At 43.5% G+C, this 142,686-nt stretch overlaps 6 protein-coding genes across 8 annotated transcripts; 4 read left to right on the top strand and 2 right to left on the bottom strand.

The window, feature by feature from the left end:
- Positions 1-1,031: 1,031 nt before the first annotated feature.
- Positions 1,032-2,078, top strand: LOC311101475 (G-protein coupled receptor 171-like; the record flags this gene model as incomplete). Its single annotated transcript, XM_084142630.1, has 2 exons — positions 1,032-1,342; positions 1,487-2,078. 2 exons carry the CDS (start codon positions 1,032-1,034, stop codon positions 2,076-2,078), a joined length of 903 nt encoding a protein of 300 aa, XP_083998756.1.
- Positions 2,079-20,868: 18,790 nt separating this feature from the next.
- Positions 20,869-38,542, top strand: clrn1 (clarin 1). The gene is made up of 3 exons (XM_084142954.1): positions 20,869-21,202; positions 36,289-36,468; positions 38,252-38,542. Exons 1-3 carry the CDS (start codon positions 20,950-20,952, stop codon positions 38,515-38,517), a joined length of 699 nt encoding a protein of 232 aa, XP_083999080.1. The 5' UTR covers positions 20,869-20,949; the 3' UTR covers positions 38,518-38,542.
- Positions 38,543-58,493: 19,951 nt separating this feature from the next.
- mindy4b (MINDY family member 4B) lies at positions 58,494-89,799 on the top strand (the record flags this gene model as incomplete). The annotated part of the gene is made up of 12 exons (XM_084143282.1): positions 58,494-58,597; positions 58,782-58,809; positions 66,698-66,877; positions 74,163-74,282; positions 77,857-77,954; positions 78,313-78,478; positions 78,825-78,890; positions 79,366-79,436; positions 86,502-86,574; positions 88,161-88,337; positions 89,146-89,326; positions 89,657-89,799. 12 exons carry the CDS (start codon positions 58,494-58,496, stop codon positions 89,797-89,799), a joined length of 1,407 nt encoding a protein of 468 aa, XP_083999408.1.
- A 13,028-nt stretch (positions 89,800-102,827) lies between these two features.
- On the bottom strand, positions 102,828-105,645 carry tsen34 (TSEN34 tRNA splicing endonuclease subunit). Its single transcript, XM_084143483.1, has 4 exons — positions 105,055-105,645; positions 104,614-104,752; positions 104,225-104,509; positions 102,828-104,029 (listed from the first exon to the last, which is right to left on the bottom strand). The coding sequence occupies exons 1-4, from the start codon at positions 105,349-105,351 to the stop codon at positions 103,827-103,829; spliced, it is 924 nt and encodes a 307-aa protein (XP_083999609.1). The 5' UTR covers positions 105,352-105,645; the 3' UTR covers positions 102,828-103,826.
- A 3,523-nt stretch (positions 105,646-109,168) lies between these two features.
- LOC311101333 (eukaryotic translation initiation factor 2A-like) lies at positions 109,169-116,263 on the bottom strand. Of its 3 annotated transcripts, none has more exons than XM_084142462.1 (14): positions 116,218-116,263; positions 115,801-115,870; positions 115,624-115,695; positions 115,263-115,381; positions 114,477-114,576; positions 113,571-113,653; positions 113,273-113,346; positions 113,013-113,157; positions 112,767-112,883; positions 111,839-112,413; positions 110,430-110,543; positions 110,118-110,234; positions 109,763-109,828; positions 109,169-109,620 (listed from the first exon to the last, which is right to left on the bottom strand). In XM_084142462.1, the coding sequence occupies exons 1-14, from the start codon at positions 116,243-116,245 to the stop codon at positions 109,555-109,557; spliced, it is 1,746 nt and encodes a 581-aa protein (XP_083998588.1). In that variant the 5' UTR covers positions 116,246-116,263; the 3' UTR covers positions 109,169-109,554. The 3 variants fall into 3 exon arrangements, with proteins under 3 accessions (XP_083998588.1, XP_083998589.1, XP_083998590.1); XM_084142463.1 differs by having other exon boundaries at positions 116,115-116,258; XM_084142464.1 differs by lacking the exons at positions 109,169-109,620; positions 109,763-109,828; positions 110,118-110,234; positions 110,430-110,543 and adding an exon at positions 110,948-111,070.
- A 410-nt stretch (positions 116,264-116,673) lies between these two features.
- On the top strand, positions 116,674-118,808 carry LOC311101332 (stress-associated endoplasmic reticulum protein 1-like). The gene is made up of 3 exons (XM_084142461.1): positions 116,674-116,896; positions 117,060-117,135; positions 118,177-118,808. The coding sequence occupies exons 1-3, from the start codon at positions 116,813-116,815 to the stop codon at positions 118,215-118,217; spliced, it is 201 nt and encodes a 66-aa protein (XP_083998587.1). The 5' UTR covers positions 116,674-116,812; the 3' UTR covers positions 118,218-118,808.
- The last annotated feature ends 23,878 nt before the right edge of the window (positions 118,809-142,686 follow it).

The following is a 142,686-nucleotide window of genomic DNA, read 5'->3' as shown; positions in this document are numbered from 1 at the left end:
AAAACATGACATAATAGACTTGGTATATAGCGAAAAGCTTTTTGGTTTTGTGTGGTATGAGGAACGCTTTTACAAGAGGAAGTCCAACATACAGAATGCCAAAACATTATTGTAGCAAATAATAACACCTATTAAAGTGCATCCTCTTTTAAAGCATTAGCTTATATCTCAGTTTCTAATGCTAAATAGACCTGTAATATAGGACATTTCAACCAAAAATTGAATTTGTTTCAATCTACTGTACAAATGGTGAGATACTGTCAAGGAAACGTATTCCTTAGGTACAGTGAGATACAAAAAAATAAATGGTTAGACTGTTTTTCAAACTACAAAATGGTGAGATTCAGAATGGAAATCATTTTTGGGTTCCTTCTACCGGTCACTGACTGTCTAGGATATGACGTCTGGGTGTATACGCTAAAGAACTTGAACATGAAACTCAGTGCTCACCACTTCCTGTAGTGTCTCATTTTAAGACGGGGCGGCAGGTAGCTTAGTGGGTAAGAGCGTTGTGCCAGTAACCGAAAGGTCGCTGGTTCTAATCACCGAGCCGACTAGGTGAAAAATCTGTCGATGTGCCCTTGAGCAAGGCACTTAACCCTAATTGCTCCTGTAAGTCGCTCTGGATAAGAGCGTCTGCTAAATGACTAAAAAAAAAAAAATGTAAAAAAAAATGTAAAATGTAAACAGACAGTGATGTCGGTGACTCAGCTGAAAACCAACAAACAGACACAACAGAAGAGTGACATTTAAAGTAAGGTTCTCATTTCTATTAAAAACAAGGTTGATAGGTATTGTACTAATATCGCTGCAGTACACTTTTTTATGTTTTGCTGGCTCGCCTCAGTTTTCTAAACTGATCAAATTTGCATGGCCTAACCACATGGGGATTTATACATTTTTTGTCATAGGTGCATTTTGTGTTAGACTTCCTATTCCCCAATTTATGATTACGCTTCCCACAAACTCCACTGATGACATTTACATTACATTTACATGACGCCCTCCCTAAGTGCGTCATCAACGATCAGATGGAGCCTTCCAGCGTGCTCTACATCCTGGTCTTTCTCACCAGCATGGCTGCCAACCTGGTAGCTCTGTGGGTGTTCGTACACAGCTACAACGCCATGAAGAGCATCAATGTCTACCTGGTCAATCTCCTGAACGTTGACCTCCTGCTCACCCTGGCCCTGCCCTTCAAGGTGGCCAAAGACCTGGGTGTGGCGCCCTGGGGCCTCATGGTCTTCCACTGCCAGGTGAGCGCCGTGGTAATCTACATCAGCATGTATGCGTCCATCTTCTTCCTCACCTTCGTCAGCGTTGACTGCTACATGCAGATCAGGTATTATTATGGTTCTTTGAACTTATTTTAATGTTGTACTATCGTAAATTATTGTGTAAGGATTATTAGCTATTTTTTTGTCAAATGTTTTTCTAGGATTAGAGGCATTTTAAACAGTGATTGATTGATTTATTGATTGATCAGCCAGAGCTCCAGACTGTTCCGTATCCAGGAAGTGGGCTTCGCCAGGCTGATGTCAGTGGGGGTGTGGCTACTTGTGCTCCTCATCATGGTTCCCAACATGGCCCTGCCCATCCAGGACGTCCCAGAGAGGGAGTTCCTGAGCTGCTCCAAGCTGAAGCAGAAGGTGGGACTCCCCTGGCACGGCCTCGCCGTCTTCCTCTGTACCATCCTGTTCCTCTACGCGTCCATGGCTGTCCTCGTCTCCAACGGTCTGGTGCTGAAGAGGCTGCTGGCGAGCAGGAATGACCCTGAAGAGTGGCAACGTGCTCTCCGCGCCACCGTCAATGTTGCGGCGGTGACGGCAGCGTATGTGGCATGCTTCGTGCCGTACCACGTGGTCCGGATACCCTATTTGCTAGCCCAGACCCAGGTCATCACTCCAGACTGCCAGACCAAGAGGCACCTTTTCCTGGCCAAGGTGTCCACGTTACTGCTGGTGGTGCTGCACCTCTGCCTGGACCCTGTGCTCTACTACTACTTCTCCAAGGTAGGTCAGGGAGGTGTTCAGGAGCAGGAGGAGCAGGCGGGATTCAAACACCAATCCAACCCCTGACCCTGCAGCTGAAGACTTGAAGCTGCAGCCAATAACTGCCAAGGAGTAGGAGAGAGAGAGGGGGTGACAGAGAGAAAGAAACAGATAGACTGGGAGAGAGAGACACAGAGACTGAGAGAGAAAGAAACAGAGAGAGAGAAAGAGCGAATGACCACCTTTAGAAAAATTTGGTTTTACAAACCACTTTCCAATAGAGTAGCCTATAGGCCTAGACAAAAATTTAATGTTTTCTTCACAGTGAGGTGTTTTATGCAGTCCTATGATGTTGTGACGTTATGATTGCATTGTTTTACATTTCATTGTTGCATGATCACATTGAATAAAAGTAACAGATGACTGTTTCTTTATTTCGCTAACTTCCTACATTTCAACACATTTTGCCATAGTGCAGAGAGAAAAATGTGCAGTTTTATAATGCTATTCTACACATTTTGTCATTAGGCTAAGATACAGTTGAAGTCGGAAGTTTACATACACTTAGGTTGGAGTCATTAAAACTCGTTTTTTAACCACTCCACAAATTTCTTGTTAACAAACTATAGTTTTGGCAAGTCGGTTAGGACATCTACTTTGTGCATGACACAAGTCATTTTTCCAACAATTGTTTACAGACAGATTATTTTACTTATAATTCACTGTATCACAATTCCAGTGGGTCAGAAGTTTACATACACGAAGTTGACTGGGCCTTTAAACAGCTTGGAAAATTCCAGAAAATGATGTCATGGCTTTAGAAGCTTCTGATAGGCTAATGGACATCATTTGAGTCAATTGGAGGTGTACCTGTGGATGTATTTCATGGCCTACCTTCAAACTCAGTGCCTCTTTGCTTGACATCATGGGAAAATCAAAAGAAATCAGCCAAGACCCAAAACATTTTTTGGGAGACCTCCACAAGTCTGGTTCATCCTTGGGAGCAATTTCCAAATGCCTGAAGGTACCACGTTCATCTGTACAAACAATAGTACAAACAATAAACTCGAGTCCTTCTGTTCAACCGACCTAGAATATCTCACAATCAAATGCCGACCGTATTATCTCCCAAGACAAATTTTCTTTGGTTATAGTCACGGCCGTGTATATCCCCCCTCAAGCCGATCCCACGACGCCCCTTAAAGAACTGGAAACAACATATCCTGAGGCTGCATTTACTGTTGTACTCGCGCTGCCAAAATCCTCGACCATTGCTATTCGAACTTCCGGGATGGTTATAAAGCCCTCCCCCGCCCTCCTTTCGGCAAATCTGACCACGACTCCATTTTGCTTCTCCCTTCCTATAGGCAGAAACTCAAACAGGAAGTACCCGTGCTAAGGACTATTAAACGCTGGTCTGACCAATCAGAATCCACGCTTCAAGATTGTTTTGATCACGCGGACTGGGATATGTTCCAGGTTGCTTCCGAAAATAATTTAGACGAATACACTGAAACGGTGACTGAGTTTAACAGGAAGTGTATAGTTGATGTTGTGCCCACTGTGACTATTAAAACCTACCCTAACCAGAAACCGTGGATAGATGGCAGCATTCGCGCAAATCTGAAAGCGTGAACCACCGCATTCAACCATGGCAAGGTGACTGGCAATATGGCAGAATACAAACAAACAGTGTAGCTACTCACTCCGCAAGGCAATTAAAATGGCAAAACATCAGTATAGAGACAAAGTGGAGTCGCAATTCAACGGCTCAGACACGAGACGTATGTGGCAGGGTCTACAGACAATCACGGACTACAAAAGGAAAACCAGCCACGTCGCCGACACCGACGTCTTGCTTCCAGACAAGCTAAACACCTTCTTCGCCCGCTTTGAGGATAACACAGTGCCACTGACGAGGCCCACTACCAAGGACTGTGGCCTCTCCTTCTCCATGGCCGACGTGATTAAGACATTTAAGCATGTTAACCCCCGCAAGGCTGCCGGCCCAGATGGCATCCCTAGCCGCGTCCTCAGAGCATGCGCAGACCAGCTGGCTAGTGTGTTTATGGACATATTCAATTTCTCCCTTTCCCAGTCTGCTGTTCCCACATGCTTCAAGATGGCCACCATTGTTCCTGTACCCAAGAAAGCAAAGGTAACTGAACTAAATGACTATCACCCTGTAGCACTCACCTCTGTCATCATGAAGTGCTTTGAGAGACTAGTCAAGGATCATATCACCTCTACCTTACCTGTCACCCTAGACCCACTTCAATTTGCTTACCGCCCCAATAGATCCACAGACGATGCAATCGCCATCACACTGCCCTATCCCATCTGGACAAGAGGAATACCTATGTAAAAATGCTGTTCATTGACTATAGCTCAGCATTCAACATCATAGTACCCTCCAAGTTCATCATTAAGCTCGAAGCCCTGGATCTGAACCCCGCCCTGTGCAACTGGGTCCTGGACTTCCTGACGGGCCGCCCTCAGGTGGTGAAGGTAGAAAAGAACATCTCCACTTCGCTGATCCTCAACACTGGGGCCCCACAAGGGTGCATGCTCAGCCCCTTCCTGTACTCCCTGTTCACCCATGACTGCGTGGCCAAGCACGCCTCCAACTCAATCATCAAGTTTGCAGACGACACAACAGTAGTAGGCTTGATTACCAACAATGACGAGACTGCCTACAGGGAGGAGGTGAGGGCTCTGGGAGTGTGGTGCCAGGAAAATAACATCTCACTCAACAAAACAAAGGAGATGATTGTGTACCTCAGGAAACAGCAGAGGGTGCACCCCCCTATCCACATCGACGGGACCGCAGTGGAGAATGTGGAAAGCTTCAAGTTCCTTGGCGTACACATCACCGACAAACTGAAATGGTCCACCCACGCAAACAGTGTGGTGAAGAAGGCGCAACAGAGCCTCTTCAACCTCAGGAGGCTGAAGAAATTCGGCTTAGCACCAAAAACCCTCACAAACCTTTACAGATAAACAATTGAGAGCATCCTGTCGGGCTGTATCACCGCCTGGTACGGCAACTGCACCGCCCGCAACCGCAGGGCTCTCCAGAGGGTGGTGTGTAGATTGATGGGGGGGGAAAACAATGTAATACATTTTAGAATAAGGTTGGATCAGATTGGATTTTTTAGTATTTATAGCAGTGGTTATCAACTGTACTGCAGGGATGGAACGTAAGTCGCCGATAATTGAGGTTGTGGTGGCAGTTGCAGAGAGGTATTTGAGTGTGCGAGACTTGACGTCAGAAGAGTTACAGGGTGTGCTAAGTGGTGGTGTCCCATAATTTCAGGCTGTTGGCCTGAAGTAGGACTAAATAGATTTAAATAGTGGAGTAGGGTGGTGTTTGTTCTTTGTTTGTTTTTTAGTGAGTGTAATGTTTGATGGTAGGGTATTTGTTTATTTATTTGTTGTTGTTTTTTCAAGCAAAGTATAAGGGAGTTATACTGTACTCCAGTCTAGTAGGTGGCGGTAATGCAAAGTGTATTGGATGCCAACCGCCATTAAACCTCATCGAAGAAGGAAGCAGCAGCATCATTCTTGCTGCTTCAAGTTCAGTAACCATAACTGCGCGATCAGGTGCGCGTGTGGACTCAATTAAATAGAGTAGGCTATAGCCTATGCATGGGTGGAGAAGCACGGGGCAGTTATCTTTCCAAGGAAATGTACTTCCTAAATAGGCCTATGATTAGGCTATCGTTTACTACATTGCCTAGAAAGGCCTATATATTGATCACCCATATTTCTCCATCTGAAAATCTTTCCACTCCTAGAAGGTAGGCTATAAAAAATATCTCAAGAGAAAGTGCACGTCTCTCCAACTCTGCTCTCTTCAAACTACATCTAGCGTATTGGCAGATAGCCTAATATGTGAGAATCTTTGGTAATTGAACCTATTTCTTAACGTTATTTTCTGTAACGTTAGAGCTGTTTATTACTGTGTCAGTGTAAAAAGTAGGGAATTAACTAGGGAAACTGACTGATCAATAACGTTACATTAACTACTACAAAAATCACATTGCACTGAAAAAAACGTCACAATATCAATCTTCCATCGTTTGGCCGATGGTTTCATCGTTTGATTCAGGTCTAGTGTGATTGAGACAAAAATAATAGCTAACGTTTGCCAACTTTTGTCCAGCTCTCTCTCGAACTGTACATCAACTGGCGAAAGCTAGCCAAGTTAATTTACTTCTGTTGAAATGAGACAAAACAATGGCTACAAAACGTGTCCATACAAACAACAGCTGTTAGATAGTAGTAATAATAATAGCCACCTCGCTATTTGACAGATAGCTAGAGGCTAGAGCTGACCTGACTGTGGTAGCTACAAGCTAGCATATCTTATTCATTCACCTCAGTCAAAAAGGGATGAAACATTAGCTAACGTTACATGTCAGTTACAATAGCTCAGCACTGCGAATAAACACCATTAAAAAAAAATCTGTTAAGTTAAACAGCAGTTCTCTTGCCAGCTACATCAGTCAACTAAGGAGTTGCCAGTTTCTGCTCTGCTTCCTTTTACAACTCGGTGAAAGAGCGCAACACATACACACTGAACTAATGGTCAAAAGTTTTAGAACACCTACTCATTCAAGGGTTTTTCTTTATTTTGACTATTTTCACATCAAAACTATGAAATAACACATATGGAATCATGTATTAACCAAAAAAGTATTACACAAATCAAAATATATTTGAGATTTGAGATTCTTCAAATAGCCACCCTTTGCCTTGATGACAGCTTTGCACACTCTTGGCATTCTCTCAACAAGCTTCATGAGGTAGTCACCTGGAATGCATTTCAATTAACAGGTGTGCCTTCTTAAAAGTTAATTTGTGGAATTTCTTTCCTTCTTAATGCGTTTGAGCCAATCACTTGTGTTGTGACAAGGTAGGGGTGGTATACAGAAGATAGCCCTATTTGGTAAAAGACCAAGTCCATATTATGGCAAGAACAGCTCAAATAAGCAAAGAGAAACGACAGTCCATCATTACTTTAAGACATGAAGGTCAGTCAATACGGAACATTTCAAGAACTTTGAAAGTGCAGTCGCAAAAACCAACAAGCACTATGATGAAACTAGCACTCACGAGGACCGCCACAGGAATGGAAGACCCAGAGTTACCTCTGCTGCAGAGGATAAGTTAATTAGAGTTACAAGCCTGCAGCCCAAATAAATGCTTCACAGTTCAAGTAACTGTCACGCCCTGAGCTAGAGAACTCTTGTTGGTTGGGTCAGGGTGTGAGTTTCAGTTGAGATCTATGTATTGTATATCTATGTTTAGATCTAGTTTTGTATTTCTATGTTTGGCCGGGTGTGATTCCCAATCAGAGGCAGCTGTCGCTCGTTGTCTCTGATTAGGGATCATACTTAGGTTGCCTACCTTAGTTGTGGGATCTTGACTCGTGTTTGGCTTGTTGTGTGCCAGTGTTTATTAGTCTTAATAAACATGTACGCATACCACGCTGCACCTTGGTCTGACCCGTCTCTCAACGATCGTGACAGAAGATCCCACCATAAAAGGACCAAGAAGCGTGCCCAGGAGGAGGAGAAATCATGGACTTGGGAGGAGATATTAAATGGTAAGGGATCATGGACATGGGAAGAGATCCAGGCGGGGAGGGATCGCCTTCCTTCGGAGCAGCGTGGGCAGTGCGGGCTGGTGACTCGCACCAAACCAGTGGTGCCTGTCGCCAGCCCGGTACGCCCCGTACCTACTCCCCGCACCAAACCAGTGTTGCGCGTATCCAGTCCGGTACGGCCCGTACCTGCTCCCCGCACCAAACCAGTGGTGCGTGTCGCCAGCCCGGTATGCCCCGTACCTGCTCCCCACACTAAACCAGTGGTGCGCGTATCCAGTCCATTCCGTACCTGCTCCCCGCACCAAACAAGTGGTGCGTGTCACCAGCCCGGTACTCCCCGTACCTGCTCCCCGCACCAAACCAGTGGTACGCGTATCCAGTCCAGTACAGCCCGTACCTGCTCCCCGCACCAAACCAGTGGTGCGTGTCGCCAGCCCGGTACACCCCGTACCTGCTCCCCGCACCAAACCAGTGGTGCGCGTATCCAGTCCAGTACGGCCCGTACCTACTCCCCGCACCAAACCAGTGGTGCGTGTCGCCAGCCCGGTACGCCCCGTACCTGCTCCCCGCACCAAACCAGTGGTGCGCCTATCCAGTCCGGTACGGCCCGTACCTGCTCCCCGCACCAAACCAGTGGTGCGTGTCGCCAGCCCGGTACGCCCCGTACCTGCTCCCCACACTAAACCAGTGGTGCGTGTCGCCAGCCCGGTACGCCCCGTACCTACTCCCCACACTAAACCAGTGGTGCGCGTATCCAGTCCAGTCCGTACCTGCTCCCCGCACCAAACCAGTGGTGCTTGTCGCCAGCCCGGTACTCCCCGTACCTGCTCCCCGCACCAAACCAGTGGTACGCGTATCCAGTCCAGTACAGCCCGTACCTGCTCCCCGCACCAAACCAGTGGTGCGTGTCGCCAGCCCGGTACTCCCCGTACCTGCTCCCCGCACCAAACCAGTGGTGCGCGTATCCAATCCAGTACGGCCCGTACCTACTCCCCGCACCAAACCAGTGGTGCGTGTCGCCAGCCCGGTACGCCCTGTACCTGCTCCCCGCACCAAACCAGTGGTGCGCCTATCCAGTCCGGTACGGCCCGTACCTGCTCCCCGCACCAAACCAGTGGTGCGTGTCGCCAGCCCGGTATGCCCCGTACCTGCTCCCCACACTAAACCAGTGGTGCGCGTATCCAGTCCATTCCGTACCTGCTCCCCGCACCAAACAAGTGGTGCGTGTCACCAGCCCGGTACTCCCCGTACCTGCTCCCCGCACCAAACCAGTGGTACGCGTATCCAGTCCAGTACAGCCCGTACCTGCTCCCCGCACCAAACCAGTGGTGCGTGTCGCCAGCCCGGTACACCCCGTACCTGCTCCCCGCACCAAACCAGTGGTGCGCGTATCCAGTCCAGTACGGCCCGTACCTACTCCCCGCACCAAACCAGTGGTGCGTGTCGCCAGCCCGGTACGCCCCGTACCTGCTCCCCGCACCAAACCAGTGGTGCGCCTATCCAGTCCGGTACGGCCCGTACCTGCTCCCCGCACCAAACCAGTGGTGCGTGTCGCCAGCCCGGTACGCCCCGTACCTGCTCCCCACACTAAACCAGTGGTGCGTGTCGCCAGCCCGGTACGCCCCGTACCTACTCCCCACACTAAACCAGTGGTGCGCGTATCCAGTCCAGTCCGTACCTGCTCCCCGCACCAAACCAGTGGTGCTTGTCGCCAGCCCGGTACTCCCCGTACCTGCTCCCCGCACCAAACCAGTGGTACGCGTATCCAGTCCAGTACAGCCCGTACCTGCTCCCCGCACCAAACCAGTGGTGCGTGTCGCCAGCCCGGTACTCCCCGTACCTGCTCCCCGCACCAAACCAGTGGTGCGCGTATCCAATCCAGTACGGCCCGTACCTACTCCCCGCACCAAACCAGTGGTGCGTGTCGCCAGCCCGGTACGCCCTGTACCTGCTCCCCGCACCAAACCAGTGGTGCGCCTATCCAGTCCGGTACGGCCCGTACCTGCTCCCCGCACCAAACCAGTGGTGTGTGTCGCCAGCCCGGTACGCCCCGTACCTGCTCCCCACACTAAACCAGTGGTGCGCGTATCCAGTCCAGTACAGCCCGTACCTGCTCCCCGCACCAAACCAGTGGTGCATGTCGCCAGCCCGGGACTCCCCGTACCTGCTCCCCGCACCAAACCAGTGGTGCGCGTATCCAGTCCAGTACGGCCCATACCTGCTCCCCGCACCAAACCAGTGGTGCGTGTCGCCAGCCCGGTACGCCCCGTACCTGCTCCCCGCACCAAACCAGTGGTGCGCCTATCCAGTCCGGTACGGCCCGTACCTGCTCCTCGCACCAGACCAGTGGTGCGTGTTCCCAGTCCGGCATGGCCCGTGCCTGCTCCTCGCACCAATCCAGTGGTGCGTGTTCCCAGTCCAGCACGCCCGTGCCTGCTCCTCGCACCAGACCAGTGGTGCGTGTTCCCAGCCCGGTGCGGCCCATGCCTGTTCCTCGCACCAGACCAGTGTTGCATGTCCCCAGCCCGGTACGGCTGGTGCCAGAGCAGTCTGCTCCACCGGTGCCCAGTCCAGCTCCACTCCAGGCCCAGACGTCAGCCCCCCTCCAGGGTCGGGGCCTCCCACACCAGGGTCCAGACAGGGCTTGGTGCATCGCGGGAGGATTGCCGATCCAGGCCCAGACGTCAGCCCCTCTCCAGGTTCAGGGCCTCCCACACAAGGGTCCAGACAGGGCTTGGTGTATCGTGGGAGGAAGGAGAGGGGAAGCATCGCCCCGAGGTCCACACCAGACCAGGGGTGCAACGAGGAGGCAGAGAGGGAGAGGTCGTCACACCCGGAGCTGGAGCCGCCTCCGAGGCTGGATGCCCACCCGGACCATCCCCTAATGAGTCAGGTTGGTGCGGCCGGAGTACGCACCTTTGGGGGTGGGTACTGTCACGCCATGAGCTAGAGAACTCTTGTTGGTTGGGTCAGGGTGTGAGTTTCAGTTGAGATCTATGTATTGTATATCTATGTTTAGATCTAGTTTTGTATTTCTATGTTTGGCCGGGTGTGATTCCCAATCAGAGGCAGCTGTCGCTCGTTGTCTCTGATTGGGGATCATAATTAGGTAGCCTGGTTGCCTACCTTAGTTGTGGGATCTTGACTCGTGTTTGGCTTGTTGTGTGTAGCCACTGTTTGAGCTTCACGTTTCGTTGTTTTGTTATTTTGTCAAGTGTTTATTCGTCTTAATAAACATGTACGCATACCACGCTGCACCTTGGTCTGACCCGTCTCTCAACAATCGTGACAGTAACAGACACATCTCAACATCCACTGTTCAGAGGAGACTGTGTGAATCAGGCCTCCATGGTCGAATTGCTGCAAAGAAACCACTACTAAAGAACACCGATAATAAGAAGAGACTTGCTTGGGCCAAGAAACAAGAGCAATGGACATTAGACCAGTGGAAATGTGTCCTTTGGTCTGGAGTCCAAATTTGAGATTTTTGGTTCCAACCGCCATGTCTTTGTGACACGCGGTGTGGGTGAACGGATGATCTCCGCATGTGTATTTCCGACCGTAAAGCATGGAGGAGGAGGTGTTATGGTGTGGGGGTAATTTGCTAGTGACACTGTCTGTGATTTATTTAGAATTCAAGGCACACTTAACCAGCATGGCTACCACAGCATTCTGCAGCGATACGCCATCCCATCTGGTTTGGGCTTAGTGGGACTACAATTGTAGTGGGACTACAATTTGTTTTTCAACAGGACAATGACCCAACACACCTCCAGAGTGATGGAGTGCTGCATCAGACGACCTGGCCTCCACAATCCCCCGACCTCAACCAAATTGAGATGGTTTGGAATGAGTCGGACAGCAGAGTGAAGGAAAAGCAGCCAACAGGTGCTCAGCATATGTGGGAACTCCTTCAACACTGTTGGAAAAGCATTCCAGGTGAAGCTGGTTGAGAGAATGCCAAGAGTGTGCAAAGCAGTCATCAAGGCAAAGGGTGGCTATTTGAATAATCTAAAATCTAAAATATATTTTCATTTGTTTACCCTCTACGGGATCGGTGTCCTGTATACGGGACGGTTGAGCTAACGTGCGCTAATGTGATTAGCATGACTGTTGTAAGTAACAGCAAACATTCCAGGACATGGATATGTCTTATATGGACAGAAAGCTTAAATACTAACTGCACTGTCCAATTTACAGTAGCTATTACAGTGAAAAAATACCATGCTATTGTTTGAGGAGAGTGCGCAACAACAACAAAACGTATCACGGCAACTGGTTTAATACATTCACCTCTGAAGGTAAATAATGTACTTACATTCAGTAGTCTTGCTCTGATTTGTCAGAGATCAAATGTAGCATAGTTTGGTTTGATAAAATCCATTTTTATATTCAAATGTATGAACTGGGTTCTACAGATTGAACCCCTGCTGTCTCTGACTCCACACCCACCCCACACGGCCATCTAGATGTGTGAAAGTTAGTGTATAAGCTAATGATCCATCATGTATGACATTCCTGGGAGTGTGTAAACTTACATTTTGTATTACAGTGCCTTGCAAAAGTATTCATCCCCTTTGGCGTTTTTTCCTATTTTGTTGCATTACAACCTGTAATTGAAATTGATTTTTATTTGGATTTCATGTAATGGACACACACAAAATAGTCCAAATTGGTGAAGTGGAATGAAAATAATAACTTGTTTCAAAAAATTCTACAAAATAAATAACGGAGAAGTGGTGCGTGCATATGTATTCACACCCTTTGCTATGAAGCCCCTAAATAAGATCTGGAGCAACAAATTACCTTCAGAAGTCACATAATTAGTTAAATAAAGTCCACCTGTGTGCAATCTAAGTGTCACATGATCCGTCACATGATCTCAGTATATATACACCTGTTCTGAAAGGCCCCAGAGTCTGCAACACAACTAAGCAAGGGGCACCACCAAGCAAGCGGCACCATGAAGACCAAGGAGCTCTCCAAACAGGTCAGGGATAAAAGTTGTGGAGAAGTACAGATCAGAGTTGGGTTATAAAAAAATATCCGAAAACTTTGAACATCCCACGGAGCACCATTAAATCCATTATAAAAAAATGGAAAGAATATGGCACCACATCAAACTTGCCAAGAGAGGGCCACCCACCAAAACTCACCGACCAGGCAAGGAGGGCTTTAATCAGAGAGGCAACAAAGAGACCAAAGATAACCCTGAAGGAGCTGCAAAGCTCCACAGCGGAGATTGCAGTATCTGTCCATAGGACCACTTTAAGCCGTACACTTCACAGAGCTGGGCTTTACTGAAGAGTGGTCAGAAAAAAGCCATTGCTTAAAGAAAAAAATAAGCAAACACGTTTGGTTTTCGCCAAAAGGCATGTTGGAGACTTCCCAAACATATGGAAGAAGGTACTCTGGTCAGATGGGACTAAAATTGAGCTTTTTGGCCATCAATGAAAACGCTATGTCTGGCGCAAACCCAACACCTCTCATCACCCCAAGAACACCATCCCCAAAGTGAAGCATGGTGGTGCCAGCATCATGCTGTGGGGATGTTTTTCATTGGCAGGGACTTGGAAACTGGTCAGAATTGAAGGAATGATGGATGGCGCTAAATACAGGGAAATTCTTGAGGGAAACCTGTTTCAGTCTTCCATAGATTTGAGACTGGGACGGAGGTTCACCTTTCAGCAGGACAATGACCCTAAGCACACTGCTAAAGCAACACTCGAGTGGTTTTAGGGGAAACATTTAAATGTCTTGGAATGGCCTAGTCAAAGCCCACACCTCAATCCAATTGAGAATCTGTGGTATGACTTAAAGATTGCTGTACACCAGTGGAACCTATCCAACTTGAAGGAGCTGGAGCAGTTTTGCCTTGAAAACTGGGCAAAAATCCCAGTGGCTCGATGTGCCAAGCTTATAGAGAGATACCCCAACAGACTTGCAGCTGTAATTGCTGCAAAAGGTGGCTCTACAAAGTATTGACTTTGGGGGGTGAATAGTTATGCACGCTCAAGTTTTCTGTTTTTTTTTGTCTTATTTCTTGTTTGTTTCACAATAAAAAATATTTTGCATCTTCAAAGTGGTAGGCATGTTGTGTAAATCAAATGATACAAACCCCCTCCAAAAAAAATCAATTTTAATTCCAAGTTGTAAGGCAACAAAATAGGAAAAATGCCAAGGGGGGTGAATACTTTCACAAGGCACTGTACCATATCATGTTTGTATGTTCTCTATAGTTTGTAATTTATTCTGTACATAATGTTTCTCCCACCGTCTCTTATGACCAAAAAGAGCTTCTGGATATCAGGACAGCGATTACTCAACTCGTATTGAACAAAGATTTTTTCTTCAACGAGTCGGAAGCGAATGATATCCTACAGACACCCGACAAGGCCCAAATCCCCGTCATTCGCATGAGAGAGACGGAGATATCATGGACGTAGGTCGAGGTGCCTTTTAAGGATCCGACAGCGAGCGAGTAAACTGCCTCTTCCATCAATCCTATTAGCCAATGAAAATAAATTGGACGACCAAAGATTAAGGTTATCCTACCAACGGGACATTAAAAAACTTCTTCCGATAGCATTGAGGAGTACACCACTGACATTTTCAACATGTCCCTGACTGAATCTGTATTACCAACATGTTTCAAGCAGACCACCATTGTCCCTGTGCCAAAGAACACTAAGATAACCTGCCTAAATGACTACCGACCCGTAGCACTCACGTCTGTAGCCATGAAGTGCTTTGAAAGGCTGGTCATGGCTCACATCAACACCATTATCCCGGAAACCCTAGACCCACTCCAATTCGCATACCACCCCAACAGATCCACAGATGACGCAATCTCAATCGCACTCCACGCTGCCCTTTCCCACCTGGACAAAAGGAACACCTACAGTGGGGGAAAAAAGTATTTAGTCAGCCACCAATTGTGCAAGTTCTCCCACTTAAAAAGATGAGAGAGGCCTGTAATTTTCATCATAGGTACACATCAACTATGACAGACAAAATGAGGGAAAAAAATCCAGAAAATCACATTGTAGGATTTTTAATGAATTTATTTGCAAATTATGGTGGAAAATAAGTATTTGGTCAATAACAAAAGTTTCTCAATACTTTGTTATATACCCTCTTTGTTGGCAATGACACAGGTCAAACGTTTTCTGTAAGTCTTCACAAGGTTTTCACACACTGTTGCTGGTATTTTGGCCCATTCCTCCATGCAGATCTCCTCTAGAGCAGTGATGTTTTGGGGCTGTCGCTGGGCAACACGGACTTTCAACTCCCTCCAAAGATTTTCTATGGGGTTGAGATCTGGAGACTGGCTAGGCCACTCCAGGACCTTGAAATGCTTCTTACGAAGCCACTCCTTCGTTGCCCGGGCGGTGTGTTTGGGATCATTGTCATGCTGAAAGACCCAGCCACGTTTCATCTTCAATGCCCTTGCTGATGGAAGGAGGTTTTCACTCAAAATCTCACGATACATGGCCCCATTCATTCTTTCCTTTACACGGATCAGTCGTCCTGGTCCCTTTGCAGAAAAACAGCCCCAAAGCATGATGTTTCCACCCCCATGCTTCACAGTAGGTATGGTGTTCTTTGGATGCAACTCAGCATTCTTTGTCCTCCAAACACGACGAGTTGAGTTTTTACCAAAAAGTTCTATTTTGGTTTCATCTGACCATATGACATTCTCCCTATCCTCTTCTGGATCATCCAAATGCACTCTAGCAAACTTCAGACGGGCCTGGACATGTACTGGCTTAAGCAGGGGGACACGTCTGGCACTGCAGGATTTGAGTCCCTGGCGGCGTAGTGTGTTACTGATGGTAGGCTTTGTTACGCATGACTGTAAGTCGCTTTGGATAAAAGCGTCTGCTAAATGGCATATTATTATTTATTATTACTTTGGTCCCAGCTCTCTGCAGGTCATTCACTAGGTCCCCCCATGTGGTTCTGGGATTTCTGCTCACCGTTCTTGAATAAATTCATTAAAAATCCTACAATGTGATTTTCTGGATTTTTTTATCTCAATTTGTCTGTCATAGTTGACGTGTACCTATGATGAAAATTACAGGCCTCCCTCATCTTTTTAAGTGGAACTTGCACAATTGGTGGCTGACTAAATACTTTTTTTCCCCACTGTATGTGAGAATGCTGTTCATTGACTATTAGCTCAGCGTTCAACACCATAGTGCCCACAAAGCTCATCACTAAGATAAGGACCCTGGGACTAAACACCTCCCTCTGCAATTGGATACTGGACTTCCTGACGGGCCACCTCCAGGTGGTAAGGGTAGGCAACAACACATCTGCCACGCTTATCCTCAAAACATGGGCCCCTCAGGGGTGCATGCTTATTCCCATCCTGTACTCCCTGTTCACCCACGACTGCGTGGCCAAGCACAACTCCAACACCCTCATTAAGTTTGCTGATGACACAACAATGGTAGGCCTGATCACCGACAACGATGAGACAGCCTTTAGGGAGGAGGTCAGAGTAGTGCCAGGACAACAACCTCTCCCTCAACGTGAGCAAGACAAAGGAGCTGATCGTGGACTACAGGAAAAGGATGGCCGAACAGGCCCTCAATCACATCGACAGGGCTGTAGTGGAGCAGGTCGAGAGTTTCAAGTTCCTTGATGTCCACATAACCAACAAACTATCATGGTCCAAACACACGAAGACAGTCGTGAAGAGGGCACGACAACACCTTTTCCCCCTCAGGAGACTGAAAACATTTGGCATGGGTCCCAAGATCCTCAAAAAGTTCTACAGCTGCACCATCGAGAGCATCCTGACCGGTTGCATCCCCGCCTGGTATGGCAACTCCTCGGCATCCGACCATAAGGCCAAGCTTCCTGCCATCCAGGACCTACAGTGGGGAGAACAAGTATTTGATACACTGCCGATTTTGCAGGTTTTCCTACATACAAAGCATGTAGAGGTCTGTAATTTGTATCATAGGTACACTTCAACTGTGAGAGACAGAATCTAAAACAAAAATCCAGAAAATCACATTGTATGATTTGTAAGTAATTAATTTGCATTTTATTGCATGACATAAGTATTTGATACATCAGAAAAGCAGAACTTAATATTTGGTACAGAAACCTTTGTTTGCAATTACAGAGATCATATGTTTCCTGTAGGTCTTGACCAGGTTTGCACACACTGCAGCAGGGATTTTGGCCCACTCCTCCATACAGACCTTCTCCAGATCCTTCAGGTTTCGGGGCTGTCGCTGGGCAATACGGACTTTCAGCTCCCTCCAAAGATTTTCTATTGGGTTCAGGTCTGGAGAATGGCTAGGCCACTCCAGGACCTTGAGATGCTTCTTACGGAGCCACTCCTTAGTTGCCCTGGCTGTGTGTTTCGGGTCGTTGTCATGCTGGAAGACCCAGCTACGACCCATCTTCAATGCTCTTACTGAGGGAAGGAGGTTGTTGGCCAAGATCTCGCGATACATGGCCCCATCCATCCTCCCCTCAATACGGTGCAGTCGTCCTGTCCCCTTTGCAGAAAAGCATCCCCAAAGAATGATGTTTCCATCTCGGTTGGGATGGTGTTCTTGGGGTTGTACTCATCCTTCTTCTTCCTCCAAACACGGCGAGTGGAGTTTAGACCAAAAAGCTATATTTTTGTCTCATTAGACCACATTTCCTTCTCCCATTCCTCCTCTGGATCATCCAGATGGTCATTGGCAAACTTCAGACGGGCCTGGACATGCGCTGGCTTGAGCAGGGGGACCTTGCGTGCGCTGCAGGATTTTAATCCATGACGGCGTAGTGTGTTACTAATGGTTTTCTTTGAGACTGTAGTCCCAGCTCTCTTCAGGTCATTGACCAGGTCCTGCCATGTAGTTCTGGGCTGATCCCTCACCTTCCTCATGATCATTCATGCCCCACAAGGTGAGATCTTGCATGGAGCCCCAGACCGAGGGTGATTGACCGTCATCTTGAAATTCTTCAATTTTCTAATAATTGCGCCAACAGTTGTTGCCTTCTCACCAAGCTGCTTGCCTATTGTCCTGTAGCCCATCCCAGCCTTGTGCATGTCTACAATTTGATCCCTGATGTCCTTACACAGCTCTCTGGTCTTGGCCATTGTGGAGAGGTTGGAGTCTGTTTGATTGAGTGTGTGGACAGGTGTCTTTTATACAGGTAACGAGTTCAAACAGGTGCAGTTAATACAGGTAATGAGTGGAGAACAGGAGGGATTCTTAAAGAAAAACTAACAGGTCTGTGAGAGCCCGGAATTCGTACTGGTTGGTAGGTGATCAAATACTTATGTCATGCAATAAAATGCAAATTAATTACTTAAAAATCATACAATGTGATTTTCTGGATTTTTGTTTTAGATTCCGTCTCTCACAGTTGAAGTGTACCTATGATAAAAATTACAGACCTCTACATGCTTTGTAAGTAGGAAAACCTGCAAAATCGGCAGTGTATCAAATACTTGTTCTCCCCACTGTATATACTAGGCAGTCAGAAGAAGGCCCAAAAAATGGTCAAAGACTCCAGTCACCCAAGTCAAAGACTGTTCTCTCTTCTACCGCACGGCAAGCGGTACCGGAGCAACAAGTCTAGGTCCAAAAGGCTCCTTAACAACTTCTACCCCCAAGCCATAAGACTGCTGAACAATTAATAAAATGGCCACCCGGACTATTTACATTAAAGCCCCCCCAAAAGGCTCCTTAACAACTTCTACCCCCAAGCCATAAGACTGCTGAACAATTAATCAAATGGCCACCCGGACTATTTACATTAAAGCCCCCCCCCCCCCCCCTTTTTTTTTACACTGCTGCTGCCCGCTGTTTATTATCTATGCATAGTCACTTTACCACTACCTACATGTACAAATTACCTCGACTAACGTGTACCCCCGCACATTGACTCAGTACCGGTACCCCCTGCATATATCCTCATTATTGTTATTTTATTGTGATACATTTTTATTTTTATTTTATTTAATAAATATTTCCTTAACTCTATTTCTTGAACTGCATTGTTGGTTAAGGGCTTGTAAGTAAGCATTTCACGGTAAGGTCAACACTTGTTGTATTCGGGCCATGTGACAACTAAAATTTGATTTGATTTGATTTCAACGTATCATTCTCCACATTTTATCTCAGTTTCAGTGTGGACTTTTCCCTGAAATTAGATGTTGGCCTATTAGGGGCTATAGGCTACCTGTATCTAGCTCAGCAAACCATGGGAAAGTAGAATTGCAATTATAAACTCAGATTTTAGTCAATAGCCTATGCCTATTGAAATAATAAGTCAATCTCACAAATAGGCCACTTATAACGGTTTGTAGTCTTAACATCTGGCACATAATAACGGCAAAATTGCCAGAAAATAGCCTTACACTCGTTTTTTGAAGTTCGTCCAAGTGTTTCTTGCACAGAGATTTCGAGATCCTCTGTTCAACTTTCATCACTCAAACTCTATCCTAGGATTTATCTATAGTTATGCACATGAGCAAACAGGATTTATTAACAATTATAAACCGGGTGGTTCGAGCCCTGAATGCTGATTGGCTGAATGCCATGGTATATCAGACCATGTACCAGGGGTATAACAAAACTTTTATTTTTACTGTTCTAATTACGTTGCTAACCAGTTCATAATAGCAATAAGGCACCTCAGGTATTTGTGGTATATAGCCATAGCCTATACCACTGCTAAGGGCTGTGTCCTAAGAACAGCCCTTAGCTATTGTATGTTGACCACATGCCACACCTCCTCGGGCATTATTGCTTAATCATAGCAGTGGTCAAGAAAAGTTACATGGACATCCATTGATGGAATATGATCTTGCGAGTTTAATAAGGGCCATTATCTTTTTTCTTGCTACATATTCTTAAGCACACAATAATAATTATTTTGATGGAAAACCGAAATGTGCTTCTTAAAGCCCTATTCACATGGGACTAGTATTACTAGAGAACGTTTGTTATGTAATTTTTACCCCAAAATGTCCATTATTCCAGAGGACGATTCGGACGGGATTCGTTTTTTTCCAAACTGCCCCCTGTAATTCTTTCTTTTTCTCCCCAATAAATTGACAGTTATGATGGAAGCCTGGAGGTTTTCGACTAGGCATGAAGATACTGTATTTCAGGCGATAACAGGCTACACTGACAACTCGAGCTTGGTTCCCAAGTTTCTAAACCATCTTTGGTATTGTGTCTCCATAATATTTCAATTGAGGAAGTGTGATCATAATCATTAGGATATTTTAACGATCCGCAGAAGAAGACATCCTAAATGCTTCCCAGCCTTCAGATGTGAGACAAACAGCGCACTTGCACTTGATATGCGTTTTTAGGCTATGGATGAGAAAGTGAACTTGCTGAACTTGCATTTGGCGATGTTGAATAAATTCGCACAAAACGTATTAACAAAAGGATTCACTGTGAAAGTTGATACATGTAGGCCCTTCATATAGGCTATGCGCAGCACTTGGTTCAATTGATCGAATCAGTTATTGTTTTCTTGCACAAACCGCAAGCAACACCTGTCAAACAGACATTTCTCTCAAAACACAAGGATGTCGATTCGCACGGGACTAGTATTATCAGGGGACTTTGGAGTTTGCCAAAAAACAGTAGGCTATTCTGGGCAGGGGCGCAACTTTCACTGGGGAGGGGGGTGGTGGTTGGGACATTGTGAAATTGCATTTTTGTCCCCCCCAGTTTTATCATTGGAATGTGTTACAAAACTAGGCTGTGGTGTGCTTTATGACCATGCGGACGCCTCCCAGAGTCCGGGTAGGCTGTTGGAGTGTTTATCCGACTGGATGAAAAAAAAATATATATATTGGACATAATTACATTACCCGCCCTCCCCAGTAAAACTAATATCGTACGAATAGGGCTCCTACCTCTACAAATGAAGTCGATATTCTTTCTTAATTCCCTCGATGACGTTATGGAAAAGGGGTTTATTGGATAAATGTGGAAACTCCTCTCTTGCTGCGAAAAAAATGTTTAGGCTTCATGCCTTGTGGGCGGGTTTTGAGAGGTAATTGGGCTAGAAATGTCTCGCTATCCTCGAGAAGCGCTCTCCGGAAATGTAAAACCTTGGTTACTTGGAGACAATGAGCAAGGGGGGAAAACGATCAATGTAACTTAATACGCAACGGCCATTTTAGAACAGCATCAATACGGTATACACATTTAGCTATGACACTTGTCATAATAGCCTAACACAGATATTTAGCATATTGGTTTTGGATTATTTGCCTCAAAAAGAATTTGCTACCAACTGGAGATGAATTGAACACCATGGACTGGTCAGACTAATTATTTTCCCACACTATTCAGACTCACCATGCCAAATCGTCAAAAGAAAATTATATTCTCTGTTGCCGGAGTGTTGAGTTTCGGCTGCGTCCTCATTGTTGCGGCCGCGATGGGGACGCAGTTTTGGGTCCAGGGGACTGTGCTGTGTACAACAGGGGCGCAACTTGTAAATGCCACAGGACAAGAGCTGGATAAATTTGTCGGTAGTGTTAACTATGGTCTCTTTCACGGACAGAGAGTGAAGCAATGTGGACTTGGTGGAAGACCCTTCAGATTTTCATGTGAGTAGAAGTCCCTGTGAATTGCATGAAAAGTTTGTGAAAAACTGTGTATTTAAAGATTACTGCTGGGTTGAAACATCGTTCTCATTTGCGCATCTATTATGAAAAGTCAATAGCAATTTGACAAGCAGTCACCCACTAAATTAATTAAAAACTACATTAATCATTTAAATTAATCAGCTTCAATGAGGTTTAACGGCGGTTGGTATCCAATTTGTTGCATTACTGCCACCTACTAGACTGGAGTTCAACTCCCTTATCTTTCCTTGAAAAATACAATAAACCAAAGCAAATAAATATCCTCCATCTAACACTATTAACACTACACTCACAAATTCAAAATTATTACTTATAATTAACCCCACCCTTCTCCACTATTTAAATATATTCAAGCCTAACTCATGCCCTCAACCTGAAATGATGGGACATCACCACTTAACACTCCCTGTAACTCTTCTGATGTCAAGTCTCGCACACTCAAATACCTCTCTGCGGCTGCCACCACAAACTCAATTTTCTTCGACTTGCGTTCCATCCCTGCAGTATAATTATTAACCATTGCTATAAACGCTAAAAATCCAATCTTACTGAAACATATATCACTTGCTTGCCTATCCCTCTGTACTAGTACATATCTACTACTCTCACCACTCCCCCCCTTGACCCCTTTTCCTCTACTTTCTTCACTGCCTCCGCATATGACAACTTATTCACTACTCTTACCCTGGAAACCTCAACCTGCTTCTCTCGCACGCACATGTCTGATCCCCGGCCCCATGGCCACCCCTACAATTAGCACATACCACTACTTTCCCCAATGCTTCACATTCCTTTGTCTCATGCCCTTCTGCACACTTCTCATACCTTGGAACCTCCCTCCTACATACTGCTGCCACATGCCCATAAGTTTGACACCTGTAACATCGTAATGTACTCGGCACATAAGCTCATACAGGATAATTTATATATCCTAACTTCACTTTGTCAGGCAAAGACTCAACTTCAAAACTCAAAAGAACAGACAATGACTTCTGTTTCCCCACTCTCGCCACCCTGTTTGCGTCGCACCAAACGACGAGCATCACACACTGGGAATCTTCCCTTTCAGTTGGTCCACTTTTACATTTACTGCTACCCCAGTAATCACTCCTTTCAATGGCGCCCTTTTCTTGAGAGCGAAACAATTCACAATTCTTTCCCCCATTTGTTTAACTCTGAGCGCCTTCTCCCTCTGCCCAACAGAAACACAAACAATTATCACTAGACCACTTCTGGTTACCCTCACCGATTCCACTATACCCAACGCTTTTTTTACCCATCTTGAAACCACAAATGGATCAGCCAAAAGGCAAGGGTCCACTTTTTCCAAAAACGTCACTCCTACTGTTTTTGACTCATCTTTATCCTGACCCTCTGTGCAAGCCTCTGGCTCCGAGAACTTCACCACACCTACCACCTCCGATACTTCACCCTCCTTTACTTCCATTTCTCCTCCTGTCTTCAGCTCACTTTGCTTACATTTCCTACCATTCTTCTTTAACAACCCTTCTCCCTTTTTCTGCCATTTATTAACAAACTCAAGCTCACAGTCTTCCTCCCTCTCTCTCTTAGACCTCCTCTGCCTCTCTTTTTCCCTCCATTCCTCCTCCGTCATCCAAGTATACGTCTCCTTATGATAATACTGCATTTCTCCTAACATACATTGTGTTCTTGCCTTCTCAAGGGACTCCATTTTCCCCCTCTAGCTAGCCTCTCCACAATCTAGAGAATCTCCGATGCTATAAATGCTTTTGCTTTTACTACAGGCTATGTTTTCCATAGTTGCAGTCCACCCAATTGAAAAGTGCACATTCACTTCCATAACATTTGTTCTAGGCTACAAGCATGTAAGATAAACATGCACGATACCCTTACAAAATGTCACGTGTTAAATTGCAGTAAAACTGCAGCACAATTAAGTAATGGTTGTTTAATTAATTATATCTGGTAGCTTTGCTTTCTAATGGTAATATTTTGTTAGCTAATTGCACTGATTATTGTGCTGCACTTTTTCTTCTGTTCCACTGAATGCTGTTTTGATGTTCTATTATGACTAACTAAATTTGTTTTCAGAATTTAACAAATAACATTTTATTTCAATATCCTACTACAATCCACCAGGATTTACAAACGCTATTTTATCACATTTATTTCCATCAATAATTAGTCAGAAATTATTGCACCTGAATTTCACCCAGAAAATATGACTATTATATTTTTCCTTAAAGATTTTAAGTAATTAACATAATGCATGCAGTAATTGTATTTTAATTTCATTAGCTAAATTAGGAGTTAGGCATATCAGTTCCAGCTAAAACTTGGATTGGAATATGTGATTCACGAGCAGCAATAGATTTCTGTGTGCAGGCAGCCTGCTCGAGCGCATCGGTCAAAATTCCATAGCAGTTGGGACAGACACAGCTGGAAACAAATACATTTTCAGGCAATTTACAAAAGAAACGTTGAAAAGATTTGACTGCTAAGTGGTAGTCCCTGTTCTCCTGCATTCTTGTTTTACTTTTGTGAGTAAAGCAGCGATTTGTTGGGGAGAAGAACTCCAAGGAAAAATTTGCTAGCTAACTTAGCTGGCTAATTTTAGCTAGCTAGCTAACGTTAGCTCTCTGGCTAATCCTCCATGGACATGGTAAGTTTACATTTTTACCTTTTGTAAGCATTGGTTCTAGCTAGCTAGCCGACATTTTGATATCTGTTTAGTTAATGATAGTAAATGTGTGTATGTGTTTGTTCTCTGCGTGTGAGATGATGATGATCGCAATAACCTTTGAAAACATTGTCATGTCAACGTTGTCATGCTAGCTGTGTGTGTGTGTGTGTGTGTGTGTGTTCGGTGTTCTGTGTGAGAGAGAGATGATTATTATGATCACAATAACTTACAGAAAAGATTGGTAAATGAATACACATTTGGAAACAGTGTGTGTGTGTGAGACAGTAAGCTAGCCTAATACTTGAAACGTGTACCCCTAATATGGATGTGAAGATTTTCTTGATTCATCAGAGGTCCTTGTATTTTGTATTTGACAATACAATACATTTGGCCTGCTCCCCCTCAACACTCATTCTAAAGTTACACCTCAACTGCCTTTTTCAATTCTTGATTCTCATTTTTTGCAGGAATCTTCTAGCTTGGATGGAAGAATGGAGGAAGAAACAAAGGGAATGAGTATAGAAGTAATCCAGTCTGCTGAGTAAGAAATGTAAATAGCCTATGTTTTGCTGTCTATCTCTCTCCATCTGTCTGCCTAACTGCCAGATTGCTGAGGGGCAACATAGCCAATGTACTTGCTAGTCTAAGTCTAACTTTGTGAAGACTTTAGGTAATGGTTAATCATGATTCGTCTGTCTTTACAGCTTCTGAAACATGTCAAAGACCTGATGCATGGCCTCTACAGTACTGCTTGGCCACACCCAGTTACCAGTGACCTATTCTGCCACATCCCAGGGAAAGGAGAGAGCAGAACCACTCCTCCTTAAATCCATAGTCATTGACAGTAAGTTGTGTGCAAAATGTTTTTGTTCTTTTTCGGGATTGATACTCTGACCTTCAGTGTGTATTGATTCCTACGAACCAGCTTTGTAAGAGCTAGGTTTGTACTAGCTATGCTGATGATCATTAGCTTTTTTCATTGCATCAGGTCTCACTGAGACTGGATTCCCCAAGAGACATGCTATTCAGCTGCCCATTATTGCCTGATCTTACACTCTTAGAAAAAAAGGTGATATCTAGAACCTAAAAGGGCTCATCGGATGTCCCCATATGAAAACCCTTTGAATAACCCTTTCTGGTTCCAGGTAGAAGTATTTTGGGTATGTAGAACCCTTTCCACAGCGGGTTCTACATGGAACCCAAAAGGGTTCTACCTGGAACCAAAAAGTGTTATCCTATGGGGACAGCCGAAGAACCCTTTTGGAATCCTTTTTTTCTAAGCATGTATTGTAAGTACCGTATTTTCCGCACTATAAGGCGCACCGGAGTATAAGCCGCAGCAGCTAAATTGAATGATATTGAATGATGTGTACATATATAAGCCGCACTGGACTATAAGCCGCAAGTGTTTTAATGTTTAATTACCATATGTAAGGGTTCGTGCACAGAGGGGATTGTCGGGAAAGAGATGGCTGCTTGAGGAAGCTCCCATTTATTAACATTTCAACAAACAAGTTGCATATTTGCATAACGTATTCAAGTGTTACCATTTAGTGCAATAGTAGCTACAGAACATATACTGTGCTGTGTAAACTGTACTGTATCACATAGCGTTTCAGACACACAAACTTTTCAACTTTCAAACTTAAACGGTGCGCTCCCAGCGCACATACCGGCAGTGATCTACAGCAGTGGTTTTCAACCAGTGGTCCTTGAGGGAGTGCTAGGGGTTCCCCAGCAAAATTAGTTAATAGCGTCACAATCATTTAACCACTTAACTTTGGTTATTTTTGAAAAACCTTGAAAAAGTGTGCACATCTTTGAATATTTATCTACATTATAGCCTACAGTAGTACCATAACAAAAAACAAAGCTTACAGCGCTTGACGAGGCAATATCAATGGCTAAATTAAATGTGTTTTTTTGAAAGTGCAAAATAAAGTGCCTGTAACACAACAGTAAGCGCGTAAGCCTAAAGTTGCAGCAACACGGCTGCTTAAAATATACGGTAATCAGCCTACCAGAAAAGTCATTAATCCTCGTCTTCATCTTTTAGGCAAAGGTGCAGTACACGGCTGTAACCAGAAAAGTCAAGTCATTAATCCTCATCTCCGTCTTCTTCCTGCGTACTAAAACCACCAAAGTCCTCATCTTCAGTGTCGGAAACGAACAGGCTCAGGGTGGCTTCGTCAGCCACTCTCCTCTCTCCTTCGTTGTCGCTCTCAAAACCAACGAACTCCTCTTCGTCACTGTCGGAATCGAACAGCCTCTGAAGGGCCTCAGCTGTGGCGGCGTCCTCCTCTTCATCACGCAGCAGTCCAGCCTTTCGGAACCCGTTAATGATCGTGGATGTTTTGACAGCCAGATTGACTGCCTTTAACTTAAAAGCTGCATCATATGCATTTCTACGTTTGTTTTCCATAATGAGGGTTTGTGCATGAAAACTTCCTTTGCACAAACTGTCTCGCTCTCGTAATGTCTGTCTGTCTGTCTTGCTCTCGTTCTGTCTCTCGTTCTGTCTCTCGTACCACTCTCGGTTCCACTTTTACTTTTGCGCGCTACCTGTCTCACTCTTTTCCGGCCTCCAGCTTTTCCTGCTGGAGCCCGCCGCTTAAAGGTGGGGGGCGCGGACCGGTCATAGAGCCCATAGACTTAAAGTTGGTGGACTGTAACCTGTAAAATCCATAGATTTAGGAGGTCTTCTAGTGGCCGTTAGCTGTAAAAATCCATAGATTAGCCGCACCGTTATATAAGCCGCAGGGTCGAAAAATTGGAAAAAAGGCGCGGCTTATAGTCCGAAAATTACGGTAGGTCCAATTGAAATAGCACCGCTTCTAATATAAGTTTGTAAAGCAAATACAATCCTATTTTAACTCACCTTTTTTTTCAGGTGCGAAACCCTTGTCCTGAGTCATGTAAAGTTTCTCCCATTTCTGTCTTGCTCATTCTCCCTGTCACTCAAACTCACAATTTGCGAATTACACCCATTTCTAACAATGTTTGTTGCAGGAATTATATGACAGACACAACTTTTGAACAATATACTATTTTATTGTCTCTATTGCCTCTTTACTCATACTTAAATCTTTGCATTTAGCTTTATTTTTTTAAGACTGCAAGCTGTCCTCAATTGGGGGAAATTCTGTCTGGGACAATGTCCTCAGGATTATGGAGCAGTGTGTTTTTATAAATGGTTGTTTGAATATTACAACATGTATTAGGATTAAGAAAAACTTTACTATTTAGAGATGAGTTAACAATGGTAATTATCCAACCACTGTCTAATTTTGATATCCTCTTTCTTAATATGTTTCAGATTGATTGACCAATTAATTAACGTCCCACTTCAATATGAAGGGACAGAGAAGCAAACATGCCTTTGCTACCACTTTTAGTAGATTATGACTGTTAAAGATACTTTACTGTTCTGTCATGTCCTGCATGCCCACATTATGCCAATCGTTAATTTATTTTCTTCTCTTTTTATGCTTACAGTTAGTGTCATGAAAAGCCAGAAAACTCAGGAGGTTGATGTGTTGAGGGCCGTCTGGAAAGTCCTAAAATATGCCCCTGACCACTGTGGTGGAGGATGCAAAGTATGTACAGTGAGGGGAAAAAAGTATTTGATCCCCTGCTGATTTTGTACGTTTGCCCACTAACAAAGATATGATCAGTCTGTAATTTTAATGGTAGGTTTATGTGAACAGTGAGAGACAGAATAACAACAAAGAAATCCAGAAAAACGCATGTAAAAAATGTTATAAATTGATTTGTGTTTTAATGAGGGAAATGAACACTACGCTCCATATCACCTTCTGTCCTTGATGAGGATCTACCCCATCACACCACTCTTATTAATAATTAATCAAATAAAACAATGGGCTTTATATACTCTGCGTCCCAGTCTTTCTATGCATGTAATGTCTGTGGGTGAATTATGAAACAATTACTGTATGCAGATGTAGGAAAAATTGTGATGTAGATTTGTTTTTGACATTGCTTGATCTATTTTAAATGTAAGAACACCTTTTTTTTTCCTATCTAGAACCTAAAAGGGTTATTCGGCAGTTCCCTTTGAAGAACCCTTTTTGGTTTCAAGTAGAACCGTTTTTGTTTCAGGTAGAACCCTTTTAGGTTCTATGTAGGACCATTTCCACAAAGGGTTCTACATGGAAACCAAAAGTGTTCTACGTTAAACCAAAAAGGCTTCTCCTATGGGGACAGCTGAAGACCCCTTTTGGAACCCTTTTTTCTAAGAGTGTAGGTAATAAGCTGTAGTCAGGTAGTCATTACCAGGTTATGATGAGGCCTTAACTATGACCAGTAGGCTACATAATATAGCACATAATATAGTGGTCAGAATTATGACCAGCTGGTCAGATAGAAGTCACAGTTATGACCAACTGGTTGTATGGTCAGTAAAAATATGTTTAAAAAACGTCCTTTTCCAACCAGTTTGCGACCAGAATAAGACGTCATAAAAATACATCATACTGATGTCTTTTCAACCAGGTTTTGGCCACTGGTCGTATGGTGGTCAGAAAAACAAGTCATATTCTGGTCAGTAAAAATATGTTTAAAAAAAAGTCTTTTTCAACCAGTTTACGACCAGAAAAAGACGTCATTAAAAATACATTTTCAACCAGGTTTTGCCCACTGGGTAGTAACCTAAGCATAGGACAAGATTCGGTAACCGTAGTTACTGCAGCCTGAAATACATTTGCCAAAATGTTATAATTACTCAAGTCCTATACAGAAATAAATAGTCATTTAAAATACTGAGCATGACTTAGAGCATGACTTAGCCACAGAGAATCATTAGTTTCTTTCAAAGCTGTGGATTGTTTCAAATCACAAGTGTGTAGGCCTATATGACTAGTTGGGAAGCCCACAATTTGCGGCTCTCAGTGAAAAGCAATGCATCTAAAATATGTGTGAAGATAATGTGTACAATTTGAAATGTTGAGAGAAGAAGGGGAGGGGTGTGTGGCGAAGATATTGGTGTATCTCTCCAGAATGTGCTCAGTTCTCCAGAATGCACTGAGCTGCCTCCCGCCAATTCTTGCACATTCATAGTTTTATTGTGTTAATTGTTTGCCCTTTTGATTGTTTATTTTTATCAATTCCCCATTACATACAGTATGTCACCAGTAATACATTTGGTTACATTTGGTTGCATAAATGTATGTTAATGCATGGATTAATTAGGTCTGCATTCTTTTAACATTCTCATTCTCGGAGTGGAAACGTTGTTTGCAGAGTTCACAACAAGTTTTGTTTTATTAAATATCATTACAAAGAAAAAGGTAATTGTGCTTTGTTTGGAGCGCTCCATGTGAGTGATGAGCATGTGTCTGGTTTCTCTGTCTTCTTAATGTCGATGGAGCGTGCGTGCCTGAGCATGCATAGAAGTAGTCTAACTGGCCTGCTGCTGCACACAAATGTAGGAAAGTGGTGATTTGGGGATGTCTGATTTCGGATTGTCTTAACTCACCACCACTAATAAGCTGAGCTCAGTATTTTTTTTCTTCACCTCACTCAGTAAGTCAACGAAGTCAGTCATTTTTTAAAATCCATTGTGAATAATAATAATAATAGTTCCTCACAGTATTTGAAAAATCCTTCCAACACACTCCCCCTTGATAATCACCAGGCCTCAGTGTGAAAGAGCAAAATGTCATGCTCTGAGGATCCCATATATCAAGTGGAAACTTCATAAAAAACCTGAACACATTTCCCTTTGCGAAAAAAACTGTTGTCTGTCCCGAGCTCACTGGCGCAGGAAACTCTGAGGGCCCGGAATAGGCTAGTTGATACAATGTTGGAAGTTCGCTAGTGACTGCTTTGGGCCGGACCTTCATATAGAATATACAGTCATTGGGCCGGACCCACCCAGTTGATTGATTTGATACAATGTTGCACTTCATAAGCGATAGCTCAAATCAAGACTGATAGAAAGGGAGGCAGACAGGCATAGGAGAGAGAAATTAAACTTTTCCCCGAAAATGTGCATATGAAAATCATAACTGGCACGCAGATCGGTAGAACTTGAAAGTCACGTGCCGCCTAGGAATAGACCTTTTGTGAACAGAGTGCATATTTCTTGTACTGCATAATTACAAGGGGGGTGTGTGAGGGGGAGCGATAACGAGAGCGGTGTTGTAATTAAGATTGTGCCTATTAAAACTGAGCACAAATGGACAGCTATGCGATCCATCATGAAGAAAAGCGCTCACCTCGATCAAGCACCAGCGGGTGGAAAGCACCACTCACTGGGCCACGCCCAGCACTGTGTTACTTGCTAGACTAGTGGGCTAGTACACCTACATGTTTGACATGGGCAGGAGCAGGCCTGCGAGCTGAGGGCGAGATAATGCCATGTTCCTTATTTGATATAGTTCCCATTCCAGTGTTGTGTTTGAGACCACCTAAAGCGAGTCCGAGTCAAGACTGAGACCAGAACAATGCAAGTCCAATTCAAGACCATGATTGTAATTGTCAGATCACCACCATAATAAGAGCTCAAAATTAACAGTATTTCTGTGTTAATATTTCAGAAGAACATATGGATTCTTTAGACACTAAATCCACTAAACTGGTTTGTTTACTAAATGACAGAAGCCAATCCTTTTTATCGTAAATTGCATTTCAAATGACTGACTTGTGTCATGAACTGCTCTCAACCTGCTCCAGTGGCGTCTCAGCCACTACATACTGTACATAACATTTCCCCATCAGTACTTCATTGGCAGCTGGTGTGCGTTTTAAATTGGGGGACAGACTAATTGAGCCTTTACTCTGATTTAGTCACATCAGACCTCTATGCTACGTAGGCTGCGTTTAGACAGGCAGCCCAATTCGGATCTTTTTTACACTAATTGGTCTTTAGACCAATCAAATCAGCTCTGAAAAAGATCTGATATGAAAAGATCTGATGTGATTGGTCAAAAGACCAATTAGTGGAAAAAAAGACTAGAATTGGGCTGCCTGTCTAAACGCAGCCTAGGCATACGCGACACGGATGACCAGTTTGTAGTGATCATATCGAAAAACAACAGTCCTGATTTTAAATAGATTTATAAGGCAAAAAGGAACTACTATGACATATCATTAATGATCAGTAAAACACACGTGGAACAAGATTTTTGCAAGTAATTTCAGCACCAACTCAATATTACATTTATCTTGTGTTATTTTTATATATTCACATCATAAATCCAATCTTTTAATTTCACAAGATAGTATATACTGTACATACATACTGCTGGCATTTCAAATCACATTAACAGTATTAATGAAGCCATTTCATACCAGGTCGAACTGTTTGAGACTGATATTGTATGCATCTCGCACATTAACTTATGCCCCTAATTTTAATTGCTTGAGTAAAGTGAATGGATGGGTATGGCCTTTCCAGAGCTCAACTACAACATGGCATGATTGCATTTCAGATATACAAGTGCAGTGACCATTCTATGACCTAAACGAGCGCGGTGGGGTCTCATGATGAGCCCCCCTTTACTAAAAACCCTCCCTACCAGTGCTGAGGAGGCAGCGATTGACAAGACCTTCATTGCCAATGTGTGTAGTTGTGGGAATCTCCTTGTTTTTAGCCCAGAAGATGAGTGCAGCATCTGTGTTTAAAGTCCTGGATGACATCAAAGTATTTGCTATTCTGAGTTGAGATGCTTGCATCCCGGGCTGAGTGGCGCTGGTTCCTGTAGGCTTGATAACGGACTAGGAGCAGAGGACATTTGATTGGGGGAGAATCCTTGGATGGATCGGTGCCAGCTACCAAATCCAGTGGCCCCATCCACCATGGTCTTGACTTCAGTGATCAAGGTGTCTAGAAAACATAATTAATGTTTTATTCCTTTATCTATCATTTTATCTATTATTATTATTTTTATCTATTAACTATCACAGAACATCATCCTGTAACTATTGAAAATGAGTGACTTCATGCTGAATACATTTAAAAGGATAGTCCACTCATGATTCAAGTTTTTTGATTTTTCAGAGCACAAAAGCAGTCTACAATCAAGACGGGATAAAATAATGTACTTATCCATTAGTATCCTTTTCAGATCATCTCTGAACTACTTCTGCGACGTTCCATTCCCATTGTTGGTAACATCTAGATCAACCCAGCTGAGGCCAAACTGTGGATCCAGCATGGCGGCAAGGAAGTACACGTCATGGCCAAAGGGTTGCTCTCCCTCACTCTCCTTGGCCATTTTCGTTCTCACAAAGTTTCCTGAGAATCTTTTTAGTAGAGACTGTCGAAGGGCCATGCACTGCTAATGGCCGGCACTGACTTCTTGACTCCTTCATCTGGAGCAGGTGAGTGTTCATATCCAAGACAGTTGGAAGCACCATACTGATTGATGGTGACAGACTTCTCTCCGTTGCCTTGGAGAACGGTGCAAGGACTGCACTCAACTCTTTCAGTTGGTTCCATTCATGAGTGGTAAAAACTACATTCTCGAAGTCCATGCTGCACATTTCTGTGAGGGCCTTGTGGTCAAGAGCTGTGAGGGCCTGCAGTTGTTTGAACGTGCTATTCCAGCGAGTAGTATTTGCTGCCGGAACAGACTTTCCCATGCCAAACACAGCCTCTAACCTGTCTTTAAATGGAGTGCTACTATGTAGCAGTTTACTGAATGAACCTTGATGTCTTGGCAATGGCTAATGGAATCCCATCATGTATCATTAGCTGTAGGGAGTGAGCAAAATGGGAGAGTCGCTGTCTGGATCTCAGGAGGTCGATGTTCTCCTCCTCATCCCATGATACATCCTCCCACATCCTCCAGTTTCCCCATCTTCACTGTCATCACTGACTTACTTTGAATGCACATTTTCATATTTGATGCATTATCTGTGATAACGTTGGCTACTTTGTTTGTGATGCGATATTAATGAACTTCTAACTTACACATCTGTCTTCTCTTCTGGCAACTGCACTGGCCTATCTCTTTCCCCTCTCTCTAGCTCTTTAATGAGTAACCTATACAGTGCCTTCAGAAAGTATTCATACCCCTTGACTTATTGCACATTTTGTTGTTACAGCCTGAATTTTCTCACCAATCTACACACAATACCACATAATGACAAAGTGAAAACATTTTTAGAAATGTTTGCAAATGTGTTAAATGAAATACAGATATAATGAATTTACATAAGGTTTCACACCCCTGCCTGTGCTTATAGCTGTATTCTGTTTGTTTTTATCCAAAGAAACGACCTAGTCCTTGCCGATGACCAGCATACCCATAACATGATGCAGCCACCACCATGCTTGAAAATATGAAGAGTGGTACCCCAAACGTAACGCTTTTGTATTCAGTATTACTTAAGTGCCTTGTTGCAAACAGGCTTCCTTCTTTTCACTCTGTCATTTAGGTTAGTATTGTTGAGTAACTACAATGTTGTTTATCCATCCTCAGTTTTCTCATATCAGAACCATTAACCTCTAACTGTTTTAAAATCACCATTGGCTTAATGGTGAATTCCCTAAGCGGTTTCCTTCCTCCGGCAACTGAGTTAGGAAGGACGCCTTTATCATTGTAGTGACTGGGTGTATTGATACACTATCCAAAGCCTAATTAATAACTTAACCATGCTCAAAGGGATATCAGCATGTGCCCTTCTTTGCGAGTAATTGAAAAATCTCCCTGGTCTTTGTGGTTGAATCTGTGCTTGTAATTCACTACTCGATTGAGGGACCTTACAATTATCTGTATGTGTTGGGTACATAGATGGGGTAGTCATTAAAAATAATTTTTACCACTATTATTATTATTGAACACGGAATAAGTCCATGCAACTTATTATGCCGTTTGTTAAGCACGTTTTTACTCCTGATCGTTATTTAGACTAGCCATAACAAAGGGGTTGAATACTTATTATTTGGTGTTGGTCAAAAGGCATGTGGGAGACTCCCCAAACATATGGAAGAAGGTACTCTGGTCAGATGAGACTAAAATTGAGCTTTTTGGCCATCAAGGAAAACGCTATGTCTGGCGCAAACCCAACACCTCTCATCACCCCGAGAACACCAATGTTTTTCATTGGCAGGGACTCGGAAACTGGTCAGAATTAAAGGAATGATGGATGGCGCTAAATACAGGAAAATCCTTGAGGGAAACCTGTTTCAGTCTTCCAGAGATTTGAGACTGGGACGGAGGTTCACCTTTCAGCAGGACAATGACCCTAAGCATACTGCTAAAGCAACACTCTAGTGGTTTAATGGGAAACATTTAAATGTCTTGGAATGGGCTAGTCAAAGCCCAGACCTCAATCCAATTAAGAATCTGTGGTATGACTTAAAGATTGCTGTACACCAGCGGAACCCATCCAACTTGAAGGAGCTGGAGCAGTTTTGCCTTGAAGAATGGGCAAAAATCCCAGTGGCTAGATGTGCCAAGCTTATAGAGACATACCCCCAAGAGACTTGCAGCTGTAATTGCTGCAAAAGGTGGCTACAAAGTATTGACTTTGGGGGGGGGGGGGGGGGGTGAATAGTTATGCACGCTCAAGTTTTCTGTTTTTTTGTCTTATTTCTTGTTCGTTTCACAATAAAACATATTTTGCATCTTCAAAGTGGTAGGCATGTTGTGTAAATCAAATGATTCAACCCCCCCCAAAAAATCCATTTTAATTCCAGGTTGTAAGGCAACAAAATAGGAAAAATGCCAAGGGGGGTGAATACTTGAGCAAGCCACTGTAGCTATGCAGGCTAGCTACTTCTCCTTTGCTAGCTAACCAACTATGCACACAATGCACAATCACATCAAGCAACTGAAATGACAGCAAACTATGTGCACTTTTGTTTGTTTTACCTTTGTTTCTATTGACATTTATTTGGATATATCCATTATAATGATCCTGAGAAATGAATTCACCTGGCTCAGAGAAGCTGTCAATCTTGTCACATTTATATGCATGGCACAGTGTAAATCTAAAAAAACTGCAACATTGTTCCACAGGTCGGAGAGGCAGATGGCAAGGTTTAGACAAACCCCAAGTGTTGCAAACCAAACATTTTATAAAAGTGCAGACTTCAAAATGGTATTTCATAAACTGCTGTTGGGTGAAACATGGGAAAGTTATGCTTCTTTGAAATTTGATAAACGTGTTAACCCACTAGAGACAAGTAGGAGAAAAAGAATAGATCCTGAATCTGGTCACAAATGCTAGCCTAGTGTCATCTAATGGACTATCTAATGGAACTGTTAACAGGCATTACCTGGAGAATGAGTGATTGTGGTGCTATAACTCCCTGCTATCAACCAATCAGAATCCTGGATCCAAACAACCTGTTTTATGATAATGGTTTTACAGGCTGCGGAGATGCATAACGCTGCTGTAAAATCGACCTCTCAGCTGTTCAAGGTATTGGAAAATGTATTGAACAGTCACATCTGAGACTAGACTACGCTACACATACAGTAAACACAAATGTGGGTCATGGAGACATGGCCACGTGTAAATGTGCACACAGACTACCCTCTCAGGGGGTAGAAATACCTTAAAGGAATGTATTTTAAAATGTGACTTCATATTCATCATCTACATCACTACCCCAACATCAATGTATGTGAAAATTGAGCATTTCTATGTTTTGTAGTCAAAAAGATAGAGGAAAATCACATAATACTTTACTAACCTTTGCCGACTCATAGTTGGTTAAAATCACCCCAGATGATGTAAAAGTGATGTCAAAACTATTTCCGGTAAGCTTAAATGATGACATACAGAAACGTTATTTCTATCTGGTGTTAATCTTTTTGACTATAAAACAGAACTCCGCCGTTTTCAGATGCTGGAGATGATGAATATGAAGTTGACCAATTTTGAAATGTCAGAAGACCATTTATTATTTAGTGTTAACAACAAACTCAAATCAAACAAAGTGAGATAAATGTAAATGGAGTAAATAGAAACCCCGTTATCAAAATCATGTAGGCATTTACAGGAAACCCAACTGCCTTCAACTTGGTTCATTGGCTATTCATAAGAGGACATCTCTTGTAACTCAGCAAGTAGCACTAAATAGCAGTAAATGTTTTGAGGGTGCAGTAAAAAGAATCCTACACAAGCACAATGGAGTGAATCATTAGCAATGCATCATCAGCAATTTTTCACTAATGAGATTTGGCACGCACACACAATTTTCTTTTCGCTTGACCAGCAGGCTTGATGAGGCCTTTTTGTTCTCTGACGGTTTGTTCCATCTGCCTTGCACATTAAACAAATAGAATACATAGATGCATGTAAGTGTTTCATCATGTGAAAGTTGTGGGCGGGAAAAAAATACTATTTACTGTTTAATAATTATAGAACATTCCCACACCTCTCTATATTGTCCCTCTCCTTGTAGTTTTTCCGAACTTGGTGGACGTCATCCCAGCTAGTCTTCACGTCACTGTGATCTTCTTCTGCGGCGTGATCATCCTCTTCTCCTCTGTGGCCACAGGCTTCTTTATGTACAATGCCTTTGGTAGTCCCTATGAGACTCTGCACGGACCTCTGGGACTCTACCTCTGGAACTTCGTCTGCTGTAAGCACATAAAAGTAATAGTGTCATAAAAAAACAACATCTTAACCTTTTCTTTCTAGAGTGCTGTCCTATCCTTCATGTGGTAGCCGAATCCCCTTCTAAGCTGTGAACCAGCAGCCTACCATATGAACATTGGCTAAGCACAAGGCCCCATACTCTGTAACATAAGCACAAAATCTAACATACCGCTCACATCACAGGTAGATGTAGGCAAACAGCTCTCTCTTACACACATGCATTCCATCTTCAGATATAAATATGATAATGGAGCCACGTTTATTGGTTCTAACATGCATCCTTTGTCCGGATCTTGTCCACATTCTGATTGTGCCCACATTTTCTGAAAGGTGTAGACGATTAAAAGATGCATTGTGATCTGATTGTGATCAGATTTTCCTGACCACCTCTGGATGTAGTCAGGCACGCATATGTGTCTGGATATCTTACAAGTGTAGACGGATCTGGACAGTGAAATAATTTAAATAATCATTATCCCACCCTCAAATCATTGACAGGTGACACCATTGTGTCTTAAAATAAATACATATTATTTTCAAAGAAAAGCTGTCAAATAATTTGCATACAGGAAGGGACCAGGAATTCTGGTCACAGTGTGTAGACTCATTTCTGAAAATGTGGGCCCAATCAGAATGTGGACAAGATCAGGACGCATGTTAGCCCCAGGTATTAATGGGGCAATAGAGAAGATCAGGACGCATGTTAGCCCCAGGTATTAATGGGGCAATAGAGCAGTGGTTCTCAACCAGGGGTACTAGTACATTTTACATTTTAGTCATTTAGCAGACGCTCTTATCCAGAGTGACTTACAATAGTGAGTGCATACATTTTCATACTGGGCCCCCGTGGGAATCAAACTCACAACCCTGGCGTTGCAAGCGCCATGTTCTACCAACTGAGCTACACGGGACAGCCGTACCGCTTGGGGGTACTTTGCCTATCCACAGGGGGTACTTGAGAAGACTCATGAGACCATATGCTTACTGGTAAAATGCACATGAAAGGGGTACTTCAGGAGTACTCTGGACAGACCAAAATGTACTTTGTGGTACTGTAACCAAAAAAGGTTGAGAACCACTGCTGTAGAGAACATTGGGGTCCAACAAAGTTGTCCTTCATCACTTCAACATTAGTTATAAATGCATATCAGAGACGTTCAAACACAACAGTCAAGCCATGAGTGGTCGGCTGTACATCATTGAGAAAATTATCCACTTTCCTATTGCCTTTTTCAGCTTTAAAACCAGTATCCGGTTACCCACTATTTAATCAGGACAGTGGGCTACTTGACCTCCCATCCAAATAAGAAACAGCACCAGAGTTAAAGGAGTTATTTCTCAGTTATCTGTAACTGAGGCCCTACCTTTAGCGGGCCTATTAAATCAAAACCGCTTACCAGGTTTCAGGGGCAAAACAAAACAGTTATTACACTAGAATGCAAGATTGGATTCATCTGATCAGTGAACCTATATTTACAATGATGTAAAACATGTCACCATGATAATTAAAATCTCTCGTAGCAGTAAATGGCCTACGCTTAATTGTTTTGGTAACCTGTTTGTGATTGCAACTACTGTAGCGTTCACATATTTCCTTTTAATGTGGCGTGGGCGGGAAGTGATGTCAACTGTAATAATGTAATAATGTTGTGTGTGTGTGTGTGTGTTCTGTCTGTCTGTCTGTCTGTCTGTCTGTCTGTCTGTCTGTCTGTCTGTCTGTCTGTCTGTCTGTCTGTCTGTGTCTGCCATTCTGTCTGTCTGAATAGGCTTCTGCAGCTGCCTGGTGATGATTCTGTTTGCCTCCGAGGTGAAGCTCCACCGGCTGTCCGACCACATCGCCAACTTCAACGAGGGCACGTTTGTGTACAAGACGCACACAGAGCAATTTGATCACTCCTTCTGGCTCATCTTCCTCACCTTCCTCGTCCATGGCCTTAACATCCTGCTGATCCGTGTGGCCGGCATCCAGTTCCCCTTCCAGGAGGCCAAAGAGTCGGACTTGAACACCGGGGCATCAGATCTCATGTACTGACCAGGGCTTTTGTTTGTTTGTGTGGCCGCTGGCCGGGCCCCCCCACTATAGTACACTGAGCCTCGGCTATTAGCGTGTCTCAATGAGACTTGGGGCCATAGCTCCTATGTGCCCATGTGCTGTTGAAAGGTCCAAGCAAATGTGACCCTCCTAAGCCGCTTCTTTCCCCTTCCAGTGACAAGCTGTCAGTCCTTCAGATGACAACCGGAGACGTGTCCCTGGCCATCTCTGTTAGGGAAGCTGTTTTGAAACTTGGAGTGGGTCGGGTCTTGTTTTTCTTTCCGTTATTAATTGGTTGCATCTCGTTAGGTGGTGGGCCAGTTAAAGGCTAGGATTTCACTCGGCTGTTGAAAAGCGGAGACTTGATTGGTTCCACTCCTTTCAACTTTTATTTTTCTGTGCATTGGCAGTCCCAAGCTTTATCAATGAAGGTGGACCTTTCAACAGTGTGTGACGATGGATTGACCAGAATAGGTACCATGTGTATTATGGATTGACTATGTCATAGCCTTTCAATTTTGCCCCCGAAATGTATTGAAACAGCTGTATAAAGTAAACAGAGCAGTTTGTCTATCCCTTGTGCTTCATATTGGTTTTTACTTACTCCGATTTAGAAATCATAGAGGTCATGTCACTTCATTGTTTGATCGTATTATGTATTCAGAATCGTGATGTGCCAATTTTAATGATTTTAATGATGATCATTCGTAATACATTTATTTTATGAAATGTGTAGAGCTATTTAGATTTGTTGTAGATTTATATGCTCTTATTGGTGATCAATTCATTATATTAAACTATTTTGCAACTTTCCAAGGCACTGAATATTCAAAAACAAATCAAATTCGTGAGTACATTTTATCAGCACTATGAGGTCCCAGATTATTTTCTAAATCAGCTGAATTTGAGAAATGTGAAATGTCTAATTTCTTACCTTAATTCCACAAGGTGGCAGTATGTACATACACGATAAAGTACGTCAGTAGACAGACCAAATCCAAGCAACAGAACTGTAATGTAAACTCCCATCACAACTTAAGTTAAAACTGAAAATGGAATTTAACAAATAGGACAATACATTTGTACGAGAACATCTACAGTGAAAGCAAAGGGTTGTAATGCAATACAGCACAACATTTTTGTATTGAAGCACATCAAACATCATTGACATACATGAGCACATTCAAAGAGGAGCACATTCAAAGAGAAGCCACTGCCATCAGTGCCAAAAAGTGCAACAGTGTTCAAACAACATTCAAAGTTGTCTTCTATGGGGGCTGTGGTTACCCGGTCATGAATATTTAACAGATGCCTATAAAAACTGCCAGGTTATGTTGGCCTTCTGACGGACAACCTTCAAAGGCTTCATTCAATTTGACTCTTCTCCAGCAAAATACTTCTACAACAGAAGCCAAAATAGACTGTCCTACAGCCTTCCTCGCCTAGCTGTTTTAAGTCTACATAGTAGCACTGAGACTCAAGGTAAATTTTCCTTATTCTGTATTCAATTGGGTACAAGTTTTTCCTATTATTAATTCATGAATGCATATAGAGCTAAATTGCACCTTGATAGAACCTAATCATTGCATTGACTTCATTGCAGTTTAAAATTGAGCTGCATGAAGTGAATGTTATCTTTCTGACTTAGTATCTAATGAAAAAATGTGTGTCAGATTTTCATGGTTGATTAAATGAGCAACCATGAAATTGAGATATTCTGCATTAGACAACAGATTAAATAATTAAAGTAGTGTAATGTCAAGATGAATCCACGTCCCACGCCATTGCGTTGATCCAGTTACTGTATATGCCCTTCAACCTTGTGTAGATCCAGCTATATGCCCATTGCCCCTCAACCCCAAATGAATGGAAAGATGAGCATAAATTAATTTTGGATTGTGGGACGTGACTGGAGCTACAAAACATATTGCCTGGGACGTGGACCTATCTCCAACAGAAGACCACTTTTGAGGTCTGAAAACATCAGACAAGCGTGTAGCCTAATGTCCTTTTAATCATGGTATGACAAATACAACTGGTTACGTCTCCTCAAGAAAATTGTTGAACTAAAACTCAAAACACTTCAACGTTTGCTGGTGCAGAACTCCAGTGACTGGTTTGTTAATTCAGTAAGAGGGGGATAGTGACAGAGAAGTCTGACATTTATTTTTCCTTTTTTAGCCCCACAAGTTTTTCTGTATTTACTTTCTAATTGGACAGGCTGATCAGGTGTCTTACATGAGGAGAGAGGTGAAGGCTTTAGCCAAGCAAACTGCCCTTAACATCAGATCTAGGATTAGATTTTTATTTTGTATTTTATTTTACTAGGCAAGTCAGTTAAGAACAAATTCTTATTTACAATGTCTGGCCTACACCGGCCAAACCCGGACGACGCTGGGCCAATTGTGCGCCACCCTATGGGACTCCCAATCACGGCCGGTTGTGATACAGCCTGGAATCGAACCAGGAGGTCTGTAGTGACGCTTCAAGCACTGAGATGCAGTGCCTTAGACCGCTGCGCCACTCGGGAGCCCAAACTCCCTATCTAACCGATCGATTTCAGGATTAAAAATAGCTGATCGTGTATCAGTGGTTAGGGGCAACTTCTACCTTACACTCCAGAGGACAAAGTGAGCAGGAGAGTTGTTGCAGTTGGCCTGTGAATAAGTTTGTCACATTTATTGATTATTTACCAATATAAACTAAAATGAATGTCTTAGCTTTTTCATTTTGTCAAACAGCCTTGTCATTGAGTGTCTATGGTCAATTAGTGTTTTGTATATATTGCAATCTGAGAACCAGCAAGATTAGTGCTATTAACATGCTATTAACTTTCAAATATATTGGGTACCCAGCTTTTAGACTAGAAAATGTGGCCATCCATCTGCGCTCAGTCTCAGTTGTTGTTTAAAGACAAGAAAAACAAACATCTCTGCTAGTTTGAGTTACATATTTTTAGCATAACAACAATCAGAATCTCACATCTACTGAAACATTTAGCAAATACTGACATGGGGCATTTCTAGGATTGAAGAGATTTGGGGCTTAGCCCAAAGCCAGTAGGGGGGTCCATGGGAATTCTCCCCCAGCAAAAAAAAGAAGGAATTTCATAAGCTAAATGCATGAATTTGATGCACTTTGACATGAACATTGAAAGTAGATACTACCAGTACTCAATTACAGTTGCGCTCTACTCTGGAACACTCTCTACTCTCGAACACACATACTATTGTTCAAAAGTTTGGGGTCACTTAGAAATGTCCTTGTTTTCAGATTTTTTTTGGTCCATTAAAATAACAACAAATTGATCAGAAATACAGTGTAGACATTGTTAATGTTGTTAGACATTGTTAATGTTGTAAATGGCTATTGTAGCTGGAAACGGCTGATTTTTAATGGAATATCTACATAGGCGTACAGAGGCCCATTATCAGCAACCATCAGTCCTGTGTTCTAATGGCACGTTGTGTTTGCTAATCCAAGTTTATCATTTTAAAAGGCTAATTGATCATTAGAAAACCCTTTTGCAATTATGTTAGCACAGCTGAAAACTGTTGTGTTGATTAAAGAAGCAATAAAACTGGCCTCCTTGAGACTAGTTGAGTATCTGGAGCATCAGCAATTGTGGGTTCGATTACAGGCTCAAAATGGCCAGAAACAAATCACTTTCTTCTGAAACTCGTCAGTCTATTCTTGTTCTGAGAAATGAAGGCTATTCCATGCGAGAAATTGCCAAGAAACTGAAGATCTCGTATAACGCTGTGTACTACTCCCTTCACAGAACAGCGCAAACTGTCTGTAACCAGAATAGAAAGAGGAGTGGGAGGCCCCTGTGTACAACTGAGCAAGCGGACAAATACATTGGAGTTTCTAGTTTGAGAAACTGGCGCCTCACAGGTCCTCAACTAGCAGCTTCATTAAATAGTACCCGCAAAACACCAGTCTCAACATCAACAGTGGAGGCGACTCCGGGATGCTGACCTTCTAGGCAGAGTTGCAAAGAAAAAGCCAAATCTCAGACTGCCCATCTTAATCTTTTATTTTTATTGGCCAGCCTTTTAAAATGATAAACTTGGATTAGCAAACACAACGTGCCATTGGAACACAGGACTGATGGTTGCTGATAATGGGCCTCTGTACGCCTATGTAGATATTCCATTAAAAAATCAGCCGTTTCCAGCTACAATAGCCATTTACAACATTAACAATGTCTACACTGTATTTCTGATCAATTTGATGTTATTTGAATGGACAAAATAATTGCTTTTCTTTCGAAAACAAGGACATTTCTAAGTGACCCCAAACTTTTGAACGGTAGTGTACCTTGACGAGATTCTGAGGCCCATTGTCGTGCCATTCATCCGCCGCCATCACCTCATGTTTCAGCATGATAATGTCACAAGGATCTGTACACAATTCCTGGAAGCTGAAAATGTCCAAGTTTTTCCATGGCCTGCATACTCACCAGACATGTCAACCATTGAACATGTTTGGGATGCTCTGGATCGATGTGTACGACAGCATTTTCCAGTTACCACCAATATCCAGCAACTTCACACAGCCATTGAATAAGGGTGGGACAACATTCTACAGGCCTTAATCAACAGCCTGATCAACTCTATGCGAAGGAGATGTGTCCTGCTGCAAATGGTGGTCACACCAGATACTAACTGGTTTTCTGATCCACGCCCCTAATTTGTTTTTGAATGTATCTGTGACCAACAGATGCATATCTGTATTCCCAGTCATGTCAATCCATAGATTAGGGCCTAATGAATTTATTTCAATTGACTGATTTCCTTATAAACTGTAACTCAGTAAAATCTTTGAAATTGTTGCATGTTGTTTTATTTTTGTTCGGTGTATTTTCCTCATTGACATACTTCATTATATGATATAGCTCTCATCTATTCATGTAATTAGTGATGACACTAAAATATGGTGGTGTAGCTACAAAAGCACTAAACTAACACCCTTGTATCAAAGATCTGTGGTTGTATTACACACAGTAGGCTACAACAGGACATTCAATTCTCCCTTTATACAGGGTAACAGTAAAATTAATTATTAAGGAGGCATGTGTATTCAATGTAACAAAAACCCATAGACAACTTAAAACTGAAGCTAAAAATAGCTTGGGTGAAATAGCAGGCCAGTTAGCTAGCACCTAGTACTAAGTAAGTTAGCGGTTAGCTCTCAAACTCTTCTTCTCCGTATGTTGGGTTTTCAGCCAATACATTCGCCCACATTTGGCTCTGTGTAAAATTCAATTCTGACACTGTTTTAACGTTTAGAAACGTCAACCATCACTTTCAAAACGGTTTTCAAAACATATGCAAATATGCCCCTTATCTTTCATTTCAGTGAGAAATAATCATATTTAAAAAAATACACTTACTGTAGCAGTTTTGCACATCCATACATCTCAGACTGCCCATCTTAATCTTTTATTTTTATTGGCCAGTCTGAGTTATGGCTTTTTCTTTGCAACTCTGCCTAGAAGGTCAGCATCCCGGAGTCGCCTCTTCACTTTTGACGTTGAGACTGGTGTTTTGTGGGTACTATTTAAAGAAGCTGCTAGTTGAGGACCTGTGAGGCATCTGTATTTGTCCTCATGCTCAGTTGTGCACCGGGGCCTCCCACTGCTCTTTCTATTCTGGGTAGAGACAGTTTGCGCTGTTCTGTGAAGGGAGTAGTACACAGCGTTGGACGAGATCTTCAGTTTCTTGGCAATTTCTCGCATGGAATAGCCTTCATTTCTCAGAACAAGAATAGACTGATGAGTTTCAGAAGACAGTTCTTTGTTTCTGGCCATGTTGAGCCTGTAATCGAACCCACAATTGCTGATGCTCCAGATACTCAACTAGTCTCAAGAAGGCCAGTTTTATTGCTTCTTTAATCAGCACAACAGTTTTCAGCTGTACTAACATAATTGTAAAAGTGTTTTCTAATGATCAATTAGCCTTTTAAAATGATAAACTTGGATTAGCAAACACAACGTGCCATTGGAACACAGGACTGATGGTTGCTGATAATGGGCCCTGTTTCTTTCAAAAACAAGGACATTTCTAAGTGAACCCCAAACTTTTGAACGGTAGTGTACATCTACAGTGTATTGCTAAAAACCACTCAACAACTTCAAACAGACTCTGAACTGTCCAATGAGCCAAACTGATTAAAGAATCTCACAGTCCCCAAACACTCTCTCACACGCGCACACACACACACCAGCTTTATGTGATAACGTCTGTGTGCTCACCCCTCCTCTGCCTCTCGCCATCTCTTTCTCTGTGTCGTCTGTTGCTGTCTCTCTTGCCTGCCCTCTTGCCTGCCCTCTCTCGTCCTGTCCTGGTTGTAAAAAGTGTAAAAGTACAAAAACATTTTAATGCACTGAAAAAATATATAAAACGCAACATGCAACAATTTCAAAGATTTTACTGAGTTACAATTCATATAAGGAAATCAGTCAATTGAAATACATTCATTAGGCCCTAATCTATGGATTTCACATGACTGGGAATCCAGATATCCGTAAAGATCACACGTCTCCAGCGTGCCAGTGGCCATCGAAGGTGAGCATTTGCCCACTGAAGTCGTAACAAGACGCCAAACTGGTGAGGATGATTAGCACACAGATGAGCTTCCCTGAGATGGTTTCTGAAGGTTTGTGCAGAAATTCTTCAGTTTTGCATACCCACAATTTCATCAGCTGTCTGGGTGGCTGGTCTCAGACGATCCCGCAGGTGAAGAAGCTGGATGTGGATGTCCTGGGCTGGCGTGGTTACTCGTGGTCTGCGGTTGTAAGGCCGGTTGGATGTACTGCCAAATTATCTAAAACGGCTTTGGAGGTGGCTTATGGTAGAGAAATGAACATAAAATTATCTGGCAACAGCTCTGGTGGACATTCCTGCAGTCAGCATGCCAATTGCACGCTCCCTCAAAACTTGACATCTGTTGCATTGTGTTATGTGACAAAACTTCACATTTTAGAGTGGCCTTTTATTGTCCCCAGCACAAGGTGCACCTGTGTAATGATCATGTTGTTTAATCAGCTTCTTGATATGCCACACCGGTCAGGTGAATGGATTATCTTGTCAAAGGAGGAATGCTCACTAACAGGGATGTAAACAAATGTGTGCACAAAATTTTAGCGGAACACGATTTAGTGCGTATGGAAAATTTCTGGGATCTTTTATTTCAGCTCATGAAACATGGGACCAACACTTTACATATTGCGTTTATATTTTTGTTCAGTGTAGTAATTTCACAGGCTTTTTCACCTCTCCTGCAAATTCTTTGTAAACCATGTTTTACTTTTTCACTGTCTGTATTTCACCTTTCATAATTTGTGCAAATAAATTAAACTAAATAGTCACTTTCTCTGTGTCTTGTCTGTTGCTGTCTCAGGTTCTTGTTTGTTACCATCTCCTTTGTTTATCCTCTTCTGTTATGGCCTGTTCTGTTCTTCTGGTGTCTCGCACCATCATATCCTATTCTTCTGTTGCTGTCTCTGTGTCTTGTCTGGTGTGTCTCTTTAGTTTTGCAATCAAAAATGGTCAAGAGGATACTGGTGTAGCTTACCTTGATTTTAGCCTGGGTCTGGGTCACCTAAATCATCCTCTTCCCTACCATTTGCCCCTGGCTGCTGCTGTTTGAAGTGCTCCACTGGCATGCTGTTCTCATCTGTCCTCCTCCTTGGCTCATCTGAAAGGTAGCAAAGTAGAGGTGCAACATGTCATTAGTCAGTTTTAAAGGGTGACTGCAGTTCCTGATTGGCCTCGTTTTAGATTTGGTTCATTAAGAAATGGTAGCAGTTATGATACAATTCGAAAGTGAGTTGGTTTCTGGGTGTGGTTTGATGTGGGTGCCAATTAGCTTCAGCCAGCTGGTGTGCGACCTGACTTTGACTTTGGATAGCTTATGACACAATATATTCATGTTGCATACCTTTTAGTTTTCTCATTAAATGCTTTCAATATTTGTATATGAATTTCTACAATTTATAGATGGTTTGAGGTTTTTAAGTCATTGAAATTATGAGCTATTGGAATTTTAACATATTGCCCCATGTACATTATGTAATTTACCAATGGTCCCTAACTAGCCCCATAGGGATATCCAAAGTCAACCCAAATTTACCACAGGCATTATGATCAGGTTGCGTGTGTCACGATCGTCATGGAGAGACCAAGGCGCAGCGTTGCGGGTGAACATATTATATTTATTAAATGATCACACGATCAAAACAACAAACAAAAAACGTGACGTCTATGGTTAAACACACACCAACACGAACAAGAAACCACAAACACAACGTGAAAGACAGACAGTTAAATATGGCTCCCAATCAGAGACACCCAGCTGACACTCGTTGCCTCTGATTGGGAGTCACTCAGACCAACATAGAAAAATCAAACATAGAATTACACACCCTGGCTCAACATAACATTGTCCCCAGAGCCAGGGCGTGACAGTACCCCCCCCTAAAGGCGCGGACTCCGACCGCGCCAACTAAATCCCACAGGGGAGGGACCGGGTGGGCACTCCGCCTAGGCGGCGGATCCGGCTCCGGACATGACCCAGGCACGGGTTGTGCTGGACTGACGACGCGCACCCCTGGCTTGGTGCGTGGAGGAGGAACGGGCCTTACCAGGCTGACGACGCACACCGTAGGCTTGGTGCGTGGAGCAGGAATGGACCGGACCGGGCTGACGAAGCGCACCCCTGACTTGGTGCGGGGAGCAGGAATGGGCCGGACCGGGCTGACGACGCGCACCACTGACTTGGTGCGGGGAGCAGGAATGGGCCAGACCGGGCTGACGACGCGCACCACTGACTTGGTGCGGGGAGCAGGAATGGGCCGGACCGGGCTGACGACGCGCACCACTGACTTGGTGCGGGGAGCAGGAATGGGCCGGACCGGGCTGACGACGCGCACCACTGACTTGGTGCGGGGAGCAGGAATGGGCCAGACCGGGCTGACGACGCGCACCACTGACTTGGTGCGGGGAGCAGGAATGGGCCGGACTGGGCTGACGACGCGCACCACTGACTTGGTGCGGGGAGCAGGAATGGGCCGGACCGGGCTGACGACGCGCACCACTGACTTGGGGTGGGGAGCAGGAACGGGCCGCGCCGGGCTGACGAAACGCACCACTGACTTGGTGGGAGTGGCAGGAACAGGCCGGACCGTACTGGGAACACACACTACTGGCCCTACTTGAGGATCAGGAACAGGCCGGACCGGACTGGCAACACACGCCAGTACCTCTCGCCGTGCCTCTACAACCTCCTTCCCCCTGGTGACCAGTGACTCCCGTAACCTGGCGGCCTCCTCTGCCAACCCGCTGGACCGCTCTATCGCGGCCTCCTGCTGCCCCGACGTCGTGAGCCCCCCCCTAAAAATTTTATGGGGGTCTCTCCTCCCTGTGGGCCAGGCCTCCATCGTTCTTGCCCAACTCTCGCTCCTCTGTCTCCAACTCTCGCCATTCAGCTCCTCAATGGGCTTGACCCAGTCGAAGCTCCTCCTCAACTGGTCCCAAGTCCACCCTCTCTGCTCCTCACTAGGCTTGACCCAGTCGAGGCTGCCACGGAGATCTGCCAGCGATGGCTCCTGGACACGCTGCTTGGTCTGGTTTAGGTGGTTTCTTCTGTCACGATCGTCATGGAGAGACCAAGGCGCAGCGTTGCGGGTGAACATATTATATTTATTAAATGATCACACGATCAAAACAACAAACGAAAAATGTGACGTCTATGGTTAAACACACACCAACACGAACAAGAAACCACAAACACAACGTGAAAGACAGACAGTTAAATATGGCTCCCAATCAGAGACACCCAGCTGACACTCGTTGCCTCTGATTGGGAGTCACTCAGACCAACATAGAAAAATCAAACATAGAATTACACACCCTGGCTCAACATAACATTGTCCCCAGAGCCAGGGCGTGACAGTACCCCCCCCTAAAGGCGCGGACTCCGACCGCGCCAACTAAATCCCACAGGGGAGGGACCGGGTGGGCACTCCGCCTAGGCGGCGGATCCGGCTCCGGACATGACCCAGGCACGGGTTGTGCTGGACTGACGACGCGCACCCCTGGCTTGGTGCGTGGAGGAGGAACGGGCCTTACCAGGCTGACGACGCACACCGTAGGCTTGGTGCGTGGAGCAGGAATGGACCGGACCGGGCTGACGAAGCGCACCCCTGACTTGGTGCGGGGAGCAGGAATGGGCCGGACCGGGCTGACGACGCGCACCACTGACTTGGTGCGGGGAGCAGGAATGGGCCAGACCGGGCTGACGACGCGCACCACTGACTTGGTGCGGGGAGCAGGAATGGGCCGGACCGGGCTGACGACGCGCACCACTGACTTGGTGCGGGGAGCAGGAATGGGCCGGACCGGGCTGACGACGCGCACCACTGACTTGGTGCGGGGAGCAGGAATGGGCCAGACCGGGCTGACGACGCGCACCACTGACTTGGTGCGGGGAGCAGGAATGGGCCGGACTGGGCTGACGACGCGCACCACTGACTTGGTGCGGGGAGCAGGAATGGGCCGGACCGGGCTGACGACGCGCACCACTGACTTGGGGTGGGGAGCAGGAACGGGCCGCGCCGGGCTGACGAAACGCACCACTGACTTGGTGGGAGTGGCAGGAACAGGCCGGACCGTACTGGGAACACACACTACTGGCCCTACTTGAGGATCAGGAACAGGCCGGACCGGACTGGCAACACACGCCAGTACCTCTCGCCGTGCCTCTACAACCTCCTTCCCCCTGGTGACCAGTGACTCCCGTAACCTGGCGGCCTCCTCTGCCAACCCGCTGGACCGCTCTATCGCGGCCTCCTGCTGCCCCGACGTCGTGAGCCCCCCCCTAAAAATTTTATGGGGGTCTCTCCTCCCTGTGGGCCAGGCCTCCATCGTTCTTGCCCAACTCTCGCTCCTCTGTCTCCAACTCTCGCCATTCAGCTCCTCAATGGGCTTGACCCAGTCGAAGCTCCTCCTCAACTGGTCCCAAGTCCACCCTCTCTGCTCCTCACTAGGCTTGACCCAGTCGAGGCTGCCACGGAGATCTGCCAGCGATGGCTCCTGGACACGCTGCTTGGTCTGGTTTAGGTGGTTTCTTCTGTCACGATCGTCATGGAGAGACCAAGGCGCAGCGTTGCGGGTGAACATATTATATTTATTAAATGATCACACGATCAAAACAACAAACGAAAAACGTGACGTCTATGGTTAAACACACACCAACACGAACAAGAAACCACAAACACAACGTGAAAGACAGACAGTTAAATATGGCTCCCAATCAGAGACACCCAGCTGACACTCGTTGCCTCTGATTGGGAGTCACTCAGACCAACATAGAAAAATCAAACATAGAATTACACACCCTGGCTCAACATAACATTGTCCCCAGAGCCAGGGCGTGACAGCGTGCAGCTGCACTCCGAATCAATGATTACTTGTTTGCTGCCAGTTGTGGGCATGTGGGCAGGATTATAACAAACCCAACCTTCATTTACGTTGTGATGCAGTCAGTTTTGGACGAGACTGACTTTATGACCAAACTTATCCTATTTACACTCTGTAGACATTTTTGACAGTAGAATACGTTTTTCTGACTCATATTGAGTCCTAACGCAATGGGACTCCCTAAATCTTTCTCAGATTATTACCAATCCCACAAGGTATGACTCCAAACACCCAGAAAAGGCTACTCTCCTTGACGTTATCCTCACAAATAATCCTGACAGCAATGTTGTGCTGCTATTTTTATTGACTTGGCCAACGCTTTTGATACGTTAGACCATTCCATTTTTGTGGGCCGGCTAAGGAATATTGGTGTCTCTGAGGGGTCTGTGGCTTGGTTTGCTAACTATCTCTCTCAAAGAGTGCAGTGTATAAAGTCAGAACATCTTCTGTCTCAGCCACTGCCTGTCACCAAGGGAGTACCCCAAGGCTCGATCCTAGGTCCCACGCTCTTCTCAATTTACATCAACAACATAGCTCAGGCAGTAGGAAGCTCTCTCATCCATTTATATGCAGATGATACAGTCATATACTCAACTGGCCCCTCCCCTGATTTTGTGTTAAACGCTCTACAATAAATCTTTCTAAGTGTCCAACAAGCTTTCTCTGCCCTTAAACTTGTTCTGAACACCTCCAAAACAAAGGTCATGTGGTTTGGTAAGAAGCATGCCCCTCTCCCCACCGGTGTGATTACTATCTCTAAGGGTTTAGAGCTTGAGGTAGTCACCTCATACAAGTACTTGGGAGTATGGCTAGACGGTACACTGTCCTTCTCTTAGCACATATCAAAACTGCAGGCTAAGGTTAAATCTAGACTTGGTTTCCTCCATCGTAATCGCTCCTCTTTCACCCAAGCTGCCAAACTAACCCTGATTCAAATGACTATCCTACCCATGCTAGATTACGGAGATGTAATTTATAGATTGGCAGGTAAGGGTGCTCTCGAGCGGCTAGACGTTCTTTACCATTCGCCCATCAGATTTGCAACCAATGCTCCTTATAGGACACATCACTGCACTCTATACTCCTCTGTAAACTGGTCATCTCTGTATACCCGTCGCAAGACCCACTGGTTGATGCTTATTTTTAGAACCCTCTTAGGCCTCACTCCCCCCTATCTGAGATACCTACTGCAGTCTTCATCCTCCACCTACAATACCCGTTCTGCCAGTCACGTTCTGTTAAAGGTCCCCAAAACACACACATCCCTGGGTCGCTCCTCTTTTCAGTTCGCTGCAGCTAGCGAGCAAAGAACACTCAAACTGGACAGATTTATCTCCATCTCTTCATTCAAAGACTCAATCATGGACACTCTTACTGACTGTTGTGGCTGCTTCACGTGATGTATTGTTGTCTCTACCTTCTTGCCCTTTGTGCTGTTGTCTGTGCCCAATCATGTTTGTACCATGTTATGCTGCTACCATGTTGTGCTGCAGCCATGTTGTTGCTACCATGTGTTTGTCATGTCGTGTTGCTGCTATGCTATGTTGTTGTCTTAGGTCTCTCTTTATGTAGTGTTGTGGTGTCTCTCTTGTCGTGATGTGTGTTTTGTCCTATATATATTTACTTTTTACTTTTTTTATCCCGGCCCCCGTCCCCTCAGGAGGCCTTTTGGTAGGCCGCCATTGTAAATAAGAATTTAATCTTAACTGACTTGCCTAGTTAAATAAAATAGAAATAAATAAAAATGATCATCCAAACACTGGATAAGCTGTTCTGTCAGTGGGGGTTGCCCAACACCATTATGACAGACAATGGCCCCCAAGCAAACTGGAACACTTGAACAGGACCCTGAAGGAAGGAATACGGGCCTACTTGGCTAAGGGACGACCTTTTGATGTGGCTCTGTGCCTTACACTACTCCACATCAGGGCTACCAAGCACTCCACAACTGGGGTGTCTCCTGCCTCCCTGATGATTGGCAGGGAACTGAAACTCCCATTGGACTGCCTCTGCCCATAACAAAAGAACAAGCCTGCTGCAGCAAGGCAAGCCTATGTTGGAGTGGCACAGCAACGGATGAAACAACGTTATGACACATCTCATAGAGTGAAACAACCAAGCCTGAAGGCCCAGGACAGGGTGCGGATCAGGACTGACAACCGTCGGAACAAGCTCTCCTCATTTTGGTCCAAGCCCCTGAGAGTGGAATGACAGCTAGGGCCTGCAACATTCCAACTTCAGGATGGATCCTGCTGGCATGCTTATCGCCTCAGAAATGTCAATTCGCCCCAAAGCTGGCCATCTTCTCCCCTCTCATTCTTGCTGCCCTCCCCCTTCCCTTCTAAGTTCAAGTGTATTTGTCATATATACAGTCGTGGTCAAAAGTTTTGAGAATGACACAAATAATAATTTTCACAAAGTCTGCTGCCTCAGTTTTGATGATGTCAATTTGCATATACTCCATAATGTCATGAAGAGTGATCAGATTAATTGCAATTAATTGCAAACTCCCTCTTTGCCATGAAAATGAACTTAATCCCCCAAAAACATTTCCACTGCTAGTAAGATTGCACCTAAATCAACCATTTATCGGATCATCAAGAAGGAGAGAGGTTCAATTGTTGTGAAGAAGGCGTCAGGGCGCCCAAGAAAGTCCTTCAAGCGCCAGGACCGTCTCCTAAAGTTGATTCAGCTGCGGGATCGGGGCACCACCAGTGCAGAGCTTGCTCAGGAATGGCAGCAGGCAGGTGTGAGTGCATCTGCACGCACAGTGAGGCCAAGACTTTTGGAGGATGGCCTGGTGTCAAGAAGGGCAGCAAAGAAGCCATTTATCTGCAGAAAAAAACATCAGGGACAGACTGATATTCTGCAAAAGGTACAGGGATTGGACTGCTGAGGACTGGGGTAAAGTCATTTTCTCTGATGAATGCCCTTTCCGATTGTTTGGGGCATCTGGAAAACACCTTGTCCGGAGAAGACAAGGTGAGTGCTACCATCAGTCCTGTGTCATGCCAACAGTAAAGCATCCTGAGACCATTCATGTGTGGGGTTGCTTCTCAGCCAAGGGAGTGGGCTCACTTACAATTTTGCCTAAGAACATGATTAAAGAATGGTACCAACACATCCTCCGAGAGCAACTTCTCCCAACCATCCAAGAACAGTTTGGTGACGACCAATGCCCTTTCCAGCATGATGGAGCACCTTGCCATAAGGCAAAAGTGATAACTAAGTGGCTCGGGGAACAAAACATCAAAATGTTGGGTCCATGGCCAGGAAACTCCCCAGACCTTAATCCCATTGAGAACTTGTGGTCGATCCTCAAGAGGCGGGTGGACAAACAAAAACCCACAAATTCTGACAAACTCCAAGCATTGATTATGCAAGAATGGGCTGCCATCAGTCAGGATGTGGCCCATAAGTTAATTGACAGCATGCCAGGGCGGATTGCAGAGATCTTGAAAAAGAAGGGTCAACACTGCAAATATTGACTCTTTGCATAAACTTAATGTAATTGTCAATAAAAGCCTTTGACACTTATGGAATGCTTGTAATTATACTTCAGTATACCATAGTAACATCTGACAAAAATATCTCATAACGCTGAAGCAGCGAACTTTGTGAAGACCAACACTTTCGACATTATATACATGGGATACATACAGTGGGGAAAAAAAGTATTTAGTCAGCCACCAATTGTGCAAGTTCTCCCACTTAAAAAGATGAGAGAGGCCTGTAATTTTCATCATAGGTACACGTCAACTATGACAGACAAATTGAAAGAAAAAAAATCCAGAAAATCACATTGTAGGATTTTTAATGAATTTATTTGCAAATTATGGTGGAAAATAAGTATTTGGTCACCTACAAACAAGCAAGATTTCTGGCTCTCACAGACCTGTAACTTCTTCTTTAAGAGGCTCCTCTGTCCTCCACTCGTTACCTGTATTAATGGCACCTGTTTGAACTTGTTATCAGTATAAAAGACACCTGTCCACAACCTCAAACAGTCACACTCCAAACTCCACTATGGCCAAGACCAAAGAGCTGTCAAAGGACACCAGAAACAAAATTGTAGACCTGCACCAGGCTGGGAAGACTGAATCTGCAATAGGTAAGCAGCTTGGTTTGAAGAAATCAACTGTGGGAGCAATTATTAGGAAATGGAAGACATACAAGACCACTGATAATCTCCCTCGATCTGGGGCTCCACGCAAGATCTCACCCCGTGGGGTCAAAATGATCACAAGAACGGTGAGCAAAAATCCCAGAACCACACGGGGGGACCTAGTGAATGACCTGCAGAGAGCTGGGACCAAAGTAACAAAGCCTACCATCAGTAACACACTACGCCGCCAGGGACTCAAATCCTGCAGTGCCAGACGTGTCCCCCTGCTTAAGCCAGTACATGTCCAGGCCCGTCTGAAGTTTGCTAGAGTGCATTTGGATGATCCAGAAGAGGATTGGGAGAATGTCATATGGTCAGATGAAACCAAAATATAACTTTTTTGGTAAAAACTCAACTCGTCGTGTTTGGAGGACAAAGAATGCTGAGTTGCATCCAAAGAACACCATACCTACTGTGAAGCATGGGGGTGGAAACATCATGCTTTGGGGCTGTTTTTCTGCAAAGGGACCAGGATGACTGATCCGTGTAAAGGAAAGAATGAATGGGGCCATGTATCGTGAGATTTTGAGTGAAAACCTCCTTCCATCAGCAAGGGCATTGAAGATGAATCGTGGCTGGGTCTTTCATTATGACAATGATCCCAAACACACCGCCCGGGCAATGACGGAGTGGCTTCGTAAGAAGCATTTCAAGGTCCTCGAGTGGCCTAGCCAGTCTCCAGATCTCAACCCCATAGAAAATCTTTGGAGGGAGTTGAAAGTCTGTGTTGCCCAGCGACAGCCCCAAAACAGGAGATCTGCATGGAGGAATGGGCCAAAATACCAGCAACAGTGTGTGAAAACCTTGTGAAGACTTACAGAAAACATTTGACCTGTGTCATTGCCAACAAAGGGTATATAACAAAGTATTGAGAAACTTTTGTTATTGACCAAATACTTATTTTCCACCATAATTTGCAAATAAATTCATTAAAAATCCTACAATGTGATTTTCTGGAAAAAAAATTCTCATTTTGTCTGTCATAGTTGACGTGTACCTATGATGAAAATTACAGGCCTCTCTCATCTTTTTAAGTGGGAGAACATCCACAATTGGTGGCTGACTAAATACTTTTTTTCCCCACTGTAGTGCAATGAAATGCTTACTTGCAGGTTAACCTCTTGACAATGCAACAACAATAGAAAAAGTAAGTAACTATGTGAATAAAAATAGTAATACAAATAAAATCTCAGTGAAATAATTTCACCAATTCAATAATGGATAGTTTTTTAAAATAATAATTACATAACCTATATGGAAATAACAGACATTAGCCACGCATGTTTACCTGTAGAATGGAATAGGTTATAAGACCTCTATGATTCATTTCATTTTGTCAATTCTACATTGCTAATTTTAAAAAAAGGGTTAAAGGATAGGAAGCATGTGTTTTTACTCACCAAAATAATAACAGTGTGGTCAAATACTTAAAAACTTCACGATCTGGTTACCTATAACTACAAACATAGTTACTGTATGTTTTTTTTGTTTTTTTACATATTTATCCACTTATTTCTGGATTTATTCGGAACTACCCACAATGCACTATTTCTCAAGGTCTAGTTGTGTAATGGTGGTACCTCCATCTGTTTTCCTTTTTGTTTTGTAAATCTTTCGGCATGTTCTCTGTGATGTAGGCTACGGGAGTTGTATTACTTTTTACACCTTGCCTTAGTGCACCTTGCTGAATCTATCTATTTTAGATTTTTCTCACTATAGCTATTAGATTTTCCCTAATTAGATTTTCCCTAACACTTACCATCAGATGGGACCCAGCCATCAATCTGTAAGTTTCTGCTCTTTTGATCTGTGGTTATGTTTTAGTTGTGTTGTGTTCTAACTGGTCTCCAGTATTTGGGCTCTAGCATGCCAACCATAGCCGTGCTGGTTGGCAAGGTTGGCTAGGCTAATAGCTGCTAACGTTAATTGGCTAAATAGCTAACATTAGCTGGCTGGCTAGCTTGCTGGCTAAGGTAACTGCATATTAGAGGTCTTCTCGGGTCCAAAAGGTTGGTCCCGTTCCGAAATGGACCCGGTGATTTCCTCCCCGGACCCTACCCGAATAAATACATTTTTTAAATATGGAGACCCAAGGACAACCAGACCCGGTCCCATATAGACCCGTTCGGGTCCAGACCCAGTCTGATCTGATCCAAGTGAGGGAAGCAGCAGAAAATATATATTTTAGCTAAGTTATTAACTGAAGCTGTTAATGCATGCACAGAGGGAGAGGGGAACAAAGGAGCTAGCAGCAGGCGCCATGCCGTACAGTGTGTGTTTGTGGCTGAGTGGCGCTAGGAGGAGGGAGAGCAACCAAGCCAACTCGCACTAGTTACTAACTTCTAGCTGCCAAAGCTAGGTTATTTATCACCCAATCTGATTACATAGTACCTGTTTTGACTGCATCAAACTGAGAAAGAAGCTAGCTAGCTGGGTTGGCTAATTGAGGCTACATAGGCTGCGCTTTCCCCCATCCTACACAATTACAACAACAACTCCATTCAAAGTATTAATTTGCAGCCTACTTGTTGGCTCTTGGTCTTTGTAGCCTATCCTTCTCATTTAACTTTTAATTCCGTCATTTTAATTCCATCTTCCATTGATCTCCTAACTTAATTGCCACGGCACACACAGAGCCAGAGGCTAGTGCCGCTTTGATAACTTGTGCAGTAGCATAAATTAGACAATGTTCTCTCTCTCTCTCTCTCCTGCATACCCGTGACAATCAAATCAGATCCGACCCTAAGGTCCTAGGGTCAACTACAGAATTTCGGGTCCCGGGTAGGGCTCCAGGAAATCGGGTTCAGGTGGACCCGTGAAGACCTCTACTGCATATAGCTAATATTCTTTGATATTTGGTTAGAAGGCGTTATGTATTTCCAAAACTTTGTTTACTTTAATGTAGCTGTAAGCTAGGTGTTGATAGCAACTGGATGACTTATTCAGTGCTAATGTAATGTTAGCAGGCTGGTAAGGCTAACATTAGCAGGCTAGTTGGCTAGCAACCTTGCAAGTTGATTTGTAACAAATTCGTAAAGTATTGGCTTGTAAGTTGGCTGAAAATGTAATTGAAACCAATAGTCCTGAGTGCAAATTATTTGTTTTCATTTGAAATGTTCCATTTGAAGTTATTTCTGTTGGAGTTTACATTATAGGGAATAGGCTGGATTGCCGCGTCCTCCATATTACATCATACCCCCGGAAAAACATTTTCCGACAAGTGAGGTGTAACTTTGCATTGGGACTTTTGATGCATATACTAATGCAAATTCATATGTAACATGTGGTTACGTTTATGCTACCTACCCTTTAAATATGATTTACATTTTAGTCATTTAGCAGACGCTCTTATCCAGAGCGACTTACAGTTAGTGAGTACATACATTTTTCATACACGATGTAGTATAGTTCACCTTCAGTCCACATGGGGCCTCTGTGTCACTGTTAGAAGATATGTGCTTCAGTCAGAAAAACGTTCTATCATCTCTTCGGTCTCAGCTAGGTAGCCAGCCAGTAGCTACCGAAGTAGCTAGCCAGCCAAGCTAGCTACAGAAACGAAACCCATCAAATTCGCTCGCTGGAAAGATACACTTTTCCTAAATATACTGTTAAATAACTGAGTGACACCCAATAGCTTAAGGGTGCTGAGCGCTAACTCTAGCTTATTAGCATTAGCCAACCTTTATGTTGAGGTAGATTAACTAGTTAGCTACCACCAACCCTGCACAAGCCTGTGGCTAACTCTGCTGCTTCAGCTGCACTTTGACTTTCTGGCTGTTCTGCCCTCTCTACCTCATTCACTGCTGCCTCATCTTGCTCAACCTCCTCGCTTTTTTTGCCACTGCTTTCGGAAGAAGTTCAGAATATCCATATTTGCTCTGTGCTATATGCACGACCAATCACAGCAGGCACCACATCACTCCAGGGGCTTCTTGCAGTGTCTGCTACTGCCTCGCGCAGTATGTTGTATTGTTTATTTTTTCATTAATGTGCGGTTATGGAAACTCATCAGACGGAAATAAAAATCTATATTTTTTGGGGTACGAACAAAAGACTGAAGCCCCGGATGCCCAGGCCTAATGACGCCGTTGCTACTGATAGGATAACAGAAGCCCTGGGGGGTCAAGATGGAGCACGGTCAATGGGCCTTTACACACCTTTCCCGCTGCTGGCATTCTGGTCCCGTCAGTATAGAGGAACGCACACTAACGCCCTGGACCAGAGCCAGCATTCTCCTAAATATTTCCCTCCAACACATCATGAGACTGGATATCAAGGGCAGTAGTTCTAGTCGTCAGGGTGCTTTATTATGGCCCTCGCTGCAGATGGAAGAGGATCCCGACATTGTGAACCGCAACACCGAGCTGGATGACATCCTCAGACAAATATCAGAGCTGGGCAAATGGAGAGAGATCTTCAACGCCAGTGGGTAAGTTGGAGAAGTCAATTTCACCTTTCCAATTATTGCTTTAGTTGGGTCATTGTGTAGGCCTGTGCAGTAATTATGAGAAGTCGATGCTGTTTTATAGCCTCAACACATCTAGTACATGAAGAAATATTCAAGCAAGACCATGCACATTACTTTAAACTTATCAGATCATTTTTATTTACAGGTTGGAATTACAAGATTGTATCATTAAAGTAAGTTGTGTGTTTTCTTTTACATTAAATAACTTGAAAATGTCAAAATAAACTTTGGGTCATACTTGAATCTGATTTTCATTTCCATGAAATGCCTCTGCATGGATTCATTGCTCACCAATGCAATGAATAGAAATGTGATTTTGTTGAATACATTGAAATACATAAAACAGTAAAAAAAATGTGTACCAAACATTAAGAACACCTGCTCTTTCTATGACAGACTGACCAGGTAAATACAGGTTAAAGCTATGATCCCTTATTGATGTCAGTAAAGATGAAGGGGAAGAGACAGGTTAAATAAGGATTTTTAAGCCTTGAGACATTTGAGACATGGATTGTGTATGTGTACCATTCAGAGGGGCAAGACAAAATATTTAAGTGCCTTTGAACGGGGTATGGTAGTAGGTGCCAGGCGCATTGGTTTGTGTCAAGAACTTTAACACTGCTGTGTTTTTCACGCTCAAGGCAGTTTCTCGTGTGTATCAAGAATGGTCCACCACCCAAAGGACATCCAGCCAACTTGACACAACCTGCATTGCTTGCTGTTTGAGGTTTTAGGCTGGGTTTCTGTATAGCACTTTGTGACATCTGCTGATGTAAAAAGGGCTTTATATATCAAATGTGATTGATTGATTGATTGATGGGGGGGTTGTTCTTAATGTTTTGTACACTCAGTGTATATAGCCTACTTATAAATATGAATCAATTTAAAAGAGAGGTTCTTAGTTTTATGACATTCTCTTTGTGAATCCATGACCACATATTGTGACCATAAGCACTTGCACACCTGCATCTCCCATCTCACCTGCACTTCTTGCATAAGTCAGTTAGGCCAAACCTTACATTTTCAGTGCGATAGCTGATCCTATGCAGATGCTCTTCTCAGATAACTGCATGTCACTCCTATCCAATCAGACAATGTGGTGCAGTGAGGGGTGGGGTGGGGGGTTGCCTTTTCGTCACTGAACCTGATCTGCCTCGGAAAGACCAGGAACCGAGAGAGCGAGGAGAAAGAGAGAGAACTGTGTGGGGCATATACGTTTCCTGCTCACCCAGCAAGGCTTACTCTATCGCTCCCTCCGTCATCTGTCTCTCTCTGTATCCTTCGCTCTCTGCCTCTCTCTTTCCCCTATATATCTCCCTGTCTACCACACCTCTTGGCGACTTCATGTGGAGAGTGTGTATAGTGTAGGTGTCGTCGTGCTGTAGTTAGGGTTAGGGGTGTCGAGCCCCGTGGCGTGATGACAGACTACCAGGAGCTCCTACAGACCATCCGGGATCTGCAGCCCTCCAGACTCGGCTACATCGAGATCCTTCAAGAGGAGGTAAAGAGGAACCAGGATGTGAGTGATGACAGATGCCTCTGACAGGGTTGGTGTCAATTCCGTTTCAGTTCAGAACGCAAATTGCCAATTCAGGACATGAATTGACTGAATTGAAATGAAATTGACCCCAACCCTGACCTCCACTATCGCTGCGCTGGTCCCCTCCGGAGCCAGCATAACTTTTCCACAACATAGTTGTCTCTATGTCTGTCCTTCTCTTTCTCTGCTTCCATTTCGATCTCTTTGTCAGCAGACGTTTTGGCAACTACATATAGAGAGTGTGTATAGACTCCTAGAGAGTATGTGTATGGCCCCATCCAGTCACATGCCCTCATATCGTCACATGGCAAGACAAGGATATGCTATGGCACTGGGTCATTTAATATACAGTGCCTTCAGAAAGTATTCACACCCCTTGACTTATTCCACATTTTGTTGTGTTACAGCCCGAATTCAAAATTGATTAAATTGCTTTTTTTCCCTCACCCATCTACACACAGTACCCTATAATGACAAAGTGAAAACATGTTTTTAGACATTTTTGTAAATTTACTGAGAATGAAATACAGAAATATATCATTTACATAAGTATTCACACCCCAGATCAATACTTTGTAGAATGACCTTTGGCAGCGATTACAGCTGTGAGTCTTTCTGGGTAAGAGCTTTTTACACCTGCTTTGAACACCAACATTTGCCCATTATTCTTATAAAAGTTTTTCAAGATCTGTCAAATTGGTTGTTGATCATTGCTAGACAACCATTTACAGGTCTTGGCATAGATTTTCAAATAGATTTAAGTCAACATTTTAACTCGGCCACTCAGGAACATTCACTGTCTTCTTGGTGAGAAACTCCAGTGTAGATTTGGCATTGTGTTTTAGGTTATTGTCCTGCTGAAAGGTGAATTCATCTTCTAGTGTCTGGTGGAAAGCAGACTGAGCCAGGTTTTCCTTTAGGATTTTTCCTGTGCTGAGCTCCATTCTGTTTATTTTTTATCCTGAAAAACTACCCAGTCCTTAACGATGACAAGCATACCCATAACATGATGCAGCCACCACTATACTTGAACAAAATGATACAATGGTGCTGGAGGGGATGGCTGCCGTTTTACGGGCTCATAACAACTGTGCTATTTTGTGTGTTTTTCGCATTGTTTGTAACTCATTTTGTACATAATGTTTCCGCTACCGTCTCTTATGGATATCAGAACAGCGATTACTCATCTCAAACTGGATGAAGATTTTTTCTTTAATGAGTCCATCGTGAAGGATATAATGCTTCTCCGAGACCAGGCCCAAATCCCCATCATTCACGTGAAGAAAATACGGAAATACAGGGGGCGGAGATCGGGGTGCCTTGTTAGAATTCGTCGGCGAGTGGGTAACCCACCTCTACCATCCGTTCTATTGGCCAAAGTGCAATCACTGGAAAATAAACAGGATGATCTCCATTCGAGACTATCCTACCAACATCACATTCAAAACTGTAATATCTTTTGTTTCACTGAGTCGTGGCTGAACGACGACAAGGACAATATACAATTGGCTGGGTTTTCCATTCATTGGCAGGACAGAACAGCTATGTCTGGTAAGACGAAGGGTGGGGGTGTGTGTCTATTTGTCAATAACAGCTGGTGCGCAATGTCTAATATTAAGGAAGTCTCAAGGTATTGCTTGCCTGAGGTAGAGTACCTCATGATAAACTGTAGACCACACTATCTACCAAGAGAGTTTTCATCTACATTTTTCATAGCGTCTATTAACCACCACAAACCGAAGCTGGCACTAAGACCTCACTCTACCAGCTGTATAAGGCCATAAGCAAACAAGAAAATGCTCATCCAGAAGCGGCACTCCTAGTGGCCGGGGACTTTAATGCAGGCAAACTTAAATCAGTTTTACCTCATGTCTACCAGCATGTCACATGTGCAACCAGAGGGAAACAAAACTCTAGACCACCTTTACTCCACATACAGAGATGCATACAAAGCTCTCCCTCACCCTGCATTTGGCAAATCTGACCATAATTCTGTCCTCCTGATTCCTGCTTATAAGCAAAAACTAAAGCAGGAAGTACCAGTGACTTGCTCAATACGGAAGTGGTCAGATGATGCGGATGCTACACTACAGGACTGTTTTGCTATCACAGACTGGAATATGTTCCTGGATTCATCCAATGGCATTGAGGAGTATACCACCTCAGTCACCGGCTTCATCAATAAGTGCGTCGATGACGTCGTCCCCACAGTGACCGTATGTACATATCCCGACCAGAAGCCGTGGATTACAGGCAGCATCTGCACCGAGCTAAAGGCTAGAGCAGCCGCTTTCAAGGAGCGGGACGCTAATCCGGACGCTTATAAGAAATCCCGCTATGCCCACAGAAGAATCATCATACAGGCAAAGTGTCAATACAGGACTAAGATTGAATCCTACTACACCGGCTCTGATGCTCTTCAGATGTGGCAGGGCTTGAAAACTATTACGGACTACAAAAGGAAACCCAGCTGCGAGCTGCCTAGTGACGCGAGCCTACCAGACGAGCTAAATGCCTTTTATGCTCGCTTCGAGGCAAGCAACAATGAAGCATGCATGAGAGCACCAGCTGTTCCGGACGACTGTGTGATCACACTCTCCGTAGCCGATGTGAGCAAGACCTTTAAACAGGTCAACATTCACAAGGCCACGGGGCCAGACGGATTACCAGGAAGTGTACTCAGAGCATGCATGGACCAACTGGCATGTGTGTTCACTGACATTTTCAACCTCTCCCTGACCGAGTCTGTAATACCTACAAGTTTCAAGCAGACCACCATAGTCCCTGTGCCAAAAAAACGAAGGTAACCTGCCTAAATGACTACCGCCCCGTAGCACTCACGTCGGTAGCCATGAAGTGCTTTGAAAGGCTGGTCATGGCTCACATCAACACCATCATCCCGGAAACCCTAGACCCACTCCAATTTGCATACCACCCCAACAGATCCACAGATGACGCAATCTCAATCGCATTCCACACTGCCCTTTCCCACCTGGACAAAAGGAACACCTATGTGAGAATGCTGTTCATTGACTATAGCTCAGCGTTTAACACCAAAGTGCCCACAAAGCTCATCACTAAGCTAAGGATCCTGGGACTAAACACCTCCCTCTGCAACTGGATGCTAGACTTCCTGACGGGACGCCCCCAGGTGGTAACGGTAGTTAACAACACATCTGCCACGCTGATCCTCAACACGGGGGCCCCTCAGGGGTGCGTGCTTATTCCCCTCCTGTACTCCCTGTTCACCCACGACTGCGTGGCCAAGCACTACTCCAATACCATCATTGAATTTGCTGATGACACATCAGTGGTAGGCCTGATCACCGAAACGATGAGACAGTCTATAGGGAGGAGGTCAGGGACCTGGCATATGGTGCCTTGACAGCAACCTCTCCCTCAACGTGAGCAAGACAAAGGAGCTGATCGTGGACTACAGGAAAAGGAGTGCCGATCACGCCCCCATTCACATCGACAGGGCTGTAGTGGAGCGGGTCGAGAGTTTCAAATTCTTTGGTGTCCACATTACCAACAAACTGTCATGGTCCAAACACACCAAGAAAGTCGTGAAGAGGGCACAACAACACCTTTCCCCCTCAGGAGACTGAAAAGATTTGGCCTGGGTCCCCAGATCCTCAAAAAGGTATACTGCTGCACCATCGAGAGTATCCTGACCGCTTGCATCACCGCCTGGTATGGCAACTGCTCGGCATCTGACCGTAAGGCACTACAGAGGGTAGTGCGTATGGCCCAGTACATCACTGGGGCCAAGCTTCCTGCCATCCAGGACCTACAGTTGAAGTCGGAAGTTTACATACACCTTAGCCAAATACATTTAAACTCAGTTTTTCACAATTCATGACATTTAATCCTAGTAAAAATTCCCTGCCTTAGGTCAGTTAGGATCAACACTTTATTTTGAGAATGTGAAATGTCAGAATAATAGTAGAGAGAATGATTTCTTTCAGCTTTTATTTCTTTCATCACTTTCCCAGTGGGTCAGAAGTTTACATACACTCAATTAGTATTTGTTAGCATTGCCTTTAAATTGTTTAACTTGGGTCAAATGTATTGGGTAGCCTTCCACAAGCTTCCCACAATATGTTGAATTTTGGCCCATTCCTCCTGACAGAGCTGGTGTAACTGAGTCAGGTTTGTAGGCCTCCTTGCTCGCACACGCTTTTTCAGTTCTGCCCACAAATGTTCTATAGGATTGAGGTCAGGGCTTTGTGATGGCCACTCCAATACATTGACTTTGTTGTCCTTAAGCCATTTTGCCACAACTTTGGAAGTATGCTTGGGGTCATTGTCCATTTGGAAGACCCATTTGCGACCAAGCTTTAACTTCCTGACTGATGTCTTGAGATGTTGCTTCAATATATCCACACAATATTCCTTCCTCATGATGCCATCTATTTTGTGAAGTGCACCAGACCCTCCTGCAGCAAAGCACCCCCACAGCATGATGCTGCCACCCCTGTGCTTCACGGTTCGGATGGTGTTCTTCGGCTTGCCAGCGACCCCCTTTTTCCTCCAAACATAACGATGGTCATTATGGTCAAACAGTTTTATTTTTGTTTCATCAGACCAGAGGACATTTCTCCAAAAAGTATGATCTTTGTTCCCATGTGCAGTTGCAAACCGTAGTCTGGCTTTTTTATGGCGGTTTTGGAGCAGTGGCTTCTTCCTTGCTGAGCGGCCATTCAGGTTATGTCGATATAGGACTCGTTTTACTGTGGATATAGATACTTTTGTACCTGTTTCCTCCAGCATCTTCACAAGGTCCTTTGCTGTTGTTCTGGGATTGATTTGCACTTTTCGCACCAAAGTACGTTCATCTCTAGGAGACAGAACGCGTCTCCTTCCTGAGCGGGATGACGGCTGCGTGGTCCCATGGTGTTTATACTTGCGTACTATTGTTTGTACAGATGAACGCGGTACCTTCAGGCATTTGGAAATTGCTCCCAAGGATGAACCAGACTTGTGGAGGTCTATATAATATTTTCTGAGGTCTTGGCTGATTTCTTTTGATTTTCTCATGATGTCAAGCAAAGAGGCACTGAGTTTTTGAAGTTAGACCTTGAAATACTTCCACAGGTACACCTCCAATTGACTCAAATGATGTCAATTAGCCTATCAGAAGCTTCTAAAGCCATGAATTGTGATACAGTGAATTATAAGTGAAGTAATCTGTCTGTAAACAATTGTTGGAAATATTACTTGTGTCATGCACAAAGTAGATGTCCTAACCGACTTGCCAAAACTATAGTTTGTTAAAAATAAATTTGTGGAGTGGTTGAAAAACGACTTTTAATGACTACAACCTAAGTGTTTGTAAACTTCCGACTTCAACTGTATATACTAGGCGGTGTCAGAGGAAGGCCCCAAAAATTGTCAAAGACTCCAGTCACCCAAGTCATAGACTGTTCTCTCTGCTACCGCACGGCAAGCGGTACCGGAGCGCCAAGTCTAGGAACAAAAGGGTCCTTAACAGCTTCTAACCCCAAGTCATAAGACTAATGAACAATTAATCAAATGGCCACCTGGACTATTTACATTGTTTTTACACTGATGCAACTCACTGTTTATTATCTATGCATAGTCACTTTATCCCTACTTACATGTACAAATTACCTCGACTAACCTGTACCCCCGCACATTGACCCGGTACCGGTTCTATTTTTACCCATCTACCAATAGGTGCCCTTCTTTGCGAGGCATTGGAAAACCTCCCTGTTCTTTGTGGTTGAATCTGTGTTTGAAATTCACTGCTCGACTGAGGGACCTTACAGATAATTGTGTGTGTAGGGTACAGAGATGAGGTAGTCATTCAAAAATCATGTTAAACACTATTATTGCACACAGAATGAGTCCATGCAACTTATTATGTGACTTGATAAGCACATTTTTACTCCTGAATTTATTTAGGCTTGCCATAACAAAGGGGTTGAATACCTATTGACTCAAGACATTTCAGCTTTTAATTTTTATTAATTTGTAAACATTTCAAAAACATAATTCCACTTTGACATTATGGGGTATTGTGTGTAGGCCAGTGAAAAAAATCTTAATTTAATCCATTTTAAATTCAGGCTGTAACACAACACAATGTGGAAAAAGTCAAGGGGTGTGAATAATTTCTGAAGGCACTGTATTTGTGCCACAGTGTCCAAACTGGATGGAAAACAAAACAGCCATGAGGGCAACTGTGTTGAATGCTGAGAGATGGAGACAGAGAGACACATAGCGGCAGAGAGTTCAACCATATGTTTACCATCATCTCATTCATGTAACATTATCATATTTCAGGTTCAATCCAAGGCGCGTTATAGAGCAACAAACTAGATGTGCCGATAATGTACCTTTGAAAGGCATTTTCCCAGATTTGTCCAGAAATCGCATTCACAGTAAATGCTGCGCATGTCAGCATATTCCAACAATTGTGTGTTGTTGGAATATGTGGGACATTGTGATGGATAAGGTGGGATCTTTCTGATGGTCTCTGTCACTTCTCTCTGTAGAGGCCTCTGGAGAGGACTAAACCTGAGGAGGACAGCGAGGATGGCACAGGCAGGCCGCCGACCACGGCACAGCCGCCTCGTGGACACACCAACCTATTGACAGTGCCCTATTCCATCCCCCGGGCCCTGGCTGTCTCTCCTAGCCTAGGAGGGCTCCCCGTCACACCCGAGTTAGCTGGGGTGAGTCTGCGCTAGCAACATGAGCTGGTCATTTGACACCTGCGGCCTCCCACTGCTGTGTTTGTTTGTTTCACTGTGTGAGTGTGTGTGTGTGTGTGCACATGCGTAGGCATGCCTAACCAAAGACAAAAGAGCAGCAATATAGAGTCCTTATTTATTCATGGCCCTCTTAAGCAGTGGACTGAGTTAGCAAGTGTGGTCATCTGAAAATAAGTAAACAAAGCCTTTTACTACAGACAAATTATCTGGAAACTGTTTTTGATTAGTTGTTTTCCGTGCAGTGTCTGTTGACATCTGTCAAATCTAGGACTGTAGCGGTCATAACATTTTGTCAGATGGTGATTGTCAAGCAAATAACTGCCGGTCTCACAGTAATTGACCATTAATTAACATAAACACATTTAGCATCTCCTGGCTTCCACGCATAGCCTACAAGCCACTGATGTCTATTTCAGAAGGACAGAATAGCATACTCTGAACTGTCCACATGTTAGGCCCTGATCTGCCTATGCCATGTGGCTGTGGGCTACACTAGTTCATTTAGCAAAATATTTGCTTAGAATTTCGTGGCATTATTTTATATAATTTTATAGTATGAATAATACAATTGAACATAGCTGAATAAAATAGAAAGGATATTTTCTCCAACCGATTTCCGAGGGATGCGGCTATTCTGTGTTGAGCGGTTAACAAAGAAACAGGTCCTCCTATATGCTTAATTTAGAGTTATTTATGCAACTTTAGTTGGGCTGTATGTTTTGATTTTTAATACATTCTAAGGCTGCATGTTGCGACTCTAAGGATTTGAAAAAAGTAGCATGAAAGGCATGAGCTCTGCTTTGTTTCTTGTGCAGGCTGCACACACTTCATCAGTCTCTCATTCACAAGCACTTGATAATATTCTCACCAGGCCTCGAATTTACTGGTGGCATTCCCCTTGTGTGGCCTTAATGCCCCCTAAAAAATCCATGCCCTTTGCGGCCAAAGTGGCCGTTGTGCCCTTGGGTTGAATATAATAATTATAATTCCCTTCTCCCAGCAGCCTGCTCCAAAGCACCTCTCACTTACAGTGGGGAAAAAAGGATTTAGTCAGCCACCAATTGTGCAAGTTCTCCCACTTAAAAAGATGAGAGAGACCTGTCATTTTCATCATAGGTACACGTCAACTATGACAGACAAAATGAGGAAAAAAAATCCAGAAAATCACATTGTAGGATTTTTTATGAATTTATTTGCAAATTATGGTGGAAAATAAGTATTTGGTCAATAACAAAAGTTTCTCAATACTTTGTTATATACCCTTTGTTGGCAATGACACAGGTCAAACGTTTTCTGTAAGTCTTCACAGGGTTTTCACACACTGTTGCTGGTATTTTGGCCCATTCCTCCATGCAGATCTCCTCTAGAGCAGTGATGTTTTGGGGCTGTCGCTGGGCAACACAGACTTTCAACTCCCTCCAAAGATTTTCTATGGGGTTGAGATCTGGAGACTGGCTAGGCCACTCCAGGACCTTGAAATGCTTCTTACGAAGCCACTCCTTCTTTGCCCGGGCAGTGTGTTTGGGATCATTGTCATGCTGAAAGACCCAGCCACGTTTCATCTTCAATGCCCTTGCTGATGGAAGGAGGTTTTCACTCAAAATCTCACGATACATGGCCCCATTCATTCTTTCCTTTACACGGATCAGTCGTCCTGGTCCCTTTGCAGAAAAACAGCCCCAAAGCATGATGTTTCCACCCCCATGCTTCACAGTAGGTATGGTGTTCTTTGGATGCAACTCAGCATTCTTTGTCCTCCAAACACGACGAGTTGAGTTTTTACCAAAAAAGTTCTATTTTGGTTTCATCTGACCATATGACATTCTCCCAATCATTTACATACATTTACATTTACGTCATTTAGCAGACGCTCTTATCCAGAGCGACTTACAAATTGGTGCATTCACCCTATAGCCAGTGGGATAACCACTTTACAATATGTTAATTTTTCATTTGTTTTTATTTCATTTTTTAAAATTATTTATATATATAGTATTTTTTATTTTTTTTAATTATTTTTTTGGTGTGGGGGGGGGGGGGGGGGGGCTGGGGTGGTAGAAGGATTACTTTATCCTATCCCAGGTATTCCTTAAAGAGGTGGGGTTTCAAATGTCTCCGGAAGGTGGTGAGTGACTCCGCTGTCCTGGCGTCGTGAGGGAGCTTGTTCCATTGGGGTGCCAGAGCAGCGAACAGTTTTGACTGGGCTGAGCGGGAACTATGCTTCCGCAGAGGAAGGGGAGCCAGCAGGCCAGAGGTGGATGAACGCAATGCCCTCGTTTGGGTGTAGGGACTGATCAGAGCCTGAAGGTACAGAGGTGCCGATCCCCTCACAGCTCCATAGGCAAGCACCATGGTCTTGTAACAGATGCGAGCTTCAACTGGAAGCCAGTGGAGTGTGCGGAGGAGCGGGGTGACGTGAGAGAACTTGGGAAGGTTGAACACCAGACGGGCTGCGGCATTCTGGATGAGTTGTAGGGGTTTAATGGCACAGGCAGGGAGCCCAGCCAACAGCGAGTTGCAGTAATCCAGACGGGAGATGACAAGTGCCTGGATTAGGACCTGTGCCGCTTCCTGTGTAAGGCAGGGTCGTACTCTCCGAATGTTGTAGAGCATGAACCTGCAGGATCGGGTCACCGCCTTGATGTTAGCGGAGAACGACAGGGTGTTGTCCAGGGTCACGCCAAGGCTCTTCGCACTCTGGGAGGAGGACACAACGGAGTTGTCAACCGTGATGGCGAGATCATGGAACGGGCAGTCCTTCCCCGGGAGGAAGAGCAGCTCCGTCTTGCCAGGGTTCAGCTTGAGGTGGTGATCCGTCATCCATACTGATATGTCTGCCAGACATGCAGAGATGCGATTCGCCACCTGGTTATCAGAAGGGGGAAAGGAGAAGATTAGTTGTGTATCGTCAGCGTAGCAATGATAGGAGAGGCCATGTGAGGATATGACAGAGCCAAGTGACTTGGTGTATAGGGAGAATAGGAGAGGGCCTAGAACTGAGCCCTGGGGGACACCAGTGGTGAGAGCACGTGGTGCGGAGACAGCTTCTCGCCACGCCACTTGGTAGGAGCGACCGGTCAGGTAGGACGCAATCCAGGAGTGAGCCGCGCCGGAGATGCCCAGCTCGGAGAGGGTGGAGAGGATCTGATGGTTCACAGTATCAAAGGCAGCAGACAGGTCTAGAAGGACAAGAGCAGAGGAGAGAGAGTTAGCTTTAGCAGTGCGGAGAGCCTTCGTGACACAGAGAAGAGCAGTCTCAGTTGAATGACCAGTCCTGAAACCTGACTGGTTTGGATCAAGAAGGTCATTCTGAGAGAGATAGCAAGAGAGTTGGCTAAAGACGGCACGCTCAATAGTTTTGGAAAGAAAAGAAAGAAGGGATACTGGTCTGTAGTTGTTGACATCAGTGGGATCGAGTGTTGGTTTTTTGAGAAGGGGTGCAACTCTCGCTCTCTTGAAGACGGAAGGGACATAGCCAGCGGTCAAGGATGAGTTGATCAGCGAGGTGAGGTAGGGGAGAAGGTCACCGGAGATGGTCTGGAGAAGAGAGGAGGGGATGGGGTCAAGCGGGCAGGTTGTTGGGCGGCCTGCAGTCACAAGTCGCAGGATTTTATCTGGAGAGAGAGGGGAGAAAGAAGTCAAAGCATAGGGTAGGGCAGTGTGAGTAGGACCAGCAGTGTCATTAGACTTAACAAACGAGGATCGGATGTCGTCAACCTTCTTTTCAAAGTGGTTGACGAAGTCATCCACAGAGAGAGAGGAGGGGGGGGGGGGGGGAGGATTCAGCAGGGAGGAGAACGTGGCAAAGAGCTTCCTAGGGTTAGAGGCAGATGCTTGGAATTTAGAGTGGTAGAAAGTGGCCTTAGCAGCAGAAACAGATGAAGAAAATGTAGAGAGGAGGGAGTGAAAAGATGCCAGGTCGGCAGGGAGTTTAGTTTTCTTCCATTTCCGCTCCGCTGCCCGGAGCTCTGTTCTGTGAGCTCGCAATGAGTCATCAAGCCACGGAGCTGGAGGGGAGGACCGAGCCGGCCGGGAGGATAGGGGACACAGAGATTCAAAGGATGCAGAAAGGGAGGAGAGGAGGGTTGAGGAGGCAGAATCAGGAGATTGGAGGGAGAAGGATTGAGCAGAGGGAAGAGATGATAGGATGGAAGAGGAGAGAGTAGTGGGAGAGAGAGAGCGAAGGTTGCGGCGGCGCATTACCATCTGTGTAGGGGCAGAGTGAGTAGTGTTGGAGGAGAGCGAGAGAGAAAAGGAAACAAAGTAGTGGTCGGAGACATGGAGGGGAGTTGCAGTGAGATTAGTAGAAGAGCAGCATCTAGTAAAGATGAGGTCAAGCGTATTGCCTGCCTTGTGAGTAGGGGGGGACGGTGAGAGGGTGAGGTCAAAAGAGGAGAGGAGTGGAAAGAAGGAGGCAGAGAGAAATGAGTCAAATGTAGACGTAGGGAGGTTGAAATCCCCCAAAACTGTGAGGGGTGAGCCATCCTCAGGAAAGGAACTTATCAAGGCGTCAAGCTCATTGATGAACTCTCCAAGGGAACCTGGAGGGCGATAGATGACAAGGATATTAAGCTTAAATGGGCTAGTGACTGTGACAGCATGGAATTCAAATGAGGAGATAGACAGATGGGTTAGGGGAAAAATTGAGAATGTCCACTTGGGAGAGATGAGGATTCCTGTGCCACCACCCCTCTGACCAGATGCTCTCGGGGTATGCGAGAACACATGGTCTTCTGCATCATCCAAATGCACTCTAGCAAACTTCAGACGGGCCTGGACATGTACTGGCTTAAGCAGGGGGACACGTCTTGCACTGCAGGATTTGAGTCCCTGGCGGCGTAGTGTGTTACTGATGGTAGGCTTTGTTACTTTGGTCCCAGCTCTCTGCAGGTCATTCACTAGGTCCCCCCGTGTGGTTCTGGGATTTTTGCTCACCGTTCTTGTGATCATTTTGACCCCACGGGGTGAGATCTTGCGTGGAGCCCCAGATCGAGGGAGATTATCAGTGGTCTTGTATGTCTTCCATTTCCTAATAATTGCTCCCACAGTTGATTTCTTCAAACCAAGCTGCTTACCTATTGCAGATTCAGTCTTCCCAGCCTGGTGCAGGTCTACAATTTTGTTTCTGGTGTCCTTTGACAGCTCTTTGGTCTTGGCCATAGTGGAGTTTGGAGTGTGACTGTTTGAGGTTGTGGACAGGTGTCTTTTATACTGATAACAAGTTCAAACAGGTTCCATTAATACAGGTAACGAGTGGAGGACAGAGGAGCCTCTTAAAGAAGAAGTTACAGGTCTGTGAGAGCCAGAAATCTTGCTTGTTTGTAGGTGACCAAATACTTATTTTCCACCATAATTTGCAAATAAATTCATTAAAAATCCTACAATGTGATTTTCTGGAGAAAAAAAATCTCAATTTGTCTGTCATAGTTGACGTGTACCTATGATGAAAATTACAGGCCTCTCTCATCTTTTTAAGTGGGAGAACTTGCACAATTGGTGGCTCTCTCAGATATTTCAATTCTTATTGGCCAATGTCAGTCACGTGATAGGGTCCTTCTCACAGCCATCTTAGCTCCGAAGTAGGCTACAAGTGAAGACCGACACATCAGGGACAAAACTGCGAGCATCCCTCTACTCGAATTCCGAGGCGCATATTGAAGATGTTAGAAGCACTGTCCACAAGATAAGTAGGCCTAATGAACAGCAAAAGCACTAGCCTATGTCAGTCTACTATCCCTTATAATACAAAAGTTTACCTATTCTATTGGTCAACTTCTCCTTCTATGCGAGAAATAAATATTCCAAACATACTCTGGGACTGTTGTGGGATGCGATAGATCCCAAATTAATACAACCACTCGCATCAAAAAAATGTTTAAAAGCAATGAGGCTGATGCAACAGATCAGACATTTAGCTTAAAATGTTGATAAACTATGCGCACACGGCAGTAGGCTATAAGCGTAAATGTTCCAAAATGCAATCAATTAGCGGGAAAATAGTGTTCTCAAAAGTGACCGCAAATGTGAATATGCATGTAATGCTTTATTATAAAGGTGCATTTTTATGGTGAAAATGATCTTCCCCAAACTTGAAACTCACGCGCCACCTTTGTACGCCAGTTAGGCTCTACACCGGTTGTAAAACGGATTAATGTGCTTAGTTTTAAGAAGTTATTTGGCCACTTTAGTTGTGATACAAACCTTATCAAAACATATAGGCCTATGGGCTAGGCTACATGAGGTGTGCGACTATGATTGGAAAAGTCATAGTCATGCTGGGCATCATTCACAAGTGATAACACATCATTCACAAGTGATAGACTAATATTGTCACCCATCAGACTACTAAATAATATGCTGTATGTGTGATATTAGTTGTGATTTAGAATGGACCATTATCATGCATGTGTCTCGGAACAGGGGCAGGCGAGAAAAATATGTCATCTATGTACTTACAGTGCATTCGGAAAGTATTCAGACCCCTTGACTTTTTCCACATTTTGTTACGTTACAGCCTTATTCTAAAATTGATACAATTGTTTTTTCCCCCTCATCAATCTACACACAATACCCCATAATGACAAAGCAAAAACAGGTTTTTAGAAACGTTTGCACATTTATTAAAAATACAAAGCTGATATCACATTTACATAAGTATTCAGCCCCTTTACTCAGTACTTTGTTGAAGCGCCTTTGGCAGCAATTACAGCCTCGAGTCTTCTTGGGCATGACGCTACAAGCTTGGCACGCCTGTATTTGGGGAGTTTCTCCCATTCTTCTCTGCAGATCCTCTCAAGCTCTGTCAGGTTGGATGGGGAGCGTCGCTGCACAGCTATTTTCAGGTCTCTCCAGAGATGTTCGATCGGGTTCACGTCCAGGCTCTGGCTGGGCCACTCAAGGACATTCAGAGAGACTTGTCCTGAAGCCACTCCTGCGTAGTCAAAACCAATGTGAATCTTGCATGGACGGACAGGGACCAGAAATAGGCTCGGGAATTTCTAATAGGCCAATTTTTTGTCCTCAAAGCCACCACATTGGCCTATATTCTTCCTTGACCCTAACACATTGTTTCCCAAATAATTATAATTTTGCACAAAAACCCCAGTTTAGACAGACCCACTGGGCGAAAGATGGACCTTTGACTGTTGCCTCTCAAAATAAGTAGAAATGTACCTAGAGTTGAATTACAAAGGTAGAGGTTTGATTAGAAACATTCAGATAGGATACGTGTTTTTTTGTCTTTCAGAACCTAAGGAAGATTTTGTTCGGCAATACTTTTTACGTCTTCAACTATGAGTGGAAGAAGTCCTTCTTCAAATTCAGGGAACCCTACTCCAACCTGTCCTATGCCCTGGAGGCAGAAAGAGTGAGTGAACAAACAGTGTCCCCCAATAATCTCTCCTTCTTCCTGAAGTGTGCACTCATTCACTATAAAGGGAACAAGTGCACACTTCAGAAGAAAGGACCGATTATTGGGATGCAACCAGTGTTGCGGAGGGGAACTTTGAAAAAGGGTGGAGAGACTTTGGTCAAGAGTAGCAGTGTGGACTTTTGATAATTGAAGGATAATTGACTTGAATAGACTAGTAAAACTAGCCCGTACACAACCAAATCGTTTTTTTTAAAACACTATATGCTAGGGATATACACTGCTCAAAAAAATAAAGGGAACACTTAAACAACACAATGTAACTCCAAGTCAATCACACTTCTGTGAAATAAAACTGTCCACTTAGGAAGCAACACTGATTGACAATACATTTCACATGCTGTTGTGCAAATGGAATAGACAACAGGTGGAAATTATAGGCAATTAGCAAGACACCCCCAATAAAGAAGTGGTTCTGCAGGTGGTGACCACAGACCACTTCTCAGTTCCTAGGCTTCCTGGCTGATGTTTTGGTCACTTTTGAATGCTGGCGGTGCTTTCACTCTAGTGGTAGCATGAGACGGAGTCTACAACCCACACAAGTGGCTCAGGTAGTGCAGCTCATCCAGGATGGCACATCAATGCGAGCTGTGCCAAGAACGTTTGCTGTGTCTGTCAGCGTAGTGTCCAGAGCATGGAGGCGCTACCAGGAGACAGGCCAGTACATCAGGAGACGTGGAGGAGGCCGTAGGAGGGCAACAACCCAGCAGCAGGACCGCTACCTCCGCCTTTGTGCAAGGAGGAGCAGGAGGAGCACTGCCAGAGCCCTGCAAAATGACCTCCAGCAGGCCACAAATGTGCATGTGTCTGCTCAAACGGTCAGAAACAGACTCCATGAGGGTGGTATGAGGGCCCGACGTCCACAGGTGGGGGTTGTGCTTACAGCCCAACACCGTGCAGGACGTTTGGCATTTGCCAGAGAACACCAAGATTGGCAAATTTGCCACTGGCGCCCTGTGCTCTTCACAGATGAAAGCAGGTTCACACTGAGCACGTGACAGACGTGACAGAGTCTGGAGACGCCGTGGAGAACGTTCTGCTGCCTACAACATCCTCCAGCATGACCGGTTTGGCGGTGGGTCAGTCATGGTGTGGGGTGGCATTTCTTTGGGGGGCCGCACAGCCCTCCATGTGCTCGCCAGAGGTAGCCTGACTGCCATTAGGTACCGAGATGAGATCCTCAGACCCCTTGTGAGACCATATGCTGGTGCGGTTGGCTCTGGGTTCCTCCTAATTCAAGACAATGCTAGACCTCATGTGGCTAGAGTGTGTCAGCAGTTCCTGCAAGAGGAAGGCATTGATGCTATGGACCGCCCGTTCCCCAGACCTGAATCCAATTGAGCACATCTGGGACATCATGTCTCGCTCCATCCACCAACGCCACGTTGCACCACAGACTGTCCAGGAGTTGGCGGATGCTTTAGTCCAGGTCTGGGAGGAGATCCCTCAGGAGACCATCCGCCACCTCATCAGGAGCATGCCCAGGCATTGTAGGGAGGTCATACAGGCACGTGGAGGCCACACACACTACTGAGCCTCATTTTGACTTGTTTTAAGGACATTACATCAAGTTGGATCAGCCTGTAGTGTGGTTTTCCACTTTAATTTTGAGGGTGACTCCAAATCCAGACCTCCATGGGTTGATAAATTTGATTTCCATTGATAATTTTTGTGTGATTTTGTTGTCAGCACATTAAACTATGTAAAGAAAAAAATATTTAATAAGATTATTTCATTCATTCAGATCTAGGATGTGTTGTTTAAGTGTTCCCTTAATTTTTTTGAGCAATGTATATTTTTTATAGTCATCATAGTTAAAATACTGGCATTTAATGAACTCAGGTTGATGGTGTCAACAGTTGATGCTGTTCTTAGGAAGCTCTGTCTTCCCCCAATGAATTCAAAATCACAGCAGTGTTTTCAGGTTGCCATAGACTGCACGGGGCCAGTTTCTGCATACCTAGCCAGTCAATGTTGATATGGCTGATACTTTACACACTGTCCTTCCCATCAAAACAAACTATTTAAAGATTTTTGAAAGCATTAAAAGGGATAGTTCACTTTTTTTATGTTAAGCAAATGTTTTATATACCTAGGGTTTGGTTGCATCCAAACTATTTTAAGTCCAAAAGTTGATTTAGCAACCTGCACCAAAAATGCTAGCCAGGAGATTCTGGAGGCTGCTAAATAACCAGCTAACAAACTTAGAAAAGGTATGAAAGAAATGGCAACACTATGTTGTTTACTATCCTTCTAACAATGTAGAATTGTTACCTTGTCTACATGGACTCTTTCTATACCGCTTCTTTATTGACCAATACCCAGAAGAATCAAATGTGGTTATTTAAAGAATTACAGAGCCATTGGCAGAATTGTAGATGGTTTCATAAGGGCCTCATTCAGGTGATGAACTAATTGCAACGGCACGCCCTGTGTTTTTGCCCAATCTATGAGTCTAATTTAAGAGATAGTTATACCTGTCGAATAAATGCGATGATGACACAAGTTGTTATCTCAGACAGAGGATCGACAGGTGATATTCCTACAAGCTGAAAGGATCAGACCCTTATGTAACAGTTGTAATCGGAGACCGGGGTCTTATGTGTAGTTATGACATAATGCCGTCTCCCTCCTTGTGACTCCTCGGTCCTAAGATCCATACATTTTACATTTTAGTCATTTAGCAGACGCTCTTATCCAGAGCGACTTACAGTTAGTGAATACATATATTTTTATACTGGCCCCCCGTGGGAATCGAACCCACAACCCTGGCGTTGCAAACGCCATGCTCTATCAACTGAGCTACATCCCTGCCGGCCATTCCCTCCCCTACCCTGGACGACGCTGGGCCAATTGTGCGCTGCCCATGAGTCTCCCGGCTGCGACAGAGCCTGGATTCGAACCAGGATCTCTAGTGGCACAGTTAGCACTGCGATGCAGTGCCTTAGACCACTGCGCCACTCAAATGTACCCCTACCACTATCTCTTACATAACTGTAGTAGGATTAGGTTCCACCTTAAACAGACTCATTGGGTAATGGGGTATGTCACTTCTTCGTCCATTTTCAGTGAGTCGGATGTCGAGACACTCCAGACTAGAGTCTAGCCCAAACCAATCAACTGAGATAGACTGCTAAGCTGTTTCCTGGGTGTGAAATCATCACGGTTACACCATCAGCCAGTGGTTGTAAGACTTAATTACAGATCAGTGTCATTATCTCAGGACGTCTCAAGGTGTCTGGTCTCACATAATAAGGTGACTTAATGTTTAGTGTTAAAGGTGACTTAGTGTTAAATGGCTGCCTGTGCAAGATTAGGAACGAGAAATAAACCATGACTCGGAAGGTCAATTAGCTTTGAATGTTTTAAGTTGTAACGGATCTTCCTCAAACAGGGCACTCGTTGTAGGGAAAGTTCCTAAAGTCATGATTCATTTATTTTTTCCTTAAGGCCAAACTCAAGACATTTTGTTTGACAGCAGTTTTAATGAAACAGCATATTTTTTCTTTAGGGAGGATCCCGTGCCATTCAAATGGTGGTCCAAGCAAACATTATCAAATACTTGCTCTTCACCCGCCAGACCAACTCAGACTGTTGCAGACTGCAAAGGTGAGAAAATGGCTCAAGTCAAATTAAACCGAATCGGACATCACCTGACTAGAAACAGTAAAAGTCATTTTCAAACTATGCCTGCTCCTTGGACCTGGATGGGTCGGAGGCCATAGTCTTAGCCCAGCGTCTCAATAATCTGTCATTTTTACCGTAGTGTGCACTTGTTCTCTTCCCTTCTTCCCTTAAAAGGAAAGGACTGTTATAAGAAATAACTTGTCTAGCCCGTGCATTTAAATGTGTGAGGAGGAGTGAACGAGTGTACACTTGGGGAGAAAGGACAGATTATTGGGACAAAGGGGGAAAAAGTTGAGACATGCCATTGACTGTGCTCTCTCCCGTCTCTGCTCCTGCCCAGTCTGAGTGAGGTGGGTGAGAAGGAGCAGGAGAGGGCTTTGGCCGCCGCTCTGACTGACATTCTGTGGGCAGCTGGTGAGGAAAGGAGCGCCACCATCTCCTTTGTGACGTCAGATTACTGTTTCACCCCCCACCTGGACTACAAACTGGACAACTTCACTGAGAGAGTATGGCCTCAATTGTCATAAGTTACATGACAGGGCATGATTCACGAAGCGTCTCAGAGTAGGAGTGCTGATCTAAGATCAGGTCCTCCCTCTTATTCATTATGATTTAAACGGCAAAACCGGTGCTAAATCGATCCTACTCTGAGACACTTTATGAATAGCGGTCCAGACCTGAAATAGCCTGTGGTCATCTAGGAACACAGGAATGTCTTTATACATGTATCATGACAGTTCTAGTTTTCACCATTACTAAACCTTCTGCTGGACAATAGTTGTCAAATGTCTCTAGTGTGTAGTGACATCCATCCTGTGCACTGAGAATTTGTTTTTCACTCTTTGTTTCCAGCTACAGCTTTTTAGTTTCAAGAAGAAAGAGGATGTCAGGAAATTTGTCTATGAGCACATCCAATGTGTGAGTAACAAGTTATTTTTAGCTAATATGTTGGGTAACACTTCCTATAACCTTTGTCATAATGCTCTATGAATGTAGTTACACATGTTTATTAGCAGTTGTAAGCAGCACCAGTATGTTGTACATTATAATGCATTATGCACAGCTCATAAGGCATTATACATTACATGTGCTTACAATGCATTAAGAGATGTAGTCATAGGAAATGTTACAGAATACTGTAGTCATTTCTTGTCATAATTAACATTTAACTGTTTTATGATACCTAACTCACTGCCAATACTCTATTACCATAACTCCTGATCTGTTGATTTAAGTTTGATGTTTCTAGGTTAGCAGTAGTATCTACCTTAAAGGACTGCAATGGTAGTACTGGCTGCCCAGGTTCCAAAGTTTCTGGACCAATACAAAAATAACCTGTTTTGGATGGTGACTGTTTAGTGTCATGTTTCTTTTTCCCCACTCCTACCTGCAGTTTAAAGACGAGGGGAGTCATGGAGTCATCTTGTTTCTCTACAGCTTAATCTTTTCAAGGACCATCGCCAGGTATACAACCACCAGTCCAATACACCGGAGCTCCTTAAAAGGATAGTTCACCCACAATACAATTGAAAGCAATTGATGGACTAGGAGAGACTACAATCCACGCTTTGGATTTGTTTACCTAGCCACTGTTACCAACCACCAGTGCTTGACATGGACTGAAATTGGTGCCGGTACTCATTTTGGTTGCCGGTACTGTTTATATTTAGGTGCAGGAGTTCCACAATAATGTTGTCCTAATATTTTATAAGATGTGCAGGACCTCAAGCAGTAGAACATTTGAGGTGCCGGGTACTCAGTATCAGTGAGCTCCTGCCCAATCAAAACACTGCCAACCACTGACTATAGCATTTTCTAACCAAAACCCATTGGAATGTACCCAATATTGGCAAATGTAAAATTTCAAACCCAAAGAGTGGCTTACACGCTGGGCTCTATTTTAACAAACCTTACGCAATGGTCAATCTTAGTGCTGGCGGTAGCGTTATAGGTTCAGGGGTGTATCAGATATTTGTTTTGCTATTTTCACAACCTGAATTATGGGTGCAGTAGCTGGCAGTGGCGCGAAAGTGCTCGGTTTTGATGAAAAAACTAGTTGTAAGTGTGTCGAGGCTTGACCCCTCACTGGCCAATCAGAACGTGCTCCATGGCTAAATATGTGGTTGCTTCAAGTTGTGTATTTATGGTATTTTATGTATTGCGGTGTCATCAACTCCTATTCAAAATAACAAAATGTAGGCCTTTCCCATATTTGCTAAATATGTTGAACATTTTTCTAAATAATTGCATGGCTTCATTGTGGAAATATATTGTTAAACATGGCATTCGCACTCAGGGGCATAAATCTGAGGGCGCACAAAGTACGTGATGATCCCTGAGGGGGTGGAAGTTGGAGATTTTTGAATTTTTTAAACATCTGAAACAGCTTTTTCCTGCAATCTAGAGCCACAATTATTATGCTTAATTCTATGTACAAAAATCTGTATATTTCTGTGCATATCTAAGCATACCTCTTGAGCGGGCTTGTTTTTCTAAAAAAAACTAAATATGGTTTTCTGCATCTCTGCTAAAATCTGGGTAAAAGATTGAAAGGACATTTAGTACATTTAGTAATTGCTTGCTTTTCTAAAGTCTACCAACCTTGCCAGCAGGCATGCCAGCTAAGATAGAGTAGCTAGCCTGTCTAACTAACTTGATTGATAGCCTGAAATGGCTTCTTGGATGAGGTTGGGAGAATGGGAACCTATCTGAACTTCATAAAATTGCTAGGTGGCTAGTAGTATTAGAGAAAAAAATGTTTTTTTACAGGACAAACCTGAGGGGGCACGTGCCCCTGTTCCCCCTTTGGGCATGTTGCCTTGTTCACACTGATATGGGCCTACTGTAAAATGCATTATGTCTGAGCCATGGACATGCCAAACGTTGTCAATAAGCAAGATTAAATTCACTATTGATAGGACCTAAAAAGACAGAATCATTCACTAATAAAACGAAACAGCAACTTTTTAAATAGGCTATGTCTAAATACAACTGCAGGCACCATAACTGCTCCCCGTGGATATATAATATTAAGACAACTTAGACTATGGAGGGTTTTACGCACATCCATACTTTTCACAGGAGCTGGAAAAATATCCAATATAAAGAGAAAGGGGGAATGTCCACTCACCATTATACTGCTCCCAAATACAGTGGGGAAAAAAAGTATTTAGTCAGCCACCAATTGTGCAAGTTCTCCCACTTAAAAAGATGAGAGAGGCCTGTAATTTTCATAGGTACACGTCAACTATGACAGACAAATTGAGAATTTTTTTCTCCAGAAAATCACATTGTAGGATATTTAATGAATTTATTTGCAAATTATGGTGGAAAATAAGTATTTGGTCACCTACAAACAAGCAAGATTTCTGGCTCTCACAGACCTGTAACTTTAAAAGACACCTGTCCACAACCTCAAACAGTCAGACTCCAAACTCCACTATGGCCAAGACCAAAGAGCTGTCAAAGGACACCAGAAACAAAATTGTAGACCTGCACCAGGCTGGGAAGACTGAATCTGCAATAAGTAAGCAGCTTGGTTTGAAGAAATCAACTGTGGGAGCAATTATTAGGAAATGGAAGACATATAAGACCACTGATAATCTCCCTCGATCTGGGGCTCCACGCAAGATCTCACCCCGTGGGGTCAAAATGATCACAAGAACGGTGAGCAAAAATCCCAGAACCACACAGGGGGACCTAGTGAATGACCTGCAGAGAGCTGGGACCAAAGTAACAAAGCCTACCATCAGTAACACACTACGCCGCCAGGGACTCAAATCCTGCAGTGGCAGACGTGTCCCCCTGCTTAAGCCAGTACATGTCCAGGCCCATCTGAAGTTTGCTAGAGTGCATTTGGATGATCCAGAAGAGGATTGGGAGAATGTCATATGGTCAGATGAAACCAAAATATAACTTTTTGGTAAAAACTCAACTCGTCGTGTTTGGAGGACAAAGAATGCTGAGTTGCATCCAAAGAACACCATACCTACTGTGAAGCATGGGGTGGAAACATCATGCTTTGAGGCTGTTTTTCTGCAAAGGGACCAGGACGACTGATCCGTGTAAAGGAAAGAATGAATGGGGCCATGTATCGTGAGATTTTGAGTGAAAACCTCCTTCCATCAGCAAGGGCATTGAAGATGAAACGTGGCTGGGTCTTTCAGCATGACAATGATCCCAAACACACCGCCCGGGCAACGAAGGAGTGGCTTCGTAAGAAGCATTTCAAGGTCCTGGAGTGGCCTAGCCAGTCTCCAGATCTCAACCCCATAGAAAATCTTTGGAGGGAGTTGAAAGTCCGTGTTGCCCAGCGACAGCCCCAAAACATCACTGCTCTAGAGGAGATCTGCATGGAGGAATGGGCCAAAATACCAGCAACAGTGTGTGAAAACCTTGTGAAGACTTACAGAAAACGTTTGACCTGAGTCATTGCCAACAAAAGGTGTATAACAAAGTATTGAGAAACTTTTGTTATTGACCAAATACTTATTTTCCACCATAATTTGCAAATAAATTCATTAAAAATCCTACAATGTGATTTTCTGGATTTTTTTTCTCATTTTGTCTGTCATAGTTGACGTGTACCTATGATGAAATTTACAGGCCTCTCTCATCTTTTTAAGTGGGAGAACTTGCACAATTGGTGGCTGACTAAATACTTTTTTTCCCCACTGTATATACAGTGAGGGAAAAAAGTATTTGATCCCCTGCTGATTTTGTACGTTTGCCCACTGACAAAGAAATGATCAGTCTATAATTTTAATGGTAGTTTTATTTGAACAGTGAGAGACAGAATAAAAAATCCAGACAAACGCATGTCAAAAATGTATAAATTGATTTGCATTTTAATGAGGGAAATAAGTATTTGACCCCTCTGCAAAACATGACTTAGTACTTGGTGGCAAAACCCTTGTTGGCAATCACAGAGGTCAGACGTTTCTTGTAGTTGGCCACCAGGTTTGCACACATCTCAGGAGGGATTTTGTCCCACTCCTCTTTGCAGATCTTCTCCAAGTCATTAAGGTTTCGAGGCTGACGTTTGGCAACTCGAACCTTCAGCTCCCTCCACAGATTTTCTATGGGATTAAGGTCTGCAGACTGGCTAGGCCACTCCAGGACCTTAATGTGCTTCTTCTTGAGCCACTCCTTTGTTGCCTTGGCCGTGTGTATTGGGTCATTGTCATGCTGGAATACCCATCCACGACCCATTTTCAATGCCCTGGCTGAGGGAAGGAGGTTCTCACCCAAGATTTGACGGTACATGGCCCTGTCCATCGTCCCTTTGATGCAGTGAAGTTGTCCTGTCCCCTTAGCAGAAAAACACCCCCAAAGCATAATGTTTCCACCTCCATGTTTGACGGTGGGGGTGGTGTTCTTGCGGTCATAGGCAGCATCTGACCACAACACTTTCACCCAGTTATCCTCTGAATCATTCAGATGTTCATTGGCAAACTTCAGACGGGCATGTATATGTGCTTTCTTGAGCAGGGGGACCTTGCAGGCACTGCAGGATTTCAGTCCTTCCCGGCGTAGTGTGTTACCAATTGTTTTCTTGGTGACTATGGTCCCAGCTGCCTTGAGATCATTGACAAGATCCTCCCGTGTAGTTCTGGGCTGATTCCTCACCGTTCTCATGATCATTGCAACTCCACAAGGTGAGATCTTGCATGGAGCCCCAGGCCGAGGGAGATTGACAGTTATTTTGTGTTTCTTCCATTTGCGAATAATCACACCAACTGTTGTCACCTTCTCACCAAGCTGCTTGGCGATGGTCTTGTAGCCCATTCCAGCCTTGTGTAGGTCTACAATCTTGTCCCTGACATCCTTGGAGAGCTCTTTGGTCTTGGCCATGGTGGAGAGTTTGGAATCTGATTGATTGATTGCTTCTGTGGACAGGTGTCTTTTATACAGGTAACAAGCTGAGATTAGGAGCACTCCCTTTAAGAGTGTGCTCCTAATATCAGCTCGTTACCTGTATAAAAGACACCTGGGAGCCAGAAATCTTTCTGATTGAGAGGGGGTCAAATACTTATTTCCCTCATTAAAATGCAAATCAATGTATAACATTTCTGACATGCATTTTTTCTGGATTTTTTTGTTGTTATTCTGTCTCTCACTGTTCAAATAAACCTACCATTAAAATTATAGACTGATCATTTCTTTGTCAGTGGGCAAACGTACAAAATCAGCAGGGGATCAAATACTTTTTTCCCTCACTGTATACAGTATAGCTATAGCCTACCATCGGCATTGAAATGACTAGTATGACTTTTCCACGTGAAAGGTAAACAAACAGGCAATTATAAACTGGGTGGTTCGAGCCCTGAATGCTGATTGGCTGACAGCCATGGTATATCAGATCGTATACCATGGGTATGACAAAACATGTATTTTTACTGCTCTAATTACGTTGGTAACCAGTTTATAATAGCAATAAGGCACCTCTGGGGTTTGTGGTATATGGCCAATATACCACGGCTAAGGGCTGTATCCAGGCACTCCGCGTTGCGTCGTGCATATGAACACATGAACATTAGCTTTGGTATATTGGCCATATACCACACCCCCTCATACCTTATTGATTAAATATAGCCTACAAGCGGATTCAGCGCCACGGACAGCGATCGGAATTCCCGCGATTTGACAGTTACTGTAGATCCAACAGAGGAAGATGGAAGATGCATTTGTTTTTACAAAATTATAAACGAAAAACAATAAGCAGTCTTTTTAAATAACTTGATGTTCCTAAACAGGCTTCCTATAGTGCAGTCACTGACACCTTTCATGCAATGGGCATCACACATAATAACTCCAAACTTTTCACAGAAGCTGGACAAAAACTAATGTCCAATATAAATAAAAAAGGTGAATGTCTGTTGACTGTTTTGCTACTCGTGATATTTGTATAAAACATTGGTGATGTACATAAGGCTACTGTGAGCGCCTCCTCCGGCAAAATCAATGCCATAACCTTATTGCGTTACCACTAAGACCAGCTTTTGATCGACCTTAAATATCCCTAGTTGTGCTGACTGAAATTGGCATATTGGCACACATTTTAAAGGACACACCTCAAATATTTCCACCCCTCCTGTCATGGAAATTCTAATCAAGAATGAGGAGAGACAAGGTCAATCACCAATCAGGATATTACTTTATTGAAAACGTATTAACAAGGTAGTAAGTGAGGCTGGTCGACCCAACACTCTTGAGTGTTGGGCAGAGAGCTCTGACATACAGACAATACAAATATCTTTTATAGCAAAGATACACCCTCTCAGTCTACATGACAAACAGCAGAACAGCACTGTTCTCATTGTATGGACACCAGGGTTTGGCCCCCAAGACGAGGTTCTTATCAACATTATCCATACCCGAGCCATCGCTCCCTGGTACCTTACATTACACAAACACCAACTCATTCTATGGAATGCATGCTGTAGGTTTTATCACCAAACCATTCATAAATCAATTGTCAGATCCAGATACCCCTATCTCAAGTAAAACCCATGTCCTTGACCACACGCCTAGACTACTGCAGGGAGCTGGAGTAGAAACCATCCCTTTACAAAAACACAGCATTAGTAGGACAGAAATGTCTTACCATTTGTTAAACAAAGCAGGTAAACATGTTACATGTTAATTTTTCTCTCACACTCCCATGGCAGTTCAAGTGAGCTGGAACCAGATTCACAAACAACGTATTACGCAAAAACTTAAGAAGCTTTTTAAGAAAAAAAATAGTTTGTAAGTGCAGTTCTTAAAACATTTCTTTAGAATCTATGATTTTTACGAACCTTTCAAATATCTTCTTACTCAAATATCTTCTTATGAACTTTTTAACTATCTTCTTAAGATGATTGTTGCTAGGCAACCAAGCTTTCTAGCTATCTAGCTAGCAAGGGCAATCATGTTAGCATATTTCTTACTGAGATTACTGGTCTAAAACATTTTACTGGATTTAAAACAATCAATGCTGAAACTTTCAGATGAAGTTTGTGAGTCAATTAAACATATTAAATTGCTTTCATTATCTTATTTTCTTCATTGAGAAATAGCAACTTTTCGTAAGTTTCTTCTTAAGTATAGAGTTAAGAAAAACATTTATTCTTAAGAATCGGGGCCCTGATGTTACAGGTAAATTGCCGAACCTGGCGTAAGGGGTGGAAAATGCCAGTGTGCCAATTTTTACATGACGAAATTGAAAACTAACGTGCGTTTGACACTTAGCGCCAGCCGTAAATAGAGTCCTCTGTCCTTTTCCATTTATTTGGGTGAAATGTCCCTTTAAAATTCTCACCAAGGCCAACAATCACCCCACCTGGGCTAAGTTACTTGACCAGAACCATTAAATGATAGGTGCATCGTGGTTTGTGAGGAATTCAGGAAATGCAAAGAAAACACTTTGTGGTGTTACACAACACCCTGACAACAATGTAATTTAATAATCTTGACATTTTCTATTAATCTCATTTTTGGAGAGAAAATACTAACTCACTAACTAAATCAAGGCATCTTTTTTGAAAGGTTGAGGGAGGATCTTGACTGTACCACCTCTCACTTGCTGCATTTGAGCCTTGGCAACTTTGTGTGTCGTCAGGTAAGTGTGAAGAGTGTTTCTTCGTGGGGCATGCTCTTGCTCGTGGGCTTCATGTACAAACAACACCTTGCTTTATCGACAGTTGCTATAGCAGCAACACCTTGCTTTAACAACAGTTTCTATAGCAGCAGGCAGCACAGCAGTTTAAAAGAGCCTATTTTATGCCCTCCCTCAGGATAGACCTCCTGGCATAAATGGTGACTCTCAGATCCACCTCTACGCAGACGAAACCATTTTGTATACATCTGGCCCTTCATTGGACACTGTGTTAACAAACCTCCAAACGAGCTTCAATGCCATACAACACTCCTTCAGTAGCCTCCAACTGCTCTTAAACACTAGTAAAACTAAATGCATGCTCTTCAATCGAACGGTGCTGGCACCCGCCCACCCGACTAGAATCACTACTCTCGACGGGTCTGACCTAGAGTATGTGGACAACTACAAATACCTAGGTGTCTGGTTAGACTGTAAACTCTCCTTCCAGACTCACATTAAGAATCTCCAATCCAAAGTTAAATCTAGAATCGGCTTCCTATTCCGCAACAAAGCCTCCTTCACTCATGCTGCCAAACATGCCCTCGTAAAACTGACTATCCTACCGATCCTTGACTTCGGCGATGTCATTTACAAAATAGCCTCCAACACTCTACTCAGCAAATTGGATGTAGTCTATCACAGTGCCATCCGTTTTGTCTCCAAAGCCCCATACACTACCCACCACTGTGACCTGTACGCTCTTGTTGGCTGGTCCTCACTACATGTTCGTCGTCAAACCCACTGGCTCCAGGCCATCTATAAATCACTGCTAGGCAAATCCCCGCCTTATCTTAGCTCATTGGTCACCATAGCAGCACCCACCCGTAGTCTGCGCTCCAGCAGGTATATCTCACTGGTCATCCCCAAAGCCAACACCTCCTTTGGCCGCCATTCCTTCCAGTCCTCTGCTGCCAATGACTGGAACGAATTGCAAAAATCTCTGAAGCTGGAGACTCTTATCTCCCTCACTAACTTTAAGCATCAGTTGTCAGAGCACCTTACCGATCACTGCACCTGTACACAGCCCATCTGAAATTAGCCTACCCAACTAACTCATCCCTATATTGTTATTTATTTTGCTCTTTTGCACCCCAGTATCTCTATTTGCACATCATCTCTTGCACATCTAGCATTCCAGTGTTAATAATAATTGTAATTATTTTTGCACTATAGCCTATTTATTGCCTTACCTCCATAACTTGCTACATTTGCACACACTGTATATATATTTTCTGTTGTATTTTTTTTTTTTGACTTTATATATTTTTTTACCCCATATGTAACTCTGTGTTGTTGTTTTTATCGCACTACTTTGCTTTATCTTGGCCAGGTCGCAGTTGTAAATGAGAACTTGTTCTCAACTGGCTTACCTGGTTAAATAAAGGTGAAATAAAAAAATAAAAATAAAAAGACCTCCTGGCATAAATATATTATTGTGCGAAAACAGATTGTATTATATACAGTAAATTGCTATTGCTTTGTATTGGAATATGGCTTAGCCATTACACAAGCATCATGCGTCTGCTGTGTCCCTATGTATTCATCAGGCACTGATGAATCTGCTGCTAACTGGCCGAGCCAGTCCCAATGTATTCAATGGAACTCTGCACTGTGGTGACGACGGCAGCCCACTAGAGAAGCCTCTCCACGGGGTCCTGGCTCGCAGCGACGTAGGCTACCTGCACTGGAGCCGCGAGCTGCTGGAACGCACCAAGCTGCCCATGGTACAGTAACAGTGCCTTCCTGTCTGTTTGTAACTGCTGCTAATCTCAGCACCCAGAACCAAATCTCATGTGCGCGCTGGCTGGCTAATTATTAAGTCTGTTATGAGACACTAACCTGCTGCTGACACTGCATCTACAGCTCTACCGTCCGTCCGTCCGTCCGTCCGTCCGTCCGTCCGTCCGTCCGTCCGTCTGTCTGTCTGTCTCTGCCTGCCTGTCTGCCAGCCAGCCAGCCAGCCAGCCAGCCAGCCAATCTTTGATCTGTTGATCAGTATCACTCTTCCAAAGTAAACATGCTGGTCCCACAGGCACTAAACTGTCCATACTTTCTTAGCCCATCCTTTGATCTTTCATTAGCCATTTAAGGGCTGAGGCTGAGCTACTGGAAATTACTCAATACATCTCCTAGATCAGTGTTTCTCTATCCCTGGTCCATGGCCCGGCACCGGTCCCTAGGATGTTGCTAATCGGAACCTCAGATGCTTAGTTGACACCGATTTAGTCAGTTGTACAGTGTTCATTTTGATCTGCAGTCCTCCAAAGAGGCAGGATCATAGCCTGCTGGTCCCTTGTACCAAAAAAGGATGAGATGCACTGCTCTGGGCCGGTATCCATAAAGCGTCTCAAAGTAGGAGCGCTGATCTAGGATCAGGTTTGCCTTTTAGACCACGTCTCCCCAATTTAAACAAAGCTTAAGACTACATGGACATGGGGGACCTGATCCTAGATTAGCACTCCTACTCTGAGACGCTTTGTAAATATGGGTCCAGGTCTAGATCTTTCATCCATTCCCTGTGGCGCCCTCTAGGTGGGAAGCATGCTGAAAACGCCAAAGTTGCCAATTTGGGTGTGCAGTATCAATGGCACCTACAGTGTCCTCTTCAGTCCCAACCGCTGCCTGCTCTCTGACTGGAAGATGGAGCACCTGTTCCACATGTACTTCTACAATGGCCAGCCATCGCAACAAAGCACAGCCCTGCTGACCATCGGTAGGATGGACAGCCTGTATCTCTGACTGTCATTTGATATATTCAAATACATTTACCCCTTTTGTCTCAATATTGAATATGATATAATGTGAATTTTATTGCATCGTAATAATTTATAGGTCTATGTGATTATACTTTTGCTTATCAACGCTAAATGATTGCTTGAGTGTGATCTCACAAATAACAATGGGCATAGGGCCCAGAATTATTCCCTGCTTACACTTATCCAATCCTCTCAGATCTACACGTGCCTAGAGGTTAGGGGCTAGGGGTTGATTTGGGATTCAGCACTCATGTCTTTACTGTTAATTAACACCTCTCTTGTTCCAGACACTCACTCCCACCACTGGGAGGTAGGGATCAAGGACACCCAGGGAGACCCAGAGAAGAGGTTTCCCTCTGTAGAGATGGCCATTAGGACCAAATGGGAGGGAGCTGCCATCGACTGGAACGGAACCATGCCCTTTTTCTGACCAGGGAGGATACTTGATGATCGTAATGTTCTGGATTCCTTTTTTTACGTATCCAGTTGTCTGGTTTGAAGGCACCCTTATGCTACCAACCCCATCAAGAAAGCAACTAAATGTTCAGTTCGGGACGAAAACAAAAAAAAGTGTGTTTGCAACTTTTACAGCTTAGGCCAGGATTCAATCCCATCACGCTTTGCGGCAATGCACCATTTAAAGGCTATTTTCCTGCGTTCACAGTAAACACTGCACATACAGTATGTCAGCTCAATCGGAAATTACCTTTAAATGGAGCTTTATCAATAAAACGCGATCGGATCCTGGCCATAGTAAGATAAGAGGTCAATGTAAAGAATTTCTTACTGTGTAATATTTGTCAGGCATTCTATTGTACTTTTTTTTTTTTTTAAGATGTTCTGTAAAATAGGCCTATACTTTAATGTTGTTGACCCATCATAGGATACCCATGTTATTGACAGTTTGAGAAGCTGTTTAATTGAGTGAGGATATTACATGTCTTTGCAATAAGACTACTATATAACATAACTATTTCTATTTAATATTTGTGGCACAGTCTTTAGCCTACAATTGTCAGTTTTGACTGTCTTTTTTTGGTGTCATCGTTAGCCTAATATTTTGATAAGAAAACTTGGCTATATTGAAAATTTTGATTTTTGATATACCTATTATAGCCCCAAACCTTTTCCATGCATGTATGAAATGTGGTTTTGCAGTCATTGTAATCTATGGTGATTTTATGTTAATTAAAGTTATTTAAAAAAACAAACAAGAGAGATGTGGTTGTAGGGTATACCGTATGTGTACTATGCACCCTTTATCATGTCTTGTCAGAGAGTGAATCTGACAATATTTGCAATATTGTTACTCTGTATGACAATAGGTCTATAACCAGACACTAGAATATTGCAACATAATTATCCCTTAGTTTGCAATGTTACGTTACATTTCATTACACAAACACAACAGGCCTAAGTGTTGTGTTTTCATCAGCTATGAATCAATGAACACGTCAGTAAAATGAGATTATATGGCGGAGGGTAGCCTCGAGGTTAGAGAGGCTGACCAGTAACCGCAGGATGCCGGTTAGAATCCCAGGGCTGACTAGAGAGATCTGGTGGGATGTGAGCTGGCAACCGGAAGCACTTAACCCCCAAACTGCTCAGGGTTCTGGATAAATAAAGTAAAATCTATTATATACGCCTATCTACAATATAAAACAAACGACAGGACATTTAGATTTTGCCACATATTTTCTTTAAACTTACTTCTGGGGCAACCTTACAATTACCACCTGGAGTAGAACTGGAGGAGAGCGAACTCATCCATAGAGTCTCTACACCATTTTTGGTACTGTATTCATAGGCTGCTGTAACTGATCAGATGGAGGGGGCGGGAGTAGTGTAGTTTATGGGCGGGGGCTGGACACACTCAAACTATAGGCCTATGTTCTTGTGTAATCCTCGCGTTGTGGGCTGTGTTTACACAGCCAGCCCAATTCAGATCTTTTTTCCACTAATTGGTCTTTTGACCAATCACATCAGATCTTTTGACATCAGATGTTTTCATGTGTCCTTGGTGATATTCATGGTTGTCAACCAAATCAGTAGCAACTTTGGGAGTTCCGATGTTTTACCAATGATGAGCCGCCCGTCCATAGCAGGAACCGGTGCAAAGACCTGCATCAAAGAGCATCCAGACCTCCCTGACGATACAACCGAAGGGCAACCTCGGCTGGCCTCGTCCCTGAACAGGGTGCAGTGTCCCTGCACCAGCACGAACTCACCTCCGTGTCTAGTGTACTGTGTGCTTCGACTATGTTCTATCTCTGATCCTGCAGTGCCGAGCTGGCCATCTAGTCTGCAACCAATGTCGGCAGAAGCGGAGCCGGAACCTGCCCATGGAGAAAGTGGCGTCCGCAGTGCTATTTCCGTGCAAGGTGTGTATACAGTATGCTTCCCTCTCATCCTCAGTGAGAAGGATGAACAGAATGTGATGCTCAATGCATTTGTGTTTTGCATTTGTTCTTCTGTTAGTATTTTGAGGAACAGTGGAACTGCAACAACATGTGCTATAATAGGGATAAATGATTCCTGATAGTGATAATGGTGTGTTTGAACCCAGAGGGGTATACTACAAAGCAGGATCAATATTCTGAATATTCTGAAATTGCTTTGTCATATACCTCTCGGGTCTCCTGCACTCCAGAAGGGCGTATTAGCTCACTGAGCTAAAGCCTAAAGGCATTAGCTTGGGGAGCCGAAACAAGTCTTCAGGGAAATTTCAATTGTCACTCGAGCGTGGTTCTGAACCATCCCGATTACAATGGAATAACGTGAGCTAAATGATTAGGTCAAGGTTTGAGGGCCCTCGGGTATGTCCGCTGTTTGCAAATAAAGAATCTGAATCAGCTGTTGGAACATTCCTACTAGTGTATATAGTTAACCAGCGGACAGATCTGCATTTAGAAGGACCGTACAAATGTAATTTTCTACTGAGCCTGAATGATAATCTGTAGGCTTAAGAGCTCTGTGTTAAAAACAAATGGGTCCATAAGTGAAAGGAATAAACATCAGTAGACTGTCCTACTGGCCTAATTTATGGCTACAGTAGACTACTGTTCTGTGTCCTGTGCATGATGAAATGGAGATAGTTACAATCTCTATGATGGCATTACAAATTAAATCCACTCAGAGACCAAATTCTATATATTCTGCTTTGCAACTGGTGTTAATGTTTGTTGTATTGTACCAGGACATTGATCTTTGTACAACAGCTGAAACTAGCACTGTAAGTGTGATTTTTTTTTGTTGGTCCAAGTTATTTCCTGACACAGGACCTTCTAATCAGCAGGTTTGCATGGGTGAGAGTTTCGGCATGCCTGGTGATACATTTGTTAATATTGATCACCGGAGGATAATTGGTTAATAGACCAATAAAGACTTCCAAACCACTCTGCCAATAAGAGCTAGTTTTCAGTTTTCCCCTCCCCACTCAGACCACTCCCAGACATTCTTGCTTGAGAAATAGTTTTGCTAAAAAGCTATTTTTGTCAATTTTAATGGAAAACTGTTACAGTAAAGTTTATTACAGTAAGGTACCCAAGAAAGCGAAGGTAACAGAACTAAATGACTTTGACCCCGTAGCACTCACTTCTGTCATCATGAAGTGCTTTGACAGGCTAGTTAAGGATCATATCACCTCCACCTTACCTGACACCCTAGATCCACTGCAATTTGCATACCGCCTCAATAGATCCACGGATGATGCAATCGCCATCGCACTGCACACTGCCCTATCCCATCTTGACAAGAGGAATACCTATGTAAGAATGCTGTTCATTGACTACAGCTCAGCCTTCAACACCATAGTACCCTCCAAGCTCATCATTAAGCTCGGGGCCCTGGGTCTGAACCCCGCCCTGTGCAACTGGGTCCTGGACTTCCTGACGGGCCCCACAAAGGTGGTGAAGGTAGGCAACAACACCTCCACTACGCTCATCCTCAACACAGGGGCCCCACAAGGGTGCGTACACAGCCCCCTCCTGTACTCCCTCTTTACCCATGACTGTGTGGCCCTGCACGCCTCCAACTCAATCATCAAGGTTGCAGACAACACAACAGTGGTAGGCCTGATTACCAACAACGACAAGACAGCCTATTGGGAGGAGATGAGGGCCCTGGCGGAGTGGTTCCAGGAAAATAACTTCTCCCATGATGTCAACAAAACGAAGCAGCTGATCGTGGACTTCAGGAGACAGCAGAGGGAGCACCCCCCTATCCACATCGACGGGGTCGCAGTGGAGAAGGTGAAAAGCTTCAAGTTCCTTGGTGTACACATCACTGACAATCTGAAATGGTCCACCCGCACAGACAGTGTAGTGAAGAAGGCACAACACCGCCTCTTCACCCTCAGGAGGCTGAAGAAATTTGTCTTGGCCCCTAAGACCCTCACAAACTTTTACAGATGCAACATTGAGAGCATCCTGTTAGGCTGTATCACCGCCTGGTACGGCAACTGCACCGTCTGCAACCGCAGGGTTCTCCAGAGGGTGGTTGAGAGCTTTCAAAAGCTCCCAACCTATAACCTATATACTTATTATGGACCACAGTATGCTTTACATTAGATATATTGTTGTTATTAGTTGTTGTTAGTTGTTATTAGTCCCATCCTTCAGCTCCATTCAACACCTCTCATCTATCTCTTAACACCATCCATATTGGATTTCTATTTGCCATATCTTTTTCAACTGTACTGTGATGTTTCACAAAAGTTCTGAACCCTTCTATTCTCATTGTTTCTACAGATTGTAAATTGAAAATAAACATATTTGCTAAAAGTATTATTATATTATTGATCGATTGACTATGACTTTTCAGATCACCCAGTAGTGCTTTATGCAGGGTTAGCTCCAGGTAAATATTGGAATCCTTCAGCCATTCCTGGACCTGTGACCAAAAATAAGCTACAAATGGACAGTACCAAAACAAATGATCTAATGATTCTGTCTCTTCACAGCAAATTCTGCAGAGCTGGGAAGATTGTATCCCCCATATAAATAACATTCTATTGGTAGCAATAGAAATTGAACATTTCTAAGTTTTGAATCCGGCGTCGTTTTGCATATCAGTTCATAAACACTATGCCATGGAATCGGTACGTCAAAAATCTCTTCCCAACTATTTTGCAATCTATATGGGACGGCTGTCAATCCTTTGGTCCTTAAATGAAACTGGTATACTTTTTTATTTATCACAATTTTCTTTAACCAATTATATTCTTTAATGCAAGGCCGACAGACAAGTTCCTTACTTTCTCTCCCTTCCACTTTCCTTTTCCATTTTTGCGGTAATGCTGCAATTATTTGGTTGTAATTTTGGGTAGAGCACACATTTCCATATGTTTTTGTTAGCTGCATGTGCGACATAACTCCACCAGTCCTACCGATAATATCATTTACGAAGATTATACCTTTTTTTTTTTTATGTTGTCAAAAAAATTGTTTTTAATCAATTAGTATATTTGAGTTTAACCACAATATTTGTTGCATTATTTGTTCTGTCGTTTCTGGAGGATTAAATTGAAATTGCAACCAACTTTCTATGGCTTGTTTTAGAAATAGTGATATTTGGGAGATTATTTCCTTTTCAAATAACTTAAAGTGAGAGGTTGTAATCTGAATAAAGGGAAAAAGGCCATTCTTGAACATTGGGTGAGACAATCTTAATAATTTGCTAGAGAACCAGTTCGGATTTAAGTATAACTTTTGTATGACTGAAGCTTTTAGTGATAGGTCTAATGCTTTAATATTTAATAATTTCTGTCCTCCGAATTCATATTCATTATATAAATAGGCCCGTTTAATTTTGTCTGGCTTGCCATTCCAAATAAAATGGAATATTTCTTTCTCATATAATTTAAAAAACTGTTTGCTAGGCGTAGGCAAGACCATAAGCAAATAGGTAAACTGAGATAATACTCCGGTCACCATCAGACCATTTTATTGGTAAACTACATGGTAATGTAAAAAATGTATTCTTTAGTGATCCAATACGTTGTTGCTCCTAGACGTTTCCATTTCACAATAACAGCACTTAGAGTTGACCGGGGCAGCTCTAGCAGGGCAGAAATTTGACAAACTGACTTGTTGGGAAGGTGGCATCCTATGACGGTGCCATGTTGAAAGTCACTTAGCTCTTCAGGAAGGCCATTCTAATGCCAGTGTTTGTCTATGGTGATTGCATGGCTGTGGGCACAATTTTATACACCTGTCATCAACGGGTGTGGCCGTAATAGCCGAATCCACTAATTTGAAGGGGTGTCCACATACTTTTGTATATATAGTTTACAGTGGCTTGCTCAAGTATTCACCCCCCTTGGCATTTTTCCTATTTTGTTGCCTTACAACTTGGAATTAAAATGGATTTTTGGGGGGTTTGTATCATTTGATTTACACAACACGCCTACCACTTTGAAGATGCAAAAAAAAATAAGACAGAACCCCCCCCCCCCCCCCCTCAATTGGATTGAGGACTGTGCTTTGACTAGGCCATTCCAAGACATTTAAATGTTTCCCCTTAAACCACTCGAGTGTTGCTTTAGCAGTATGCTTACGGTCATTGTCCTGCTGGAAGGTGAAACTCCGTCCCAAATCTCTGGAAGACTGAAACAGGTTTCCCTCAAGAATTTCCCTGTATTTAGCGCCATCCATCATTCCTTCAATTCTGACCAGTTTCCCAGTCCCTGCCGATGAAAAACATCCCCACAGCATGATGCTGCCACCACCATGCTTCACTGTTAGGATGGTGTTCTCGAGGTGATGAGAGGTGTTGGGTTTGCGCCAGACATAGCGTTTTCCTTGATGGCCAAAAAGCTCAATTTTAGTCTCATCTGACCAGAGTACCTTCTTCCACATGTTTGGGGAGTCTCCCACATGCCTTTTGGTCAACACCAAACGTGTTTGCTTATTTTTTTCTTTAAGCAATGGCTTTTTTCTAGACACTCTTCCGTAAAGCCCAGCTCTTTGGAGTGTACGGCTTAAAGTGGTCCTATGGACAGATACTCCAATCTCTGCTGTGGAGCTTTGCAGCTCCTTCAGGGTTATCTTTGGTCTATTTGTTGCCTCTCTGATTAATGCCCTCCTTTCCTGGTCCGTGAGTTTTGGTGGGCGGCCCTCTCTTGGCAGGTTTGTTGAGGTGCCGTATTCTTTCAATTTTTTAATATTGGATTTAATTGTGCTCCGTGGGATGTTCAAAGTTTCTGATATTTTTTTATAACCCAACCCTTATCTGTACTTCTCCACAACTTTGTCCCTGACCTGTTTGGAGAGCTCCTTGGTCTTCATGGTGCCGCTTGCTTGGTGGTGCCCCTTGCTTAGTGGTGTTGCATACTCTGGGGCCTTTCAGAACAGGTGTATATATACTGAGATCATGTGACAGATCATGTGACACTTAGATTGCACACAGGTGGACTTTATTTAACTAATTATGTGACGTCTGAAGGTAACTGGTTGCACCAGATCTTATTTAGGGGCTTCATAGCAAAGGGGGTGAATACATATGCATGCACCACTTTTCCATTATTATTTTTCTAATTTCACCACCAATTTGGACTATTTTCTGTATGTCCATTACATGGAATCCAAATAAAAATATATTTAAATTACAGGTTGTAATGCAATAAAATAGGAAAAACGCCAAGGAGGATGAATACTTTTGCAAGGCACTGTAACTACAGTGCTTTCAGAAAGTATTCACACCCCTTGACTTTTTCCACATTTTATTGTGTTACAGCCTGAATTTAAAATAGATTAAATTGAGATTTTGTTTCACTGGCCTACACACAATATCCCATAATATCAAAGTGGAATTTTGTTTTTAGAAATGTTTACAAATTAATTAGAAATGAAAAGCTAAAATGTCTTGAGTCAACAAGTATTCAACCCCTTTTTTATGACAAGCCTAAATATATTAGCAAAAGTTGCATGGAATCTGTGTGCAATAATAGTGTTTAACATGATTTTTGAATGACTACCTTATCTCTGTACCCCACACCTACAATTATCTGTAAGGTCCCTCAGTCGAGCAGTGAATTTCAAACACAGATTCAACCACAAAGAACAGGGAGGTTTTCCAATGCCTCATAAAGAATATCCCTTTGAGCATGGTGAAATTATTAATTACACTTTGAATGGTGTATCAATTCACCCAGTTACTATAAGGATACAGGCATCCTTCCTAACTCAGTTGCCGGAGAGGAAGGAAACCGCTCAGGGATTTCACCAGGAAGCCAATGGTGACTTTAAAATAGTTAGAGCAGTGGTCACTAACCCAAGGCATTCCTAGTCGATCACCAAACATTTCTGTAGAAAATCCAATGATAAAGGCTTCCGCTCCTTTTTCCAATTCTTTTGTGTTACGCTGTTGGTAGGTGCACTTTTTTTATTATTGAATATTAAAACACACAATCTACTTGCAGTGAAGCCGCTCAACATTTACATTACATTCAGTCATCTAACAGACTCCCATCCAGAGCGACCCACATAAGCAACCAGGGTCAACGCCCTGTTCAAGGGCACGTCGACAGATCTCCCAAAAGGTCAAAAGATGGGAACCCGAACTAGCGAACTATCAGCCACCGGTCCAAGCTCCCAACCACCAGGCCACCAGCCCTCCAAGATCCCCCACCACAGTTCCCAGAGAGCTGCCCCTCAACCATCCGAGACATCCCCCCAACAGTCCCCCCCCCCAAAACATAAATTCCCCACCCCCAAGACAACAACCAACAAAATGAACAAAAGAGAAAAAAGACAAAGGAAAACAGAAAACAACAATGAAAAAACAAAAGACATCAAGGACAACAAATATCATGGTAGGTGCACTTGATTCAGAAGCCCTGCGCACCGGGTAGGCAAAGTGTTCCCATTTTTGACTATTTAATTACTCTGAAAATACATTAATTCTACCCAACGGACCAGGAGATCTGTGGCTAAATCAAGTGTGTCTACTGCTGGTCAATCAGATAGCTCAAATCACTGTGCCTACAGCTTCCACGACCCCGGCCACAGCAAAGTTTGATACTAGCCTACGTGAGATTTCATAACTTTTAAAACCATGACCAGAGCGAGACTGTCAAAGAATACAGCAAAGAGCTGCTGTTTTTATGAGTGAGACTGTCAACAGTTTTTTATTCCAAATCATAAAACGCGTTTCTCACTACTTCCTCTCGTGCTGCAGCTGCAATGAATGAATAGCCAAATGTATCGACAGCCCTGCGTTTTTATTATTATTAGCAGCTCCTCATGTCTACTTTAATATCAAGGAATATTTCACTTTCTCTGGTCCTAAGAACAACATGAATTTGTGCATGAGGCCGGTGCAGATGTGGATGCGGTGCGACTTGAGTTTTTCGCCATCAGGTGGAAGACGGTGTCCCCTCTCTCTGGTCAGTCTTACCGGGAGAGGAAGGATAGAGCAGGGACAGTGAGAGGAAGACCCTCTGCTGCACTCTCCCTCCCTCCTCGGAGACTGTTGGTGTGTTCAAGACAACTGCGAAATTGGAAAAATACGAGGTCAAATCATAACGTCAGTGATCTTCAGGTCAAAAAATCGGAGCTCTAGAAAGAGGCCCGAGTTCCCGAGTTGCATGACTGTCGAAAACGATTTTTCCCAGTCTGAGCACCGACCTGAAGATCACTGACGTCATGATTTACCACTTGAAAGCAGCATGACAATCGGATGCAGATACCATCAGTCCAGAAAAAATGAAAAAGCAAATTACTTAAATTTATGCTCAGCTATGCTTCGCAAGTGCTACACCAACTGATGATCTATTTTGTTATCAAAGCTCAAGTTTTGAAATATAATATGGTCGGAGAAGAACAATATTGGCAGGTAAGGCATATAGCCAATATGCTATGATAATGTATTAGGCCTACTGCACAAACCTCATTCTTACAGATCTGATTTTATTTGGTTAATGTAAAAAATGTGTATCTCTATATATTGTTTTTTTTTTTTACCCACTTTTTCTCCCCAATTTCGTGATATCCAATTGCGATCTTGTCTCATCGCTGCAACTCCCCAACGGGCTCTGGAGAGGCGAAAGTCGAGTCATGCGTCCTCCGAAACATGACCCGCCAAACTGCGCTTCTTAACACCCGCTCGCTTAACCCGGAAGCCAGCTGCACCAATGTGTGGGAGGAAACACAGTTCAACTGACGACCGAAGACAGCCTGCAGGCGCCCGGCCCGCCACATGGTTGTGACAGCCTGGGATCAAACCCTGGTCTGTAGTGACGCCTCAAGCACTGCGATGCAGTGCCTTAGCCTCTTTTTTTTTCTGAGCGGTATATCTAGGCTTGCTTTTTGACTGCAAAAGTGATCTTCAAATCAAAATCAGGTTTATTTATACAGCACAGACATTTCAGACATGAAATGCAACAGAATGTGCTTCACAGGAAAATAAAACCAATGAAAATGAAAACTGAAATAGTTACTACACAACAAACATAAAAAACTAAAGAATAACAATAAAAACTGGCTTCCGGGTTAAGCGGGCGGGTGTTAAGAAGCGCAGTTTGGCGGGTCATGTTTCGGAGGACGCATGACTCGACTTTCGCGGCAGGTAGCTTGGTGGTTAAGAGCGTTGTGCCAGTAACCGAAAGGTCGCTGGTTCTAATCCCCGAGCCGACTAGGTGAAAAATCTGTCGACGTGCCCTTGAGCAAGGCACTTAACCCTAATTGCTCCTGTAAGTCGCTCTGGATAAGAGCGTCTGCTAAATGACTAAAATGTAAATGTAACTGAAAGACTATATGCACCCTGAGGAAAAGCTAAAAATGTGTGTTTTAAGAGCTCTTTTAAAAATGTCCACAGTTTCAGCCCCCCTCAGGTTCTCTGGCAGGCTATTCCAGAGGCTGGGGGTATAGTAATTAAAGGCTGCCTCTCCATGCCTCTTGGTCCTAGGCTTTGGGATAGTTAAAAGGCCAGTGCCAGAGGACCTGAGGGACCTACTGGGTACATAACTTAAAAGCATGTCTGACATGTATTGGGGTGCACAATCATGGATTGATTTATAAACCAATAGAATAATCTTAAAATTCAGGGGCGCGACTTTGGTTTTAGAAGTGGAGGGGGGGGTGGACATTATTATTATTAAACACTCCAAACAGCCTACCCGACCGCTTGGAGGCATCGCATCCGCATGGTCCTACAGCACACCGTTGCCTTGTTTTGTATCACATTCCAATGATAAAACTAGGGGGACAAAAATGCAACTTCAGAATGTGTGTGTGGGGGGTGGGGGGGGGGGGGGGGGGGGCATATCCCCTGTGAAATTAGCGCACGTTAAAATTAATTATAAAACTCGCAGGCAGCCAATGCAGAGACCTTAAAACCAGTGTAATGTCTGCTCTCTGTCTGGTCTTGGTCAGTACCCGTGCTGCAGCATTCTGTATGTTTTGCAGTTGACCAATGGCTTTCTTGGGTAGACCAGACAGGAGAGCATGAGTCTCTCTATCAGCCTGAGAGAGAAACGGCCGCACCTTGGCAATGTTCCTCAGGTGGTAAAAAGCTATTTTGGTCACATTCCTAATGAGTGATTTGAAATTGAGTTCAGAATCTAAAATAACACCTAGGTGTTTTACCTGGTGTTGAATCTTTATTGCCTGTGAATTAAAATGAGCGGCCAGATTCTCTCTCTGTGCTTTGACTACAACAATAAGTAGCTCGGTCTTGATTTAGCTGGAGGAAGTTGTGAGCCATCCAAGTATTTAAACAGTACTTTACCCAAAATCGAACCTTGTGAAACACCATGTGATATTTATTTCCTCTGAGTTATGTTCACCAAGAGTGACAAAAAAAACTCTTGATCGGTTAAATAGGTCCTAAACCAATTCAGAACTGGACCGGAGAGGCCAACTCACCTCTCCAGTCTGTCCAGAAGGACATCATGGTCAACAGTGTCGAATGCAGCACTTAAATCCAAGAGTACAAGGACAGCGAGCTCATCATTTACCACTTTAACTAAGGCTGTCTCTGTACTGGGCTCGAAAACCAGATTGGAATTATTCAAAAATACATTTGTGCCATCATTTAGCTGTTTGAAAACCAATTTCTCCCGAATTTTGCTTAAGATTGGAAGGTTGGATATTGGCCAAAAATTGCTAAGAGCTGAAGAATCTATACTGAACTAAAAATATAAACGCAACATGTAAAGTGTTGGTCCCATGTTTCATGAGCTAAAATAAAAGATCCCAGAAATGTTCCACACGCACAAAAAGCTTATTTCTCTTAAATGTTGTGCAGAAATTTGTTTACACCCCTTTTAGCGAGCATTTCTCCTTTGTCAAGATAATCCATCCACCTAACAGGTGTGGCATATCAAGAAGCTGGTTGAACAGCATGATCCTTACACAGGTGCACCTTGTGCTGGGGACAATAAAAGGCCACCCCAAAATGTGTTTTGTCACAACACAATGCCACAGATGTCTCAAGTTTTGCGGAAGCGTGCAATTGGCATGCTGACTGCAGGAATGTCCACCACAGCTGTTGCCAGATAATTGAATGTTCATTTCTCTACCATAAGCCGCCTCCAACGTTGTTTTAGAGAATTTGGAAGTACGTCCAACCGGCCTCATAACCGCAGACCACGTATACCCATGCCAGCCCAGGACCACATCAAGCTTCTTCACCTGCGGGATCGTCTGAGACCAGCCACCCGGACAGCTGATGAAACAGGAGTATTTCTGTCTGTAATAAAGGCTTTTTGTGGGGGAAAACATATTCTGATTGGCTGGGCCTGGCTCCCCAGTGTGTGGACCTATGCCCTCCCAGGCCCACCTATGGCTGCACCCCTGCCCAGTCTGTGAAATCCATAGATTAGGGCCTAATTTATTTATTTCAATTGACTGATGTCCTTATATGAACTGTAACTCAGTAAAATCGTTGAAATTGTTGCGTTTATATTTTTGTTCAGTATAGATTACTTTTCTTCAGAAAAGGTTGGCGTTAGAGTTTAATGGCTGATAGCAGAAAACTGAGGATGGATCAACAACATTGTAGTTACTCCACAATACTAACTAATTATGTAAATGATGTTATGTTTGGGGCAAATCCAACACATCATTGAGTACCACTCTTCATATTTAAGCATGTTGGTGGCTGCATCATGTTATGGCTATGCTTGTCATCGACAAGGACTAGGGAGTTTTTTGGGATAAAATAAAATGGAATAGAGCCAAGCACATGCTAAATCCTAGAGGAAAACCTGGTTCAGTCTACTTTCCAACAGACACTGGGAGACAAATTCACCTTTCAGCAGGACAATAACGTCAAACACAAGGCCATTTACACTGGATTTGCTTACCAAGACGACATGTAATGTTCCTGAGTGGCCTAGTTACAAATATTGTACAATCCAGGTGTGCAAAGTTGTTAGACTTACCCATAAAGACTCATAGCTGTAATCACTGCCAAAAGTTATTCAAACATGTATTGACTCGGGTGTGAATACTTGGGTGAAGATATTTCTGCATTTAATTTTCAATAAACATATTTTCACTTTGTCATTATGGGATATTGTGGGTAGATGGGTGAAAAAAATTCAGGCTAACAACAAAATGTGGACAGCATTTCTGGTTGAATTGGGTGCACCGGTCCCCATCTGACCACATTACAGGGAACATGTATTGTTCTAATGTGGATGTTTTGTCATATCTATTTGGTGTTATTTACAGTAAATATACATGCTTTTTCACACCGTTGACCATTCTCCAAGAAGCTGACAGCTTTATGTGGGGCAGTCCTGGGTTGTGTTCATTAAGCACCAAACAGAAGAAAACCGGACTGAAACTGGGAGGGACTACCTGGAGTGTTCCATATGAAACACTCATTTTTATTTTCCAAAACGTTTTCAGTGTTTTCCTTTTCTTCTGTGGTGGCAACTCTCTCTACATATTGGCACTCAAACACTGGTTACACAAAAGTGAATGGTCTTCAACTATATTTTCAACAATTCTCACATTACAATCCACACACACTTCAAAGTAAATATTTTTCCAAGGAAGCCCCCCCGTACCGCTGCTGATTGTCATACAATAATAGTAGCCATCCCATTGGACTGGAGCGCAACGCACCAGGGGTGTATTCATTAGTGGACACTAACAAAATGTTTTGCAGTGGAAAAACAAGTTTCTTATTGGACAAATGTAGATAAATCCCGCGCCGTTTGCCTCCTAATGAATACACCCCTGCTGTCTGTAACCGTCCCACTCCTGTTTAGTGACTGAAATTACAAATGAACCCCTAGACTCTACACCATTGGCACTCCTGTGCTGAATGAATTTGAAAAATATAAGTATTATAAAATAACTTTTGGCTAGGTGAAAAATATCGGCATATATAGTGTCCCACTGTGGTGCTGCCTACAACATTCCACTCCACTGTAGTGACGTGTAGCCTCTGGCTAGATGAGAGATGTCGCCATATTGCTTCCACCTATAGTCTCCCACTGTGGTGCTACACCATTCCACTCCACTGTAGTGACGTATACACCACCTCCCCCCCGTCATCTTCCTGGCTTTCCCCTGACGAACACAGCAGGACTGTCTTCTTCACATTGGACCCTAGCCTGGCGATGGCCAGAACGTCACACAGGGGCATCGACTCGTCCATGGAGACACACACGGCAATGAAGTGGGCGTGGAAACGGAGGGGGTCACCTGTGAGAAAGGGGATACAGCAGAGATGAACAGAAAGACTGACACATGACCATAGGTTCTGTTTTGTAGAGAATGAAAGTCGGCAAGATCGAAAAGAAAAGACACTTTCAAACTACTGGAATCATGCACTGAGCTGAGCTCAATCAAATTGTATCAAATAACCATAAATTAATGTGATTGAAGTACGGAGCTCACCTGGGTACACCAGGAAGTCTCCCCCAAACTTCCCGGCCGAGGTGAGGTAGAAGCCCTGGCGTCTCAGGTCCCTGAACACTCGGAACCGGGTCTCGGACCTCTCGTCCGGTGGTATGGGCCAGTCTGCGGCCAGGAAACGGTGCACCTCGGGACAGTGAGACAGTCCTGCTCGGGCTGTGCACAGTTGTACCGCCATGGCCGTGCGAGGGAATGAGAAGCCGTGGTCCAGAGCTTCGAGACGGTCTCGAACCGCACCATCCGAGTCCTCCTGCCTTCCAGAACCCTCTAAGAGAAAACATAGTGCCGTCAGAGCCAGGACACTTGATTCACTCGTGCGAATGGCCATGTCTCGCACAAATACCTGTATGTGAGTGATGGGGCCCCCTCACCGTTATGTTTCTCAGTCATAACTCTCCGTAATGTCGTCTTCCTGTCCTCCAAGGCCAAGGCACCCTGTTCCTGAAAGCTGTTCTCCAGTCCTGCATGGTACTGCTCCACTTGCTCTGGGTTCACCTCGGGATCCTCACTCTGTAAGGATCAATGAACCAAACTGTGAATGTGTAGGGCTTGAGGGGGAAACGCCATATTAGGGCTTGAACCCACAACCCAGTTACATGGCTAGACACTACCACCTGTGCCATAAATGTCTAAACACTTTGACAGAGGCTGTACTATGCTCACTAAGTGGCTAGATCTGTCTTTTACTATCCCAACCGCCAATTGCTTTATTTATACAGTAAAAATTGTAATGTCAAAGTATTTGCTGCCAATTAGTTATTATAGCATCACCACTACACGTGAAAGTACTGAACAAGTGAAACATAATTTACTGTTGAGTCAGGAATAACTGCAGCTCTCCCCATGTCCGCCAGCAGTCGTCCCTCCTCCGGCAGCAGCTCAAGGGGTCTCCCCATCCGGGTGTTCTGCCTAGGTTGTCGGGCCAGAGACCCCACCATGGTCCCTATGATGCCCAGTTCACGGGCCGATTTCAACTCGTCCGCACGCCACATCAGAGGCGTGGACCCACAGAAATTTATTCCGATGACCTGGCGGCTGTTCCCCATGCTTTCTTTACTCACGTCCTCTCTGGACACCGTTTTCGTTGTCTTTGGCTCCGGCGAATCCATCTGACTGTGGCATACCCAACCGTGTGATACTTTTGAGGTCGATTTTGAATTAAATGTTCACGCACTTAAACTATCGCATACACCGGGGTGGTGTCCACATGAGTTGTGATCATAATACGTATTGACACATGCTGAAAAGCACAATCATTTAATGATTCCTTGGGTTGAAGCAGCTATTTGGAACAGTAATATCGTGGGAAACGACACGAGAATCAAACATATTGAGCGTACCTGATGTGCAGTGACAGTGCGGGTGAGCTCCAGCACTTCCTTGTGGGAGCAATCTTCTTCTTCTATTATATAATTGCGGTCCGCAAACAAACGTTAAAAGGTGCATGCCGCCGCCTACTGTGCTGGAGTGTGTGGTCAATCACGGTTTACAACATTAGCTCCACATTTCTAAATCCTCCTACCGAACTCAGTACTTCTGAGAAAATACAAAAGAGCCCTACTAACTTCTAATAAACCCCATCCCCCAAATCCCTTCCAAAGCCCCCAACCTCAATTACCCATCGCTTCTGCCACACATCTATCAAAATGGCTCTGATCTTACATTTGGCCTCTACCCATTGGAACACTAGTATAAATTATATATAGTTTTAAAGCTCTTTTGGCTAATTGGTTTACAATTTCATTCCCTTCCACACCCGAATGTTCTGGGACCCAGCAGAATCTCACTACTACACCCAGTCTCTCAATTCTCCATAATAACATTAATACCTCTAACAGTAGGTCACTCCTATTAGATTTGCCAAATGATAAACAATTCAATACAGACAGGGAATCTGAGCATACCATAATTCTGACAGGTTGTACGTCCTCCACCCACTGGATGGCAACTATTATCGCCAACAGTTCAACTGACAGTTAATCTGTTAGTCTTCTACATATCTGCACATCAAATTCAGGAACGTAAACGCCTGCTCCTGTGCGCCAACTATCTGGGTCCTTGGATCCATCTGTGAAAAGCGGTAAAAATGCATAAAAACTTCAACCAATGTAATTATCAACCAGTTTCCCTATATCACTGACTTCTGACCTATCTTTCCTTTTCTCTACCAAGGTTAGATCAACAACAGGATCTGGGAGTAACCATGGAGGAACATCCCCTATCACCACAGAAGGGCCAACCTCCAACTCCCTCAAACCACTCTCATCAGCAAGCTTTCCAACTGTCCAACCAAAACCACTGCCATGTCTACTAGTATATTCCCAACAGTCATCTAGAACAGTAGCAGTGGGATGGTCAACCTCACAGCCTTTCAGCCTAACCCAATAAGGTAATGACCATTTTTTACGCCGTATATCCAAAGGCATCTCACCTGCCTCCACTAGTAAGGCACGTACAGATGTTGATTTAAATGCACCACACATATCCTTAAAGCTATATACTGGATTCTGTCCAGCCTCTGAAGCCATGTCTTCGCCACCGTTCTATAAACTATACACCCGTAATCAATGGCCGTCCTGATCAGAGCTCTATAAATATCCATTAACAATTGTCTGTCAGCACCCCATTCATAACCTGAGACCAAGCACATAAGATTCACCACCTTCTTTACACTTTTAAACATTTATGACATTATCTTTCCATGTATATCACTCATTGAACCATAGACCCAAATATTTGTACTTAGAAACCCTCCCCATAGGCTGTCCATACAGAAACAACTGTATATTATCAGCAACTTTCTTTTTCGAGAAGAACATACAGCAGGACTTCGCTACTGACAATTTAAAACGCCAGTCAATCAACCATCTTTCAACATCCACTATAGCATGTTGAATAGATTTGGTCACATGAGACATTCATTCCTCTCTTCCAAATAGCTCCATTATCAGTATATAGGGAAGCCCAAATACCCCTACCTACATTCGAAAACACATCATTAATCATAATGTTGAACAAAATAGGACTGATAGCACTGCCTTGAGGAATACCATTGTCAACTCCATAGGCATCAGATAAAATTGATCCTATTTTAACTCGAAAAGTGTGATTTAAATAAGGCCAAAACCCAGTTATATAATCTCCCACCAATACCAAGTCTTTCCATGAAGTTGCCGCACCATATCTCTCGAGACAGTTGACGACAAGGGTTGTAAAAATGTTGTTACTTAATATTACTACCTGCACTGTAGATTTTCACCATCACACATTCATATTCAGATGGGACAGGTATATTACGATATACAAGACCTTCCCTTATAAACGTAGCACAACCACCACCCTGTCCAACTGATCTATTAGATCTGATTGAACAATAACCAGGAATAATAAAAATCAAGATGTGGAATAAGCCACATTTCTTGAACCCATATCACATTAGGTTTGATCTCTAAATCAATTACATATATTTCTTAAACTCCTGACCGTTAGCAATAAGGCTTCTGGCATTCCACTGAAGGATAACAAAAAACATAACTCTAATTATCATCATACTGAGACATTCCATCATTAGTATTATTAGGAGTCAACATATCAACAATCATGGCGACAGTAACATCTGTTACTCCTAAAAACTGCTGCTGTTTCCACAAACTTGCCAGTTATTCTTTCCACAAACGCAGTCAGGTTGATAACCTTTCCAATGAAGGCTATAAATTCAATCTGATTAACTATTAAGGTGTCCTTTGACACAACACATTTGTGAGAGCATGATTTCTGAACGGGTCTCGTAACCGTGTCAGGACTAGCATAAGCAACATTTCCTACTGTAGGTCCACTTATTCCAGGAGTAACCCTATTAACTCCATCATTCTGCCTAATAGTTCCACCAATCTGTAGCCTCTGCATGAGAAACATTATGAGTGATTTTATATCGTTGGGCCTCTCTAGCATCTTTCTTTGGCATTTAAAACACCTTAATGGAGGTGGGACAAACTCTCTAACAGTGAAAGCCAGGAAACATCTGTTCTTAGGCAAAACCTTCTCAAACATTAATAGTACTGAAAGGCATTCACTTCCCTGCTCCTCTTTCTTACTGAACAGCCTTTTGGCTTCAACCACTATGCCCCCCTCTACATTTTATTTTATGTAATCTATGGACATAGATAGTGGAACCCCAGAAATGACCCCCCTCAGCTTAGCCGAAGCTCCAGGGACATGATTTGTGATTTTCTTCCCATTGAGAGTATTCATTTTCAGAATCTTCCCTTGCTGAACATGCTCAGCACAGAATATTAACAGTCTACTATTACCACTGAACCGGGCTAATGTGACTTCACCTTTCTTAACACCATCGGTTAATCAAATAGGGTGTACAGTAGATGAGACCCTGTGGTCGCATCAAACACGATTACAACTTTCCACTCAGACACATTACTTTTGTTTTTCACTACCTTCACCCTCTAGAAGTGCCACTGCTGTCAGCAGCGCTTCTAGCAGGGCCATTATTTTTCCTTTTCACCACAGACCATCCAGGTCCATGACTTTCATCAGCCCCACCCACACCATTAGATCTATCATCCATGTCGACCACAGTCCAGCACAGCTGTTGCTAAACCGCCTACCACTATATAGAACGATGGATTCTATTTCATTTCTCCACCAACCCTTGAGACCACAAACACGTTTTCTCCCTAGCTAATGTTTATTTTTCCTCAGTTTACCTTTTGGGTGGGAACAATATCACTGGTGTGTAGTGTGGTTGCCAATGGCAAGAACCGTGATTGGCAATGCTCTTGTCCAATGATGTCACTATTATTGATATAATTGGGTTATCACACAAACTATTCTCAATTATTATATATATATTTTGATGATTTATGAAATTAGCAACCTTTTCTTGGAACCATGAAGAAGAATAACTGTTTTGGCGGCATACATTTTTTTATTCAATTTTCTTATTTTATAATCTCAATGAACTGAAAGTTGTTCATTCAACTTAAAGTAAAAACCAACATAACTTCTAGCTGTTGAAACCTTCACCTACTTACTATATACACCAATTCTAAATATTATGTATCATCACTGGCTTTAATAACCTGTACATACATTGCATAGCAATAGTGCCTTGATGCTTAAGTTTTTAAGGCTCAAATGTACGTTAAAATGTGAGAAGCCTTCAACTGCAACGTGTCTCCACTAGTAAAAATTGTATGAGATCTGAACGTGTCCATTAAATATAGCTTTGGGAGTGCTCTTGATCATATGGTAAGGATGTTTTGTGTTTTATTCATGGGCAAATTCAGTATTTTCTTTTACACTCCTAGTTGAAGATCCTCAAGCTCTTTCATGAGTTGAGCCTCCTTTTCCATCTTTTCAAGCTGAAAGAGATAAACGACAAGGGAGAAAAATATTATACGTATTTTAACACAATTCTATGATATTTACAAGTCGAATACACAAATGTATAAACTGTGGATATATATTGACCGTGTGCGTGACAGTAGTTTGTCGGAATAATACCTGGTTCTTTTGAATGGGTTTCCCAGTTGCTTGCAGCGCTTTCAGCTCGTCGATAGCTTTCAGTTTCTAGGGGTCAGTTTGAAATGAACAGAATTAACGTACAGCTAGTGGAAGTGGAACTTCCTGAAGACTTATTTGTCTACAGTATGCTTGTGATAAAGCCTTTTCATAGCAGTGAAAATGAAAAGGTCAATTACAGTAAGAAGTCAAACTCGCTCCCCCACAGACGTGTATATAGAATCTGGAAAATTACTGTAAGGTACATTTGTAAGAAACAAACAGCTTACTACAGATACTTCAGCCACCAACTGATCCAGTAACTACTGACTAATAAACAGTGAACGTGTTTTGTCACCTTCTTTACGTTCTTGATCTTCTTGTCAGTCTCTGGGTCGCCACAGGAGGGTTCAGGCTGAGCGCTGCTGGCTGGAGATGGGTCTGACTGAGGCTCAAGGGCATCTGGGTTTATCTCCTACACAAGCAGGAAACACAACTTTATCAACCCTAGAAGGTTTTAGACGTCACAAAAATAATACCCACATAACTTGAGATCGCTTACCTCGCTACCTCCCACTCCCCCCATCTGATAACTTAGACAAGAGCAGTAGCTCTGAGCTATTCTCCACTTCTGTCATACATTACCGCACATTAGGAGAAGATAATGTACCTGTTTGGCTGCTTTCTTTGCCTCTCGTTTTTTCTGGTTCTTCAGAGCCGTCTTGGACAGCTGCTTGTCCCCGGTGGCGCCAGGCCTCATGTTCTGTGGAGGCTCCTCTTCATGCTGACAGAGAAAAGGGTGGATATTTATGGATATTTTTCATCATAGGTCTTCCTCCTCCGGGGTGGATTCAATACAATACAACTGTATTTGACCCTTTAACCCATCAGAGTCTAAGCCCTGTCTAAGCCAGGGGAGGGGGTGGGGGTGTTCTACTAAGCTATTTGGAATTGTTTTAAGATGGTCGTACCAGGGATAATTTAGCTATTTGATTTTGAATTTTAAAGACCCCCAAAAATATATATACAAAATATTTGATGAAAAAAAATGTTGGGCCTTACTGCTACTAGCCCATACAAACACACGGAACAACAGATAGGCCCAAATAAATATCAAAAGGAAGATGGTTCTGACGTGTCTCTCTTATATCTGTGACATATAAGAAAGATCAGGAAATATTTGTTTTTTTTTTTTACATGTTTTTAACCCCATATTTTTGGCATTAAAACAGTCTCCATATATACTTCCATTATTTTTTTCAACCAGTACCGGGGGACCTTCAGCCGGGTCTTGTGAGGCCTGTGGGCGTCCTAGACAGACAGAAGTTAACAGATCGGATGTACACACTTCAGGCGAGTCTCCTGAAACTTGTGGAGGTCCTAAAGCAACGGCACCATCGTGTTCGTGAGAGTCTCATCTTTCCATAGAGGGGTCATAATTGTTTTTAGGCCAAACCGTTCGGACGCTACAGACAATTTTGTGAGAAGACAGATTTTTCGGGATGTCTCATGGTCTGACAAACACCGCTCTAGCTCTGTCACCGCAGATGCGGAAGTGTGACATCGGCGGATGTGGTGGATTGAGACACATCCAATGCAAAAAAACAGATATCTCTAGCTTAAACTGACAGATCTGTATGTTTTTATTTTATTACGCTAATTAGATTTTCACGCGGACATCGACCTTAGGGGGTTAAAAGGATAGTTCACCCAAATTACAAAATTACATATTGGTTTCCTTTTACCCTGTAAGCAGTCTATGGACAAGGTCTGACAGCAATCTATGCTTTGGTTTTGTTTACCTGGCCACTGTCTTCAAATGCTAACTTTTTAGCATTTACGGCACAAAACCAATGCTTGGTATCACTAATATTAGCACCAATGTGTTTTATGTCCAAATCATTCCAAAGTGTCTAAAATTGATTGTGTAGCTCAAAGTTACTTAAAGATGATTTGGACATGAAACACGAAAAATCCTAATTTGAATTTGGGGAACTATCCCTTTATATGCTCATTTTTGTTTTACAATTGAATGTCTACTGAAAACAACCCTAACCTGACCCCTGGCCCTCTACTCACCAGTTTGGAGCTGGCTGTGACCGGTTTATTCCGCAGGGCAGGTGGGCGGTAGGCCTGGGCCGGCTTGGCCTCTGTGCTGCCCAGCTCGCTGGGTGCTGCCTGGTACTTTACCGGCCTCTCAGGGAACGTCCCGTCTGGGAAGGGCTGCCACACAGTCTCCCAGAGCTCTGTGCCCGTTGGCATGTCCTGCTTGTACAGAACCGTGCCGGTGTAGTGCCAGATCTTGTAGCCGTTGCTGACACGTAGCCGGGGGGCACAGGTCGATGTGACGATGTGTTCACCGTCCGGGCACCAGGCGAAGTGGGTGGAGTCGGGAGCCTGGGGCTTGGACACCTGCTTCCACTTCTTGACATCCCACACCTCCATCTGGCCCCGCAGGTTCCCGAAGCCGGCCAAGACCAGGATGTGGCCCTGGGGGCTGTAGTAGATGGCGTTGCGGGGGCCCGTGCCGAAGTCGAAGACGGGGTCGCACTTGAGGTTGTAGACAGTAGCCTTAGCGGGCATGAAGCCATAGACCACGCAGAACTCGGTGGAGCTGGGGCTCCATGCCACGTCGTAGATGGGCCCGTTCTTCTCTGTTCACAACACAGATAGATACCACACGTTTATGAACCACAGAGCATCAGCTAAATTCATTCAAATTAAACCTGGGCATAAGCATCGCGGCTCGGTCAGAGGCTCAAGGTGCTCAGCGTACAATTGCGCACTGGTTCTATTTTTTAAGAATGACGCGCTGCTCAAGCCAGAGAACACTTAATAATGTGGCTCGCGCTCACGCCGGCAAAAGCTACACGTCCAGTGTAACAGCTAAAAACATACCGAATGACCATCGCCCCAGTGTCGTTCCCCTGGTATTTTACATATCTTTGCCTTCAGACATACAAATAACGGTGGAGTAAAAACACACTATATACAAATCTAGACTCACGTAGCTGCACCGCAGAAGTCTCCCCATTGGTGGCCAAGTAGTGTAAAGTCTGTTCTCCGTAGTATGAGGCCCCTGTTTTATCCACCTCTATGCTGGCCTGCACCAGAACCGCAGTGGCTGATGGGAAAAAAACAAAAGCAGTCATGGCAGTAATCTTCTACAACTACAAACTCTATTAGGATAACGCAAACCACACATTCTCCATAACATTTACTTAACATAATTCTATTATAAACGTTGACCAACCTTTTTTGTTCCACAGCATGGTCACCCTGTCGGCCTTAAAGAAACTCTTGTTGGCCAGAGCACAGGTCGGGCCACCAAAGTTGGGGTACTGGTATAGCCGGACAAACGAGGGGGCACCTTTGCTCCCAGGGACATAAACAGCCACCTTCAGCAGAAACACAGTGGCAAATGTCAATACCCTCTTCTACAGTCAGCTAACCAAACAGATACATGAATTGTTAAGTCTATCTGCAGGAAACAAGATCAAACAAAAGGTATACCTTACTAGGCTGACTTCCAGGGGACAGCATAAACTCGGACACCTTCTGCAAGTGCAGCTTATTGGCAATGGTGACTGGAAAAAGAGACGATGAACTAATACAAATATTGGTACTTTTACAATAGAAAGTGCACAAGCGCTACCTAGTTCTCTCAATAAATGATTGGTTCCATATGTCACATCAGTATGGAGCTGCCATCATGGCTAGTTCTCCATTGTTAAGGAGATCTCTTGACCTCAACGGGAATTCCTGGTTGAATAAACTTTCAATAAATAAAAGGGGCAATGAAGATACTTACTAAAGTCATTGTTCTCAAAAAAGTGAAGTTCATTGTTAACACTCCTGACTGCAATCTTCTCGTCATCTGACCAGCTTGGACACCTGTACACATTGACAAGACAAAACCAATCTGTTCAGAAAATAAAGGGCGTGATGCAAACATATAACTAAAAACTTAGTTTCTATTCAATGGAGCGAGGGGTGATAATGACCGACAGCAGGATAAAGTGGTGGCAGACATTATCTAGCCTTCCCAAGTCCATCATCTGTGTAACAGAGATGGTTCATTAAATCATACTCACATGAGTAGTAACCTTGTCTGAGACTTGGTCCTAGGCTTTAGCTTAACAGACACACAGGAGACCCAGGTTCTAATTCAGTCTAATTCAATCTGTGCATCATTAATGGGCAACACATACTCATTTATTTATTTACCCTTATTTTACGAGGTAAGTTGACTGAGTACATATTCTCTTTTACAGCAACGACCTGGGGAAGAGTTACAGGGGGAAGGAAAGGGGATGAACGAGCTAATTGGAAGCTGGGGATGATTGAAAGGGGCCAGGATGGGAATTTAACACCCCTACTTTTAAGATAAGTGCCATGGGATCTTTAGTGACCACAGAGAGTCAGGACACCCGTTTTAATGTCCCATCCGAAAGACGGCAACTTACGCAGGGTAATGTCGCCTTCACTGCCCCGGGGCATTAGGATCTCCTTAGACCAGAGGGAAAACTGCCCCCTATTGGACCAACACCACTTCCTGCAGCATCTGGTTTCCCATCCAGGGACCGACCAAGACCGACCCTGCTTAGCTTCAGAGGAAAGCCAGTAGTGGGATGCAGGGTGTTATGCTGCTGGCTAATCCTCAGCATTTCCTCACAGATGGACAAACACACAATAATAGACAACGGTGCAAACTCACCATCCCTGTACCTTCTTCTGGTAGAGAGCCTTGAGGCAGGTCCCAGTTTGCAAATCCCACAGCTGCAAGTTGGCATCTCCCTGTGGGTTGTCTTGTGTCTCTGACAAGAGAAAGGGAAAATATCATTACATTACCTATTGTAAAGATGAGTGCTAGTGCAGCACAAACAACCACAAACCATATTTTGCAATGCATTCATAATGGCGCCGGAGAAGATGGCTGCCGTTTTACAGCTCCTAACCAATTGTGCTATTGTGTGTGTTTTTTCGTGTTATTTGTAACTTATTTTGTACATAATGTTTATCTATTATTTTTCTTCTTTTTACTTATCTATTTTTTTACTTAACACTTCTTTTTCTTAAAACTGCATTGTTGGTTAAGGGTTTGTAAGTAAGCATTTCACTGTAATGTCTACACCTGTTGTATTCGGCGCATGTGGCAAATAAAATGTGATATGATTTGACTGGACATGACATTCAATTTATATCTAGTTTCAAACAGAATACATTTCGACTACCTACTTGTGTGCCTGCTTGAGGGCTCTAACACACTACGCAAACAGAGTGACGTATTCAGTCCGTTAAAAAAATGTTGCTTCAAAAAAACTCAGTGAAACAAAGGTACATAGAACTACGTAGAAAGTGATGCTCCATCACTCAGTTTGCGTAGTGTGTAGAGCCCTTTAGCCATTAATAGATTACTGAAAAATGCTAAGGAGTACAATTTCAAGAGTCAGTGATTTCCATCATCTACTAAAACCTTGTTTTTATAGTTGTTGAAACTTACTGCTATACACCTGCCATGTAGCCAGCACAGTGTTCAGTGGAGAGAACTCCAACATTGTAGTCTTTGGAAGGTCAAACAACCTGACTTGAGAGCCATCTGCAACCTTCACAACAGTGACCCTGACAAACAAAACATGGGCATGACAACTACTGTGATCGGACCAGTCTCAATGTATGCAAAAGATTCCAATGACTGAAGAGGTAGTCTACAGGACTAATGTCATTCACACTACAGCATTGCAAGGGTTATATACTACTTCTGCAAACTGATACATAGGGCTCGGGTCAAAAGTGGTGTACAATATAGGGAATCGGGTGCAATTTTGGACGCAGACATAGTGCCACGATGTAGCTTTTCTTACTTCTCTCCATTGCACCATGCAAACAATGTCCCGTCCTTGCTGAAAGACACATATTTACTTTGCAGAGGGTCCCTGAAATTGAAAGGTTTAGTAAATAAAATGGAATTTGCAACACATGCACAGTGATTGATTTGGCTAACAATTTAACATTGTTATGTCTGATAGAACGGGAATGACCTTTGAAAATCTGCATTCTTTTCGCAGTTTGGTGGTCCACGGAGCAGCACTGTCCCGTCAGATCCCCGGACTGTGTGATCACAATAACAGCAGCAGTTAGTATAAAATCAATTATGTAATACCTATGTAAGATTAAAGAATTAGCTACATTATCATCAGCATGAGGTCAATCTGATTGGAACGGAATTGGGCTTGCATGCTACAGCATCTGCCAAAATGTTTAGAAAGCGTTTGGCTAGCTTGTAACATTACTCTGTCAACAGCAGGTCACAGTCGAATTGAAAGTAAGGAAATTATTCAACATTCCAACTCACGTGACAGTTAAGATGGGCCGTTGCGTATATTCTACAACCCAGGTTAACATCTAAAACAACACGTAAACAAATAAAGAGTTTACTCTTCAATGAATTAACCCACCTGCTAAATGAGGTGTGGGGGGCGCCATGATGTACCGGAAAGAGAATAATCTGCAAAAGAAATGCGGAAGTCTCAAGAAAAAAGGGGAGTGTCATTGGAACATTGGCAACATCGTCATAAATATGTGTGTCTAATCACATTTTATGTCCATTATAAATTCACTCCTAGGTTGAATGTTGTTTATAAACAAATACATGCTGAGCTATTTAAAAAAAAAAAAATGAAACGCTTTTAGCCATTTTGTATTCTTTCTAAGAAAAGAAAAAACATTTGTGGAATGACACGACCACGGAATAGCCCTTCCTGTGTGGGAGTGGTCTACTTTGTGTGTACGTAGACAAATTCGAGACACCCCTGCCAATGGTGGAGTTCGTTATGCATGGCCCGGTTCCCCGCTGAATAGAGATTTTACTGAAGGACCAATGTAAAATGCGCAAAGTCTATTACGCCAGGGCACCGGGCCATGCAAAACGAGCTCCACTACGCGCTCATCACTAAACGGCGACCGAGCTCTGGAAATTAGCCGACTGTCTACATTTGACAGCTACAACTTCATAAATAATCAATAGCTAAAAGGCTACAATAAGCTTAAACAATGGTGGCAAAACAGAGAATACGCATGGCCAACGAGAAACACAGCAAAAACATCACGCTGAGAGGCAACGTGGCCAAATCCACGGTAAGTTTTGGGATACAATCAATCAATAGTCAGTGAAGACTACGTTACTAGATACATTTCTATTTTGTTTGAAAATAATAGCCTAGCTACTTGTTTGAATGGTTTCAAAATATCTAAAAGTTTCCTTTAACGTTTTGATGTATCTTGATGTTGGTTTCTGTAGAGAAATCCAGGTGACGACAAGGTGGCAGTGGGACCATGGCTTCTGGCATTATTCATATTTGTCGTCTGCGGATCAGGTAAATGCATATGTACAGTGTACACGAATGTATTTTTCCAATGATGTATACAAACACATGTTATACATTATTGGTTTATTCCCCCATGTTTTAGAACCTATTGAAAATGAATCTAGGCCTATGTCTCATGATAAACCAATTGTTTTACAGAGGCTAATATTACGTGATTCAGGTTAGGAGTACCCCATTCATAGACGCTATAACTACCTTTTAGCGCCTTTTGATGAAGGTATCTTCTTCCCGGGGGACTTTAGTTAAGAGCCCCATCCTTGGTCTGAACTAGCCCAATATGCACTCTTAAGAAGCCTAATGTTACTGTTACTCCTTAAGGTCCAATGACCTTGTGTTATTTTCAGAGGTAGACTGGCTCTGGAAGCCAAAACAGCCAAATACTCTAAACTTCAATCGATTCTCAATTGTGATACAGTTCTAGAAACATAAAGCCATTTACTTTCATATCACATCTAAATAATTTTACAAATGCAAAATACACACATACTGTACACTGTTTTAACTGCCTTTATCACAGTTGCAGTCAACAGTATTTTTCAGTGACAACACGTTTCTGGCAGCCGCCTTCTTTTACACACAGGTGTTCGGAGCATGCTATAGATAACTAATTAGCACAGGTGGTCCCTCTGTCTTCCGTAAACATGAAACATGGCGATATGGCTTTGTGGGAATACTAACCGTATAAAAGGTGTGTATCTATTGAACGTTTTGTTTTTCTCGCTGATATGAAAGATAAGGTCCTTATGCTTCCAAAACCGTACCGCAAGCGATTCGTGTTAATGTTCAGACTGAGCATCTGGGCTCTTAACAAAACTTCCCAATACAGAAGAGGCCTTCATCCAATGACTCTTATTTGTAATGTAATGGAACTGAGAGTCATGATCAAGGGCTAGGTCTGAACGTGAACAAGCGGCCAGAGCCAGTCTACCTCTGAACTATCTGTTTTTGTAATGTGATTGAGGGCCCTATTTAATCTCTCTCTCTCTCAAACTTATCAAATGCTTAATAGTGTTCTCTGATATTTTTCAGCAATCTTCCAGATCATTCAGAGCATTCGAATGGGAATGTAATATCAGGAGCCCTACCGCCATCACCTGTTTCCAGCATTCCTCTACACATCAAGTGGTTTCATGGTCCCTCACAAGACTGAAGATGATCAACTACCATCTGTCCATTCCTTTTTTCCTATTTCTCTTTTCCCCTCTTTGGCATTGCCAAACGGGGTAACACACCCTTGTCATCATTGCCTTACATAACTGAAAAGAAAAGATTGGAGATGTTGTTTCAGGGAACTACATGGGTATTTGTACAGTGATGACTGCTGTATGTGTTGATTGATGTGCCAAAACCAAATGGTGTGAATGTCTGATATTCTCCTGTGGCATAAATTCCAGAACACAAGACCACAGTGACTTCATTCTAGAACTAAACTCTTAGCTCTTCTTGGTTGTACACGGCCAGTATCTGGTGTCTTATACCCTTTATATTATAATGAATATATTATGTGACACCTTTTCTGTATTTCCAGTCATTTTTTCAGTCAACGAAAGGAAATGAAGGTCTTTTGAATCAGAAGATTTGCACTATGTGTGGCTAAGACAATGACATCTACTATTTCTGCCTAAACAAACCTCTAAAACAAATGAAAAAGGTGTATCCTTGTTAGTGTTTGACATGTTATTTTCTTGAGGGGCTGCATGCCGAATAACATTGTATCGGTTCATGCACTTCAAATGTGTAATGTTGTATGAAAGAGGAACATTAACAAACAACTATAAACAACTGGTCCTGTGTGGCTCAGTTGGTAGAGTATGGTGCTTGCAACACCAGGGTTGTGGGTTTGATTCCCATGGGGGATAAGTACGGGGGAAGTACGAAAATGTATGCACTCAAAAATGTTTGGATGGGATACATTTTACTGGGGGAGCTCAGGTAATGTAATTATGTGCACAGGCACAAATGACCACATCTGTAAATTTTGTCCCTTCCGAATCTGCCATGTCAGTAGTTTTTACTCGGCAGGAAGGTTTATTATCCCAGCCATGAAAACCTACTATTTTTCGGCAACCTCATAGGTCCTCTGATAATACTTATCCCGTGCGAATCGTCATCTCTGTGTTTTGAGGGATATTACAGAGTTTAACAGGTGCTGCACCCAGTTTGGATAAGAACACGGGAACAAATTGATGCTTCAAACAAAGTGCTATGCACGTAGCCTACTTTCTTAGTGCCATACTTCTCTTTTAAAAGATGAAGTGGACGATATTGTGCTAATGAATTGATAAATTGCCAAATACGTCAGGTAATTAAATGTCTGCATAGGTTACTGTTCATGGTTCTTCTTGATATGCATTATTATTTTGACTTTTACCGTACTGAAGGCCATTAGGCCAATATTAGGCTTTCCCTAGACGTTTGAAATATCTTCACGCCTAGAAGAGCCTCCAGGCTTCCGTCATAACTGTCAATTTTGAATGAGGAAAAAAAAGAATTACGGGAGCAGTTTGGTAAATCTAATCCCCTCCGAATCGTCCACTGGAAAAACGGACATGCTGGGGTAATAATTCCATAACCGACGTTCCATAGTAATACTAGTCCCGTGCGAATAGAGATTTTAGTCCCTAGAGTTGGAAAATGAGTGATAGCAGTGCAGCATTGGTATCTTTCTCTGTGTTATTACTCTTTCATCCCTCCATCCCATTCATTTTGCCCATAGAGATTAGCACCCTATGATAAACAACGTCAGTATACAACAAATTAATGCTCATGTATACCCTTTAATCATATATCATTGGAAAGCTTAGATTCACAGCTATTCATAATAATTTTCGGAATGTTCGGGTCAACAGAACTTTGACCTTTAGTGGATATATCAGAATTACCTGTATAAATGGCTTTAAAAAGTAAACCCTGATACATTTTAAGCTATGTTTCTATGTTTCTAAAAGGTCATGAAATTATGTTTCAAATTATATATAATATAACCAACTTTGAAAGCAAAGCTACAACTATTGTTTTAAAATCCCATACATTAGAATGTTGGAAGCTTAGTCATAGAATTCCATGTAATGGGGCAGCTATGTTTTGGATTGTAACTTTGGTGATAGAGGCACCAAATTGCGCACACACAGCTAGAACAGGGTTTTAAAAAGATTTGTAGATACAGGGCCATCACAGAATTCCCTCATTAACCCCACAGAAGCTTTTTTCCAATATGGCCGCCAAACAACTCAATGGGGTCTTATTGGAAAGTTTCGCATGACCGTACCTTTATGAAATATAATTGTAGTATATGCCCAACATTTTTCATAGTAATGTAGAATATACAACCACATGAGCCAGGTGTGCCAGATATACACTGAGTGTACAAAACATCCATGACATAGACTGACAAGGTGAATCCAGGTGAAAGCTATGATCCCTTATTGATGTCACTTGTCAAATCCACTTCAATCAGAGTAGATGAAGGGGAGGGGACAGGTTAAAGATGTTTAAGCCTTGAGACAATTGAGACATGGATTGTGTATGTGTGCCATTGAAAAAATAAATGGGAAAGAGTGATAGCACACAGAAACCTACCATTGGTGCAATGCCATCATACATTTTCCAATTCTAGGGACACAGACCTTCAACAAAATCACAATGGCCAAATTTGGGGGTCTGGCTCATGGACTATATAACCAGTGGTCCCGTTACCTCCCTTTCCTCAGTATGCAGTGACGATCTGACACACAATTTAAAGGGCTTCACCATCATGAATGAGGACGAACGCTACGACACCTTCAGTCATTGTCGCTACGTTGACGAGATTGTACGGAACGCACCGTGGACGCTCACGCAGAAGTTCCTTGCTGACCACAGGGTGAGTGAGGAAAATGATGGGGGACATGACTAGCTTGCACTCAGTCTGCACCGGAGAATATAACTTTTCACAAGATTTTTGCGCTCTGTGTTCGGAATGGCTAAAGCTACTTCTGGATAACTATTGGGTATGCAGGCTTTTGCTACAGCCGTACTCGAACACACCTGATTCAGCTAAACAATTCAGCTAAAGTATACATACCGCTTGACTTATTCAACATTTTGTTGTGTTACAGAATGAATTCGAAATTGATTTTTTAAAAATGTTCTCACCCATTTACACACAATACCACATGTTGACAAAGTGAAAACATGTTTTTAGACATTTTTGCAAATATATAGAAAAGTCTATCTCATTTACATACGTATTCACACCCCTGAGTCAATGCATGTTAGAATCAACTTTGGCAGCGATTACAGCTGTCTTTCTGGGTAAGTCTGTAAGAGCTTTGCACACCTGGATTGTACAGTATTTGCACATTATTGGTTGTTGATCGTTGCTAGACAGCCATTTTCAAGTCTTGCCATAGATTTTCAAGCCGATTTAAGTCCAAACTGTAACTAAGCCACTCAGGAACATTCAATGTAATTTTGATAAGCAACACCAGTGTATATTTGGCCTTGTGTTTTGGTTATTGTCCTGCTGAAAGTTGAATTAGTCTCCCAGTGTCTGTTGGAAGCAGAATGAACAAGGTTTTCCTCTAGGATTTAGCCTGTGCTTAGCTCTATTCTGTTTCTTTTTATGACAAGCATTCCCATAACATGATGCAGCCACCACCATACTTGAGAATATGAAGAGTGGTACTCAGTGATGTGTTGTGTTGGATTTGCCCCAAACATAATGCTTTGTATTCAGGACATAAAGTTAATTTCTTTGCCAGTTTTACTTTAGTGCCTTACTGCAAACAGGAATATTTTATTGTCTATCTTTTGAAGTCTGTCATTTAGGTTAGTATTGTGGAGCAACTACAATGTTGTTGATCCATCCTCAGTTTTCTCCTATCACAGCCATTAAACTCTGTAACTGTTTTAAAGTCACCATTGGCCTCCTGGTGAAATCCCTGTAATTTATTATGTGACTTGTTAAGCTAATTTTTTTTACTCCTGAACTTATTTAGACTTGCCATAAAAGGGGTTGAATACTTATTGACTCAACACATTTCAGCTTTTCATTTTTAATTAATTTGTAAACATTTCTAAAAACGTAATTCCACTATTACAATATGGGGTATTGTGTTTAGGCCAGTGACACATCTCCATTTAATCAATTTTAAATTCAGGCTGTAACACAACAAAATGTGGAAAAAGTCAAAGGGTGTGAATACTTTCTTTATGTACTGTAGCTTTCCAGGATGTGTGTTGGCCATCGGTCACTCTGTGTCATCAGTTCTGCAAACATTTTGTTCGTCTTCCATTTGACAGATTTACTTTGTCGCGCACGACGATTACCCATATTCTTCTGCAGGAAGTGACGATGTTTACAAGCACATCAAGGCGGCAGGTGGGCATAGTTGCAACATTTAGTAAGGGCTGCACTGGCAAGACTTAAGACCAGTCCAGAAACAACCCCCAGCCCCTAGGAACTAGGAACCTATCAGAAGGCTAGGTGGAACAACTGCCATATTGCTTATACCTATCAAATCCTTGCATGTTTAGAGAAAGTGCCAAGGTGTTTGGTTATGGGTTGCTTCTTGGCAGGACTTTCAGACGTAAGTATGCCCCCAATGCAATTCTAAAGTCCTAATACATCCACAGTGTGATTTCAACAGATTTTTGTCAAATTAACAAATTATTTTATTTTGTTGAATTTATATAACAACATTCCAAACTCGTTTAGCATGATCTATTCCATTATGGCACTATTTGTATTAATTTGCATCACTTTCTATTAGATACTTTTTTATTTTGAAGGCGAACCACAAATTCCACTATTGTGGCTAATCCTTATTGTGTCTAGCTTCACATAGGTGGGTCCGACCATTATTAATCAAATAAGAACTGTCTTATAAATTAGGGGTATTTTAGATTATGACATCTAGCTAGATAGTTAACTAGCTAACTATAGCTACTGAAACAGATTGTCGTTTTGCTATGTTTTTGGTGAAGAACATTGTTTGCATCCATCAGCTAGCTCTTCATAACACTTTTCACAACACATTAAGTGTGTTCTCTCAGACCACTACTCTACTATCACATACTGTATCTACAAAACAAAATCCATGTGTACGTGTGTGTTGAGTGCGTGTCTTATGTGTATGTGTGTCTGTGCCTGTGTGTGTGTCTCTTCACAGTCCCCGCTGTTCCATAAGGTGTATAATTATCTGTTTTTTAAATCTGATTCTACTGCTTGCATCAGTTACCTGATGTTGAATAGAGTTCTATGTAGCCATGGCTCTATGTAGTACTGTGCGCCTCCCATAGTCTGTTCTTGACTTGGGGATTGTGAAGAGACCTTTGGTGGCATGTCTTGTGGGGTATGCATGGGTGCCGAGCTGTGTGCTAGTAGTTTAAACAGAACATTGTTTGCATCCATCAGCTAGCTAGATTTGTTTATGACCAGCACTGTCCCAAAGAGCCAAATGGCGATCCATAACTGACTGGCGTTGTGCCCTTGAACAAGGCACTTAACCCTCCACAACAACTGCTCCACGGCCACGGTAGTATGGCAGCCCCCTGGTCCAACCTCTCCAACCTGTATGTGTGTCTTTTGGAGGGGTTGGGATAAAGTGGAAGTCAAATCCGTTGGACCTTGTGTACAATTGGATGAATAAAGTGATCTTAATCACCATGCCCCCCTCTTCCTTATCAGTCAAAGTCTGTAAGTTTGATATTTTGATATTGTGTAGGGAATATGGTGCCATTTGGGACAGAGCCATTGAGAATGGGAGGGTGTGGGTCATGACCCGGGAGTTTTTCCTGACCCTGTGACTAGAAAAAAACAGGGGCCACAGTTCTAGGGTGTTACTAGGGCCCCATGTGTTTCCTGGTCAGCAAAATCTCATGGCTCCCATTTTATGAGCAGCTAGGGGCCCCATTCTACCCATGAAAGTAGGTTAGGCTAATTGCTTTGTTTTGTCCAACACCAATCAGATCCAGCCACTGTCCTGCATCGAGCTAGATCAGTGAAGCGCCTCTGTGAGTTGCTATGGGTTGTTGTTTCAGAACGGTGACAATATTGACACTATCCTTTTTCCCGATGTGTGCACGTGTTCACTTTTCTTCATGTATTTGAAAAGAAATGACTGGTATAAGAAATATGATGTAAACACCCTTGTGTAGCCCATATTGGGACGCAGGATCTGTCTTTCGATCTCTTTCTCTGTCTCTCTCATTTCTTCACTTCTCCCTCTATAGAAGCACATGCTAAAGGAGGGGAAGGGGCGGATGCTGCAGGCCATAAGCCCCAGGCAGAGCCCCAACAGCTGCCCGACCAGAGAGTGCTCGCCCTCTCCGCCGCCCTCCTTCTGTCTGCCCTTCTTCACCAAGACCTCTCCTCCCTCAGTGGAGCAGATAGCATCAGTGAGGACGACGATTAGAAGCCTCCCTACATCTTTCCCTCCATTCCACTCTCTGTCTCTGTGGCTGAGATGGTGCAAGTCAGGGTTAGGGTAAATTCCATTTCAATTCAGTCAATTTATTGAATTGAAATGGAATTGACCGCAACTAAGGCTGTTGCGATGACCGTATTAACACCACACCGGCGGTCACGAGTCATGAAGGCAGTCAAATTCCATGTGACCGTTTAGTCATGGTAATTAGGCTTCTCCAAACTCTGATGCTGCTGATGGTCATTAGCAGACCCGTCGCCAGACCTCAGTCTTAAGGGGGGCATATGAAATGCATGGGAGGGCAGGGTACAATTATTATTAGCCTACAGTACGTATATTTAATAATAAATTCCCTCAAGTGGGGGGGGCACAAGCATTTTTGGGGGCGGGCCCGGCCCCCTATGGCCCGCCCATAGCGACGGGTGTGGTCATTAGTAGCCTACCAAACTTGCTAACTGCCTGGTACTCAGCACTCTATTGTCCCTCTAATCACTCTGACATCAATGCAAATGTTATCGAAAATCGAATCAAACACTTATTGAGAGCTCATGTTGCACAACATTTCTATAGGCTATGCAATTGCATGAGAAAACAGAGTTTTGATGGCCTCTATTAAAAAGAGGAGGATCCTATCAGCTTTCTATAGGCTGGGCCTACTATATTTATTTCTCAACTTTCCTAATATTAAGCACATTGCTTCTCTTTACAACAGGAGTATAGCCTACCTGGCTGGCATGAAAATGAACCACGGGAAAAGTGTCCTCCATTCACTATTTAAGTGCATAGATTACATGTATTTTTTCCCGCTGCCCCTGTTTCGAGACAAGTGCATGATAATGGTCCATTCTAAATCAAAACAAATTTCACACATATATTATTTAGTATATGTAAAGACAAGATTAAATCAAGAATAGTCTGATGGGTGACAATATTAGCCTATCACTTGTGAATTATATATTATCACTTGTGAATGATGCCCAGCATAAGAAACAATGCCTTTTTTTTGCGACGTTTTCTAATCATAGTCGCACACCTCATGTAGCCTAGCCCATAGTCCTATATGTTTTGATAAGGTTTGTATCACAACTAAAGTGGCCAAATAACTTCTTAAAATTAAGCACATTAATCCGCTTTACAAGGGGTGTAGAGCCTAACTGGCATAGATAAGCAGCGCATGAGTTTCATTTTTGGGGAAGATAACCTTCACCATAAAAATGCACCTTTATAATAAAAGCGTTGCAGTGACTTTGAGAATGGTGTTTTCCCGCTAATGGAACTTTCGCGCTTATAGCCTACTGCCATGGGCACATTGCTGCGCTTATAATGTGAAGAAATAGCCTAATAGTTTATCAACATTTTAAGCTAAATGTTCTGATCTGTTGCATCAGCCAGATTGCATAACAAATGCTTTTTTATGCTAGTGGTTGTATTCATTTGGGATCTATCGCATCACACAACTGTCCCACACTATGTTTGGAATATTTATTTCTCGCACAGAATAGAATAGGTCGACTTTCGTACTATGGGGGATAGTAGATTGACATAGGCTAGTGCTTTTGCTGTTCATTAGGCCTACTCATCTTGTTGGCTGACGAAAAGTAATATGCACCTCGGAATTGGAAAAGGACGAGCGCACTTGCGTCCCCGATGTGTCTGTCTTCACTTGTAGCCTGTGAGAAAGTCCCGATCACGTGATGGAGAGCCATGTGAGTGAGAGGTGCTTTGGAGTGAGCAGCACCCAGGGAGAAGGGCACAACGCAGCACTCTGGGCCAAGGGTACAACGGCCACTGGCCGCAAAAGGCATGGATTTTTTTAGGGTGCATTACGGCCACACAAAGGGGATGGCACCATGAAATTCGAGGCATTATCAAGTGCTTGTCAAATTGTCAATGAGAGATGGACAGCCTGCGCAAAAAAACAAAGCAGAGCTCGTGCCTTTCAAGCAACTTTTTTCAAATCACCATTAGAGTCGAATCATGCAGCCTTATAATGTATTAAAATTCAAAACATATAGCCCAACATTTGTAGAACAACTAAAGTTACATTAATAACTCTAAATTAAGCATATAGGAGTACCTATTTCTTTGTTAACCGCTCAACACAGAATAGCCGCATGTGCGCACTTCAAATCATTTTGTCACGAGCGTTGAGAGACGGGTCAGACCAAGGTGCAGCGTGAAAAGCGTACATGTTTATTAAACTCAATAAACATAAACAAAACAAGAAACAACGTAACGTGAAGTCCTCAGGCTATACACATACAAGCCTAACACGGAACAAGATCCCACAACTGAGGTAGGCAAACATGCTACTTAAGTATGATCCCCAATCAGAAACAACGAGCAACAGCTGTCTCTGATTGGGAATCACACCCGGCGAAACATATAAATTACAACATAGAAACTCACGCCCTGACCAAACCAACTAAAGACAACAGGCCTCTCACGGCCAGGGCGGCCAGGGCGGATCCGGGTGGGCTTTCAGCCTCGGAGGCGGATCCGGCTCCGGGCGTGACGACCTCTTCCTCTCTGCCTCCCCGTTGCGCCCTTGGTCTGCTCTGGACCTCGACGCGATGCTTCCCCTCTCCTTCCTCCCACGATGCCCCAAGCCCTGTCTGGATCCTGGTGTGGGAGACCCCGAACCTGGAGAGGGGCTGACGTCTGGGCCTGGATCGGCAATCCTCCCGCGATGCACCAAGCCCTCTCTGGACCCTGGTGTGGGAGACCCCGAACCTGGAGAGGGGCTGACGTCTGGGCCTGGATCGGCAATCCTCCCGCGATGCACCAAGCCCTGTCTGGACCCTGGTGTGGGAGACCCCGAACCTGGAGCTGACGTCTGGGCCTGGATCGGCAATCCCCCCACGATGCACCAAGCCCTGTCTGGACCCTGGTGTGGGAGACCCTGAACCTGGAGAGGGGCTGACATCTGGGTCTGGAGTGGAGCCGCTGACCGGAGCTGAGCTGGACCTCGGTGGAGCGGACTGCTCTGGTTCCGGAATGGAACCTCTGACCGGAGCTGAACTGGGCACCGGTAGTGCGGACAGCTCTGGCTCCGGAGTGGAGCCGCTGACCGGAGCTGAACTGGGCACCGGTGGAGCAGAATTCTCTAGCTCCGGAGTGGAGACGCTGACCGGAGTTGAACTGGACCCCGGTGGAGCGGACTGCTCTGACTCCGGAGTGGAGCAACCGACCGGAGCTGGATCAGGCACCGGTGGAGCGGATTGCTCTGGCTCCGGAGTGGAGCAACCGACCGGAGCTGGATCAGGCACCGGTGGAGCAGATTGCTCTGGCTCCGGAGTGGAGCAAACATCCGGACCCGTATCCATCCCCATCTCTGGAGCAGGAACGGGCCGGGCCGGACTGGAGACACGCACCACAGGTCTGGTGCGAGGAGCAGGATGGGCTGGGCCGGACTGGGGACACGCACCCCAGGTCTGGTGCGAGGAGCAGGGACGGGGCGTACCGGGCTGGCGACACGCACCACTGGTTTGGTGCGGGGAGCAGGTACGGGGCGTACCGGGCTAGCGACACGCACCGCTGGTTTGGTGCGGGGAGCAGGTATGGGCCGTACCGGACTGGAAACACGCACCAATGGTTTGGTGCGAGGAGCAGGCACGGGCCGTGCCGGACTGGATACACGCACCACTGGTTTGGTGCGGGGAGCAGGTACGAGCAGGTACGGGGCTTACCGGGCTGGTAAGGCGCACTGGATATACTGGACCGTGGAGGCGTACTGGAGGTCTGGAGTGTACAGCTGGCACAACCCGTCCTGGCTGGATGCCCACTCTCGCACGACACGTGCGGAGCGCTGGCACAGGACGCACTGGGCTGTGAACGCGCACTGGCGACACAGTGCGTGGGACTGGCGCAGGATATACTGGACCGTGAAGGCGCACTGGAGACCAGGAGCGTTGAGCCGGCACAACCCGTCCTGGCTGGATGCCCGCTCTCGCACGACACGTGCGGGGCGCTGGCACAGGACACACTGGGCTGTGCATGCGCACTGGCGACACAGTGCGTATCTCTGCATACTTAGGTTCCTCTATGAACACACGCTCCTTCTGTTGCCTGACCAGCTCCTCTCTCCTTGCCTCCACTACTTCCTTCTCCCTTTGAGCCTCCTGTAGCACCTCCTTCTGAATGGATACCTCCTGCTCCCTCTGATCTAACAGCCCCCGTAACGTGGTGGTCCACCCCGTGAGCCCCCAATTTTTTCTTTTCTTGGGGTTGCTTCTCGGGCTTCCTCTTCGACCGGCACCGTCGATGTCGCCGTTGATCCTCTCCTACCCGGGCTTCCTCCTTCATTGCCCTACCGTAACAGACAGCCTCCTCCTCGGTGATCTTCCCCCAACCGAGGAGGACATCTACCAACGTGGCCTCCGGGTGTTTGCTCCTCCTGGCCACGCTGCTTGGTCCTTTTGTGGTGGGATCTTCTGTCACGAGCGTTGAGAGACAGGTCAGACCAAGGTGCAGCGTGAAAAGCGTACATGTTTATTAAACTCAATAAACATAAACAAAACAAGAAACAACGTAACGTGAAGTCCTCAGGCTATACACATACAAGCCTAACACGGAACAAGATCCCACAACTAAGGCAGGCAAACAGGCTACTTAAGTATGATCCCCAATCAGAGACAACGAGCGACAGCTGTCTCTGATTGGGAATCACACCCGGCCAAACATAGACACACAACTTAGAACTAAAACATAGAAATTACAATATAGACCAAACCAACTAAAGACAACAGGCCTCTCACGGCCAGGGCGTGACACGTTTGGAGAAAATATCCTTTCTATTTTATTCAGCTTTCTTCAATTGTATTCTTCATACTATTACATAATATAAAATAATGCCACGGAATTCTAAGCAAATCTTGTCTGCTAAATGAACAAGTGTAGCCCACAGCCATTTGGCATAGCCACATCAGGACCTAAAATAAGGACAACTCAGAGTATGCTGTTCTGTTCTTCTGAAATAGACTACATTTTCTTCATATCATGCTTCTTTAGACCTGTCTAAAATAAATAATGGATTTATTGTGAAGGTGTAGGCTATATTACATGGATTTATTAGACTTTGTAAAATGTAGATGTTCCAAAGGTCTGCATCAGTGGCTTGTAGGCTATGTGTGGAAGCCAGGAGATGCTAAATGTGTTTATGTTTATTACGGTAAATTACTGTGAGACCGACAGTTATTTGCTTGACAATCACCGGCTGACAAAATGTTGTGACCGCCACAGCCCTAACCCCAACCCTGGTATAAGTGGTCACAAGGAATTGAGTATTCACATGTTCTTGTATTAGGATGCCATTTTCGGTTTTTTAATAGTTCTTTTTGCCAGCCTTTGTGTCAATCAGGCCTTTGTCATGTTTAGGTGTTGGAAGGAAACCACGACACAATAGCATTGGAAAGTTTAATCATATCCCTCTGTAAAACTGTTGTTCTGTGGTGTCACAGCGTTTGTTGTTATACACTAAATATATTTTTTAATGTTTAATTTATGATGTATAAAATGCATTATTGAATACAGGAGAGTGTCAGCCAATATGGACGTGAGTGATGGAACTCTCATTCACTCATAAATGACTTGCATGTAAGTTCTTCCGACACAAACATTGAATTGTATTTGCCGTGCTAAATCCATAGTAGCGCCAGAGAAGTTTGAACAAGTGATAACCGGTACTTTCTGTAAATAAGAACTTTCCACTTTCCCATTGAATTCAGTCTGAATCTTTCTTATGGGAGTTACATGAAGCGATTGCTTGTTAGTCTGGATTTTTTTACTTCTCTGGTGAAAGCACAGCTCGACAATGGGTAAGCAGCTATTGAGTCTAGTAGGGGTTATCCATCGTACTGGAGTGTACGGAGCCCCTTCCCTGTTCCAGTCTAAAACTAGCCGGCACCTCATACCAGTTGCCTGCCTTTTTATCCTCCCTCCCCTCGTAGATGCATTCTCGTCAACTGCCTCCACAGAAAAAGAAAACTTGGGTGGAAAGAAAGCCTTGTGCAGAATTCCTAATACCCCCTTAGCCCCCTACCACCCCTTAGGGCCTAGGCACTCCTGTAGCTCTGAAAGGATGGGATAGATTTTGCGTTCTGCCTAGGTGGCATTTTCACCATGTTGGATACACCTATTCAGGCCTTTTAGGCCTAGGATACACTGAGGATGTACAACTGTTGTACAACACATTTGACTCAACAGTTGTGATGCAAATGATATTTTTTTAATTAAAAGGTTTACAGTATTGTTCTTTGGTGTCTCCAGAGCGGTTGTGTAAATATATTTGTGCAGACAAATGCATAAAAAATACCTGTTTTATCACAACTGTTGTGTCATATGCGTTGTGCATCAGTTGTACAACCTGAGTGTGAGGCCAGTAGATCTACAGGTGTGCCTAAGGCTGTTCCGCTTGCTCAGGGCTGAAGTTTCCCCTAGGGACAGATCTGGGATCAGCTTCCTCCCCCAATACTAACCCATTAGTGGGGAAAATGCTAAACAGGCCCAAGATCAGCATCTAGGGACAACTTCACCAAACTTAACCTCCCTACTCTGTAACTGTAATTGTTTTGATAGAGGACATTTGACTTCATTGGTCACCTGAACATGGTAATTTTTCAGAATTGGTCTGCCTGTGTAAATCAATGATTTATATACACAGTACCAGTCAGAAGTTTGGACACACATACTCATTCAAGGGTCTTTCTTAATTTTTTTACTATTTTCTACATTGTAGAATAATAGTGAAGACATCAAAACTATGAAATAACACATATGGAATCATGTAGTAACCAAAAAAGAGTTAAACAAATATATTTTAGATTCTTCAAAGTAGCTACCCTTTGCCTTGATGACAGCTTTGCACACTCTTGGCATTCTCTCATCCAGCTTCACCTGGAATGCTTTTCCAACAGTCTTAAAGGAGTTCCCACATATGCTGAGCACTTGTTGGCTGCTTTTCCTTCCCTCTGCGGTCCAACTCATCCCAAACCATCTCAATTGGGTTGAGGTCGGGTGATTGTGGAGGCCAGGTCATCTGATGCAGCACACCATCACTCGCCTTCTTGGTCAAATAGCCCTTACACAGCCTGGTGGTGTGATGGGTCATTGTCCTGTTGAAAAACAAATGATAGACCCACTAAGCGCAAACCAGATGGGATGGCGTATCGCTGCAGAATGCTGTGGGAGCCATGCTGGCTAAGTGTGCCTTGAATTCTAAATAAATCACACATTGTCACCAGCAAAGCACCCTCACAGGGTGGCTACTTTGAAGAATTTCAAAAATAAAATATTATATTTGGATTTGTTTAACACTTTTTTGGGTTACTACATGATTCCATATGTGTTATTTCATAGTTTTGATGTCTTCACTATTATTCTACAATGTAGAAAATAGTAAAAATAAAGACAAACCCTTGAATGAGTAGGTGTGTCCAGACTTTTGACTGGTACTCTGTGTGTGTGTGTGTGTGTGTGTTTATGTACATATATATATATATGTATATATATATATATACACACACAATAGATGACTGATGACTGTTGATGCCACCGCGCCTCCATCTTGGTGGAAGCTATAGAAATGCATTTATTAATGTCTACATACAGACACCTTAATGCATAATTATTATGTGAGCTAAACAAAATAAATACATAAAATTATCTTAAAGTATAATTTTTAGAGAGTACTAATGTTACTGTCCCCACTACAACAAAACACTACTTAAATAAATGTAATTTTGTCCTTGAAACATTCAATTGAAATATTGTAGAATTCCATTCATTCCTATGAAGGACTGCTCCTACTGCCGATATAGCTGACCGGTGGCTTCAAAGCCTCTCAATGGCCAGTACATGGCATCCACAATCCAGGCTTTATATACACTGAACAAAAATAAAAACGCAACATGCAACAATTTCAAAGATTTTACTGAGTTACAGTTCATATAACGAAATCAGTCAATTTAAATAAATTCATTAGGCCCTAATCTATGGATTTCACATGACTGGGAATACAGATATGCATCTGTTGGTCACAGATGTCTTAAAAAAAAGTAGTGGCGTGGATCAGAAAACCAGTCAGTATCTGGTGTGACCACCATTTGCCTCATGCTGCGCGACACATTTCCTTCACATAGAGTTGATCAGGCTGTTGATTGTAGTCTGTGGAATGTTGTCCCACTCCTCTTCAATGGCTGTGTGAAGTTGCTGGATATTGGCGGGACCTGGAACACGCTGTTGTACACATCGATCCAGAGCATCCCAAACATGCTCAATGGGTGACACGTCTGAATATGCAGGCCATGGAAGAACTGGGACATTTTCAGCTTCCATGAATTGTGTACAGATCCTTGCGACATGGGACTGTGCATTATCATGCTGAAACATGAGGTGATAGCGGCAGATGAATGGCATGACAATGGGCCTCGGATCTCGTCACGGCATCTCTGTGCATTCAAATTGCCATCGATAAAATGCAATTGTGTTCGTTGTCTGTAGCTTATGCCTGCCCATACCATAACCCCACCGCCACCATGGGGCACTCTGTTCACAACTTTGACATCAGCAAACCGCTCGCCCACACAACGCCATACACATAGTCTGCGGTTGTGAGGCCGGTTGGACGTACTGCCAAATTCTGTAAAACAACATTGGAGGCGGCTTATGGTAGAGAAATGAACATTACATTCTCTGGCAACAGCTCTGGTGGACATTCCTGCAGCCAGCATACCAACTGCACATTTTAGTGGCCTTTTATTGTCCCCAGCACAAGGTGCACCTGTGTAATGATCATGCTGTTTAATCAGCTTCTTGATATGCCACACCTGTCAGGTGGATGGATTATCTTGGCAAAGGATAAATGCTCACTAACAGAAATGTAAACAAATTTGTGCACAAAACTTGAGAGAAATAAGCTTTTTGTGCATATGAAAAATGTATGGGATCTTTTATTTCAGATCATGAAACATGGCACCAACACTTTACATGTTTATATTTTTGTTCAGTGTACATCATTTGAATTTTTTTATTTATTAAGGATCCCCATTAGCTGCTGCCTTGTCAGCAGCTACTCTTCCTGGGGCCAGCAACATTAAGGCAGTTATATACAATTTAAAATATTACATGACATTGCATTTCATAACACTTTTCACAACACATTAAATGTGTTCCCTCAGGCCACTACTCTACTATCACATACTGTATCTACAATACAAAATCCATGTGTATGTGTTTGTAGAGTGCGTGTCTTATGTGTATGTCTGCCTATGGCTGTGTGTGTGTGTGTCTATTTCACAGTCCCCACTGTTCCATAAAGTGTATTTTTATCTGTTTTTAAAATCTGATTCTACTGCTTGCATCAGTTATCTGATGTGGAATAGAGTTCCATGTAGTGATGGCTCTATGTAGTACTGTGCGCCTCCCATAGTCTGTTCTGGACTTGGAGATTGTGAAGAGACCTTTGGTGGCATGTCTTGTGGGGTATGCATGGGTGTCTGAGCTGTGTGCTAGTAGTTTAAACAGAGACCTTGGTGCATTCAGCATGTCAACACTTCTTACAAAAACAAGTAGTGATGAAGTCACTCTCATCCACTTTGAGCCATGAAATGTACATGCATATTATTCATGTTAGCTCTCTGTGTACATTTAAGGGCCAGCCGTGCTGCCCTGTTCTGAGCCAATTGTAATTTTCCGAGGTCCCTCTTTGTGGCACCTGACCACACAACTGAACAGTAGTCCAGGTGCGACAAAACTCCCAATTTTAGCTACTATTGTATCAACATGTTTTGACCGTAACAGTTTACAATCCAGGGTTACTCCAAGCAGTTTGGTCACCTCAACTTGCTCAATTTCCACATTATTTATTACAAGATTTAGTTGAGGTTTAGGGTTCAGGGTTTAGTTAATAACCAAATATAATGCTTTTAGTTTTTGAATAATTTAGGACAAACGTATTCCTTGCCACCCATTCTGAAACTAACTGCAACTCTTTGTTAAGTGTTGCAGTGATTTCACTCACTGTAGTAGCTGACGTGCATAGTGTTGAGTCATCCGCATACATAGACACACTGGCTTTACTCAAAACCAGTGGCATATCATTAGTAAAGATTGAAAAAAGTAAGGGGCCTAGAGAGCTGCCCTGGGGAATTCCTGATTCTACCTGGATTATGTTGGATAAGCTTCCATTAAAGAACACCCTCTGTGTTCTGTTAGACAGGTAACTCATTATCCACAATATAGCAGGGGGTGTAAAGCCATAACACATACGTTTTTCCAGCAGCAGACTATGATCAATAATGTCAAATGCCGCGCTGAAGTCTAACAAAACAGCTCCCGGAATCTTTTTAACATCAATTTCTCTCATACAATCATCAGTCATTTGTGTAAGTGCCGTGCTTGTTGAATGCCCTTCTCTATAAGCATGCTGAAAGTTTGTTGTCAAATTGTTTACAGTAAAATAGCATTGTATCTGGTCAAACACAATTTTTTCCAAAAGTTTACTAATGGTTGGTAACAGGCTGATTAGTCGGCTATTTGAGCCAGTAAAGGGGGCTTTACTATTCTTGGGTAGTGGAATTACTTTTGCTTCCCTCAAGGCCTGAGGGCACCCACTTTCTAGTAGGCTTAAATTGAAGATATGGCAAATAGGAGTGGCAATATCATCCGCTATTATCCTCAGTAATTTTCGATCCAAGTTGTCAGACCCCGGTGGCTTGTCATTGTTAATAGACAGCAATACTTTTTTCACCTCTTCCACACTCCCTTTATGGAATTCAAAATTACAATGCTTGTTTTTCATTATTTGATCAGTTATACTTGGATGTGTAGTGTCAGCGTTTGTGGCTGGCACATCTTTCCAATGAAAAAATCATTAAAGTAATTGGCAATATCAGTGGGATTTGTGATAAATGTGCCATCTGATTCAATGAATGAAATAGCTTTTTGCCCAAAAATTAATTTAAGGTGCTCCAAAGCTTTTTACCATCATTCTTTGTCATTTATCTTTGTTTCATAGTATAGTTTCTTCTTCTTTTCATTCAGTTTAGTCACATGATTTCTCAATTGGCAGTACGTTTGCCAATCGTTTGTGCACCCAGACTTATTTGCCATTCCTATTGCCTCATCCTCCTCAAGCATACCATTTTTCAATTCCTCATCAAACCACAGGGATTTAACAGTTTTTACAGTCATTTTCTTAATGGGTGCATGCTTATTAGTAACTGCAATAAGTAATTTCATAAATGTGCCAAGTGCAGCGTCTGGTTGCTCCTCATTACACACCATAGACCAACTAATATTATTTACATCAACAACATACAGTGGCTTGCGAAAGTATTCACCCCCCTTGGCATTTTCCCTATTTTGTTGTCTTACAACCTGGAATTAAAATTGATTTTTGGGGGGTTTGTATCACTTGATTTACACAACATGACTACCACTTTGAAGATGCAAAATATTTTATATTGTGAAACTAACAAGATAAAAGACAACAAAACAGAACTTGAGCGTGGATAACTATTCACCCCCCCCCCCCCCCCCCCCTCCCCTCTCCAAGAATACTTTGTAGAGACACCTTTTGCAGCAATTACAGCTGCAAGTCTCTTGGGGTATGTCTCTATAAGCTTGGCACATCTAGCCACTGGCAAAACTGCTCCAGCTCCTTCAAGTTTGATGGGTTCCGCTTGTGTACAGCAATCTTTAAGTAATACCACAGATTCTCAATTGGATTGAGGTCTGGGCTTTGACTAGGCCATTCCAAGACATTTAAATGTTTCCCCTTAAACCACTCAAGTGTTGCTTTAGCAGTATGCTTAGGGTCATTGTCCTGCTGGAAGGTGAACCTTCAAATCTCTAGAAAACTGAAACATTTCCCTGTATTTAGCGCCATCCATCATTCCTTCAATTCTGACCAGTTTCCCAATCCCTGCCAATGAACAACATCCCCACAGCATGATGCTGCCACCACCATGCTTCACTGTGGGGATGGTGTTCTCGGGGTGATGAGAGGTGTTGGGTTTGCGCCAGACATAGTGTTTTCCTTGATGGCCAAAAAGCTCAATGTTAGTCTCATTTGACCAGAGTTCCTTCTTCCATATGTTTGGGGAGTCTCCCACATGCCTTTTGGCGAACACCCAAATGTGTTTGCTTATTTTTTTCTTTAAGCAATGGCTTTTTTCAAGCCACTCTTCCGTAAAGCCCAGCTCTGTGGAGTGTACGTCTTAAAGTGGTCCTATGGACAGATACTCCAATCTCCGCTGTGGAGCTTTGCAGCTCCTTCAGGGTTGTCTTTGGTCTCTTTGTTGCCTCTCTGATTAATGCCCTCCTTGCCTGGTCCGTGAGTTTTGGTGGGCCGGCCCTCTCTTGGCAGGTTTGTTGTGGTGCCATATTCTTTCCATTTTTTAATAATGGATTTAATAGTGCTCCGTGGGATGTTCAAAGTTTCTGATATTTTTTTATAACCCAACCCTGATCTGTACTTCTCCACAACTTTGTCCCTGACCTGTTTGGAGAGCTCCTTGGTCTTCATGGTGCCACTTGCTTGATGGTGCCGCTTGCTTAGTGGTGTTGCAGACTCTGGGGCCTTTCAGAACAGGTGTATATATACTGAGATCATGTGACGGATCATGTGACACTTAGATTGCACACAGGTGGACTTTATTTAACTAATTATGTGACTTCTGAAGGTAATTGGTTGCACCAGATCTTATTTAGGGGCTTCATAGCAAAGGCAGTGAATACATATGCACACACCACTTTTCCGTGGTTTATTTTTTAGAATTTTTTGAAACAAGTTATTTGTTTCATTCCACTTCACCAATCTGGACTATTTTGTATGTCCATTACATGAAATCCAAATAAGAATCCATTTAAATTACAGGTTGTAATGCAACAAAATAGGAAAAACGCCAAGGGGGATGAATACTTTTGCAAGGCACTGTAATACAAAATGTAAGTTTACACACTCCCAGGAATGTCATACATGAGGAATCACTACAAAACTTTTTGTATGACCTCTTATACACTATATTAGGCCCAGCCTTTGGAACCTTGGTTTTCATAGATATGGCTACTATATTGTGATCACTACATCCGATGGATTTGGATACTGCTTTAACCCTCCCGTTGTCCTAGGGTCAAAATGACCCGCCACTGTGTTGAATCAACTTTATTTAATTTTTATATTTTTGGGATCATTTGTGAGAAGGAGGCAGTGAGACTTTAAAGAAAGTATCACTGCCTCCTTCTCACAAATGATCCAAAAAATATAAACATTTAATAAAGTTGGTTCAACACAGTGGCGGGTCATTTTGACCCTAGGACAACAGGAGGGTTAAAGCAAATTTCTGCCGCATTAGTAAAGATGTGATCAATACATGTTGATGATTTTATGTCCGATAAAAGCCAGTCATTATTTAAATCACCCAAAAAATATACCTCTCTGTTGATATCACATACATTATCAAGCATTTCACACATGTTATCCAGATACTGACTGTTAGCACTTGGTGGTCTATAGCAGCTTCCTACAAGAATGGGCTTGAGGTGAGGCAGATTAACCTTGTAGCCATATTACTTCAACAGTATTTAACATGAGATCGTCTCTAAGCTTTACAGGAATGTGGTTCTGAATATAAACGGCAACCCCTCCACCATTGGCATTTTTGTCTTTTCTGTAGATGGTATAACCATGTATTGCTACCACTGTATCATGAAAGGTATTACCTAAGTGTGTTTCAGAGATTCAGAATATGAATGTCATCTGTTACTAGCAAATTATTAATTTCATTAACCTTGTTTCTTAAGCTACATATGTTAACATGGGCTATTTTTAGCACTTTTCTGATTGTTATCATCAGGGGCGCAACTTTGATTTTAGAAGTTGGGGGGACATAACTTTTTAAAATTATTTTTATAAAAAATTGATCCAGTCAGAATAACACTCCAAACAGCCTACCTGACCTCTCCGAGGCGTCTGCATGGTCCTAAAGCACACCGTTGCCCCATTTGTATCACATTACAATGATATAACTGTGGGGGACAAAAATGCCATTTCAGATTGTGGGGTGGACATTTTCATTCCTCTACTGGGAAGCTTAGCAGAAGTATACATGCTCATGTTATTTATGTTAGTGCAGGGTGAGCTGCACACAGTGGACTTCCTACTAGGGCACACCGCATCAGTGCTAACAGTATAACTCTGGTTCATAGGCACATGATTACTGCATACAATAGCTTTAGGATCAGCAGAGGCATTCAAGGCAGTTAGAGGGACATAAATTAGGTTACTTACATTTTGTCTTCCAACGCCCCAGGGATAATGTACATTTGCTGGAGCATTATGACAACTCAAAGACACAATGTTAGGGATTAACTGAGTTGGGTTTAGGTCATTGATAAGTAATTGTCCTGGGTGGATCCCATCCTCCTTATAAAATGAGCTTTGTTTCCAGAAGGTATCAAAATTGTCAATAAATGTTACACCCACAGAGCTGCAATAGTCACGTAGCCAGTTACGGAGGGCTAAATGTCTGCTGAAACGTTCAATGCCACGATTTAGGGACGGCCCACAGGGACAGATATTATGGGACGTTTGTTGGTGTCAAGCAGAGACCCAATCAGTTCTTTAAAATCCATATTTAGCTGTTCTGAGCTGCCCTTCATAATGTTATTGAATCTCAGATTAACTATGATACTCTCTTTCCTGATGCAGGTTTCAAATGTTTGTGAGCAGCTTATTGATGTCCTGTGCTCCTGGAAAGCACAAACTTTTTGCTCCAGGGCCTGAGACATTTCTCACAATTGAACTGCCCAATACAACGGCCGGAAAAGGGGATGGAGAAATCCGCCCATTCCTACCCCTCACACAATTCGTGGAACCTTTCATGGGCCTATGAGAAGCAGGATAGCATACGCCTGCAGCTCCCGGCGATAGGTCCAGACCTCCCACAGCAGGCAGTTCCCTGTAAGCTCCAGAGAGTGGGAACGGAGCCAAACTCTACAACGAAGCCGCTGCTGTAGTCAGAGTAGCTGGAGTCAGCACAGCCGTCGCAGACACAGGCAGTCCCAGCGATGAAGGCGCAGGTAGATCAGGCACCAGGGCGGCAAAACTATTCCTCATGTCAATCTGCTCCGGACCTCTCGCAGGCACTCCAGTCCGCTTAGCAGCATGCCGCTGCCTTCGGTTTCCACAACTTGTGACATGGAACCAGCGCTGATTGGAACATTCCTCTTACTGTTCTCCATCTACTCCACTACAAGATGGAGAAGCAGATGGAGACGACTTCCTTGGCAGGCAAGTTCCAGGTAGCAAAGGTCATTCAGATAGGGACAGATGCCACGGCTGGGATATATCCATCAAGCCCGAGCGGAATCCTGCCACAGGAGTTGAGAATGAGAAAGTTCCAATTTGCGTTTTCCCCATAAATTCGAGCAGAATTGAAATTTGCTTGCTAAGGATAGCCACCTCATTCCTGTAATCCTCCGCAAGCAAACAATTGCCTGATTGGCACTTCGGATTGTCAATATTGTCCCGGACAAGAGCGTAATAAACACAGCTAGAAACGTTCGTTAGCTATTCCAGGCAAAGCGGGCTCCATAGCTAGCTGGTGTTGGTAGTAGGTGTTGACACTTTTGAACAACCAGGCTGAAACAACAGGTTGAGGCGCAGGAGGTATCCGAGTTAGTGACAGGAGTTCATTGGAGCTCATGTGACTGCTTCCATTCATGTTGTTTTTGCCTGTCACGTTGACCAAAATGTGTGCAATCCAGTGGCAGGCATATGAGAATGAGGGCCGCCACAGCACAGCATCCTCCTGTTTTTAAATGTGTCTTCATTTTTTCTCTGCCCTTTAATCTTGTTTTTCTTTTAGCGAAGGAAATGTCTGTCTTTTCATATGATATGAACTGTCAACCTGTTGACTACAATCAGTTGTAACAGGACTAAAATGTTCAAAGAAATATACTCAACTTTGAAGTAAAATGACTTTAATATACAATGGTCTATGTTTGGCAATGTGTTGTTACATATTTACAGTTGAAGTCAGAAGTTTACATACACATAGGTTGGAGTCATTAAAACTCGTTTTTCAACCACTCTACAAATTTCTTGTTAACAAACTATAGTTTTGGCAAGACGGTTAGGACATCTACTTTGTGCATGACACATGTAATTTTTCAAACAATTGTTTACAGACAGATTATTTCACTTATAATTAACTTTACCACAATTCCAGTGGGTCAGAAGTTTACATACACTAAGTTAACTGTGCCTTTAAACAGCTTGGACAATTCCAGAAAATGATGTCATGGCTTTAGAAGCTTCTGATAGGCTAATTGACATAATTTGAGTCAATTGGAGGTGTACCTGTGGATGTATTTCAAGGCCTACCTTCAAACTCAGTGCCTCTTTGCTTGACATCATGGGAAAATCAAAAGAAATCTGCCAAGACCTCAGAATTTTTTTTGTAGACCTCCACAAGTCTGGTTCATTCTTGGGAGCAATTTCCAAATGCCTGAAGGTACCACGTTCATCTGTACAAACAATAGTACGCAAGTATAAACTCCATGGGACCACGCAGCCGTCATACCGCTCAGGAAGGAGACGCGTTCTGTCTCATAGAGATGAACGTACTTTGGTGCGAAAAGTGCAAATCAATCCCAGAACAACAGCAAAGGACCTTGTGAAGATGCTGGAGGAAACAGGTACAAAAGTATCTATATCCACAGTAAAACGAGTCCTATATCGACATAACCTGAAAGGCCGCTCAGCAAGGAAGAAGCCACTGCTCCAAAACCGCCATAAAAGCCAGACTACGGTTTGCAACTGCACATGGGGACAAAGATCGTACTTTTTGGAGAAATGTCCTCTGGTCTGATTAAACAAAAGTAGAACTGTTTGCCCATAATGACCATCGTTATGTTTGGAGGAAAAAGGGGGCAGCTTGCAAGCCGAAGAACACCATCCCAAACTGTGAAGAACGGGGGTGGCAGCATTATGCTGTGGGGGTGCTTTGCTGCAGGAGGGACTGGTGCACTTCACAAAATAGATGGCATCATGAGGAAGGAAAATATGTGGATATATTGAAGCAACATCTCAAGACATCAGTCAGGAAGTTAAAGCTTGGTCGCAAATGGGTCTTCCAAATGGACAATGACCCCAAGCATACTTCCAAAGTTGTGGCAAAATGGCTTAAGGACAACAAAGTCAAGGTATTGGAGTGGCCATCACAAAGCCCTGACCTCAAGCCTATAGAAAATGTGTGGGCAGAACTGAAAAAGCGTGAGCGAGCAAGGAGGCCTACAAACCTGACTCAGTTACACCAGCTCTGTCAGGAGGAATGGGCCAAAATTCACTCAACTTATTGTGGGAAGCTTGTGGAAGGCTACTCGAAACGTTTGACCCAAGTTAAACAATTTAAAGGCAATGCTACCAAATACTATAGAGTATATATAGAGTATATAGAGTATATGTAAACTTCTGACCCACTGGGAATGTGATGAAATAAATAAAAGCTGAAATAAATCATTCTCTCTACTATTATTCTGACATTTCACATTCTTAAAATAAAGTGGTGATCCTAACTGACCTAAGACAGGGAATTTTTACTAGGACTAAATGTCAGGAATTGTGAAAAACTGAGTTTAAATGTATTTGGCTAAGGTGTATGTAAACTTCCGACTTCAACGTATAAAGTGGTGTTGGTGCATATGCAGTTCTGGCAACCATTCCTTGTTACACAGGAGTGAAAATATCTGAAATCTCATTTTTCTACAATATATACCAAACCATTTAACATGGTACAGAAACATCATAGGCAATAGTATTCACTTCAATTGCACAGTTTTCACATGTTGCCTTAAATATAAAAATGAATAACGTTGGCATTTTATTTTCACTGATCTGCACATCCTACACCACATTTTCAAAGTGAGAGACAAACTATAGAAATGTTCTAAAATGAATTTGTGCTTGAATGCATACGTATTCACCCCCTTTGCTGTGGCAAACCTAAATCCGTTCAAAATTGCAGTAATGTCCTTAACAAGTCACTAAATAAATGGAATGGAGTCCATCTCTGTGTGCAACAATATTTGTTAACATTATTTCAGAATAAATACTCCTCTTTGTAAG

Source organism: Coregonus lavaretus (genome assembly GCF_964263955.1).
Source record: "Coregonus lavaretus genome assembly, chromosome: 26".
Lineage (NCBI taxonomy): Eukaryota > Metazoa > Chordata > Actinopteri > Salmoniformes > Salmonidae > Coregonus > Coregonus lavaretus.
This window is presented reverse-complemented; position numbering and strand designations above follow the sequence as displayed.

Excerpts from the sequence above, each read along its gene's own strand:
- clrn1 (XM_084142954.1), top strand. The coding sequence starts at position 20,950 with ATGCCAAATCGTCAAAAGAAAATTATATTCTCTGTTGCCGGAGTGTTG. Across the intron at positions 21,203-36,288 it reads AAGACCCTTCAGATTTTCAT|TTTTTCCGAACTTGGTGGAC; the intron begins GTGAGTAGAAGT and ends CTCTCCTTGTAG. Across the intron at positions 36,469-38,251 it reads CCTCTGGAACTTCGTCTGCT|GCTTCTGCAGCTGCCTGGTG; the intron begins GTAAGCACATAA and ends CTGTCTGAATAG.
- tsen34 (XM_084143483.1), bottom strand. The coding sequence starts at position 105,351 with ATGGATTCGCCGGAGCCAAAGACAACGAAAACGGTGTCCAGAGAGGAC. Across the intron at positions 104,510-104,613 it reads TATGACTGAGAAACATAACG|AGGGTTCTGGAAGGCAGGAG; the intron begins GTGAGGGGGCCC and ends GTTTTCTCTTAG. Across the intron at positions 104,030-104,224 it reads AGACTTCCTGGTGTACCCAG|GTGACCCCCTCCGTTTCCAC; the intron begins GTGAGCTCCGTA and ends CCTTTCTCACAG.
- LOC311101333 (XM_084142462.1), bottom strand. The coding sequence starts at position 116,245 with ATGGCGCCCCCCACACCTCATTTAGCAG. Across the intron at positions 112,414-112,766 it reads GACTTCTGCGGTGCAGCTAC|AGAAGAACGGGCCCATCTAC; the intron begins GTGAGTCTAGAT and ends TGTTGTGAACAG. Across the intron at positions 109,621-109,762 it reads AACCCATTCAAAAGAACCAG|CTTGAAAAGATGGAAAAGGA; the intron begins GTATTATTCCGA and ends TATCTCTTTCAG.
- LOC311101332 (XM_084142461.1), top strand. The coding sequence starts at position 116,813 with ATGGTGGCAAAACAGAGAATACGCATGGCCAACGAGAAACACAGCAAA. Across the intron at positions 116,897-117,059 it reads GCAACGTGGCCAAATCCACG|AGAAATCCAGGTGACGACAA; the intron begins GTAAGTTTTGGG and ends TGGTTTCTGTAG. Across the intron at positions 117,136-118,176 it reads ATTTGTCGTCTGCGGATCAG|CAATCTTCCAGATCATTCAG; the intron begins GTAAATGCATAT and ends GATATTTTTCAG.